General features: G+C 43.5%; 2 protein-coding genes and 1 long non-coding RNA gene across 5 annotated transcripts; 1 reads left to right on the top strand and 2 right to left on the bottom strand.

Moving 5' to 3' along the window:
* The first annotated feature begins 2315 nt into the window (after positions 1-2315).
* Positions 2316-8515, top strand: RRM2 (ribonucleotide reductase regulatory subunit M2). 3 transcript variants are annotated; one of them, XM_075861110.1, is made up of 10 exons: positions 2316-2523; positions 2607-2678; positions 3861-4007; positions 4174-4290; positions 5270-5403; positions 5539-5633; positions 5770-5903; positions 6200-6304; positions 7799-7912; positions 7997-8515. In XM_075861110.1, exons 1-10 carry the CDS (start codon positions 2437-2439, stop codon positions 8147-8149), a joined length of 1158 nt encoding a protein of 385 aa, XP_075717225.1. In that variant the 5' UTR covers positions 2316-2436; the 3' UTR covers positions 8150-8515. The 3 variants fall into 3 exon arrangements, with proteins under 3 accessions (XP_075717225.1, XP_075717227.1, XP_075717226.1); XM_075861112.1 differs by lacking the exons at positions 2316-2523; positions 2607-2678 and adding an exon at positions 2746-2995; XM_075861111.1 differs by lacking the exons at positions 2316-2523; positions 2607-2678 and adding an exon at positions 3118-3212.
* A 28013-nt stretch (positions 8516-36528) lies between these two features.
* LOC142760699 (uncharacterized) lies at positions 36529-37554 on the bottom strand. Its single transcript, XM_075863888.1, has 2 exons — positions 37430-37554; positions 36529-37314 (listed from the first exon to the last, which is right to left on the bottom strand). The coding sequence occupies exons 1-2, from the start codon at positions 37528-37530 to the stop codon at positions 36651-36653; spliced, it is 765 nt and encodes a 254-aa protein (XP_075720003.1). The 5' UTR covers positions 37531-37554; the 3' UTR covers positions 36529-36650.
* Positions 37555-57886: 20332 nt separating this feature from the next.
* On the bottom strand, positions 57887-84647 carry LOC142760698 (uncharacterized). Its single transcript, XR_012883363.1, has 4 exons — positions 84570-84647; positions 75428-75567; positions 75246-75309; positions 57887-58108 (listed from the first exon to the last, which is right to left on the bottom strand). It is a non-coding gene; the product is annotated as an uncharacterized LOC142760698 (long non-coding RNA).
* Positions 84648-138288: the final 53641 nt, after the last annotated feature.

Genomic DNA, 138288 nt, shown 5'->3' with positions numbered 1-138288 from the left:
TTGAGCTGTCTAGCACAAATGTATTTATTGTATCCACAATAAAGCCTGATTCAGACAGCCCTTGTGAATTCGTACGGACTGAGATTTGTGCCCGTAATACTGTAAGGAAGCCGTTGCAATACGGACGCTAAAAATGTTCACACAATGTGTTTTCAGACGTAATTAGGGCCCTTTACGCCTCAAATTACGCCTGAAAAAACGGCACCATTACGCCTCCAAACATCTGCCCATTGCTTCCAGTGGGGTTTAGGGTATGTTCACACGGCAGTGTCCGTAACGGCTGAAATTACGGGGCTGTTTTCAGGAGAAAACGGCTCCGTAATTTCAGCCGTCATGGCATGTTAAGGCGTCTTTCGCTGCGTCCATTACGGACGTAATTGGAGCTGTTTTTCTATGGAGTCAATGGAAAACGGCTCCATTTACGTCTGAAGAAGTGACAGGCACTTCTTTGACGCGGGCATCTTTTTTACGCCCCGCCTTCTGTCAGCGGGGCGTAGAAAAAATGACCGTCGCCACAGAACATCGTAAAACCCATTCTAATGAATGGGCAGATGTTTGCCGACGCTTTGGAGCCGCTATTTTGGACGTAATTCGGGGCTAAAATGCTCTAATTACGTCCGTAAATAGGGTGTGTGAACCCAGCCTTACAGTGTTCTATTCCTACGAGGCGTAATTTTACACGTCGTTTTCAAAATACGGCGCGTAAAAAGAAGTGCAGGTCATTTCTTGGGCCGTTTTTGGAGCCGTTTTTCATTGACTCCATTGTCAATACGCAGTGAAAAACGCGAGTTGCTACAAAAACGTCTGAAAATCAGGAGCTGTTTTCGCTTGAAAACAGCTCCGTATTTTCAGACGTATTTTGCTAAGCGTGTGAACATACCCTAATAAAAAACATTTGCGCTCCAAAATACGCCTGTCAACTTTGGCTCACGTGCACATCAGTATATTTCTTTGTGCTATCCGTTTTTTTAATGGATAGCACATTGACCCATACATTTATGTCAGGCCATAAACACATCAGTTTTCTTCCAAGTGCACGATCCACAGAACTTAGGGCAGGTTCTATCCCTGTCAGTTTTTGTGGCTCTGCCTCGCCAGTTCTAGTCAATGGTCCGCACGCGACAGCCATCCGTTTTTGGTGGTCGTATAAAAAGTGAACAAACGTAATACAGGTGCATTTTTGCAATCTCAGCCTGATTGCGGGTTTAATGACAGCATCATAAGGATTTACAGACCTGCATTTGGGCCCGGATTTGCGGCTGTAATACGCCTGTGTAAAACCAGCCATACTTTTTTCTGTTAGGGCTCGTCCACACGTAACGGAATTGCTGCATATTTTTCATCCGGAATTGCGGACAGAAAATACGCAGAACACAGTAGCAGCAAAGTGGGTGAGATTTAACAAATCTCATCCACGCGCTGCGTAAAATTTCCGACCAGAAACTGTGTATTTTTCATACCGCAGCATGTCAATTCCTGCTGCGGAAAGTGGACTGAATTGCTGCGTTTTTCAGTGGAGATGTCACCATCTCCTAGCCCTGAAAAAAACGCTGCAAAATACGCACCATTTTCTGCAGTAAAAAACCGCAAGACATGGTGCGGGGACCGTGGGACGTCACATTTACGCTGCGCTTCACCAAATTTGAAGCGGTTACAGAATGTCGCTGCGCATAGAAAAGCATTTAGCCACTGAAAATGCGATTTCTATATGATCGAGCAAGTGTACTAGTCACACTCCATAGTAGTCAATGACAGTTGTGTAATCTTTTGGTTGACTACTCGGAGGCGAGATACAGAACATCACACAACAATATCGCACTGCGTACCTTACATGCCTCGCAAACCCAGCGAAAAAAAAGGTAAAGAAACTTTTAATAACACTTTATTTTTGTTTGCTTTTTAACATGTAATTGGTTTCATAATAGGAATTAGTTACATAACATCAGCTCACGCCTCACCCTGCAGTGGTTACATTTAGAACTGTCTATGTAAGAACAGCACATATATATATATATATATATATATACATATACACACGTATATAAAACATGCCCATAACTATATACATAACTATACATATATAACTATACACATACCCACATAATTATAACTATATATATATATACACACATCCTACACTTATTCATGATTTTGCGAAACATTTGAGCTATTGTGTAAAAAAGGCGCACTTTTTAAGAACGGGTTTGGTAACAGCTGTCTCGCCCTCCAGCTCTTCTGATTGGCTGTCTTTGGATCCTCCTTCACTATACGAAGCTCTTGTCTAACCAGCTTCCAGTACTCTTACTCCTAATTGGTTGTTTCTCCCTGGCGCCAAATCCAAACGGGGTATAACTAGGCAGCGCTCGGGCTCCATCAGTCATCTTCTCCTGCACTGTACACATACGTTTGTCCTGTGTGCTTCCATCCACCGTCATCATGCTGGCCTCACGTAAACCTTTCACTGCTGTCAACGAGAATGTCTCCCCGATGAAGAACCTGACGCTGGTGGACAAGGAGAACACGGTGAGTGTCCGGCCGCTGCCGCCGCTTCTGGATCTGTTATTCCTGTATTATCTGTTTTGACAATATTTTTCTATTGATTGCAGCCTCCAACTCTGAGCAACACCCGCATCCTGGCCAGTAAGACCGCCCGCAAGATCTTCCAGGAGGCTGACCTGGTGAGCGTTATAACCGTTGACTGTAGTGCCCTCCGGGGTACTACTGCGCCCAACGGCGGGGGAAAGCTAAACTGCTCCGATGTAGTAATACGAAGTGTAGAATGGGGGTTGTAGTTAGTTACGCCGGGAGTGGCCCCATCCTGGCGCCAAATGTGAGCGGGGGGAGGGGGTTGTGAATGGTTTCCTCGCCGCCAGCACCTTATATCCGGAGATCCTTCACATGAGTCCTGTATAGAACACAATATCCGTTACTGGCCTCCTGTATCAGTACTACAATGCAGGCTGCTTGTTGAGCGTGACCATGTATCTTCTATAAGGTGCATGGCTGTTATGGATCCATATTATAGTGCTAATAGTCTGTTAGATGATTTTTTTTTTTTTTTTATAATATGAAGGTTCCTCTTCTTTTTTTTTTTTTTTTTTTTAATAACTTAATGAAAATGGGAGTCCTCGGGTGATTAGATGCATGCCCAGTAGTGGCATCTGTAGACTGCACTGTTTAACGGAAACATCATGATATGTTTGGCTGTCACGGTAAAAGATGTCATCTTACATTGATTTTTTTTATATATATATATATATATATATATATATCAATGTTAAATGTATGTTCAAAAATGCGTTGTGCATGTACTGCTTTAGCTCAAATTTTGCTTCCATTATGAATGTGCTTCCTGAGTCTCCATAGTGGGATAAAGTAAAGGGGTTTAGGACAGGCCATGTACAGCTGATCGGTGACTCCTACCAATCAGCTGTCTTGTAAGGGGGTGCAGCGTTTATACAAGTGCTGACTCCCCCCCCCCCCCCCCCCCTCATTTTTACTTGCTCACTGAATTGTTGACACATATAGTGGCGATTCACAGGTATTGCAGCCTTTTCTTCCTTTCTCTCCAATGGGAGAAGGCTGCAATACCTGAATTGTTGCTACATCCATGTTGACTATTCACAGTGAGCAAGTAGAAATAAGGGGGAATCCGTGCTCGTACAAGTGCTGCACCCCCTTATGAAACAGCTTATTAGCAGCTACTGATGACCTGTCCTGAGGATAGGTAATCCATTTTTAGGGCTGGTAAACCCCTTTTAAGACTGGTAAATTTGACATTTAATTCTAAAGATTGTAGAAGAGAATCAGGAAACTGCATTTCACATGTTCCCTAACTAAATGTCCCTGTATTTTTGTAGATGCAAAATAAGCAGCAGCACCAGAATATTCAGGATGAGCCTCTTTTGAGGGAGAATCCCCATCGCTTTGTCATCTTCCCGATTCAGTACCATGATATCTGGCAAATGTACAAGAAGGCAGAAGCTTCCTTTTGGACTGCAGAGGAGGTAGGTTAGCCTAAAACTGACGGCTCTGCTTCTACCGTTACGTTTGTTACTTTAAGATCAGAATATCTTCACCAGACTTGGTCTGCACTATTGATTTATATTATAACTTCTGACTTTGCTGCCCATATGTCTGATTTGGAGTTACTGAAATATGATCTTTTTGTAGGTGGATCTCTCCAAAGATCATCAGCACTGGGAATCCTTGAAGGATGAAGAGAAGTTCTTCATTTCTCATGTGTTGGCTTTCTTTGCAGCCAGTGATGGCATTGTAAATGAGAACTTGGTAAGTGAACACTAGTATAATATGAATTTGCTGCTTCACCTGCAGTCAAGTCTGAGTTTTAGTATTGGGGTGGGGGCAGGACTTGCTCCACAGTTCATTAACGGAGGGGCTTTATTTAAGACTGGTGTTTCACACGCCGGTCATTATATAAAAAGTTGGTGTGAAATGTGCTGAATTTAGCGGCACACCTTTTAATAAGGTGCATCTGGGACCACCCATGCACCACAAAGTGTCATCTAGACCAGCCATGAGCTGGCATGCATTTGCCTCATAATCTACATTCGATGGTGTGTAAATTATGGTAAATTTGTCGGCCTGCAGTCTTCCCTGCCTTTTCCACAGGCCTCCCATATGCATCTTAGAAGCGTTACGAGCAGAAGTAATTGCTCATGTCACCATTTTGTACCACAAGTTGCAACATCTTATGCCATTTGCCACGTTTCTATGACAGAACTAGCAAAGGAAAGTGAGGTGTTCCACGACCTCTCCGGAGGAACCCATCAACCAAGCCAAATGGAAACCATAGCTCCAGTTTGCATTGCCATTTATTTCACTGGTAATGTTTACGTTGGTTTCCGTTAATTCAGAAACCATAGCGCAGTCTACTGCACTAGTTCTGCGGAAAAACACAACTTTTCTCAACGAAAGCATTGGAATCAATGGTAATGCTAACTGAAGCTTTGGTGTCTGTTTGGCTCGAATCCCAAACGCACATCCTCCTTTGTATTTCGGTATACCGCAAATGTCTAAACATGCCAGCTAGGGGTTGTGAAGCCTTTAAGAATAGAATGGAAGTGGTTTTGCCAGTAATCACTATGGATAAGGGGCGGGGGGGGGGGGACTTCTTTAATCCAGGCACTGACTTTTCTTAGCCTTCGCTGTGGTATCTTACAGCTAATTCTGTTATGAGGGAAAGGAGGCTTGCGCTGCACGAGTATAAGGACTTTAGTTGTAATGTGTTTCTCACTCTTCACACCAGGTTGAGAGGTTTAGTAAGGAAGTTCAAGTAACGGAGGCCCGCTGCTTCTATGGCTTCCAAATTGCAATGGAGAATATTCACTCAGAGATGTACAGCCTACTCATTGATACCTACATCAAGGATTCTAAAGAAAGGTAAGCCTTGATGTGCATGGAGTATTTAATTTCTAATTTTAATAAGTCTCGCCACTCAATCCAGCTTCAGAATATGAACCTGCCTTTATGCTAATAAATGCATATAAAGTTAATGAACTTTTTATGGATTTGCAGGGAGTTTCTGTTCAATGCCATTGAAACACTTCCCTGTGTGAAAAAGAAGGCTGATTGGGCTCTGCGTTGGGTTGGTGACAAGCAATCCTCTTATGGTAAGATTAAAATTGCTGCAATGTAAGGTTCACTCTCCTGAATGAAAATAATGGGGATTATGACGCTCCTCAGGCCCTCGCTGTGCTTGCTATCGCGATACTCTGCCAGTTAAGGCAACTGATTCTGTTTTTCTAGGTGAACGTGTTGTGGCATTTGCTGCAGTTGAAGGAATTTTCTTCTCTGGATCGTTTGCTGCAATATTTTGGCTGAAGAAACGTGGACTGATGCCTGGTCTGACCTTTTCCAATGAGTTAATCAGTCGTGATGAGGTGAGCAATTCTCAATGTGGTCTGTCGGGCTCTGTTTTTGTATCCGGCATTGTACAGAAACACTGGAGGGAAACTGATCCCATGCTTTCCTATGTGACTGTTCCTGGCATCAGTTACATCCATTTTAACACTGTAACTTCTCCGGCCAGTCTTGGCTATGGATGCTGTGTAATTTCATCAGTTATGTCCGGCTCAGGCTAAAAACAATTGGCTGGGCACAACTGATAAATACAAACCCACCCTTTCCCTCAGTCCCTGTGACCTGGATAACTAATTTTCCTTCTGCATCCTTACAGGGTCTTCATACAGACTTCGCTTGTCTTATGTTCAAACATCTTGTACACAAACCATCAGAAGACCGTGTCCGAGAGCTGATTGTTGATGCTGTCAAGATTGAACAGGTGTGTTTAACCCTTAGAACTGGCTTGGTGAACTGAAATGGTACAAAATCACTATGTAAAGTTAATGTACAAGTGTAACCTCGTACTAGTCTTATCATAGAGCTTATAGAAGTCATTAAAATGCCTGGGAATGTCGCTGTCAGAGGGAGGAGAAATTACTCATCTCCTGGTGCAACCCGGCATTAGCAAAAAATAAATTGTCAAATGTGTGACCAAGGCCGAGAGATATAGAGAGCAGTTACTAAGCTATTTTTAGTGAAGTATCAGGTGAAGGTCTGAGCTGAACACCAGTAGTAAAGATGTCTTGCAAACCTTAAACCATCTACATCCAGATTTCTGTCACCAGCCCTTTGAAACTAGGTACATAGTGGGTGACTGCTTTTTACACCATAAACTTGGATACATTGGCTTAGCAGACAGTATCCCTTAAATACAGGGCATCAGCAGTCAGTATCCCTGTACTTCTCCTCAGGGGCAGGCTTGGCAAGCAAAGTTGTCGGTTAGAACTAATCAGACACTTGTAGAGGGTGCCCATTGTAGATGGTGTCCCAACCCCCTCTTGTGTAGTTCCCTTTGGTCGGTAGTGCTCCAATAAGACAAAACAAACTTGTACTCCTAGCCCCTTTCCCACAACTATCGGGCCTCAGCTGCATTAGTTCTGTAGCCTATGAGACGCCGGGACTCTTGCGTAGTCCGGCACAGTGAACTGACATTGACAAGCTGGCCTGCGCAGGATTCTCTCCCAGCATCTTATAGGCTGCAGTTCTGGCATCACCTGTAGTCTTGTGAATGATGAAGGGAGCTGATGGCTCCCAACTCTGCCCCTTCCCCTAGTATTGTACCTGCATCCTGAGGACTCTGATACAAGAGAATGTAGCCGGTCCCCAGGGCTAGAGAATCCATTGTTCCAGACAACTGGTGTCCAGGATTGGACTGCAGTCCACCAGTTGAGTACCCCTGGTCTAGCGGTCTTTACATTAAGATCAGTTAAAACATGGTGGTTGGCAGCCAGGGCTTATTAATATATATATTCTGGCAGCACTTAAATAACACTCTAAAATATAGAGCCATGGATTGGTGCATTGACTAGTTGTAGACCTAAACTTATCGAATAAGGCCTCATGCACACGACCGTGTTCGGTCCGTGATATACGGTCCGCATGTCGGCCGCTTGTCCCGGACCGTACAAAGTACAGGGAGCCGGGCTCCTAGCATCATACTTATCTATGACGCTAGGTGTCACTGCCTATCCACGTAACTACTGTCACACACTAAAACATGATTACAGTACGGGACAGTAGTTCCGCGGACAGGCAGTGACCCCTAGCGTCATAGATAAGTGTGATGCTAGGAGCCCGACTCCCTGCACTGTGTTCGGTCCGGGACATGCAGCCGACATGCGGACCGTATATCACGGACCGAACACGGTCGTGTGCATGAGGCCTTAATGTTAACCGCACTTTTTGTATATCAAAATTTACATTCCCTTCTCAGGAATTCTTGACTGATGCACTACCTGTAAAGCTCATCGGCATGAATGGCACTCTGATGAAGCAGTACATTGAGTTTGTTGCTGATCGTCTCATGTTGGAGCTTGGCTTTAGCAAGGTAGACTATTTCAGAAGCATTTTATTTTTTTTCTTTAAATTTAACTTGAGGTTAGTTATACTAATGATCCTCTTCGCTATTTAGATCTTCAAGGCCGAAAATCCCTTTGACTTCATGGAGAACATTTCCTTGGAAGGGAAAACTAATTTCTTTGAGAAGAAAGTTGGTGAATACCAGAAGATGGGAGTCATGGCAAAGGCAGCGGACAGCAAATTCACTCTTGATGCTGAATTTTAAATGGACTGAACACTATCAATGCAGTAAGATGGGGGCATTTTAAATCTGTGCAGGTTGTCTTAATTTGTATTTTCCAGGATTGGACACCTGTTGCAGTGTGACTATAAGCTCAGATGTGCTGTCAGACAGGACAACGTATCGTCTGTTTTCACACATGCTAGTTTACAGAAGTCGGCATGTGTGATTCAAGAAGAACACTCATGGGTACAAAAGGTTGTACAGCTTGGTGTATATTATAAAGGGTGCTGTGTACTCTGCAGGGGAAGAGCTGTTTAATGGCAGAAACTTATTTTAGTGTAAATGGTTTTTATGTATTTTAGTATGAACTCCGCACTTTAAATTAAATAAAAATTTCTTTAAAAAAAAGTTGCTTCTTAATCTAATGGGTCATGTTAATACATGTGATCACTAGAGACCAAACCATTCATTGAGCTGGTGCATCGTTCTATATTGCTGTCAAATTCACCTAAATGGGCCTGAAGTGACTAATTGTGTAGATGGGATATACGATGTGAAAGAGGGAATCCCACTGAATGGCACTGAAGTGCAGAGCAGGTAAGTTCTGTGGGCCTCTTGAATCTGGGGCCGCTAGTAAGCTTGCAATAAAATCCTCAACTGCTAGAGATGATCCTTGGTATATTTATTGCATTTTTCTATAAAGTTTTAATGCTGTGTGTTAAGACAGCATCGGTCTTCATCATGCTTATCCTGAGGGTCGCTGATGTCCCATGCATCGTCACTATCATGGTTAGTGACTATGCATGGGACATCGGTGACCCATGGGAGATAAGCATGATGAAGACCGGTTCAGTCTCAAAACATATTTTAAATGTATTTTATATAAAAAAAACACAAATATACCAAGGATCAGCTCTAGCAGTTGAGGATTTTATTGCAAGCTTACTAGCGGCCCCAGATTCAAGGGGCCCCACGGAACTTTCACCTACTCTGCACTTGGGAGAATCAGTGCCGTTCAGTGGGATTCCCTCTTTCCCATCGTATATCTTATATACATTGTGCAATGGAACATTACGGGTCACCGGAAAAATCCCAGGCTGCAGGCCCCCAACCACATAGTTTACAAGGATGTTGTGCTCCTAGCTCACCGCTACCAGGTGAGCACCGCTCCTATTTTAATTTGATCACTCTAGGATGGTGCACCATGTACTTCTCTTTTTCTGCAGTGATGTGACTAATTAGCCAAGAGGAGCTTAATTGTGGACAGCCTCCAAAAAGCAATATGATGGCATTGACCCCACTGCTAAAAACAAAAAACCTCACCTGTGATTTGATTCCATGTTACTACTCATGCAAAACTGCACAAATACTGTAGATGCAGGTTAAGGCCTCATGCACACGACTGTTTCTGCGGGGCCGTATACTATTTGCAGTTGTGGATAGTATAAAATACACGTTAACCTATGGGCCAATGCACATGACCATAGTTTCCAGTCTATTGGCCAGAAAAAAAATAGGACTTGTCATTATACGCTGTGCATTTGCGATCCCGTCTCGTAGTCAATGTGTACACTGATATGCCGTCGGCCCGCAGATGACACAGCTACGGCAGTGTGCACGAGGCCTTAGTAAAAAAGTAAACTATTCTAGAAGTGCAATATGTAATGCTATTTGGCAATTATAACAAATGGCACTCTACCCTAACCTGGGTATGGATGACCGCAACGTATATCCTGGGTTTTAACTGGTTTTGTTATAAGATTGTAGTGTACTGGCTGCCAGGACATGGGTCCTGTGTAGACATGTATTTTTCATACACCTAGGATTATCACAACACAGATGTGGATCTAGATTAGATGTAAGGCTGGGTTCACACGACCTATTTTCAGATGTAATGGACGCGTTTGACGCCTTGATTTACGTCTGAAAAAACGCCTCCAATACGTCGGCAAACATCTGCCAATTACTTTCAATGGGCTTTACGATGTACTGTGCCAACAACCTGTCATTTTACTCGTCACTGTCAAAAGACGGCGCATAAAATAACGGCCGGACACTACTTGGGACATAATTGGAGCAGTTATTTCATTGACTTCAATGAAGAACAGCTGCAAATTATGTCATTAAAAGACGCCCCGCAAAACGCGAGTACGAGCAAATACGTCAAATTCAGCAGCTGGTGTTGTGTTAGCCCACCACCAGAAACACACACGCTTGGCTGAGCAGTCATGTTCAATGTGTTACAGCCTGCAGCCGGACACTGATATCCAATGTACTGAATCCTGCTACAAATAAGTGTATGTTCACACGGCAGCGTCCGTAACGGCCGAAATTACGGGGCTGTTTACAGGAGAAAACAGCCACGTCATTTCAGCCGTAACTGCATGTGCAGGCGCTTGAACGCCGCGTCCATTACGGACGTAACTGGTTTTCCATGGAAAACTGCTCCATTTACGTCTGAAGAAGTGACAGGACACTTCTTTGGCACCGGCATCTATTTACGCGCCGTCTTTTGACAGCGACGCGTAAATATACGCCTCGTGTGAACAGACAAACGTCAACCCATTGCTTTCAATGGGCAGATGTTTGCCAACGCTATCGAGGCGTATTTTAGGACGTAATTCGAGGCGTAAAACGCCCGATTTACGTCCGTAAATAAGCAGTGTGAACAAACTCTAAGTGTCTTCATGCTAATCTCTTGCGGCGTTTTTTTTGTGGGGCAGCCAGACCTAATATCAAGTCTATAGCGAAATATAAAATGCATTACATACAACTGGTTTGTTTCCCCACACCCAAATGCAGCGTGCTCCAGGTATGGCATGTTTTGCTATAGGAGTTACGTACAAATAACTACCATTTAAAAAAAAAAACAAAACCTTTTCTCAAACAAAAAAAGTGTGTTTAACTGCCTCAACCGCAGTGTGTGAATGAACCCACTGTCCGGATACAATGTGTAAACTGCGTACCGTATCTGACCCGGGACCTGCAGTATATTCTGTCTGAAAAACCACCATGCTGGGGTGGGATATTTTAATTTTTTTGTCGGATGGGTTTCCACTGCCTAAAGCACATGAGAACAAAACGACAAATGCTCATACTTCCCTCGGCAGTCATGGTGATGTATCCTTCCTGTTCAGTTCAGCGTTGCATCCCCTGGATGACGCTACAACCAGTGTTTGGCTGCAGCGGTCACGTGGGATGCAACGTTGTCCCAGGATGCTGGACTAAAACAGTTCTGGGGTGTTATGTTTTTTTTTCCTCCCCCCCCCCCCCCCCCCCCCCTCGCAGTGTACTTGCTGTGAATATGCTACAAGTCGCAACACTCAGCTTTCTGTTGCAGAATTTGCATCTCCATTGAATTCAATGGGGAGACCTTGCATCGAAAAAATCCAACTAAACGCAACGTAAATTGAAAAAAAACTACATGCCAGGGGGCATGGCCTAACCATCAATGTGAGCACATGCACCTTGGCTGAGCTCTGGCTGTAGAGACTCCTTACCAGCATCCAGTTACCGCCTCAATATATTTTTCCTGTGTTCAAGGGTGGAGTACCTACCAGCTTGACCGTCATCTCGTCTACTGAAAATGGTAAAAATTGGACTGGAGCGGTTTGCGTGCCGATCAGACCAACATGGTGCCGGAGCTTCGTCTACTGCTTCAGCAACTGCCTCCTCAGACACCTTTCTTTGGCGGTTGAGCTTGAACTGACTACAATCAGTCACAGCTCAGCTCCTGCATGCTATTACAGCATGTCCAGTCACCCTCACGGGCAAGATTGAGGAGGTGAGGGTTGTTTTGGGTCTCGGGCATGACTTTCAAGCCCTAAGGCATTGCATGTTGAATGCCGAGGGTCTAATTTCAGCGGTGGAGGATCGGCTACCTCCTATGTCTGCTAAAGTAAACCCTGGAAATCCAAACCAGACGGCTTTGAGAACCAGCTGTGCCGGGAGCATGTGAGGATCATTGGCTTACCGGAGCATGTGCAGGGTCAGCATCTGAAAAATGGCCACAAGAAATATTTGGGGCGATGGCCATGTCATCTGCCTTTGTGGTTAAAAGGGCCCATCGGGTCCCCACCAAACCTCTGCCCCGGGAGCCTCTACATGCCCATTCCTCCTGTGACCTCTAAACTGCCGAGATCGAGACCAGATCCTCTCACTGGCGAGACCGAAGGGTCCCATCGAGGTGGATGGAGCCAGGGTCTTCTTTCCTGACTTCTCAGTTGACCGTCAAAAGAAAAAGGCTGCATTCATGGCTGTAAAGAAACATCTCAGTGCAATGGAGAGATCCTTTTCTATGGCCCTTACTGCCCACCTCAGAGTTGTGTGGGAGAATCGGGTCCAATTCTTTAAACCGTCTGGTGATGCTTCGACTTGGCTGGATTGGCTCCTGCGTTCTCCAAATCGCAGAGTTTGTGATGGGGAATGGGGGGTATGCCGTCCATCTTCACAAGCGCTTGATTTGCGTGCTATTTTCTTATGCTAGTCACCCAGTGAACTCCTGTCCCATATACAGATCTTCATGGAGAATTTATAAATCCAGGTGACAGCCGGCGCTCCAGCCTACAGCTCCGTGGCTGCTAGTTAGTGTAACCTACTTTTCTTTCTGCTTGTTCGGGATCCAAGCCTACCATGTTGAGGTATAGTGTGGGGAGGGAAGGGGGAATGGGACATTTTGACCTTTGTTCCATATGGCTTGCTATTTGACAATCCAAGTTCTATTTTTTGCTTTTTGATGTCCTCTGGACGTACCCCTGAGGTTGATATGTGGGGTAACCGGTTCTATGCCTACGATGCTACTTCTGTCTGATGTTCAGCTACTTCCCCGGGGTATATCTGATGTTCCCCCCCCCCCCCAGTTATTGTCTTTACGAGTGGCTTCTCCTGTTTCACCCCAACCGTGGCGTATACATCCTTTCTGGCTCTCGAAATTTCCTGAACCAGATCAGATACATGACCAACTGTCGACATTTTTTGCAACACATACTGACTTGCCAACATCTCCTACTGCCTGGGATGTGGCTAAAGCCTATTTAAGGGGATGCCTCAAATCCTATGTATCATTTGTCAAAAAAAGCACTTGTGCTAATGAAGAGGACCTAAGTGAAGCGGTAACCAAAGCTGAGGCGCAATATATCTTCTCTCTGACAGAGCCCAATTTAGCATCCTGGCACTGCATACCGAGATCATACTCTCAGTTATTGGGAGTCGAAGCACAACATCAATGTTTTTTCCAGAAGCAGAGAACTTTTGAGTTGGGTAATCAGTCAGTTAAGTTGTTTGCGTTTCTAGCTAGGCGTCATGAAGGCCCCCCCAGCCATTATAGCCATACATGATACGCAAGGTGTGGTTCACAGATCATCAATATCCATTGCCCAGTGCGTTCAAGAATTTTACTCCTCTCTCTATACTTCCCAGTTACACAGGTCAGATATGGAAATACAAACCTATTTAAGTGGAATTACTTTCCCCAAATTGCATGAGGCACAGGTAGCACTTTTGGAGGCACTGATTACTGTTAAAGAGCTATCGGAAGCCATTAAAGCTATTCCCTCAGGTAAGGCCCCTGGCCCAGATGGACTCCCACCAGAAATATATAAAAGATATGCAAAGGACTTAACTCCCCATCTGTTGGATATCTTACAAGCTAGTTTTGATAACAGAGTTCTTCCTGCATCCCTATATGAAGCCTCTATAATAGTTCTGCCCGAACCAGGGGAGGACACTCCATATTGAGGGTCCATAATCCATCGTCCATAATCCATCCGGACCAAATCGGCTTCATGCCGGCTAAGTCTATCTCTATTAACCTACATAGGTTACTTCCTTATACATAACTTTGTTAAACATGATGTGATTGGAGATAGAGTGCTAGTGTCACTTGACGCGGCTCAGGCCTTCGATTCCTTGGAGTGGAGGTTTCTATGGGCGTGTCTACAGGCCTTTGGCTTTGGACCTAACTTTATAAGGTGGGTTAGTCTATTGTATATCTCCCCTAGGCTAGTATTCTTGCCAATGGACCCTTAAACTAGTCCTTCCACTTGGGCTGGGGAAATAGACAGGGGTGCCCCCTCTCCTACATTGTTCGCGATAGCTATTGAGGTGCTAGCTATTGATATTAAAGGCTTGCTGAGAATTGGGGTGGAATCTCACCTAGCTCTATGCCGACTAACTCATCCTGTTCCTTGGTGACTCGGACCAATCTCTAAGGGTATGTTCACACGGAAACTCAAAAACGTCTGAAAATACGGAGCTGTTTTCAAGAGAAAACAGCCCCTGATTTTCAGACGTTTTTTAAGCTACTCACGATTTTCGCTGCGTTTTTTATGGCCGTTGAGTATGAAAAACGGCTCCAAAAACGTCCCAAGAAGTGACCTGCATTTCTTTTTTGCGGCCCGTCGGAACAGAACGCCGTTTTTCCCATTGAAATCAATGGGCAGATGTTTGGAGGCGTTCTGCTTCGGATTTTTCGGCCGTTTTTCGGATGTTTACGGCCCGAAAAACGTCCGAAAACACTCTGTGTGAACATACGCTTGGGGCTGCGACCCGTCTGAATGATGGGTTTGGCTCCTACTCGGGCCTGCTCATCAATTGAGGTAAGTCGGCCTTATACCCCATTGATGCAAACTCAGCAGAACTTGCATCCCGTGGTTTACCCCTAGTCCCCCCCTTCCAGTTTTAAATACTTAGGAATTGAAATAACACCTTTAGTTGCAGAATTTCACCAACATAATGTTGCACCTCTACTGGGGTGGATTAGGAATAAAGTGGCCATCTGGCGTCCCCTTCCCTTTTCGGTGGTGGGCAGAATTAATTTGATAAAAATTATTATCCTTCCCTATAACCCAAGTGTTCTTTAAAACTAGATAGCATTCTGATTCAGTTTATATGGCACTCGTCCAGAATTAAATTGAGTCTAAGGGTATGTTCACACGGCGGGGGTCCGTAACGGCTGAAATTACGGGGATGTTTCAGCCTGAAAACATCCCCGTAATTTCAGCCGTACCGGCATGTGCAGGCGCTTGAACGCCGCGTCAATTACGGCCGTAATTCGCGCTGCTATTCATTGGAGTCAATGAATAGCGGCTCCAATTACGGCCAAAGAAGTGACAGGTCACTTCTTTGACGCGGGCGTCTAGTTACGCGCCGTCATTTGACAGCGGCGCGTAAATATACGCCTCGTGTGAACAGACAAACGTCTGCCCATTGCTTTCAATGGGCAGATGTTTGTTAGCGCTATTGAGGCGCTATTTTCAGACGTAATTCGGGGCCAAAACGCCCGAATTACGTCCGTAAATAGGCCGTGTGAACATACCCTAATACTTTTGAGATGCACTAAGGAATAGGGGGGTCATGCTCTGCCTCACTTTCATTTATATTACCTGATCGTTGGCCCGATTTTCTATTATATACTGTAGACCATGACATGAAAATCTTGAAATAAAGTGTTTTAAAAAAAAATTACATGCCAGTGAAGAGTTCATACTTCAGCTCTTACTAGTTCTGCAGAGTTCAGCTCAAAGCTGGTAGAAACTGAATATGCACTTGCCTCATGTGGTGGTTAATCTACCCTAATGTATTCCTAGGCGTAGCATTGCATGTGTAGATACGTATAAGCATGATCCAACCTGTTTGACAGCCTAGTCCCCTGTGATTTTTCTGGTTCAGATCTTAAATTCTACAAACCTCAATTCTTCCTATGGTATCTCTTCACACCTAGCTCCAAATGTCTGGTTATGAATTGCATATTCACTCTTAGGGCTTATTCAGACGAACGGGATATACGTCCGTGCAACGCACGTGATTTTCACGTGCGTCGCACGGACCTATATTAATCTATGGGGATTCGCACAACAGCTTTGAAAAGGATGAATGAAAACAGAAAAGCACCACGTGCTTTTCTGTTTACAAACATCCAAATGGAGTGTCATAATGATGGTGGCTGCGCGAAAAGCACGCAGCCGCGCATCATATGCTGAGGCCACACGGAGCTGTTAAGTGCCTTTTGCGCAGGCAAAACGCCGTGTTTTTTGCGTGCACAAAAAGCACACGCTCGTGTGAATCCAGCCTCAATTTATAGGCAACAAAAATGAATCCATCATGTAAGTGGAATTTTGTGCATGGGTTAAATGGATTATAGTACTATCTGAAAACAAACCAGTGAATCCAATGATTGTGACTTACCTATAATAGCCACCAGGGGGCATAATTGGCAAAAGGAAAATTACTACTGAAAAAATTGAATGGCTTTATGTAAATATTAAATGCTGCAAAAGCAAAGCCATGTTCTTCATAGTTCTCATATTGTAAATTTGCCTATTTTAAAATTCCTATATTTTGAAGGCTATGCACACTTTTGAAGTAAATTTAGATTTTTTTTGCAAATCATGGTTTTCATTTTGAATTTATTTTTATTATATATGCATAGAAGCTGTATCTTGTTGTCGCATGCGAATCCATCAGGCCAGCAGGACTGATTCGGTGAGTTCTGGTCACGCAGGATCCTGCTATTATCACATCTCGATTCATGAACCTAGGAGCCCCACACACGAGCGTGTTTGGTCCGTGATATACGGTCCTTACGTCGGCCGCATTACCCGGACTGAACACAGTGCAGGGAGCCGGGCTCCTAGCATCAAAGTTAACTAAGACGTTAGGTGTCACTGCCTCGCTGGGGAACAACTGTCCCATACTGCAAACGCGATTACAGTACGGGACAGTTATCCCGCAGCGAGGCAGTGACACCTAACGTCATAGATAACGATAACGCTAGGAGCCCGGCTCCCTGCAGTGTGTTTGGTCCGGGAAATGCGGCCGACATACAGACCATATATCACGGACTGAACACGCTCGTGTGAATCCGGCCTTAGATGTGAATTAGTGTGTCGGACACCCAGTACCACTGCTCACCGAGGCAGTCCGGTCCACTGACCTGACTGATTTGGCTTTGACCGCAGGATGCAGCTTCTATGTATACAGTAAAGTACATTTTATTTTAAATAAAAAATGTTAAGATGTATAAAACACTTGCCTTCAAAAGTTTACGTAGCCTTTAACCCCCTAACAGTCTTATTAAAATTGGAAAAACCCTTCTGAAAATGTCATCTATATTTTATTGTAGATTTTGAATTTATTTCAAGTAAACCTAGTTGGTGCATAAATCGGGCGCCTTCAGTGCATTTTAACCCTTTAGTGATGTAAGCCTTAAGGACCAGTAATTTGTTTCCCCTCTGTATTCCAGCAGTATAATAACGTAATTTTTTTTCAATGTAGTTTTGGGACCTTGCAGTTTGTGGGAGGAGCTGTAGTTTTAATAACAAGCAATTTTGGGGTACATGTAATATAATAACCCGTTAGTGACCGCCAATACAGCGCCACTAACGGGCTTTATTCTGATGCATACGACCTTTAATGGCGCTGCATCAGAATAAAGCAGCGCCGCCGGGAGCAGTAAAAGCTCTCTGCTCTCAGCTGCTGGAGGTAGCTGAGGGCTTGGAGCAGCGCTGCTCGAGAAGGCGGATCGAAATCTTCCCGTTTAACCCCTTACATGCGGCGCTCAATAGCGAGCGCCGCCTCTGAGTGGATTTGGAGAGCGCTCCCTCTCTCACCCCACCAGCACCCCGCGATGTGATCGATCGCAGGGTGGCGATGACTTCTATGGCAGCCTGGGGCCTAACAAAGGACCCCAGGTCTGCCTCTAGTTAATGCCTGTTAGGCCATGCAAGAGGCTAGGCCTAACAGATGACTGTCAGTTTTACAGCGTTCAAACGATCGCATAGTCAAGTCCCCTAGTGGGACTAATATTTTTTTTTAATAAAGTTAACAATAAATAAATAAAAACCTCAAGTAAAAAAACAAAACGAAAAACCCACTTTTTCCCCTTACAAAATGCTTTATTATGAAAAAAACAAAACAAAAGTTACACATATTTCATATCACTGCGTCCGCAACAACCACAACTATAAAGCTATTATGTTATTTCACCTGCTCGGCGAACACTGTAAAAAATAACAACAAAAAAATGCCAGAATTGCTGTTTTCTGTTCATCCTGCCTTCAAAAAATATGATAAAAAGTGATCAAAAAGTCGCATGTATTCTAAAATTGTACCAATAAAAACTACAAGTTGTCCCAAAAAAAAAAAAGCCCTCATACATCTGCATTGGTGGAAAAATAAAAAAGTTCTGGCTCCTAAAATATGGTCACACAAAAACAAATAATTTTGACAAAACTGTTTTTACTGTGTAAAAGGAGTAAAACTATATAAATTTGGTATCGTCGCAATCGTAATGACCCGCTTATTAAAGTTATTATGTACTTTATACCGCACGGTAAACAGCGTAAATTAAGGGCATAAAAAAAGTGGCAAAATTGCTGTTTTTTTCTATTACCCCCCCCTGCCAAAAAATTAATAAAAGTTAATCAATAAATTATATGTACCCGAAAATCGTGCTATTGAGAAATACAACTTGTCCCACAATAAAAGAAGTCCGACAGCTATGTCAACGGAAAAATAAAAAAGTTATAGATCTTTGAATGCGAAGATGGAAAAACGTAAAAAATAGCTTGGTCATTAACCTAACGACCGGCGTATAGTGTTTCTAGGTCGGCTGTTAAGGGTAGTTCTTCTGTTTTCCCACATTGGGCGAAGATCTCCTGAAGCCCAGGCTGTTGCTAACAGCCTCGGGCTTCAGGGCAACGATCAAAGAACACTAGCAGTGGTCTAGATCATGTATAACCCCTCAGATGCGGTGCTCAATAGCGAGCGCCACATCTGAGTGCTTTTAGAGGGAGGGGCCTCCCTCTCTCACCCCATCGGCATCCTGAGATGAAATCACGGGGTGCGGATAGTTTGTGTGGCAGCCTAATAAAGGCCCCCAGGTCTGCCTTTACTAAATACATGTATTACACTGACAGGCATAGTAAACTGCAATACAGTAGTATTGTAGTGTATTATAAAAGCGATCAAAAGATCGCATAGTAAAGTCCACTAGTGAGACTAATAAAGTTTGTAATAAATAAAAGTCCCAAGTAAAAAAAAAACAACTTAAAAACCCACTTTACACATATTTGGTATCGCCGCATCTGGAACGACCCCTAGTATAAAAAGATTGTGTTATTTAACCCACATGGTGAACGCTGTAAAAAATAAAAAACAATGGCAGAATTGCTGTTTTCTGTTCATCCTGCCTTTAAACAAAAATTGATAAAAAGTAATCAAAAAGTCGCATGTGTAATATAATCACTAATTGAGCAATTCCCCAGAGTGCAATTATGGAATTTCTCTGTGAGCGATTCCCCAAAGGCAGCTGGAGACTGTCTGGATAAAGCGTGCAGGTAATCCGCTAACTCAAGTCCGTCACTACTCTGATCAGCAGAGTCTAAGGTTACGCTATGGTCTTCACCAGAGCCCGCCGCAAGGCAGGTTGGATTTGGCTGCATAGAACCCATGTTGCATTAACAGAATACAGTGCTGAACAGGAGGTGCAATGCAGGCAATACCAGAACGGAAACCAGACAGACAGAGCGTAAACAGCAAACAACAGAATAACCAGGAGAGGCTGTAAGTCGAAAGCAGAGGAATTCCAGGAGTTGCAGTTCACAACTAGCCGAGAGCAGAATGTCCAAATCAGAGAGTAAAGGGTTAATCTAAAGACAAGCTGAGGTCCAGTTTCAAGAATCCAAATAGCCAGGAGCTTGATGAGATACTTGCATACACAAAGGAATTCACAAGGAACAATGAAAGGCCTGACCAGACTTAAATACTCCACCCTAGAATCTGATATGAAGAAGACCGAGAAATGGGATTGGCTGTGCAACTCAAACCAGAACCACCCAGAAGCTAGGATAGTAGTCATGACAATCTTAAAGAGACTGACATTTCCTAACAGTATCCCCTGTCTACGAGGGGCCACAGGACCCTTAAACCTCAGTCTAGGTTTTCAAAAGAATCTTCAAATGAATGACTTTAACTAAACGATTAGCATGGACTGAATAGACAGGAAGCCAAGTTTGTTCTTCTGGCCCATACGCCTTCCAGTGCACCAAGTACTGGAGAGTACCTGTAAAGGATCTGCCAGACACAGCTTCTGTGTCGACGCCCGTGGGTAATCAGTCTGCACCTGACCAGGAAATCGTGGCAGTTGATGATGATGACGATTTCCTTTGTGTGCGCGCTGGCCCTTTAAGGCCAGGCACTAGCGTGCACGCACACCCTTCGGGACACAGCAGCACAAATTATTCGTCATCATCATCAACTGCCCTGATTTCCTGCTCTATAAGAAGGCCCCAGGCCTTCTGATCCTTGCCTGAGCGTTGTTAGTCTATCCCAGTCTGTCTCGCAAATGGTCCCTTAGTGTTTCCCGTTCCAGCTGTTACCCGTGCCCTGTTACCCGTTCCTGTATTCCGTATTGTTCTAGTTCCTGTGCCTACCTGCGTTGGAGTAGTGTCGTCTGCCACGTCCAGTGTCTTCTGCCACGTCCAGTGTCTTCTGCTTCATCGGATACTGCCCGCCACGTCTGGCGCGACCTGCCGCACCAGCCTCCATCCGTGCGGAAGCCACAGCCACCGTCCGGACTATTTCAGGTACCCAAGCGTTACTGTCTGCCATTGACTTTCGTATTGACTGTGACCTGGTCAGCTGCCTCCCCGCTACGGCGGAGCGGCCTAGTGGGTCCACATACCCTGTGTCCGTGACAATATGTCACATATGTACACACATACTGTACAATTTTTTTAAATTAAATATGTATTTCCATCTCTTTACTCTATTTTGGCAGCACTTTTGAAAAAATAAAATAAATGTTCACCAATTTAGAGGACTTACAAATTGAATAATAATTTTATAAATTTTGAAGTACATTTTGTTTTCCTGCACCAAGCCAGGTTTTCAGAGGCTCATAGGTCTCAGAATGATGGAAACCCCCACAAGTGACCCCATTTAGAAAACTAGACTCCTTAAGGTATTTATTTAGGGGTATAGGAAGTATTTTGACCCCACAGTTTTTTGCTAAATTTAATGCATAGCAGGTGAAAAAAATAATAATTTCACTTTGTTCATAAAAGTATCAGTTTGAAGACCGATTTCTTTGTAAGGCGAGCATGAAAATGGAGACACACACCATATAATCTATCACCCTGTTTTTCCTGTTTCAAAAATACCCACATTGTGGCCCTAATGCGTTGTTTGGACACACGGCAGGGCCCCAAAGGAAGGGAGCACCCGGAGGCTTTCAGGACTCCTATTTTGCTTGAAAATGTTTTAGGCCCCACTGTACATCTCGAGAAGCTTTGAGCTACAGAACGATAGAAACTCCACATAAACAACCCCATGTAGAAAACTAGAGCCCTTAAGGTATTTATCTAGGGGTATAGTTAGCATTTTTACCTGAGAGGTTTTTCACTAAATATATTGGGATTAGTCTGTAAAAATTAAAATCTACTTTTTTCTGAAACAACATAGAAATATTTAATATTTAAAAGGAATAACGAAGAAAATGCACCTCAACATTTGTAACGCAATGTCTCCCGATTACGACAATACCCCATATGCGGTAATAAACTGCTGTTTGGACCCACAGCAGGGCTCAGAAGGGAAGGAGCGCTGGAAAAGTTTTCGGTGCAATGTACTGGAGGGACCAAAACGGTGGAAACCCACCAAAAGTGACCCTATTTTGGAAAAACCTTAAAGGAATTTTTCATGGGTATAGTGAGCATTTAGACCCCTCGGGTCTTTTGCAGAGTTTATTAGAATTAGGGCGCGAAAATTAATATCAAACGTTTTTCCACTAAAATGTTGAATTTTCTAATTTTCGCAAGGGATAAAGGAGGAAAAAAACAACCATTTATAAAGCAATTTCTCCCGAGTACGGAAATACCCCACATGTGGTCATACACTACCGTTCAAAAGTTTGGAGAAAATATAGTCAAGACATTGACAAGGTTAGAAATAATGAGTTTTATTTTAAATAATAATTTTCTCCTTCAAACTTTGCTTTCGTCAAAGAATGCGCCATTTGCAGCAATTACAGCATTGCAGACCTTTGGCATTCTAGCTGTTAATTTGCGGAGGTAATCGGGAGAAATTTCACCCCATGCTTCCAGAAGCCCCTCCCACAAGTTGGATTGGCTTGATGGGCACTTCTTGCGTACCATACGGTCAAGCTGTTCCCACAACAGCTCTATGGGGTTGAGATCTGGTGTCTGCGCTGGCCACTCCATTACAGATAGAATACCAGCTGCCTGCTTCTTCCCTAAATAGTTCTTGCATAATTTGGAGGTGGGCTTTGGGTCATTGTCCTGTTGTAGGATGAAATTGTCTCCAATCAAGCACTGTCCACAGGGTATGGCATGGCGTTGCAAAATGAAGTGATAGCCTTCCTTATTCAAAATCCCTTTTACCTTGTACAAATCTCCCACTTTACCAGCACCAAAGCAACCCCAGACCATCACATTACCTCCACCATGCTTGACAGATGGCGTCAGGCACTCTTCCAGCATCTTTTCAGTTGCTCTGCGTCTCACAAATGTTCTTCTGTGTGATCCAAACACCTCAAACTTCGATTCGTCTGTCCATAACACTTTTTTCCAATCTTCCTCTGTCCAATGTCTGTGTGCTTTTGCCCATATTAATATTTTCCTTTTATTAGCCAGTCTCAGATATGGCTTTTTCTTTGCCACTCTGCCCTGAAGGCCAGCATCCCAGAGTCGCCTCTTCACTGTAGGCGTTGACACTGGCGTTTTGCGGGTACTATTTAATGAAGCTGCCAGTTGAGGACCTGTGAGGCGTCTATTTCTCAAACTAGAGACTCTAATGTACTTGTCTTGTTGCTCAGTTGTGCAGCGGGGCCTCCCACTTCTCTTTCTACTCTGGTTAGAGCCTGTTTGTGCTGTCCTCTGAAAGGAGTAGTACACACCGTTGTAGGAAATCTTCAGTTTCTTGGCAATTTCTCGCATGGAATAGCCTTCATTTCTAAGAACAAGAATAGACTGTCGAGTTTCACATGAAAGCTCTCTTTTTCTAGCCATTTTGAGAGTTTAATCGAACCCACAAATGTAATGCTCCAGATTCTCAACTAGCTCAAAGGAAGGTCAGTTTTATAGCTCCTCTAAACAGCAAAACTGTTTACAGCGGTGCTAACATAATTGCACAAGGGTTTTCAAGTGTTTTCTAATCATCCATTAGCCTTCTAACACAGTTAGCAAACACAATGTACCATTAGAACACTGGAGTGATGGTTGCTGGAAATGGGCCTCTATACACCTATGTAGATATTGCATTAAAAACCAGACGTTTGCAGCTAGAATAGTCATTTAGCAGATTAACAATGTATAGAGTGTATTTCTGATTAATTTAATGTTATCTTCATTGAAAAAAACGGTGCTTTTCTTTCAAAAATAAGGACATTTCTAAGTGACCCTAAACTTTTGAACGGTAGTGTACGTTTTTCATTAGAAATTAATTAAGCCTTTCAGTACTGATCCATTTTTTGCTTTCTTATTTTAGATATTCACTCCCCGTCTTCCAAGAGCCATAACTTTTTTATTTTTCCATCAATAGAGTGGTGTGAGGGCTTATTTCTTGTGGGAGGAGCTGTAGTTTTTATTGGTACCATTTTTTGGTACATAAAAAGCGATGAAAAAGTTGTATTACATTTTTTTTTTAGAGCTAAGGTGACAAAAAAAAACAACTGCGATTTTGGCGGTTTCAATTATTATTTTTTTTTAAGGTGTTTACGGTGCGAATTAAATAGTGGTATATTGTAATAGTTCGGACTTTTACGGATGTAGCGATACCAATTTTGTTCATTTTTTTTACATTACTTTAGAAGAAAAGTGGTAAAAGGTTTTTTTTTTAACTTTAAAAAAAATTCTCACTACTAATAAATTTAATTCTTCTATACATTTTATTAATCCCTTTAGGGGACTTGATCCAGCGATCATTGGATCGCTGGTACAATACACTGCAATACTAATGTATTGCAGTATATTGTTATTCTTACAGGCTTCTGTAACAGAGCGATCGCTGTACCTGTCCGTTAGTCCTGGGTGTCAGCTGTAATACACAGCTGACACCCGCAGCGTATGGAGTGGGCTCAGCACGTGAGCCCGCTCCATACATCAACCCCCGCACCATGACGTCATAGTGCGCAAAGGGGTTAGTGCACAGCGGATGGTCAAAGTGAAAATTGCAATTTTCCACTGATATGCCATTTTAGTGCATAATATGTTGTGCCCAGTTTGTACCACTGAAGGCAAATACCTCATAAACGTTAAGCGGGTTCTCTCGGGTATGGCGATGCCATATATGTGGGCGCAAACTGCTGTTTGGGCACGCTGCAGGGCTCAGAAGGGAGGGACGCCATTTGGCTTTTGGAGCGCAGATTTTGCTTTGTAATAGTTCTGTTTGGGGTTTTGCTGCTATTTCAGTTTATAATGTGGGGGTATATGTAAGCTGTGCGGAGTACATCAGGGCATAATAAGAGGGTATAATAATGGGGTAAATAAATAATATTTCATAGATGTGTGGCCGGTGTCACTGATAAATGGCGCCCGATCTTATCCGATTGTGGAACACTCTGCACATTTTGCCTCGCCATATTCTGAAAGCCAGAACTTTTTTATTTTTTCACCACCGGAGCTGTGTGAGGGCTTATTTGTTGCGGGACAATCTGTAGTTTTCATTGGTACCATTTTGGGATACATGCGATTTTTTTGATCACTTTTTATTACATTTTTTTGCAAGCCGGGTAACCAAAAACCAGGAATTCTGACGTTTTGTTTTTTTGCGGTGTTCACCGTACGCTATAAATGACATTTTTACTATTCTGCGAGTTGGTACAATTACGGCGATACCATATGTATATAGGTTTTTTTCCTTTTTTTGCGTTTGCACAATAAAATCACTTATTTATATAAAAAAATAATAATTCTGTGTCACCATATTCTGAGAGCCATAATTTTTTTATTTTTTTGTCAAAAAAGCTGTGTAAGGGCTTGTTTTTTGCGGGACGGTATGATTTTTGGGTACATGCGACTTTTTGATCACTTTTTATTCTTTATTTTGGGAGGGGTGGTGACCAAAAAAATTGCGATTCTGTCGTATTTTTTTATTGATTTTTTTTGGGGTGTTCATCGCGCGGGAAAAATAACATTATAGTTTTATAGTTGGGGTCGTTACAAACGCGGTGATACCAAAAATGTGTACTTTTTTAACGTGTTCATTTTTTTTCTATAATAAAAGTCTTATTATAGGAAAAAAAGCATTTTGTGTTTATAGAACTTCTAACTCATTTTTACACTTTTTAAAAAAAAAAACATTTATTACTTCTTTTTTTACTTTTTTCACTTGTCCCACTAGGGGACATTTAGACTTGCAGCTTTGATCGCTGCTAGAGTACATTACACCACACACGTAGTGTAATGTACTCTAACTGTCATTGTGACGTAACTGTCACTCTGACAGGAAGCCGAGGAGGATCGGCCGGAGGCTGTTCCTCCTAGGCTTCCGTACATGGCAACCCGGAGGCTATTGTCTAGCCTCCGATTGCCACAACAAGCATCGGCAACCCCCACAAACACGTCCTGGGGGCTGCCGATGTGCTTCAAACCACTTAAATGCGGCGACGGCAATCCGTCGCCGCACTTAAGAGGTTAATTGCCGAATGCAGCGGCAATGGTCCGCTGACCGGCAAGACTGACGTGACAGCTGTTTTGGGGACCACCTTCGAGAGGGGAAACCACCAAGTCAGAAAAGGGTGGGGGGGGGTGAAACAAACGGGCCTGCCATTCTACCCAGTCCCACCTCTTTGCTCAACTTCTCAGCCACTATTAATGGGAACTCGCAAGCTGAGTTTAGAAAACCCGTCCCTATACCCTAACTCCAGTAACTTCGCCTTCTCCCTATCAGGGTAACTATCTAGATAAGGCAACATCTCTACCAGCTTCACGGCATCTCCCCCATGCCCACCTGTACTGCCCCCTTTACCTTTTCCCTTCTTGAAGCAATGGGGTGACCATTGGGACGCTCCTCCGCAAACTGAGCAGGAGTGCTTGACCTTGAAACCCGCTCTGAATTTACATTGTCCATCATTAAACTGCCAGCATAAACCCGTTTTGCTGCCGGCTGCCCCTCCCCGCTGTCCTCCCCCTTCCTGTTGTTCATACTAGCCGGAACCCCCGGCCCCGCCTTGAAAGGACTCCCTGCCAAACCATACTGGTGCCATGATTCTCAGCCATAGGCCAGTATCCTTCTGATCCCACTGTAAACTGGGGCGGATCGCCTTATGATGTTTGAGCTGCTCATCGTATCTAAGCCAAGTCTTCCCTCCGTAAACCCTGTAATCTTCCCCTATGGCATCTAAGTAGCAGAAAAGGCCGGAGCAATTATCTGGCACCTTCACCCCAATTACATTTGCCAATATGGCAATCGCTTGCAACCAGTTCGGAAAGGTTTGAGGTATCAATCTGTACCTAGGTTTTTCCTCGTCCTCCTTCTTACTCTCCACCCTTTTTGGCTTGTCTAAGTTAAACTTCTCTAAGGGTAAGAGTGAAAAAATCTTGACGTACTCGTCCTTTCAGATTTTCTCCTTTACCTCGGGTTTTAAATGCTCTTCCAGGGGGCACTCAAAGCAAACGTAAACCTCCCCCTTTGCCTTATCATCTAACCGCACCCGATCAACCTCTCCATCCTTATCCGTCTGAACCGACACCGCCATCCTGGACTCCCGAACTTTAGCCTCCTGCCCCCCTGAGCCATCCCCCCCAGACCTTTGCGACGCTCTTGTGGCACCTGCCCACGCAACAACTGGTGATGGACTCCCCAACATCCCAACATTCTAGCACCGCGACAACAATTCCCACACACTACCCAACCAATCACAGAAACTATTGTCCTCCCCCTGACTACCGCTGCCAGCAACGGATTCCATAACTACCCCCCCCCCCCCGGGACACCCCACCCTGCCAAGATAGCGGGAATATAGTAAGGAAATTAGTTAGACTCACCGGGCTGCGCAGGAGCTGTGATACCACCAGCTGGAAGAACAGGAACATCCAGTCGACCTCCGCGAAGCACATCGTCATCACCAGGATCGTACTCCGCCTGTGTCCCGCATCCAGTAGCCGAACCTGCAGTGCCGCTCCCGCCGCCCAAGCTGGCCGTTGACAGAGTTCTCCCCGGCCGTCGAGCCTTCCACCAACGAGCCAGTGAGGTGCCACCCACCGCCTTTGCCCGCACGCCCACCGACTGTGGCCCTCGGGTGATCCTGGCGCTTTCCTCACGGGAACAGGCTGGCCCGGCTGGCCCGACTGGCCTGCCGTAGATCTTGACAAAATTGTCATACTGGGGCCTAAGGGCGTCCTCCGCCTCCTGGGGACCAGACCAGGGTCCCTAGAGGGGCTCCCAACCCTGCGACATACCCTGGGAATAGCGTCAGGGCTTAGTCTCGCTGGCGGATTGGCCCTCATGGACCGCCGCAGATTCACCTTCTGGGGATCGCAGTTATGCGACACCACCAGCCGCCTCCCCCTTCCCGGCCTGCATCACCTGCGATCCCTCTGTCGAGGGTGCGGCCGCACCGACCACCTCCGGTCCTCCTACCTGTCCAACAAGCAGGGCCCTCAGCCATTCCGAGCCCCGCTCGCCTGCCATTTATCGGAGCTGCTCCAGCAGCCTGGGGATGTCCACCATCATGAAGAATAAAGGAAGGAAGGGCGCTTGTACTCGAGAGCAGGAGCGAGCAGTGGGACAACTGCTCCTTTTGCTGATTCCGGTCGGACTGAAACCAGTTTTAATTACAGAATTTTTATGTTTATTTTTTTTGTTTTTTTACTTGGTAGTTTATTTTAAATTTTTTCGAAACACTTTATTTTCCTTAGTTGACTGGGTTGTGGAATTAACAGCCTAAGACCTCAAGCACACTTCAGTGAAATGCTTCAGTGTGCTATCCGTTTTTTTAACGGATTGCACACTGACCCATTAATTTCTATGGGGCCATGCACACTTCCGTTATTTTAACGGTTTTGTGTGTCCGTTCCGCAAAGTATAGAACAGGTCTTACTCCTGTCTGTTTTTTGCGGATCAGGCTTTGTCATTCTATTCATTTGGTCCGTTAAAACAACGAACCGCACCTGGACGCCATCCAGATTCACGGATCTGTGATTTACGGCCGTGCAAATAGCAACGGATGTGTGCTTTAAGCCTTATCAGTCATACAGGAGTGATTTAAAAATATATATAACGTGACAATGGGGTGTGGTTCTCCCCGATTGCGATTGATTTAGTAAAACTATTTGACACTTTCTTAACAGGAAATGTGAAAAATGCTAGGTAGCACCTGATTTTGTTTAGTAGCATGCTTTATATTCTGGCCCTAAAGACCATACAAGATATCAAAATATCAAAGTAAACTTCTTAATGCAATACATACGACTTCATACAATATACATGTATTCGGAAGAAAAAGAGAGAAAAGGTGGACCAAAAAACGGTGCTGCTATACATGTAATAAGGGCCAATGTATTGGTAAATAATTTAAAAGGATTTATTGCAACAGGCTATGCGTTGCGACATCGAAATGATGTCTTCATCAGGCCAGCATTTAAATTATTTACCAAAACATTGGCCCTTATTACATGTATATCGGCACCGTTTTTTTGGTCCACCCTTTCTCTCTTTTTCTTCCTAATTACTGGCGGTGGCACATCTGTTTACTAGATTGGACCACGGCAGCAGCATATCCTTGGCTTTTTAAACCCCTGCTTACATCAGATTTGTGTCTGACTAATACAACCCATATAGATGAGCATATAACTATTGCTACTCTGTCTATCAGTTTTACCTGCACTATGTGGCGCCATGCATCTCCTCTTTTTTCACAATATAGAATATACATCTATAACCGTAAAACAACAGCATTAATTGTGACAATAGAAATTGTGACCATCATCATAAGAGCTACAGCACAATTGAAGTCAAAGCAAGTTTAAATGCATAAGTGGTTTAATGGTAGGTCGATTTAAAGCTAATGGAGACAACCAGAAAACATCGAGGTACTGTCAAAGGGTTTCGCAATTTGTGAAAATCATGCCATGGCTTGCTTCCACACCTGCAGGTATCTAATATGGTTTTCCAATTCCCAGCTGTCGAGTTTTTTCAACCTGGATATTTGATGTACTTTTTTTTATCCTTTGCTCTATAGTCTGTGGATCTCCATTTAAAGAGAACCTGTCACCAGAATTTCACCTATTGGACTCTCCTCACCCCTCGCTGGCCGCTGCTGTCAAAACTTTTTTGCCGTTATCCCCTCTCCTAAACTCCTCCTCTGACCGTAAATAAAGGTCTGCAAACATTTCACACCTTTTATGGTAATTATCCGTCAGTCTCGCTGGTTCATCTTATGCCTGCCCATCACCAATAACTGGCCCGCTCTGAATGCCTAAATCTCGTCTGAGATAGTGCGCATGTGCTCGTCATGTATGGTCCGATACCCTTCCCTGCTTGGTCTGGGCCTCAAATCCAGTTACTGCAAATGTGCTGCTATGGTGTCCTGTTGTGCGCATGCACTAGAACTGGACATTGATGAGCGGAATTTCGTGTGTGCTAGGGGAAGGCAAGGAGCTGGCAAACAAAAGGTAGAAGGCAGGTTTAATGCGGAAAGGCTTGAGAAATGAACACATGACTCTTTTCAAACGAAGATGTGACTCTTTTATGCTCGTTAGCATACGGCACAGGAACACTAAAAAACGGAATACTAAAGGTACAGTGTCAGGTCCGTATTTCACACCGAATAACCACCTCTGTAAATTGAAAGCTGAAGGCATGCCTGGAAAGAAATAAACCAGCCAAAAATGTTTGGTACATAACTTCCCTTGATCAGACAAAGAGAACTGAACTTTATTCAGAACAAAGAAACAGACAGAGAAGACACTTGCCCCTCCCTATAGATGTGGGACTTGCTTAAATCCCATTGGCTCCTCAGCTGTAAGTTTTCCTGTACATTCTTCTGCACACTCCTCTTTGCATTCCAGGGGGCGGTGTCTTCCAGAGGCGTGTTATGCAGGCTCTTTGTGCTCCATGAATCCAATATCTTTGTGTAATATACTGAATATATATATATTACAGCACCTACTTAGAAGACAATTATAGGTTACATAAAAATTATTTTTCACCCACTACCACCTGGTATTGCTGGTTTAATAGGTGAAATGCTGGTGACAAGTTCCCTTTAAGAGGTATAAGTCAAGGCAATATTAATTCCGAAGTGATATGCTAGATGTGCAAATTTGGTTGATATATCATTCCACCTGAACCCAACATTTTTTAATGAGATCGTAATTAAAGAGGCTCTGTCACCAGATTTTGCAACCCCTATCTCCTATTGCAGCAGATCGGCGCTGCAATGTAGATAAGAGTAATGTTTTTTTTTTGTTTTTTTTTAAAACGAGCATTTTTGGCCAAGTTATGACCATTTTTATATTTATGTAAATGAGGCTTTCTAAAATACAACTGGGCGTGTTTAAAGTTAAAGTACAAGTGGGCGTGTATTTTGTGTGTACATCTGGGCATTTTTACTTATTTTACTGGCTGGGCGTTGTGAATAGAAGTATCATCCACTTCTCTTCACAACGCCCAGCTTCTGGCAGTGCAGACACACAGCGTGTTCTCGAGAGATCACGCTGTGACGTCACTCACTTCCTGCCCCAGGTCCTGCATCGTGTCGGACGAGCGAGGACACATCGGCACCAGAGGCTACAGTTGATTCTGCAGCAGCATCAGCGTTTGCAGGTAAGTAGCTACATCGACTTACCTGCAAACGCCGATGCTGCTGCAGAATCAACTGTAGCCTCTGGTGCCGATGTGTCCTCGCTCGTCCGACACGATGCAGGACCTGGGGCAGGAAGTGAGTGACGTCACAGCCTGATCTCTCGAGAACACGCTGTGTCTGTGCACTGCCAGAAGCTGGGCGTTGTGAAGAGAAGTGGATGATACTTCTATTCACAACGCCCAGCTAGTAAAAGAAGTAAAAATGCCCAGATGTAACACACACAATACACGCCCAGTTGTACTTTAACTTTAAACACGCCCAGTTGTACTTTAGAAAGCCTCATTTACATAAATATAAAAATGGTCATAACTTGGCCAAAAATGCTCGTTTAAAAAAAAAAACGTTACTCTTATCTACATTGCAGCGCCGATCTGCTGCAATAGGAGATAGGGGTTGCAAAATCTGGTGACAGAGCCTCTTTAAGCCAAATATGAGAGATAATTACTACCTCTTTACTACACCTCCAAAATAGGTTATCTTGTGGCAAGTTCATAACTTTTAATTGGTAGGGTGTTTTATACCATCTTGTCTTATATCTCCTGTATCTTTATACATCTGGAAAATGCTTGTGAATTAGAAAGAATCTCAAGATCTCAATTGGAGCGATTTGAGTGTTAAAGAGGCTCTGGCACCAGTTTATTAATTCCCTATCTCCTAACTGATCTAATAGGTGCTTTGATGCTGATCACCACAGTGTAATTTGTTTTAATTTTTTTTATTTTAAAAGTTATGTTAATTTTTATACATATGCTAATTTGGCTCTAATAGCCAATTGGTAGGTTACACTTTTTTTTCCCTCTGGGCGGTGTAAAGACAACTGTACTACGCTGACAGTCCCTACATCGTCTCCAGCTGTGATGGAGGACTCTCATCCACCACAGTGCTGCTGCTGAAGTTGAGATCACGCTGGATCAGTGATTTCAATGGGAGGCGGAGGTGTTTTTTTTACCGCGAGCGGAAAAAAACGCTTTCGGGGAAAAAAGTGTCATGCTCTTTCCTCCCGCATTTCTGTCTCTGACCTCCCATTGACATCAAGAGATTTCGGACAGTTTCTGGCACTGTGTCCAATGTGGTTTCGGCATTAAAAACAGCGCCAAATAACTCAGTGTGAACTAGCCCTTAAAATCTGGGTATTTTATTTTTTTGTATCAAAGTTTCCATTGTCAAAATATACAGTTACGGGGAGAGGGGCACCCTAGCCTTGTGCCATTGTGTATATCAAAGGGAGAAGAAAGGGTACAGTGTCTTTTTTTTATAAAGAGTCAGTATTGCTTTAATGAAGGGTATAGGGAAGTCAAACCTTTCCAGCACTGCAGACATATAGTCCCATGCCACCCTAACAAAAGCCTTCTCGGCATCTGTACCGAGAAGGGCTAGAGGGATGCGTTGACATTGTGCAAACGAAATTGGATTTTACATTCGGGTTGGGTTGAACTTCCCCTCTTGGCACAGAACTCACCCAATTTGATCAGAGTAAATGAGCCGAGGCAAAACTTATTTTTTATGCGGTTAGCTATAAGTAACGAGTTAGGGAATGTTAAGAATTTGGGGAGCAATATATCTGAGAATGTTTTATAATAGAAGATGAGTAATCCGTCAAGGACCCGGACTTTTACCTCTGGGAAAAGAGGACAACACCTCATTCAATTCACCAAGAGTAAAGGCGGCTAACAAGGCCTCCTCTGCAGTGGTTAAATGTGGGAGAAATCCAGACAAAAAGGTTGCTATAACTCTACCTTTCTCAAGACTATTTGGCTCTCCTTCACCATTGCTAAGATTATATAGATATGTGCAAAATGTGTGGAATTCTGATATTCAGATACTATGTCTTTCATATATTTGACCACCGTCTCCTCATTTTTTGTTATTTTAGAAATACAGGATCTTTCTTTTTGTTTTTTTTTGTTTTTTTTAATCTTTGAACCCTATCCCTTTAAGCATAGTAGTTATATTTGATCCTTTGAAGAGAGCCTTTGCTTCTCCGACATTTAGGAGGTCTTTCAGTTCGGCTACACTGCGTTATTCAGTTCAGTTTTCTTGTAAAGATTCTCTAATACCGAGATATGATTTATGAGCGAATCTATCTGTGATTATCTGGCTTTTTTCACCTTAGCACCTAGTGAGATTAATTCCCCTCTGATGTAAGATATATGGGCATCCCATATGATGGGTGGGGAAGTATCCAGAATGTTGTTAGAAAGTAGAAATACTTCTCAAGTCGCTTCTGCAAAAAAAATATACAATTCTGGTCTCCGAATAACGTTTCATTCAAATGGGGTTTGCCCGTTTTGGACATTTATGGTATATCCACAGGATATGCCATAAATGTCAGATAGATAGATGTAGATCAAAGGTCTGAAAATGGCTTCTTGCACATTTCTTGAGGCTCTGTGCGACAATGAAGGTGATTCAGAGGTAGTGTGAAGGTTTGAATCTAAAGCAGTTCAGATCCCGTCCCATCACCACAACACCTTCTGCAATGGAGTGAAGTGTGTCCAATGTATGATCTATCCGGGAGTCTTGATTTCTATTTAAAGCATAGAGGTCGGCTAGGGTTACCATTGTGTTACCCAAATTCCCCTTCACAAAATATATTTAGCTTCAGGATCTCATTGGTGTGCTACCGCTGTAAATAGTACATGTTTACCAATGCCTATGCTAGTGCTACTAGAGGTCGAGGAATCCTGCTGTGAAACCATAGTGGGAAAAATGGATGGGAGAGGTATGGAACATAAAAGTGTCTAAAATTTGTTTCTTGTAAGAAAAGATCTCAGATCTCACCTTTTGGAAGATAATTATAATTTTTTTGGGGGTTACTGAGGCCGATAGCATTAAGGGATACACTTAAAACTTATCTACCATAGAAAGCGATTGCTTAACATAGCTGCATCAGTATTTCTCAAGGTTTCTTTTTGTAGGAAAGAGTACATAGTATGGAGAACAAATGGAGAGGGTACAAGTTTGAGGGGAAATGGTATTGACCTAATCTGTGAATACAATTATCTGTAAAGGATCGATCTTAACTAGAATCAGTTTACCAGGCTATGCACTGTTACACACAGGTCCTGAGGACAGGACTCCTGCAAAAAGAGAGAAGAAAATGCAAAGAGCAAGACTACAATTAATAATCAACTAATGATGGGTCTGGAATCTCATGTAGAAACAGTAGGTACATAATGGACAACATAGTGAAACTTCAAGTCCATACTCCAGCTAGTTTGTTGAACACTGGTAATTATGTAGCTGAGAGTCCGGAAGGAGTCTTTAAGTTACTGAAGAAGCTTGATCTTGCGTTTAGGAATTTTGGTTTCCATACATGTTATCTAAGTGTCGTGGCACTGCAGGGAATGGAGCTTGGAGACTGATTGGCAGCCAAGAGGGTATGTCCTTTGGGGGAATTTCCAGTTTCTCCGAAATCTTGCCTAAATCATCTGGGTGTTTAATGATGATCTGCTTACCATTGCACAGAACACAGGCTGAGGCCTCATTTACACGAGCGTGTGCGTTTTTCGCGCGCAAAAAACGCCGCGTTTTGCGCGCGTTTGTATTGCGTATGCACTGCGTATACGCAGCCTTGTTGCGTTTTAAACGCGCGCACGACTAGCGTTTGCATCGCGCGTAAAAAACGCAGAGGGGATTAGTGGGACGCCCGCCTACAAATAGGCCAGCTGGCCCAACCCCTGCTTGCTGGTAGAAATCTGTTTGCAAGCTTATTTCCGCCTCTGCAGAAACCACAGTGTTTGTTTTTCCCTTCAAATTGGAATCGCTTTGACACCCAACTATTATGGCTTCGCCAGCACTGGCGCGTGTGCTTCTTCTCTGGATGATCTCACGTCGGTTTGGCCAGCGCCGACACATGCTGCAGCACCACACGCCTGGAAGAAGTCGCATTTGGGTTCATCCACTTGTGGCCCAACGTACAATAAAAGGGCATTTCCATACCCTGTTTGAGGACTTACGCCGGCATCCCGACAAATTTCGATCCTTCTGCCGCATGTCTGTGGCCACATTTGACCTTCTGCTTGAGCAAACTCGCTCTGGTCTCACCTTCCAGAATACGAACATGAGACGCTGCATTTCGCCCGAGGAACGTCTGCTTGTGACCTTGAGGTATGTATGAAGCTGCTATAACTTAGTCCATGCCGCTGTCTGCTTCACCAGCCCCCCACTAACATGTGTTCTTCCTTTCTTTTTCTTTCTCTTTATTTGCTAGATTTCTGGCCACAGGCAATAGTTATCATTCGTTGCATTTTGAATTTCTTTTGGGAGTGACCACCATTTCCTTAATTGTCATATCCACCAGTGTCGTGTTGTGGCAGAGGTTAAAGAGCACGGTCATGCCTCAGTCCACGACAGAACAGTGGCTAAGTATATCAGAGGGATTTCTTAGAGCTACTGAATTTCCAAATTGCATTGGTGCCCTTGACGGCAAACACATTCGTGTGAGAAAGCCCCCACGCAGTGGCTCGCAATACTATAACTACAAGCAGTATTTTTCTATGGTATTGTTAGCCTTGGCGGACACTAATTATTGTTTCACTATTGTTGACATTGGCTCGTATGGAAGCTCGGCAGATGCACGCATATTCCGTACATCAAGAATGGGGAAGCGACTCGTGAATAGGCGACTGGGGTTGCCGGAACCCTCCATCCTCCCGGGCTCCAGCGGGCCCCCAATCCCGTATGTAATCGTGGCAGATGAGGGGTTTGCACTCACAAGGCAAGTCATGCGTCCCTTTGCAAGAAGGGGCTTGGATGACCGTAGGCGCATGTTCAATCTCCGCCTGGGCAGAGCTCGGCGATGTGTGGAATGTGCCTTTGGCATTATGTCGAACAGGTGGCGTGTCTTTCTGTCAACAATGCAATTGTCCATGCATAATGTCACACGTGTTATCCAAGCGGGTGTAGTTCTGCATAACTTCTGCCGCATTAATGATGCAAACTTTGATGCTGACTATATCCTAACACATGCAGACACCACTGACAATGTCCCGGTGATTCCTCTCGGCCGATCTGTCTCCTCCGGCCTTCGAGTTCGTGATACTTTGGCGGCATATTTTGAGTGCCCATCTGGACCAGCACCGTGGGGGGGCTGATGACCTGTGAAGGGGTGAATGTTCTTTTGACGCTTCACTACCCACCTGAGATGTGGGCATTTTTTGTTTTGATTATTTTGGGGGTTGGGGTAGGGACTCGCAAAACATGAGGACCCTTGACGCGGGTTGCGAGCTTATATCTCTCGGGGTTTGAGCAGGACTTTACACAGTTGCCGACTTACTTTGCCCATATATCCTGTTGTGCGGACTCCAGTTAGGGAAGTCCAATTGCAAGTGTACTTATTTTGCTTCAGGGCCCATGGCAGGACCTAAACTTTGCAATCCCTTTCAAGCCATGTCAAACCCCGAGAGATTAACTAAAACCTCATATCACATGCCCATGCATTGGTCCAAAAGGCCAGAAGTGTGTGAGAGTGTAGGCTAAGGAAATGTGTGGCAAACCTTGTGTTGTGTGGTCTAAATGATTAATAAAACGAAATCAAACCATTACCCATAATTTTTTTTATTTAGGGATTCGGACCAATCCCAAATTTTGGGGACAAAAACTTAGACACCAACATGGTGTAACGAAATACAAAATAAAAACATGATCCCACAACATACGTGGCCAGGCCTGCACCACACACAACAGTGCCGTCCAAATATATTGGCACCAACACACTCAGAGGTGTTGGTATAGTTGTCCTGGGGAGGCATATGCCTGCATTTCAGCACCACTATGCTGGACCTGGAGCTGGGTAGGTTGTTCCTGGCCAGCATAGTGGTGCTGATGTGGTGGGTGGAATGTGGGCCCTGCGAAGTGGGGAGCCATAGGGCGCATGTATGGATGCGGACGGGCCATCTGGGGAACAGGGTGGAATTGGCCAGGCACCTGGGCCGTGGGTGGCGGCATGTAATTATTTCGCCACTGCTCTATTGCCGTGAAACACATATGGGGATTGTGTGGCGGTCTGCAAGCGTCGATCAATGTGACGATCGACGCCTGCAGACGGCCCATAAGGTCCATCGGCACCAGGCGTAGGAGGGGGACAATGCTGCGGCCGAAGGCATCATTGCCATCCTCCTCTGCGGCTCGCCTCAGATAGTCCAGTACCCGCGTATCCACCTGGGCAGATGTGGAGGGCTGTGGGGCACGAACACGCCGACTGCGGGCTCGCACGGGCCGCTCCTGGGCTGGAGAGGCAACCGGCCGTTCTGACTGGCCTGGTGCGGGCTCCTGGGGTGTCGGCTCGGGGCTGGGTGGCAGGATATTGGGAGCAGGGGGTTCGGCCACAGACTCCCCCACGTCAGTCTCCTCTGCTGTGTCCTCCAAATTGTCGGTGGTTCTACAAGGAGCAAAAAAAGTATGAGTACAATATCTAACATTGCCCACAACAACACGTTGGCAGACAGGACCTGGGCAAACACACATTACACTTATGCAACGACATAAATGCTTACGTGCGCATATCCATGATGTCCTTCAGGAACATCAGCTGCTTAGTATAAATGTAGGGCCGTTTGCGAGATGCCCCATCTCCGCTGCGTCCCTTGTCACCCATCTCTCGCCTGAATTGATCACGGCAGCTCCGCCACCGTGTCTTGATATCTTGGACTGGTGGATGTAACAAAAACATAACACGCCATCAGAACTATCACCTCTCACTACAAAATGAAGGGCCCTGCAATGGCAATGCGGTGGGGCGTGGGGAAGCACCTGCTCCACCAAAGTTTCTCGTGCTAATGAGCGCAATACACATACAGGGCCCAGGTTTTCGATAGGCATGACAGGCATTGACAGAAAATGCCAGGTACTCACCCAACCGAGTGCGGTCACGGGTTCGGCCAGTCTCCCACTCTTGCCCAAAGAGGTTTTTGGCCACCAACTCCCATGCGTCCTCCTTCACCGTCCTGTTATGATACTCCTCACATCTGGTATCCCATATCGCTGGATGCTCCTGGACAAAAAGTATGAGGCGCTCCACATCCATCCCGCGCGGCATGGCTGTAGTATATGGCTGTGAAACGCTCCAAACTATCCGCACACAACTCTCCTGGCACTGGCTAGACTTGCCCCCTCGCACTTGAAAGGCAGGCACTTCCTGGTTTGGAGTAGCTTTGTGTAGCTTTATAGACTAATTAGAATGGACATAACAGCTCTTGCGTGTTTTTCGCGCATGCAACGCAGGACCGTCCGTGTGGCATGCGTTGTTTTCACGCACCCATTGAAGTCAATGGGTGCGTGTTGCGTGAAAAACGCAAGAATATAGAACATGTCGTGAGTTTTACGCAACGCACTCACGCAGCGCAAAATACACGCATCGTCTAAACAGCCCCATAGACTATTATAGATGCGTACGACACGCGTGAAAAGCACGCGCGTCGCACGCGCGTATAATACGCTCGTGTAAATGAGGCCTAACAAAGAGCAAAGTAAAATGGGATCTTCCTCTCCCTAAGGCTACATTCACAAGAGCTTGACAAATTTACGCGCATAAAATACGCATGTAAATCTGGTTCGTGTGCTGTGCATGATTTTCACACACCCATTGACTTCAATGGGCGTGTAGGTGTGTGAAAAACGCACTAATATTGTACATGCAGTGAGTTTCCTGCAAAGGACACACGCTGCGTGAAAACTCACGCATGTGTGAATGGCCCCATTGAAATCAATAGGTCAGTGTGCTGTGCGTGATTTTCACTCACAGCACACGGACGAGTTTTAAGCTCGTCTGAATGAGCCCTAAGGGTATGTTCACACGTAGTGTTTTCAGCTGTTTTTCGGGCTGTAAACGGATGAAAAATCGGAAGCAGAACGCCTCCAAACACTAGCTAGTGATGCCGGGCTAAAATAACTTTTGACACTGACACCATGGTTGCTTCTTTATAACGTGGGTTGACACGGGGTCGGCCACATCTTTTATTATTATTTAAATATTGAACATAAACATATTAACTTTTTGGTAAACACCCGAATGCCGGCCACCAAACATAGGTGGGCATGTAAGTAATCTACCTTACAAAACCGCCATCTGTGACAAAATAAATCACACCTGTAAATGTAAACAAACAATCGAAACACTTGCAGTACAACGCAAGATCCAAAAACATAATACAGCCCAAAACCACATGCCATATGGAAAAACCATTACGAGCGCTCAACACTCGTAAACATGACATTCGCAAATCACAATGACACATTACCAGAAAAAAAAGAAACCCCCCCATTTTTTTTTATTTTTTTTTTATACCGTAAAGAATTTATTAAGGCAGTAATTAACCCCCATTACATCGCATCTTAGTCTCATTTTTTGTTTTTAAACTTACTCAAAAACCTACCTCTGTAAAAACCTGTTGGGCGGGAGGGAGATTACGGCCCGAAGAGGCCGGAGAGCGGGAGGACCGCACTTTTAAAGGCTCGAGCGAGAGGAGGGGTGAGTACCATTGACCCTCCCTTAGGGGAAGCTCTGGCCAATAACCTCTGGCCTATCATCCACCAATGAACAGCTGCCCTAACAAACCCTGGATCCCTAGCTAACTGATACTATTAACCCCTTACACTCCCTAAAGTCAAAGACCCGGCGGCTATGCACCTGTGGGTCTAATAGACTGTATGCATGACCGTTGAACACCTTTTAACACTAGCTAGTGATGCCGGGCTAAAATAACTTTTGACACTGACACCATGGTTACTTATAACGTGGGTTGACTCGGGGTCGGCCACAGCTTTTATTATTATTCAAATATTGAACTTAAACATATTAACTTTTTGGTAAACACCCGAATGCCGGCCACCAAACATAGGTGGGCATGTAGGTAATCTACCTTACAAAACCGCCACCAGGAGGGCGTGTACTCACACTACACGCGCCTCCGCCCCACCACGACCCCCTGCCAACAAGAAAAGAGCCTGCTCGACATCGTCTTGCAGGCCGGACAAGAATATATCCAAGCCAATGTCTGTGAGGTGAACACCATCCGGCATTAACAGGCATCGGTTATCCCCTTCCAGCTGTCTGTGCCTGATCACAACTCCACAACTGTCCCTCACAAAGCGGGAAACACGAGTATTTAAGAGTCTCCTGCCCCATCCAATGGCATTCCATGGCTCCATGCCATACCACCCTGGGGATTACCTCCTACCATACGAGGACCAGTTCGGGAAAGAAAAAGCGAACTTCTCCAGATCCGACTGGATCAGGGCAATCAACTCACCCAAACGCACCGAGCACAGGTCATTGCCTCCAACATGCAAGACCAAAACAGTCGGCACCAGCCGGTGTCGGCTAATATCCACAACTTCAGATAACGTCTGTAACCTTCGCAGGCCCCGCAGGCCTCTCCAGTAAAACCCAAAGACAGGCCCCCGGGCCGTATCGCTGCTCTCCTTCCGGCCCAAAAAACGTAAGAATGGCCCAGTATCCACACAGACGGCCGGTAACCTAGGAAGAAAAGAAATGACTGCAGAACCAAATCAGGGCGAACATACCCCGCAAAGCAATCCAAACGCCAGCGCCCCATCCGGCGCACCTCAGTATCCGCAAGGCCAAATTCACTGTCAGTCGTGGCCACACCTATGTGAAAAGAATGAGTGCTGAACAAGAAGCCAGAAGCTGACAACGCCCTTTTAAACACAGCAGATAACTGAAACTTTTTAAGCGGGCTGCCATCTATATGTGTCAAAAACTGTGAGCCAGACCTGCGAACGCCCAGGTAAGAAGATACTAAGTGAACTGGGCAACCCGACACCCCTGACTGAACGTAACGAAACCCAACAACCCATGCCGAAAAAGTCAGTTTTAGAACGCCGGATACGAAAACGTAACCCCACTGAAGACAAACTAACGTCTTCAAACAAAAGGCCATCCGGCCGGGAAGCACTAGGGGGGACTAACTCTGATATGCGCCAAAAAAGGCCAGGGAAAAAGCTGCAGCAAAGAGCGACGACTCAAACAGGGAAGCGCACACTAGGGGTAAACAAATCAACAGCTTCAACAATATAGAAATGAAATCAGTCGCCTAGATTCCCGACGAACCGCCGTTTTCTTCCACCCTTTTATTGCTTGCAAAATAAAAAACGATTTAGTCACATCCGACCACCCATGAAGTCATGAAGTTTAAAGAAAAATGCCAAACCTGCGAGGCAGCACGCAAGCAACCCCGACACCCCTTGTCCAGACAAACCTGATAAATACTCAACAATGTAGGTCAAACGAGGGCGTTCCGGTGGCCCAATAACACGATGCCCCACCACCTTAAGCCAAGCATTCCAAGCATTACAATACGCTGTCCACGTAGACAGAGCAAGTGATGACCTGACGTAAGACACTAATTCGGATCCAGGAGCCACCATAAACAATCCGGGCATGCCGTCCCCTCCTGATCTGCCTGCGGGCATAGTAAACGAAACGCCTGGAAGTTAAAACGAGAAAGGGCATCAGCTAATTTGTTGTCAACACCAGGGACATGGCGTGCCCTGAACAGAATGTTGTGCTGCAAGCATCTCAACACCAAACGGCGCAGCAATAAAACCACGGGCAATGAGGAGGAAGTCAAGTGATTAATAGCATGTACCGTGCCAGCATTGTCACACCAAAACAGCACAGAAGAATTCTACATTTTATGTCCCCATAATTCAACAGATGCAATAATAGGAAACATTTCCAACAGAGTTAGATTACCACACCATCCTCTGGCACACCACACGTCTGGCCAATGGGCCGCACACCATGCCGTACCGAAGATGGCCCCGAAACCCAGGCTACCTGATGCGTCTGTGTACAGCTCATAATCAATATTGGAAACAGTAGGCGACCTCCAACACGTGTGCCCGTTGTAATCCTGCAAAAACACAGACCAAACCCTCAAGTCCGCCTTTATACCAGCCATAATACGAACTAGGTTGGTGGGTAAGGAGGCCCCCGCCGTAGACATGGACAAACGACAGGAGAAAACTCTGCCCATGGGCACAACCCTACTAGCAAAAACTAACAGGCCCGCAAGGGATTGTATTTGTCGCAACTGCATTTTTTTTAACCGACAAGGCCGAATCTAAGAGTAATTGCAACTTACTGATTTTGTCCGCGGGCAAACGAAAAACCATATTCAACTAATCAATTTCAATCCCTAAAAATGAAATTATCGTCGAGGGACCCTCGGTTTTTTCGACAGAAAGCAGCCCTGCCGAAACGGCTGGCCAAAAACAAAAGGAACTTAGTAAAAACTGACAACGTGAAGACGCCGGGGGACCGACGAAGAAAAAATCGTCTAAATAATGCGTGACAGACGAACTACCGGTTTCCGCCCGCAGTACCCATTCCAGGAACGAACTAAAAACTTCAAAGTAGTAACAAGAAATGGAACAACCCATGGGTAAACACATGTCATAATAATACGTGTCGTCTAGCTGACAGCCCAACAAATGAAAACAGTGGCCCGGTGCCACCAGTTAAAAAAGACCTCAAAACAGACAATAAATCAGCATCAGAGGGATTATCAGTACGTCATGTGCGAAGGCAATCATACTCACCGGGACCCGAAGCAGAGGTGGTTTGCGACATCAGCGGTGGGAGTACAGGTGTCTCAGGTAACGGAGCAGGCGCAGCTGAGACAGTTGGAATCACCGATTGAGACGACCGACCTGGTCTGTTAGCATCCCTGGATGATGCGTTGCCACGGTCAGAAGCAACACGATTGGAAGAGTGTCCACGAGAGCGTTTAGCGGAAGCTCCTGAGGAACTACTGGAAGACGAAGTCGTCCTATGCCTGGAGTAGCGGCGACTAGAGCGGCGCTACCCACACCGCCACGATGAGTGTTTGCGCTGAGACCTGGACCTGCAACTATGTGACCCGTCACGGGAACGGGATGACCGCGATTTCGAGCGGTCAGAGGCAAGTAGGTATCCCGGGCCCAAATCTCTGTGAACTAAAACTGGCGAAATAGTGTCCATCAAAGCCACAGCGGGAATAGCAGCTTGGCCCTGCTCAGCCGGAAATAAGTCCTCGCCGCTGTCACACAGGGAAAATAATGGCTCATCGTCAAAGGGGCGGGGGGGGAAAGTTCGTGTCACTCGCCTCCACCTGAGGAGTGGTTTGACTGCGGCCTGCCACCGTGGAGGTAGCAAAAGGCGCAGGCCTAAATGCAGGGGTGAGGGGCGCGCCCCTAGGTAGTTCAGCGAGGCCTGCTGTAGATGGAGCCAGGCTCGCATTCACACTGACGGCTTGAGGTGCCGCCATACGGCGCCTAGCACGTCCTAATCCCGTCGGGACAGCGATGCCAGGTGAAGGGGGAACATATTCAACTACCACAGCCTTCGTCTGGATACAAGCAGACCCGGATGGATCCGGTGGGGGAGGAGCAGTGGCGGCCATATAGGGGTAAGCTACCTGCGCTCCATGTCCCTGGGACATGGAGCTCTGACTCACAGTTATGGACGGGGAGAGTCTAGCAGGCGGCCGGGATGTGTGCGCTGACCGCCGGACAGGAGGCGCTGCGCCGATGGCGCCGGGCAGCATGTCTCGTCCAGAAGAGACTGCAGCCAGCCCGGTCCTTCCTGCTGTAAAAATGGCGACGAATCGAATTCTCCATGTTCTCCTGCCGTGTGAGGTCTCGTGAGAAGAGATTACGGCCCGAAGAGCCCGGAGAGCGGGAGGACCGCACTTTCAAAGGCTCGAGCGAGAGGAGGGGTGAGTACCATTGACCCTCCCTTAGGGGAAGCTCTGGCAAATAACCTCTGGCCTATTATCCACCAATGAACAGCTGCCCTAACAAACCCTGGATCCCTAGCTAACTGATACTATTAACCCCTTAAACTCCCTACAGTCAAAGACCCGGCGGCTATGCACCTGTGGGTCTAATATTCTTGTCAGTGCAGATTGTCGCTTAAGAAGTAAGATAGTGTGGTTTTCCCACAGAAATATTTCTGCATTAACACATCCAATTATTGTAAAAGTGTAATAGAATGCAGACTATCCAGGGACCTGCGAAATATATCCCAAAGTCCAGGTGATAGGGAAGCAGTCTGACTTCTATTACTATACTCTTTTGACTAGGCAGCCATGATGAAATTTAGAGTTGTTCTCTCAATAATGATAAGGGAGATGAGCAGTAGCTTGAAACCTCTGTGGTAGTATGGTTCAAAGCCAAGTCTCACGTGCTCTTAGCAGGCGAAAACTGTGCCGCCTGACTTTTCACTTGCTCCATGCCAGCAATAGGGCGATTAAATGTACTGCTATATTTGTTGACAAAGCCCCAATCAACTAGAATGAGGTGAGGGGGCTAGGTATGTGGCACTTACTCAGTAGTCAATGGATGTTAGATCAAGATGTCCAGTATAACAGCCCGTCTGAAAATCCAGGTTGTGACTTCAGTAGCTGTCAGGCTAAACTGCACAACATGGCCGTATTAACCCAGCTGCCTCAGGTGGTGCCTGCCGGATGTTTCTCCCGCAGTGCTCAGTTGGCAGGAGCCAGGGGATGTCGGCTGAGGTGGTGGTAATAGGTGGTACTTCTTGGATTGCCAGCGGATGCGTCAGATGGTGCCTGATCCAGAAATCTAAGCCGCGGGCACGCGTCTGAAAATTTCCCATGGGCCCGAAGGAGTCCAAATCGGCCTCGGATTGCCCCTGGATCGGCCAGCAGGACCTCGTGAGTAGTATACTCAATGTTAGTGGCAAACAAAGGGGATTAAGAGAATGGATAAATTATCCATTCTCTTAATCCCCTTTGTTTGCCACTAACATTGAGAGCCTCCTGAGAGTAAGCCCGAACAGCTCAGCGTCCAAGCTACCACCACATGGGATAACATACGCAACCTCCAGAAATACCATAAATAAAGACAAGCATACAAATAGTTGGAAATAAAAGGCCGTGGTGTTTATTATGGGTAACAAATATATTAATAAATCTTTATAATCAACTTGAATAACTGAGTAATTAAATAAATAGTGTCCAATACTGAAATGTCCAATAAATAAGCACTTGTCCACACAGCATTAGCTGTGCGACAACCCACAACAAACACTGCAACGGGGATTCAGTCCATGAAAAAAGAGGAGGGTGGACGGGGCTTCTTCAAACGGCTTCCTCTTCAGACGAACTGCTGATCGGACCAGACAGCAAGGCCTTTTATCCTCCAGGATTTCCCACCGCTCAGCTGCTCAAACCAGTCCCTGGACTGTTGTCAACATCTGCCTGATCACGAGGTTAAACCTGAGGAAACTTCCAGAACAAGGTAAATACCAAAACACACCCCACAGAATGGGTGTGGGAAGATACCAAGACACAAATAGGGGGAAAAGCAGAATATAGAACTAACAAAAGAACAGAATCGAGGAAAAGAAGGATAGAAAAACGGGGAAAACAGGGGTGCGAAGTGATCCCATGTGTCCCCCACGCTATGCGCTCTAAAGGGGGGCCTCTCATAGGCACTGATTTTCATTGTATGCACTGATCTTCCTACACAGTATTGCAGCTGTTTATTAGGAGACACATAGTAAGTTGATGAGATGAAGGACAATCCACCATGTTTGTAGATCCCCTCCCCCCCCCCACAATGCAGAATGTGGCTTTTACACAAATCTTCACTTGATTATGGTAAATATCACTATGCAAATGACCCTCTGGATTAAAAATTCAGGTTGCTGGGCAACCAGATATATTTGATGTTTACATTGTATTATAATTATGTTTGAAATATCACAGAAATGCCATTAATAACCTGCATCTTCAGATGTTTATTATCATCTTTCCTTTCACGGTTTGTTACTTTACAAATTCTTTATAGTTTTACATTAGAATTTTAATAAGGTGTTTAATGAATATTTATAACGCATAGAAAATCTAAAAAGACCAAGAATATTGGAGGGGAGTACAATAGAAATAAACCTCCAACTTATTAGCATTTCTTGACTGTACGTGTCACTGATATAAGGCAGGTTTAAAAGTTGGGGAAACCTGCACACTGGACAAGACTGGCTTTATGGAGAGAAAAATTCGAGATCTGTAGCTCTACACATAGTGCCACGGCCCCTTTATTTTCGCAAGCAGCTGTCGGACCTATACCGATCAGCTGATTGATAGCATATCGCTAAAATAAGCTATTAGTGGGACTGAAAACCCCCCTTTAAGGGGGTTTTCCCCACTAACAACATTTATCACCTATCCACAGGCGTGAAAGTTTTCATCGGTTTTACTGTTTTTTTTTTGGGAGGCAGGATAAACAAACAACAGCATTTTTTAATCATTACGTAATGATTTTATAGTTCAGGTCCTTAAGAGCGATGTGATACCACTTGTGTACACTTTTTTTCTGTAGATTTTTTTTACATAAGAAAGCATTTTAATGTGAACATTTTTTGGGGAGTTGATTTCTTTTTTTTTAGATTTTTTTCTAAACATTTTCTTTTCCTTTTATAAAAATGTTTCAGTCCCACTAGGAGACTAGACTATGTGATCGGTTGATCGCTCATATAATGCTCTGCAATAATTCTGCTTTGCAGTATATTATGCCTGTCAGCATAAGGCTTTATTCAGACGAACGGGAAATACGTCCGTGCAACGCGCGTGATTTTCACGCGCATTGCACGGACCTATATTAGTCTATGGGGCCGTGCAGACATGTCCGTGATTTTTACTCAGCGTGAGTCAGCTGAAAAAAAGTCACGACATGTCCGTTCTTTGGGCGTTTTTCGCGCATCACGCACCCATTGAAGTCAATGGGTGCGTGAAAACCACGCATGTCGCACGGAAGCACTTCCGTGCGAACAGCGTGATTTGCGCAACAGCTGTCAAAAGGATGAAAAACATAAAAGCACCACGGCCTTTTCTGTTTACAAACATCCAAACGGAGTGTCATAATGATGGCGGCTGCGCGAAAAGCACGCAGCCGCGCATCATATGCTGATGCACCACGGAGCTGTTAAGTGCCTTTTGCGCAGGCAAAACGCCACATTTTTTGCCGGCGCAAAAACGGCACGCTCGTGTGAATCTAGCCTTAAACCGACAGGCAACCTATTAAGCCAATAGGCTAATAGGTCTAGCAAGATGGCATACCTGCAGCCATGGTTAGGCCACTACTAACACTCCTCCATATAACAGTGTAGCTGGGAAATTGTATATAAACCTGAATTAGCTAAATAATATTTAAAGTGTACTAATCCAGGGATTCATTCTGGTTGCTATATTTAGGGTCAGAAAGTGTTTTTCTTCCCCCGAGGATGAAAAAAATAGCCTTGTGCCTTATGGGTATTGTTTTGCCTTCCTCTTGTTACTACATGATAATAGGTTGAACTACATGGATATATGTATTTTTTCAACTTTACTAAATATCGTACTAGTGTATGTTAATAGAGCTAGCCCAAAATTATCAATTTCATAATATATATTTATAGTGGCTGGAGTTCTTGTTTTATCTGTTAGAGCTACAAATTTCCTGCTTCCCTTCACGTAGCCATAGAATTAAATGATAAAATTCTGTCTGTCTGCATCCACCACTAGGGGGGAGTATACTACATACGAATGTACACAGCTCAAATAGAACTCCATAATAAATCCATCTTTAACCCCTTAAGGACACAGCCTGTTTTCAGCTAATGGCCCTTGCCATTTTTTTCAAATCTGGCATGAGTCACTTTATGTGATAATAACTTTGGAATGATTTAATTTTTTCAAGCGATTCTGAGATTGTTTTTTCATCTCACATTTTCAAGAAAATTTCAAAAGTCAATTTTTTCAGGGACCAGTCCAGATCTGAAGTGGCTTTGAGGGCCTTATATATTTGAAACCCCTTATAAAACCCCGATTTTAAAAACTGCACCGCTCAAAATATTCGGAACAGCATTTAGAACGTTTCTTAACCCTTTTGGTGTTTCACAGAAAATAAAGCAAATTAGAGATAAAATGTAAAAATTTTATTTTTTTTGCAGAAAATCTATTTTAATTCATTTTTTTCTGTAACACAGAAGGTTTTCACCAGAGAAACGCAACTCAATATTTATTGCCCAGATTCTGCTGTTTTAGGAAATATCCCACATGTGGTCCTAGTGTGCTAATGGACTGCAACACAGGCCTCAGAAGCAAAGGGGCACCCAGTGGATTTTGAGGCCTCCGTTTTATTAGAATATATTTTAGGCACCATGTCAGGTTTGAAGAGGTTTTGTGGTGCCAAAACAGTGTAACCCCCCCCCCCCCCAAACACCATTTGGCACACTACATCCCTTAAGGAATTTATCTAGGGGTGTAGTGAGCATTTTAACTCCACAAGTGTTTTCTGCTGAATTTAGTGGAATTAGGCCGTGAAAATTAAAATCTATGTTTTTTCTAATAAAATGTCGTTTTAGCTCCGATTTTCCATTTCCACAATAGATAAAGGAGAAAAAAGCACCACAACATTTGTAATGTCAACTCTTCTGAGCACGGCAATACCCCATACGTTGTGATAAACTGCTGTTTGGACCCACGGCATGGCTTAGAAGTGAAGGAGCACCATTTGGCTTTTGAAGCTCAAATTTGCTGGAATGGTTTGTGGCGCCATGTCACATTTGCAAAGCCTCTGCGAGAATAAGTCAGTGGAAAGTACCCAAAAGTGACCACATTTGGGAAACTACACCCCTGAAGGAATTGATTGATATAGTGGGCATTTTGACCCCACAGTTTTTTTGCTAAATTTAGTGGAATTATGCTGTGAAATTGAAAATTTATTTTTTTCTGATGAAATGTGGAAATTTTCAATTTTCATAAGGAAAAAAGGAGAAAAAGCACCCCAACATTTGAAAACAAATTTCCTCCTGACTACAGCAATACCCCACATGTGCTAATAAACTGTTGTTTGGACACATGGCAGGGCTCAGTAGGGAAGAAGTACCATTTGGCTTTCAAGCTCAAGTTTTGCTGGAATGGTTTTCGGGTGTTATGTCGCATTTGCAAAGCCCCAACACAGTGGAAACCCCCCAAAAGTGACCTCATCTTTAAAACTAAAGCCCTCAAGGAATTTATTGAAGGGTATGGTGAGAATTTAGACCCCACAGGTTTTTTTGTGGAATTTAGTGGAATTAGGACGTGAAAATTAATATTAACACTTTTTCCACTAAAATGTTGACATTTTTCATTTCTACCAGGGTGAAAGGAGAAAAAGCACCCCCAACATTCATAAAGAAATCTCTCCCGAGTACGGCAATGCACCATATGTGGTCATAAACTTCTGTTTGAATACACGGCAGGGCTCAGAATGGCAGGACCGCTACTTGGCATGCAGATTTTCCTGGAATGGTTTTTCGGTGCCATGTCGCATTTGCAAAACCCCTGCCGGAACAAATCAGTGGAAGCCTCCCAAAAGTGACCCCATTAGGATAACTACACCCCTGAAAGAATTTATAAAGGGGTATAGTGAGCATTTTGACCACACAGGCTTTTTGCTGAATTTAGTGGAATTATACTGTGAAATAGAAAATTATTTTTTTTCGGACAAAACTTGGACATTTTTAATTTGTACAAGGAATAAAAGAGAAAAAGCACCCCAACATTTGAAAATAAATTTCTCCCGATTACGACAATACCCCATATGGGGTCATAAATGGCTGTTTGGAAACACGGCAGGGCTCAGAAAGGCAGGAGCGCAATATGTCATGCAGATTTTGCTGGCTTGATTTTTGGGGGCCGTGTTGCATTTGCAAAACCCTGAGTTACCAGAGTACAGTGGAACCCCCCAAGAAGTGACCCCATTTTAGGAACTACAGCCCTCGAGGCATTTATCATTTGCCTGGACATATGACAGGGATCAGAAGTGAAGAGCACCATGTGCATTTCAAGTCTATTTTGGTGATTTTTAAATCAAAGAATTTTGTTTTATTATGAGGATATGCATAATACATGACAGTATTCATAGAACAAAGTAGTGAAATCAGCAAAGAAAAATAACAGAAGTACTAATAACACACCATTTGCTGACCTTTGATACAATACAGGTCATAGATAGTACATTGATATATATGCTCCAGACCATGCAAGGCCAGATTCCTTTTATCAAGAAGAGAGGAAAAATACAAGACAAATCAACTACTTTCAACATCCATGTACAAAACAGGTCACCGACCTCACTCATTGGAATCAAGGACCATAACACAAGTATGTGCGCTTTAATCCTTGTAATATGAACTGTGGGTTCAGTCATGCCATTTGTACGTAAATTTGGAAAACTGAAGGTGTTGAGTTGCGATCAATTTCTCATATGCACATATGGAGTTGACCAAATTAATGATTTCCTGCACATGAGGTTGGGCGTTAGATTTCCAATGTCTTGTTAGCACCAGCTTTGTAGCCATGAAAATATGTGTTATGATGGCATGCGAGGTGCCCGCGAAATGTCCTAGGCCTATTAGCAATAATGCCAATTCCCACTAGGGGACTTGAGGGCCGGCACCCCTGATCTGTACTCTAATGCATTGCACTAACCACGTAGTGCAATGCATTAGAGCTGTCAGTCATTCACTGACAGCAAGCCTATTTGGTCCCGTCTCTGGATGGGAAAAAATCCCACACACAACCCTCATTATCCACTTTATTGCGACTAAAAAAATGCAGTTATCGAAGTAGTCATCGAATCTGAAGTAGTCCAACAAGCGAAAATGTAAAAAAACATAAAAATAATTAGTAACATATAATAAAGGTAAATAATTCTTATACTTACCTTTCCTGGGTCCAGCGCTGGAGCCGCAATGCCAGCGAGCTGAGCCCTATATCTAATCCTATCATGTGTGTTACTGTCTGCTCGGCCCTTTATCTAATCCTATCATGTGTAATACAGTCTGCTGAGCCACTGTATCTAATCCTATAATGTGTGATACTGTCTGCTGAGCCGCTGTATCTAATCCTATAATGTGGATACTGGCTGCTGAGCCGCTGTATCTAATCCTATCCATATCTATAGGGTCGTATTGCTATAGATATGCTGTCTCATACACTGTGTTCCAAATTATTATGCACATTGGATTTAAGTGTCATAAACATTTAATTATTAGTTTTTCAATTAAACTCATGGATGGTAGTGTCTTAGGGCTCTTTGGATCATGGAAATCAATCTCAGACACCTGTGATAATTAGTTTGCCAGGTGTGCCCAATCATAGGAAAACTACTTAAGAAGGACGTTCCACATTATTAAGCAGGCCACAGGTTTCAAGCAATATGGGAAAGAGAGAGGATCTCTCTGCTGCCGAAAAGCGTGAAATAGTGCAATACCTTGGACAAGGTATGAAAACATTGGATATTTCAAGAAAACTTAAGCGTGATCATCGTACTGTGAAAAGATTTGTGACTGATTCAGAGCACAGACGGGATCGTTCAGATAAAGACATAATGAGGAAGGTTTCTGCCAGACAAATTAATAGGATTAGGAGAGCAGCTGCTAAAATGCCATTGCAAAGCAGCAAACAGGTATTTGAAGCCGCTGGTGCCTCTGGAGTCCCGCGAACCTCAAGGTGTAGGATCCTCCAGAAGTTTGCAAGTGTGCATAAAGCTATTATTCGGCCACCCCTAAACAATGCTCACAAACAGAAACGGTTGCAGTGGGCTCAGAAATACATGAAGACTAATGTTCAAACCGTGTTGTTTACTGATGAGTGCCGTGCAACTCTGGATGGTCCAGATGGATGGAGTAGTGGATGGTTGGTGAATGGCCACTATGTCCCAACAAGAACACCGAAAAAGGCCATACTTACAAATGGACACAGCAAGGTCAGAAACACTGATGAAGGAGAGTGAACAGGTTCATTTAAATAATAATAGCCACTCCCACTAGTCTTGAGGGGAGTGGCGTGTGGTGCATAATGTGTGTAATAAAAAATAATAAATGAATGGTGTATGTGCAAGTGATGTAAGTGAAATATAGGGGGCAGTAGTGAGTAAAGTGCCTAAATGAAAATAAATTAATAATGGGGTGTAAGAGTGTGAAACATGGAGGGATAGTGTGTAAGTCATGAGGCGCAATGTGTATAGCCAGGTAAAAGCCTATTTGATAATGCATAGAGCGGGCTACCCTGCTTGCTAAGCCCTTGTTTTTATCTGTTCGGTTTTTATTTACATGTCCCAACAAGGCGGCGACGTCAGCAAGGAGGTGGCGGACTCATGTTTTGGGCTGGAATCATGGGGAGAGAGCTGGTAGGCCCCTTTAGGGTCCCCGACGGTGTGAAAATGACCTCTGCAAAGTACATAGAGTTTATGACTGACCACTTTCTTCCGTCGTACAAAAAGAAGAACCGTGCCTTCCGTAGCAAAATTATCTTCATGCATGACAATGCTCCATCTCATGCTGCAAAAATACCTCTGTGTCATTGGCTGCTATGGGCATAAAAGGAGAGAAACTCATGGTGTGGCCTCAACCCTATTGAGAACCTTTGGAGCATCCTCAAGCAAAATATCTATGAGGGTGGGAGGCAGTTCACATCAAAACAGAAGCTCTGGGAAAGATATTCAAGCAGAAACTGTCCAAATACTCACAAATTCAATGGATGTAAGAATTGTGAAGGTGATATCAAAGAAAGGGTCCTATGTTAACATGTAACTTGGCCTGCTAAGTTTTTTTTGATTGAAAGAGCTTTTGATTTCTGTAAATATGACGACCTGATGCTGCAAATTCAACAAATTACCATTTTAGTTCTCTTTACAGCCTTTAAAATGTTTTGATCTCTGTTGTGCATAATAATGTGAAACAGTGCATTTTGAGTTTTTTACTTCTAAAAAAAAATCTGATTTGTTCAATAAAATTCGCATTATACTCCAACAGTTGATGGCTTGAAGATTATACTGACTGTCATTTGCATCGACTATTTAGGAAAATCAGCGAAAAATGACATTTGCATAATAATTTGGAACGCGGTGTGTGTATATATATATATATATATATATATTTTACATACATACATACACACATATACATACACGCACGCATTTTCTTAGGGGGGACACATATGTATTGGGGATATTCCCCCTGATGCTTTAAGTCCTTAGTGACGCCCCTGGCTGCTAGTGCTGCATTGTTGGATCACTTAGGAGACCCAGCGATGCAACTGAAAGCTGCGGGCCATTGGCCATGAGAAGTTTGTAGGGGAGGCCCAAGAAGAACCTTTGCATTGGGGCCCATGAGTCTTTAGCTACGCCCCTGGTTATCAGTCATACCTGAGCCCAGGGGCCTGGAGGGCCCAAAGGCCCTTCTGCCACATAAGAAGACAACAGTAACAGTTTTTGCATTAGGACCCAGGAGCTTCAAGTTACACCTCTGAGAATAGAGAATGATTGAAGTTGCACCCGCAATGTGGTAATGCCCAAGATTTTACCATGAATCGTGGGTGACCAAATGTTGCCATGTAGCTCTATCCTTAATAGATTTATAACTTAATAGAAGTTTGTAAAGAAACATAAATTTGATTTAAAGCAGAGAGAACCGTGATATCCTTGTCTTACAATAAATCTTTTACTCTGATATGGAAGAAATTCATGGGGAAATTCACTATCTCACTTTGCAAGTCTTGTTTGTGCGGACTTAGCTTATATTTTTTCCATTGCAGCACATAGAGACGAACACAGCAGAAAGTGTGGATTCATAAATCATCAGATGTGAATTATTTAGCAGCTGACCGAGTGTGAAATAAGAGTTGCCTTTTCCTGTATAGGCAGAAATGTGACAATCATTTTATACCATATAGTCCTTCAGTAGCATCTTATTGGGAGCAGCTGGTGGTTCTTGATGTGCAGTTTCAATTGGGATGAATATGAAAAAAAAATTCAGATTCTAAATTAATATTTTATTCTCACTAGGTTTCTGGCATCTGCATTTAAATGGGTTGTTTTCTATGGCTGTGAGACACAATAGCCAGGCTGAAATGGCTTTCTCTGCTGGAAGCCTTATTTTGCCTTACCTTTCATACAAGACTAATGGGAATAACAAGTGACGGATAAAAACCAATAACGCAGTGGGAGAAGTTTTACTTTCCTTTATTTCTTTCCTGTATTTAAAGGAGTTTTTCCACAAAAAAGACATATATGACATATCAGTTACAAGTCGTTTGAGGTTTGGCAGCAGGAACTCCCCCAGATTTCAGTGATGGCATGGTCCTAGTGGTCGCCTAACATGAATAGTTTCCACTGAAATCAACTAGGGTTACAGAAACCTCCAACTCCCTCTCACTCCGAGGTTCCCATATATCCTATTGCTTCCAATAGAGAGGATGCATTGAGTAGCTATAGGGGTCACAGCGGTCGCATTTGCGACCGGGCCCTGAATCCAGGGGTTCCATGGCTCCCTCACCACATCTTTCCACAGTTACTGTAGTAACTGAGGCCTATGTTGTAAACTACACAGGCCCCTGTTACTACAGTAACATCTCCATATACTTACCCTCCTTGCTCCTGAGTCGGGTGATCTTTGGGTACGGCGTCAGGACGTTGTATGCGTGGTGCACATAACGTTGTGACTCTGAATGGCTTCGGAATCCAGCGCTAAGCCCGAAGATTACCCAACTCAAGAGTGAGGAGGGTAAATAAATGGATACTGACTTCTGGGGCTCTGTATCCAGGCATATCATGTGTGATACTGTGTGCTGGGGCAATGTATCTAAGCCGATCATGTGTTATACTGTATGCTGTGCCACGGTATCTAATCCTTTTATGTGTGATACTGTCTGCTGGGACCCTGTATCTAAGATTATTATGTGTGATACTGGCTGCTGAGCCGGTTCATTTAAGGTTTCGTTCACATCTGTGTTGGGACTCCGTTCATGGCTTCTGTCTGACATTTCCGTCAGGGGAACCCATGAACGGAATCCGAACTGAAACCATAGGTTTCCGTTTGCATCACCATTGATTTCAATGGTGACGGATCCGGTGCAAATGGTTTCAGTTTGTCACCGTTTTGTAAAGGTTCCGTTGTTTTGATGGCATCAATACCGTAGTAGACTGCGCTATTGATTCCGTCAAAACAACGGAACTCTTACACATCGGTGACAAACGGAAACCATTTTCACTGGATCAGTTACCATTGAAATCAATGGTGAAGCAAACGGAAACCTATGGTTTCCGTTTGGATCCGTTCATGGGTTCCCCTGACGGAAAGCTCAGAACGGAGCCCTGACGCAGAAGTGAACAAAGCCTTTTATGTGTGATACTGTCTGCTGAGTTGCTGTACAGTATTTAATACTATCATGTGTGATACTGTCTGCTGAGCCAATGTATCTAATCCTATCCAGTGGTGTAGCTATAGGGGTCTTTGTCTTATAGATATGCTGTCTCGGATATATGTATTTTTTTTGGGGGGGCGTGGCATATACCTTGGGACTTGTGCCCCTGATATTGTAAGACCCTAGCCATGTTCCTGGCTGCAAGTACTGCATCAATAGGTCACTTAGGAAAGGCGGGAGCAAGAAGAACTTTTGCATCAGGGCCCATGAGCCTTTAGATATGCCCCTGGCTGTAGACAACAAGTTAAAAGTATTGTGTTCCTTGGACAAACCCATTTGTATTGCTATGGACCTCACTCTCCTCTGTGTCTTCTCCAGGTAACTAATTAATCTTAGAAGAGTCTGCCGAAGCTAAGCTGATCATAAGGTGTCCTGGAGAAATCAGCTGTAATCTTACGGGGAACCCAGCAGTAAATATTCAATTCCCTTGCAGATCCACCACAGGGTAACATATTTTCAGATTGAAGTCAAGAGTGTCTGTATAATGCATGGACGGGCTGGGTCCTCCAGAGGCGCTCTATGTATCTGCTATTCGTTCTTGAATATAGATGTGGATCTTGAACGGGGGACCCTGACTTATTAACTCAGAATCCCCTAATAGAGTATTTGAAAGAGTTTTCTAAATCAGAACACCCTTAAATGTAAATGTTTCTTGCCCAATTCTCCTTTTAGAGGTCATTGTGGGCACAATCTAATTTGCAATGCTTGTTTGTGTATTGTTCAGTGATCACTAGTGATGTTTATATGTTCACCAATATATACTCAGGTGTTCCTATTTTTTTATTTGGCTACTCCTTACCCGTTGATTTTCATTCGCCATGTGATCAATACTATATTTAGTTTTCCTACTCTGTCTTGTAGTCTGTATGATCACCTCAAGGCTCCCTTGTCTGTAATTGATGTTTCTTCGATACCACAGACAAGATCAGTAGTTGTCACTCCCCCTTCTATAATGACAGAGACAGATACACCAAAATACATTTCTCTATAAGTAGCCTGGATAATAGCTGAATGTTACCCGCTGTGAGTTCATTAAGGACATTTTCACATTATCATCCATTCACATCTAAACTCTTAACAACAAAAACTGTTGAAATGTTTATTATAAGGATGACCCGTTGATTTGATAGAAGAGTTGTGATTCTCGATTTTTGCTGTAGTATCACTGTCCGAGAAATTATTATCTGCCAAGCAGTTCCCCTGGCAAAAGTAATGGATTAGAAAAGGTACTGCGGGCAGGGCATGAGATGTCCATAGAAGATAACCACTAATATTAGATTGTGGAGGTCGTGCATATCATAGTAGCAGACAAGGCGGCTACTTTGGGGCTCATCAAGGAAGGGGGAAATAATCCGGTTGCCCACAACCTTCTCGAGGGGTAGTGTGAACCTGCACAAGGTGCTCTCTCCACAGGAATCTCCACTGAAAAGCAGCCTGAGGGCCACAAGTAGGAGGATCAAGAGGCCCCAGACTGTCCTGTTACAAGTATGGTGAGATGAACCAGCACTATGAGGGTTGTCCTATTTTCCTCATGCTATGGGGTCCACTCTCTTCTGTATCTGCTCTAGGAATCTCATTAGTTTTCGGATAGTTGTATGATATGTTGCCTAATTTTTTAGCATAAACAAATTGTTCCCATCCAATTTTATACAGTGGTATCAGTGCTTTATATGTGTAGTATGAATTTCACCCTAGGACAAGTACCCTCCTTTCCCATGGCTATTGAGTTCACCAAGATACTAATGGCAATGATGCTGGCAGGGATAGTCAGCTGAGATGGATCCTTCAGATTGAATTTTACCCTCCACGAATAAGGGTTGTCTTGCAGCTACTCATCTAATGCCATCTTGCATACTGACATCACCACTACAGCCAGTGATTGGCTACCACAGTCACGTGTCCATGTACAACACATAATCAGGCTGCCAATGTAAACAAGTTCGGTGGTGCGGAGACTCAGAAAAATTTACAAAAGGGTCCTCAGCTTTGGACAATCCTTACTTGTTAGAAGGGTCCCTTGACATTGAGCTAATCATAAAGTGTCCCCCTGGTGGGATGCCCAGTGATCAGCTTGTGGAAATCCGGTAATAATTTCCCTGCAGCACCACCACAGGGGGAATTAATCATTACACAGTGACTATTCATATCAATGATCAGGTAATGGTAAAGTAAGCGCAAACCACTGATCCTTGATATTGAATCCTTGAACCACTATGAGCAATGCTAATCATGCTGTCAACTATATGTTTACAAAGAAAGCTGAGTCTCTTAGTGCTCATTCACACGAGCGTGAATCTCGTCCGTGTGCTATAACAACGCACAGCACACGGCTGATTGACTTCAATGGGGCTATTCTAACTTTTCACGCACCTACGCGCCCATTGACGTCAATGGGTGCGTGAAAACCACAGGCAGCACACGGATGCACATCTGTGTTTTACGCATCAACTACAAAAAAAGAAGTGCTTGCGAGTGCGTGAAAAACAGATGCCACTCACGAAGCACACTAACGCATAACGCAACGCAAAGCACACAGACAGATTTACGCACGTTTTTTACGTGAATAAAATCTGTCACGCTCATGTGAATGTAGCCTTAGGGACTATTTGTATAGGCAACTCAATGTGCACTGATAGAAGTTGTAGTTTCAAGGTGAATATAGACTAATGTATAAATAGCAATTTTGAGCTCCTATCCCTTTTTATTTTACCAGCTCCACCAATAATGAGGAATCAAGTCCATTTTAAGGTAACCTGTTATGTTCAAAGATGTCTCAACTGGTATAATGGGACCTACAAAGTTTCAGGAGAATGTTCCTGACACAATAATAAAACAATACCTGCTTAAAACGTGGACACCACGCAGGGTGGGTCCATGGACCATGGTATAGCGGTGGGGCATGATAGGGGAAATAACCTGCAGGGATGTCATGGAGAAAGAGAAAACGAAATAGAAGTTAGAGTGCCAAACTGTGAAACTTTACTTGCACGTTTAATTATATACAATTTCAACTGCCACAGATAGTGCACATGGTCATAAACAATATACACAGTTCTTCCACCCTGGGAGGCACAACTTAGTTATTATATTTACAATTCCTCTCACTGCTGAGCGGCACAGACGTAGTTACGGCTCAGGCTGGCAATATGGCTGGCATGCTCTGGGGACCAGCAGACACAGGGTCAAGGGCACCCCTCAATGATACAAGGGTTATCTGTTTGGGCCAAGTAGGCCTTAAGGTGATGGCTGCTGCTTCATAATTTGAGCCTAGTGCCCATTGAGCTGGTGGCTGCTTTGTAATTAGGCCCTATAAGCCTCCACATGGACCGACTCTCTCCTTAGTCTTGGACTACTGCTGACCACCACCGGTACAACTCGCACTGACAGTCTTGGGAATGGCTCTTCTACGTACCCTTCACTGCCCAGCTATCCATACAGTGGGGCCTCACCCACCACGCCTGCTCACTCTTCAGGACCTGTCGCCAACCCCAGGCCCAACGATAGGTACAGACTAGGTCGGCTTACTAATCTAACTGTATAGTATGCAGAGCTCAAGTGACGCCAACTTCCACCCAACATTGAGCACAACTTGGCGTGCTCACCGATGTCTTACACTCTAAGCGATACTCCTTGGCTTGATGATGCACGTTTATGTGGCTTCCATCAGCCTGTTAGAGAATGAAAAGTGCAGCTTTTAAAATTGCGTCCGGGCCATACATCCCCACAGCTAAATTTAAATTTAACAAGCCAAACACCTTGGCTTACCTTATTAAAAAGGATCAATAAACTCAACAAGTTGCAATATGTACACAACGTCTTTGGTGGCCGGATTAACCACCCTCCTCTCCAAGTTAGCATATTGTAGCATATCGCTCACATACATTGCCCGACGGTGGCCGGTTTCACCACTGCACAAGTGCCCCCTAGTGGAGGCACACAGAGGACAGCAACAACTTCACAACACTGATGACACATTTACATTGCCACGAAGTGCCTGAAATCCAAATATAGAAAAAACAATACAAAGTTTTCCTTTCAATTATGGGGATACATTACCCATATATTACAGACTTGCACAAATTGTTGATCCTTCCATGAATATAATGCAGAAAGGATTCAGTTTTAGTGATGATGTGCCTAGTGGAGTTATTTTTAATCGATTATGATTTGGTCCCTTTTATGGCCCGCCAATTCCAGACACTTATAAACCATGAATTCTGATTTAATGTTAAGCACATTACTGTCATTATTAGCTATTATGTACTCCTCATCCCATGTTTCATTACATAAATTAATTTCTGCACTGACCAACAAGAGTGGCGTAACTATAAGGGTCACAGTGGTTGTAATTGCGATGAGGCCCCGAAGACAGGGGGGCCCGCGGCCCCCCACACCACATCATTGTAAAGTTACTATAGTAACTGGGGCCTATGTAATAAACTACATGGGCCCCTGTTACTATAGTAACTGACAGTACTTGTACTTACCTTCCTGGTTCCAGAGCGCAGCATAGGTTCAAAGAGGAGGGTAAGTTTAATACCACTGTCTGCTGGAGCTGACAAGTCGGGGGCCGACTCCCGGGACCTCCGCCAATCAGTTGTTTTGAAGGGTTGCAGGGCCCGTACGAGCGCTAGTTCCCCTTCATTCCAGTCACTTTCTCACACTGTGAATTGCCGACATAGACGTGTCAGCGATTCACAGTGTGAGCAAGCAAGGGAAATGAAGGGAAAGCAGTGCTCATACGAGCGCTGTAGCCCCTTCAAAACAGCTGATTGGCGGGGGTCCCGGGAGTCAGACCCCGACCCATCAGCTATCCTGAGGATAGGCTATCAATGGGTAGCCTACCTTGTGGTAGGCTTAGATGCAGTGTCCAACAAACAGTATTGCACATGGACCCTGTATCTAAGCCAAGACAACCATACGTGTTAGGATGTGTTCACATCACCGCTGCTCTTCCATTGAGGGGCTACGTTGGAGGTTTCCATCGAGTAACCCCTCAACGGAAAGTCAGACTGCGCTATTGATTCCGTCTAAACAACGGAACACTGTCACAACGGTGACAAACGGATACCTTTAGCAACATTTCCGGCACCACTGACATCAATGGTGAGGGAAACGGAAGCTGTTTCAGTTTACCTTTCCGTTGAGGGGTTACCCGACAGAAACCTCCAATGGAACCCCTCAACGGAAGGGCAGCGGTGATGTGAACAGGCCCTTACTAATGTTTTTTTTTATGATTGTGTTTTTTTACAGGTTCGGTCGTTGGACTACGTCAGATTCGAGGACTACTTCCATGACAGCTTTTTTTTTGTTGTCAATAAAATGGTTAGTGAGGGTTGTGTGTTTTTTTTTTAAATTCAATAAACCAATTTTTTCTATGACTTTGTATGTTTTTTAAACGTTATTACTACCGCCTTAGTAATGGCCGCTGACTGATTGACAGCGTTATTACTAAGTCGGAGGTTAGTGTTAGCCGGTGAAAAGGCTAACACTAACCCCCATTATTACCCCAATACCCACCGCCCCCAGGGGTACCGGGAAGAGTCGGGTACGATCCAGTACCAGAACCTCTGCAGTGATGGTCGGGTACTGGGACGGCCTCAGGCTGGTATTATTAGGCTAGGAAAGGTCAAACATAGTGGCCCTTCCCGCCCTGGTAATGCAAGGCTGATGCTGCTGTGTTGTATCTGGCTGGTTATGAAAAATGGGGGGATGGCCCCACGTGGTGGTGGGTATCGGGGTAATAATGGGGGTTAGTGTTAGCCTCTTCATGTCTAACACTATGCCTCGCCTTAGTAATGGACGCTGTCAATCACCAGCCGCCATTACTAAGGTGGTAGTAATAAAGTTTAGAAAAATACAAAGACATAGAAAAAATATTTTATTGAAATAAAAATCCCACACACAACCCTCATTAACCATTTTATTGAGAATAAAAAAATGCTATTATCGAAGTAGTCCTCGAATCTGAAGTAGTCCAACAACCAAACTTGTAAAAAACCAGAAACACACAAAAATAATTAGTAACACATAAAAAAGCAAAATAATTCTTATACTTACCTTTCCTGGGTCCAGAGCTGGAGCCGCAATGTCAGTGAGCTGGGCCCTATATCTAATCCTATCATGTGTGATACTGTCTGCTGAGCCACTGTATCTAATCCCATCCATAGCTATAGGGTCATAGTGCTATGGATATGCTGTTTCCTTTATACGCTTTTTTTTTTGGGGGGGGGGGGGGTATATGTATTAGGGCTATTTCCCCTGACTTTTCAAGACCTTAGTGAGAGCTGCGGGGCGTCGGCCATGAGAAGTTTGTGGGGGGACGGGACGAGAAGAACCTTCGCATCGGGGCCCATGAGCCTTTATCTACGCCCCTGCAGAGGATTCTAAGGTGGGCCCAGTTCCTGACAATATTGGGCCCCAAAGGTCCAGCAGAGGATAACCACGTTTAAAGCCAATGCGTGTTGACATTTAAAAGACTGGCTGCACGCAGGGGATGTGATAAAATAATGAAATCAGTATTACTCATTTGATAAATCTCCCGCTGCTCCTGTGCTCCCTACCGGGCTCTCAGAATCATTTACCTCTGGTTGACCCAGGGCACTTAAGCCGACCTTGGACATATCCATGAAATTAAAGTGGATCGGTCAGATTTTTATTACTGAACATCGCGAGAAAAGTGTCAATCAGTGGCAGAAGGGCGGGGGGATTGTGAATAAATGAATATACTTGGTCTGATACTTGCGGCGCTAGCCAAGCATCGTAAGTATAAATAGTAAATTCTCCTAAACTACTTAACATAACATAATAAGTGACAGCACACTGAAATCAGCGCGTCTGTCAATTCTTTATGCTGCCCTCAGGGCAATATAAATATCTGACCGGTCCATTTCAAGGCCTTCTAAGCCATCATGTGATCTTTAAAATGTGTCGGTCGCCCAATTGAACCATGACAAAAACAAGTATACATTTGCAGGTTAATATCCATTTTCTTGCATTTAGTTGTCTCAATAAAATAATAATGAGCGAAGGAAAAGTGAGATGTCAGCAGAGGCCAGATGAAAACATTACTATATCTCATATTGACGGATTTTATCCTGGAAGTGATTTCCAGTCTTTGGCAATTAAGTGGAAATGTTATGAAATATTGATAATCCGTTACATTGCTTTGCCGACCTTTACTTTGCTTGGTCAGAAATGCTGATGCTACAAAATTTTGTTTAATATGAAATCTGGAAGAAACTAGAAATTTTATTTCTTGGGGGTTGGTGTTTAATCAGGGGCGTAGCTGGGAGGGGGCAGGCCGGGCATGTTTCCCCCGGGCGCAACTACAAGGGAAGGAAGGGGGGCACCGACCAGGGGAGTGGAGGCATGTGCCCCCCGGGCTGGTACCCCCATAGACATTTTGTGCCATGGGCAGCGCATGGGACAGGGGTGGGAGCTGTGTAAGGGCGGATTTACACGAGCGTCTGCGTTTTGCGCAAAAGGCACTTAACAGCTCCGTGTGTCATCACATAGGATGTGCGGCTGCGTGATTTTCGCGCAGCCGCCATCATTATGACACTCTATTTGGATGTTTGTAAACAGAAAAGTTTCTGTTTGCAAACATACTTTTGACTGCTGTTGCGCGAATCACGCGCGTCCCACGGAAGTGCTTCCGTGTGGTGCGCATGATTTTCACGCACCCATTGACTTCAATGGGTGCGTGATGCGCGAAAAACGCAGAAATAACGGACATGTCGTGAGTTTTACGCAGCGGACTCACGCTGCGCAAAAATCACTGACAGTCTGCACTGCCCCATAGACTAGCATAGGTCCGTGCGACGCGCGTGAAAAACACGCGTGTTGCACGGACATGTTACACGTTCGTGTAAATCCGCCCTGAGGGCTTATTCAGACGAACGTGATATACGTCCGTGCAACGCACGTGATTTTCACGCCCCTCGAACTGACCTATGCTAGTCTATGGGGCAGTGCAGACTATCAGTGATTTTTATGCAGCGTGTGTCCGCTGCGTAAAACTCATGACAGGTCCTATATTTCTGCGTTTTTCGCGCATCACGCACCCATTGAAGTCAATGGGGGCGTGAAAATCACGCGCACCACACGGAAGCACTTCCGTGGGACGCGCGTGATTCGCGCAACAGCAGTAAAACTATGAATATAAACAGAAAAGCACCACGTGCTTTTCTGTTTACAAACATCCAAACGGAGCGTCATAATGATGGCGGCTGCGCGAAAATCACGCAGCCGCGCATCATACGGGGCTGATACACGGAGCTGTTAAGTGCCTTTTGCGCACGCAAAACGCACACGCTCGTGTGAATCCGGCCTAAATGTAATGCAAAATGTTCTCCTGCACAGGCAGAGCGTGTCTGCTCCGAGCGGCTGCATTATACGTCATATGTGACGTCATATAATGCAGCCGGCCATACACTCTGCCTAAGAGGAGAACAGCATTGAAGTGTTCAGCCCCAGCTAGCAGACAGGCAGGGAGGAAGAGAGGGCTGGGGAGGAGCAGTCTTACACACAGCTCTCCTCCTGCCTGCAACATGTGACCCCTCATAACATGAAGATCCCTCCACGGAGCTCCGGACTGATAAGTACAGCTGTGTGTGTGTGTGTGTGTATGTATATACAGTGTGTGTGTATATACAGTGTGTGTGTGTGTATACAGTATGTGTGTGTGTGTATATACACAGTGTGTGTGTGTGTTTGTGTGTATATACAGTATGTGTATATACAGTGTGTGTGTGTGTGTATATACAGTGTGTGTATATATACAGTTTGTGTGTATGTGTGCGTGTATATATACAGTATGTGTGTGTGTTTGTATATGCTGTGTGTGTATACAGTGTGTGTATGTGTGTGTATATATACCGTGTGTGTGTATATACAGTGTGTGTATATACAGTGTGTGTGTGTGCATGTATATACAGTGTGTGTGTATATACAGTGTGTGTGTATATACAGTGTGTGTATATATAGTGTGTGTGTGTGTATACATATATATATATATATATATATATACATACAGTGTGTGTATAGACAGTGTGTGTGTATATACTTTGTGTATATAGACAGTGTGTGTGTGTATATATACTTTGTGTGTATATATACAGTGTGTGTGTGTATGTGTGTGTATATATACAGTATGTGTGTGTGTTTGCATATACTGTGTGTGTGTGTATACAGTGTGTATATACAGTCTGTGTGTGTGTGTGTGTGCATGTATATACAGTGTGTGTATATACAGTATGTGTGTGTATATACAGTGTGTGTATATATACAGTGTGTGTATATATATATATATATATATATACACACACACACACACACACACACACACACACACACACACACACACACACACACACACACACACACACACACACACACACACACACACGGTGTGTTTATATATACAGTGTGTGTATATACTGTGTGTGTGTGTATATATACTGTGTGTGTGTGAGTATATATACAGTATGTGTGTGTTTGCATATACTGTGTGTGTACACAGTGAGTGTGTGTATATATACAGTGTGTGTATATACAGTGTGTGTATGCAGTATGCGTGTATATATACAGTGTGTGTGTATACAGTGTGTATGTGTGTGAATATACAGTGTGTGTGTATACAGTGTGTATATACAGTGTGTGTGTATATACAGTGTGTATATATACAGTGTGTTTATATATACATTGTGTGTATATACAGTGTGTGTGTATATACTGTGTGTATATATACAGTGTGTGTGTATGTGCGTGTATATATACACAGTATGTGTGTGTGTTTGCATATACTGTGTGTGTGTATACAGTGTGTGTGTATGTGTATATATACAGTGTGTGTGTGTATATATACAGTGTGTATATACAGTGTGTGTATATACAGTTTGTGTGTGTATACAGTGTGTGTGTGTATACAGTGTGTGTATATATACAGTGTGTGTATATATACAGTGTGTGTGTATATACAGTGTGTGTGTGTGTGTGTGTGTGTGTGTGTGTGTGTGTGTGTGTGTGGTTATAAATTGTTTTTGTGTGGGAGGGGGGATTTAACTGTAAATATTATGTGTGGGGTGAGGGGATTCTGTATAAATTGTTTTAGTGGGAGGTAGGATTTGGCTGTATGGCCTCATGCACACTTCCGTCGGCCGTGGTACGGCCGCTAATGACGGTTCCGTGAATCACAGACCTCACACGGATGGCTACCGTGTGCAGTCCGTTGTTTCACGGACCAAATCAATGCAAAGGCCGAGACTGTTCCGTCAAAAACGGACAGGAGTTAGGACCTGCCCTATTTTTGAGGGAACGGCGGCACGGTTCCGTTAAAACAACGGATGTGTGCATGGACCCGTTGAAATGAATGTGTCAGGGTGCTATCAATTCAAACAACGGATAGCACCCTGAAGAAAAAAACTGAAGTGGGCATGAGGCCGAAGGCCTCAAGCACACGTCTGTTGCCATTTATACGGCTGCATATCACGGATCCGCAAAACAAGGACCGCACATAGAACTATACTGCTTGTAAAATGTACAAATGGCTACATTAAAATAAAAGTGAAAAAAAACTTATACCTCATTGATTGGTTGAGAAAGCAAACATGTTGAGTGGGAAGGAATATGTCGGGAAAGAGTATGGGAGGGGGGGGCACCAAGCTGAATCTTTGCCCCGGGTGCAGGAGAACCTAGCTACGCCCCTGGTTTAATATATAGATTTACATGTGAAATATGAAAAAAAAAATTCCCATTACAAATAATATCATTCAGTAAGTAAATGGATTACCGAAGCTGGTGACGGACATCAAGATTGTTATTACTGGCATCATCAAATTCTAAAACTACCACTTTCCCCATATTGCAACTAGAGTGAAGTGCTTTTCAGAAAGTCATGGCGACTTTCATTGTGAAGACTAACCCTGGGATTGCAGTTGCGGCTAGCGGCAGCTAGTGTAATTTGAAGGGCAAACAAGTATTTCATGGCTGACGATAGCTATTCATCCCTGACATCCTATCTAAATTGAATGTATTGCTGCTTATTATATTCTTAATGTGTCTCTTTTCAAAAGAAAATAGTTTTAAAAAAAATATGCGTAAAACTGTAGCAATATAAAAAAATATATATATTTGGACCCGAACCGGCTTTGTCTTCTGTAAAGTGTCCAGTAGATGGCAGTAATGATTTTTTTTTCCCACTACACCAATTAAGCAGCAGATTTCTGCAAAGTCAATTTTAGGAGAGTAAGCGCGATGTGTTCCCAATTTACTATATAAAAGCCATATGTCTAAATGTAACACAACTCATTTTTAGTCAGTTGTGCAACCAGACTCAGGAGCTCAGTCTAATCCTGATAATTAAAATTGTTTTCAGGCTTGAAATGGTCACATCTGTCAACATATGTCAGGTGTTACCAATATCAAATATTTTATAGAGGAAATACACACATTTTTATTTTCCTTAAATATTATGTCACTTTTCTTCTCAATATTTTATGCGATATTGTTTATGTATTTGTTCTCCATAAATGATGTTTTCATCATAATAATAGTCTAAAGTTAGAAATGAGAAGATTTTGTATTATACTACATTACATGTATATTATACTGCAAATAAAGGCTATAGGTGGATACGGAGGGGCACCAAAATATGTTGTTTTATATAGTCAGCTGTCACAGAAATGATGATTGAATTGGATCAGTGGTGGAGATTAAAGTCCTAGCATGTTTTTATTCACCCATGGCAAAGATTTGGTCTGCAGCCCTAGCCCTGTATTTAAATAACCTGGTCAAGGCAGAGTGGCATGTTGCCCCCTAGCACCCAACACCTGTGGAAAATGCCACATCATACCTTGCCCCTTGGCTATACCCCTGTAGTGAATCATGATCTATTGGTAGACCTCAAGTCATGGACCAGTAGATTTCGATGATAGGCCAGCGGGCTGTTCTCCAGCTTGTTCTAACACTGAAAAGTGAAATGCTCATTGGCGAAACATATGGGGGCGTGATATTAGCTGGTGTGAGTCTCTCACGCTTCTTTAGGGTATGGACACACACAGCGTAAACACTGCGGATTTTCCACAACAGATTAATTGCGGAGAATCCACAGCATATTACAGTAGCAGCAGTGTGGGTGAGATGTCAACAAATAAGTATGAAGGTTTTTTTATTATTTTTGCGCCGCTGCTTTATGCAGTAAAATTTCCACGGGAAAAACGCACGACAATGTGGTGTGATTTTTCAGACAGCATTCCCTGCGGTGTTCAGGGCGGATACGCTGCGCAGCTTGACGCAGCGTATCCGCCCTGAACACGCTGTGTGTGTGTGTGTTCGTACCCTTAGGGCTAATATATACTCATATATATCACATAAAGCAGAGCACAGTGGAGGATCAACACGGTCATATATGGAAATGGCAGAGCTGTGGAGCAAGTGCTATAAGTAACTAACTGTGGCTGCCATCACTATTAGAGGGCAATGGGGCATCTCAAAAAGGGGCATTCAAAAAAGTTGAAGCAGTTTCCATTCTAACAGGAGTATTTGTCCCAGATCCCCTAGTAGGTCACCTAACTTAAGGGGTATTCCAGTTACAACAAGTTACCCCCTATCCGTAGGGTAAGGGGTAACTTGCTGATCGGTGGGTGTCCGACAGCTCGGACCCCCACCATTTACAATAACGGGGACCCCGAAGTTGCCCGAACCCCTTGTTTGAAGCGAGCGGCAGGTTGCTCATGCGCTCTGCCGCTCCATTCATTCTCTATGGCAGTGCCAGAAAAAGCCGAACACTGCACTCGGCTATCTCCGGCGCTCCCATAGAGAATGAATGGAGCGGCAGAGCGCATGAGCTACCTGCCGCTCGGTTCAAACGAGGGGTTCGGACAACTTCTGGATCCCCGTTCTCGTAAACGGTGGGGTCCGAGCTGTCAGACACCCATCGATCACCTAGTTACCCCTTACCCTATGGATAGGGGGTAACTTGTTGTAACCGGAATACCCCTATCCCATACTGAAAAGTTTGGCCACTCCTGTATTAGATTCTAATGTTGGCTGTATGTTATCCATTGTTCAAATGGCTAAATGACAAGAAGACCTATAAGTTTCAGTGGCATACAGAAGAACAGTTAACACCACTCTCTATCACTGTTGTCACTGCTGGTACTCAATGCTTTGGTCAAAACCATGGCAGCAGGAAGGAGATGTTCTCTGAACCTGACTACTGTCATTACTGTCATTATAAAATGAGTGCAAAACTAAGCGAAGCAATGGGTGGCTATAGTCTTATCCACTTTGATGGTATTATTATTGTATGTAAATGTATATGTGTATGCATGTGGATATGTATGTATGTATGTATGTATGGTTGTATGTATGGTTGTATGTATGGTTGTATGTATGTGTGTATGCATGTACTGTATAATGTATGTATGTATGCATGTATGTACTGTATATGTAAGTACTGTATATGTGTGTGTGTGTATGTATGTATGTATGTATGTACTGTATAATGTGTGTAGGTATGTATGTATGTATGTATGCATGTACTGTATAATGTGTGTATGTATGTATGTATGTATGTATGTATGTATGTATGAATGTACACTACCGTTCAACGTTTAGGGTCACTTAGAAATTTCCTTATTTTTGCAAGAAAAGCACAGTTTTTTTCAATGAAGATAACATTAAATTAATCAGAAATACACTCTATACATTGTTAATGTGCTAAATGACTATTCTAGCTGCAAAAGTCTGGTTTTTAATGCAATATCTACATAGGTGTATAGAGGCCCATTTCCAGCAACCATCACTCCAGTGTTCTAATGGTACATTGTGTTTGCTAACTGTGTTAGAAGGCTAATGGATGATTAGAAAACACTTGAAAACCCTTGTGCAATTATGTTAGCACCGCTGTAAACAGTTTTGCTGTTTAGAGGAGCTATAAAACTGACCTTCCTTTCAGCTAGTTGAGAATCTGGAGCATTACATTTGTGGGTTCGATTAAACTCTCAAAATGGCTAGAAAAAGAGAGCTTTCATGTGAAACTCGACAGTCTATTCTTGTTCTTAGAAATGAAGGCTATTCCATGCGAGAAATTGCCAAGAAACTGAAGAGTTCCTACAACGGTGTGTACTACTCCCTTCAGAGGACAGCACACACAGGCTCCAACCAGAGTAGAAAGAGAAGTGGGAGGCCCCGCTGCACAACTGAGCAACAAAACAAGTACATTAGAGTCTCTAGTTTGAGAAATAGACGCCTCACAGGTCCTCAACTGGCAGCTTCATTAAATAGTACCCGCAAAACGCCAGTGTCAACGTCTACAGTGAAGAGGCGACTACGTGATGCTGGCCTTCAGGGCAGAGTGGCAAAGAAAAAGCCATATCTGAGACTGGCTAACAAAAGGAAAAGATTAATATGGGCAAAAGCAGACCGACATTGGACAGAGGAAGATTGGAAAAAAGTGTTATGGACAGACGAAACGAAGTTTGAGGTGTTTGGATCACACAGAAGAACATTTGTGAGATGCAGAACAACTGAAAAGATGCTGGAAGAGTGCCTGACGCCATCTGTCAAGCATGGTGGAGGTAATGTGATGGTCTGGGGTTGCTTTGGTGCTGGTAAAGTGGGAGATTTGTACAAGGTAAAAGGGATTTTGAATAAGGAAGGCTATCACTCCATTTTGCAACGCCATGCCATACCCTGTGGACAGCGCTTGATTGGAGCCAATTTCATCCTACAACAGGACAATGACCCAAAGCACACCTCCAAATTATGCAAGAACTATTTAGGGAAGAAGCAGGCAGCTGGTATTCTATCTGTAATGGAGTGGCCATCGCAGTCACCAGATCTCAACCCCATAGAGCTGTTGTGGGAGCAGCTTGACCGTATGGTACGCAAGAAGTGCCCATCAAGCCAATCCAACTTGTGGGAGGGGCTTCTGGAAGCATGGGGTGAAATTTCTCCCGATTACCTCAGCAAATTAACAGCTAGAATGTCAAAGGTCTGCAATGCTGTAATTGCTGCAAATGGAGCATTCTTTAACGAAAGCAAAGTCTGAAGGAGAAAATTATTATTTGAAATAAAAATCATTATTTCTAACCTTGTCAATGTCTTGACTATATTTTCTAGTCATTTTGCAACTCATTTGATAAATATAAGCGTGAGTTTTCATGGAAAACACAAAATTGTCTGGGTGACCCCAAACTTTTGAACGGTAGTGTATGTATGTATATATGTATGTACTGTATATGTAAGTACTGTATATGTGTGTGAGTGTGTGTTTGTATATAGTGTGTATGTATGTACGGTATATGTGTGTATCTATTTGTATGTATGTGTTTGTATATGTACTGTATATGTTTGTTTGTTTGTATGTATATATGTACTGTATATGTGTGTATGTATGTATGTATGTATGTATGTGTGTGTGTGTTCTTATGTATGTACTGTATATATGTGTATGTAAGTATGTATGTACTGTATATGTGTGCATGTATATATGTATGTACTGTGTATGTGTGTAAGTTTAGGTATGTGTGTATGTGTATGTGTATGTGTATATATATATGTATACACTGCATGCATTTGTGTGTGTGTGTGTGTGTGTGTGTGTGTGTGTGTATGTGTGCGTATGTGTATATCTAAATGAAAAGTAGGAAATTGTCATGGCCTGGATTAGGCCCCATGCAGATGGCCGTGCCCATAATTACGGGCCGCGATTGAGGGTACGTCCGGCCGTCGACGGCCGCCCGCATTCGCGGCCCCTGCTTCCATACAAAGAATTGGAGCACGGTCCATAAAATGCAAAAGATGGGACATGTCCTATCTTTTGCGGTAACACTTCTACGGCCCGGACACCTTCCCGTAAATGAACGGGAAGGTATCCGTGGACAATAGAAGTGAATGGGTCCGTAATTGCCGACCGTAATTACGGTCCGCAATTATCGACGATTTTTACTGAGGACGGATGCAGGAGATATTGTTTAAGTGAAGGCAATAGGGTCAATATTAGGATTTAAAGAGGCTTCCCACTATAGATATTTATGGCATAGCGATTAGATATTCTATAAATGTCTGATTAATGTGGTTCCAACCTCTGGAACCCCAAACGATTTTGAGTGCTGAGATGTCCTTTCCCTGTTCCAGTCAGAGGTGGCAGGATTATTACGCCCTACACTCCACCCATTATGTGCTGTGTAAATGAAACCCAGTGAGAATTACAGCAAGAAACTAAGAACCACACTGCCTCAGATGAAGCAGGTTTCTTGGTCATGGCATCCACACTTCTTAAATCCGGGTTTAAAAATCACTGCTAAGCAACATGACTCCTTTACTCCAGACCAATTTTGGCGATCGTTCAATCATGTACAACGTAATGGAGCTGTCCAGCACTTCAGTAAGCTCAGAGCTGCAGATGATATTTTGGAGTAGATATAGAGTAGAAAATGCCATAGTTATATAGCATCAATCTCTTTTTTCCACCTTTTCTTGTAGTCAGTGGTTTTCTGCTTGTGGGGATGGTCAAAAACGTTGTGGATTAAGCTAATTTATATAACGTGTGGCTTTCTACTCAACTAAAAAGGGTTCATCAGTTAATGGCCTTGGATACAGTGTGTAAGGCGAAACCCTGCACGTCCATGTATTATGTATTCATTTGAAAGGCCACCATGTAACGCTACGTTTCCACCTGATGTGGCTTCCACAACGATAACAGCTGGGATTGGTGAGTCTCACAGTCACTCCCAGTGCATACTGCATGCGGCGGCAGCCAGTCTGACTCTGAGTCTCACTCTGACCAGTTACCACCACCACGCAGCAGACAGACTGCAGACAGACCTCGCCGGCAGGAGAGACTGAGACAGTGGCAGTGCCCGCCGTAATTGAATTGACACCCAACTACTACTGCTTGGCAAGTTTACTTTACATAATGGAACTGAGTGCCTGACTGACTTGTACTGGTTGGAAAGTTTATACAACACTGTCAAAAAACATTGGGCATCACAGTCTCTTTAGTGTCGTGGTTAGTGCATTTGTCTTCCAAGAGAGAAAGTTCCCTGGTTGAAAGTCGGGCAGGAAGTTTTTTAAATGTATTTTCTAGTATTATTAATATCTCAATTTTATTACATTAATCATTTTATAATTCAACTTGAGTTGTGCCCATACTCATCTTTACTATCCCACTCGTGTGATCACGTATAAAAAGGTGTTACTTATGCTCTTTATTATCACTTACTCTTGATTTTGTAATGTGTCCATAAAAATTTTGGTCTGCCTGTGATTTTTAGCTCAGTTGTCCAGAAATTGTTGACGTGGAGGTTGGCAACCCTGAACACAAGAGAACCAAATTGCTCTGGCAACATGAGCTGGAAGAAGAGGTCCTATACACCTGGGGTCTCTGCGAGAATTTTGAAGTGCGCTGGCCAGGACCCAGTGGACAGCACTTGCAGCCGGAGCAGCCACCAGACGCTGAGTGAGGAAGAAGAGGATGGCAGCGTGTACCAGGACGTCGGGGAATGGCAAGTATTGAGCGGCGGGAAGCAGGGGACATTATCTATCTATCTATCTATCTATCTATCTATCTATCTATCTATCTATCTATCTATCTATCTATCTATCTATCTATCTATCTATCTATCTATCTATCTATCTATCTATCTATCTTTATCTTTCTTTCTATGTTTCCACACACACATAAGTTTATATATATATATATATATATATATATTTATATGCATATCCTGTGGATATGCCACAAATGTTAAAGAATGGCAAACCCCTCTAACTGTCCACTGAGCTCCACTCCACTACAAACATTTTCTACAGACAGGGCAGCAACCACTACCACCTAGTTCTTTTTATTTTCAGTCAGTCCCCTTCACGATGCTCAGCACACACACCACATAGTAAAGGCACCGGCAGGCTCAGCGGGCGGAGCAAGAAGAACCCCACCACTTATTGGCTGAGAGCCTCAGCCAACCAGTATTAGGCTTAATTTCAGCAGTGCCGCTATCCCGCATCACTAACTGGGCTGATGCTGCTTGCTAGGTGCGGTGCACTCTATCTGGTAGTCTTGGTCAGGGCCGGCCTTAGAGGTGTGCGACCTGTGCCTTCGCACACAGGGCGCATAACTCCAGCAGGTGGAAGGGGGCGCTGCACTGGCTCCCTTCCCCTTCTTGTATTAGAAGCACTGGGACTTCTTCACTCAGTGCCATTGCTCCCGTTTAGCAGCCATAGTGGCCGGGGATTCCACTCCAGGAGAAGCCAATGACGTCACTGTCCATAAATGGACACATACGACAGTAACTTCTCTTGGAGTGGAATCCCCATTCACAGCAGGCAATGCTCTGGACGGGGATTCCGCTTCAGGAATTTCCCCTGATGTTACTGTCCATATATAGACAGAGACATCAAGCGGAGCACTCCAGGAGCGGAATCCCCGGCCACACGGCAATTCCGCTCTTTCAGGGAGCTACAGTGGCACCATCTACAGGAAGATGGGGTGCTATCTACAAGGGGGCTGTGTGGCACTACCTACAAGGGGGCTGCGGGCTGTGTGGCACTACCAACAGGGGGGCTGTGGGCTGTGTGGCACTCCCTACCAGGGGGCTGTGTGGCACTCCCTACTAGGGGGCTGTGTGGCACGCCCTACCAGGGGGCTGTGTGGCATTCCCTACCAGGGGGCTGTGTGGCACTCTCTACAGGGGGTTGTGTGGCGCTCTCTACTGGGGGCTGTATGGTGCTCTCTACAGGGGGCTGTGTAGCGCTAACTGCAAGGGGGCTGTGTAGCGCTATGTACAAGGGGGCTGTGTGGCACTATCTACAAGGGGGCTGTGTGGCACTATCTACAAGGGGGCTGTGTGGCACTATCTATAAGGGGGCTGTGTGGCGCTATCTACAAGGGGGCTGTGTGGCGCTATCTACAAGGGGGCGGTGTGGCACTATCTACAAGGTGGATGTGTGGCGCTATCTACAAGGGGGCAGTGTGGCGCTACCTACAAGGGGGCTGTGTGGAGCTACCTACAAGGGGGCTGTATGGCTTTACCTACAAGTCCACTGTGTTATATCAAGTCCACTTGAGTCAACTCAGCTGTCTACCAGGAAATTTTTGAGCACTTCAGGCTTCGCTCTGCTGACAAGCTTTATGGAGATGCTGATTTAATTTTCCAGCAGGACTTGGCACCTCCCCACACTACCAAAAGTACCAATACCTGGTAAAATAACTACAGTATCATTGCGCTTGATTGGCCAGCAAACTCACCTGACCTAAACCCCATAGAGAATCTATGGGGTATTGTCAAGAGGAAGATGAGAGACACCAGACCCAACAATGCAGACGAGCTGAAGGCCGCGATCAAAGCAACCTTGTCTTCCATAACACCTCAGCAGTGCCACCGGCTGATCGCCTCCATGCCACGCCGCATTGATAACACCTCAGCAGTGCCACAGGCTGATCGCCTCCATGCCACGCCGCATTGATGCAATAATTCATGCAGTCGGAGCCCCGACCAAGTATTGAGGGCATACACTGTACATAATTTTCAGTAGGCCAACATTTCGATATTAAAAATCATTTTTGAAATTGGGATTATGTAATATTCTAATTTTCTGAGACCCTAAATTTGGGGTTTTCATTAGCTGTTACCATAATCATCAACATTAAAAGAAAGAAATGCTGGAAATAGATCCCTCTGTGTGTAATGAATCTATATAATATGAGTTTCACTTTTTGAATTGAATTACTGAAATAAATTAACTTTTTGATGATATTCTAATTCATTGAGAAGGACTAATATATGATTTCTTTTTTTTCAGCATTCACCAGCCTTGTTGATCCCAGTAATGGCTGCTTCCATATACTCATTAGTAGGATGGCAGGTTCTCCAGGCTACTTAGAGTGTGCAGTAGGAAGACATTGTGTAAGTAGGAGTTGTATTGTCACATGCTGCCACAGACACTTCAGATCAGGATTTCTTGGAAGCCTTATATACCTTATTAATGTGCTGATTCCCCATCACTATATAACAAGATCTGGTCTGCTCAGCAAATTATAACTTACAAGTATCCTGATTACGTGCTCAGACTTCAGTTTTTTCCTCTTATACCATAATCCAAAAAAGCAACTGTGCAAAAAAGAACAATGGTTTGTTTCAAGGTCTGTAAATTAAAGGAGCTTTGCAGTTCCATACATTTTTTTTACATAAACTGAACATGGGTTATAACTAACAATGTTGAACTTACCTTTCACGTCTCTCGGTCCCCATTCTCCTTTCCCCCGCCAGTGTTCAATTACTCAGCTTCAGCGACGATGTGTCTATTTTCATTTATTTTCATGTATTTACATCCTGGAGGCTTTTCATTCAGTTCAGCATTTTATATATCTTTATCGGAAAAAACGAAATGACAATCATTTCTACTACCACTAAAGCTTCCACAGGAATTGTCACCCAGCTTCCCTAGCATCCTGAATTTTTAATCTTCCAAGTGTCATTCAGAATACGGTTTTGCACAACCTCTAATTTTACAGAGCTGTAATACAGCGCCCATAGCAATCTATGGGGCCATATTGTACCTCCGTATAACTCCAATTTTATACAGAGGCATCCAGAAGTTGTCAGATTCTGTATAAAATAATTGTGGTACTGTAACGACGGGGGTAGGAAAACGGACAAGTGAGCCCTAATCTACCCGCCACTCTGTCCCTGCCTACTTGCAACGACCCGCCCTAGGCGACGGGGTACAACTGGGCGGCGGTCCCTAAGCTCAGTAAGTGCACGAGACAAACATACAAGGGAATACAAGCAAAGGGAAAGGGGCAGTTGCCCACGGCAACACCGTGAGCAACCAGAGTGGTGAACGAGCCAAGTCAAACCAGGAGTAACGAGGTACCAAACGCAGAGCAGGAGAGTAGTCAGTAAGCCAGGGTCAGTATGGAGCAGGATCAAATAGTAGGAGCTGGAGCTGGGCCAGGAAACCACAAGAGAAGAAACACAAGCAAAGGAGGAACAGGAAAGGCAGGTATAAATAGACAGAGGGCGGGAGCTAGCTGAGTCTGGCCAGGCTGCGATAGGCTCTCCCACTCCTAAGCCTGCCATCCTGAGTGGTGGAAGATGGAGTCAGTCTCAGAGACGTAGATTCAGGTGCAGACTGATTAACTATGGGAGTTAACCCCGAAGCTGTGCCTGGCAGATCCTTTACAGGTACCATGAAGATGGCACAGTGAGTGTGGCGCTATAGGAACAGCCTACCACACATGGTTCTTCCATCACTGCATAGCCAGGGACCGGAGGGATGTGGAGGAAAGTTCACTTGCAATGTAATAAAGTTTGTGTGAAACGCGTGTCAAGGTCATGTATCCTAATCAAGAGTGATCATGTCACATTGTGCTTCGTATTATTTGTGGATGCTCATTATTTTTGATTGTCGACGTATGACTGTATTTATCTTATTTCTACTTGAGCAATATACTTTTTTTTAGCCTTGGGCAGTCGGTTATAGCATTTCTTATATCATAATAAGGCGTTAATCCCTTGCCGCCGCAACAATTTTTTTTTTCTTCCTCACATTCCAAAAGTCATTACATTTTTATTTTTACGGTGACATAGCCAGATGAGTTTTTGTTTTTTGCAGGAAGAATTGTATTTTTTATTGGCACCCATTTACCATGTAATATACTGGGAAACTGGGAAAAAAAATAATTGTGGGGTGGAATGGGAAAAAAAACTGTGATTCCTCCATTGTTTCTAGGGGTTTCGTTTTTACAGCGTTTACTGTGAAGTAAAAATGATATGTTAACGTTATTCTGCAGGTCAATACGATTACAGCTATACCAAATTTATATTGTTTTTTTTTGTAATGTAGTACTTTAAAAGTACTCTACAAAGAAAAAACTATTTGATAAAAATAGTATGTTGTCATATTCTGAAAGCCATAACTTTTAGATTTTTCAGTCGATGGAGCTGTATTAGGGCTTGTTTTATGTAGGTGAGCTGACGCTTTTATTGGTACCATTTTGGAGTAGTTATAACTTTTTGATCACTTTTTATTCCATTGTTTTGGGGATTTAAGGTGACCAAAAACAGCAATTATGGCTTTTTTTTTTATTACGGTGTTCATCCTGCAGGTTAAATAATGCTATATTGTATTAGATCAGTCTTTTACTGAAACGGCCATACCAATTATGTAATTTTTTAAAATTTTTACATTACTTTAGGGGGAAATGGGAAAAGGTTTTTTTTTTTAACTTTTAATCTTTTTATATTGTTTTGTACATTACTAAAAACTTAATTTATCGGGGTTTTCCCATCAGAGACATTTATGACATATCCATAGGATATGTCATAAATGTCAGATAGATGCAGGTCTCACCTCTGGGACCCGCACCTATCTCTAGAACGCTGCCCCTAAACCCCGTTCTAGCTTTGTCTGATCTCGCTGACTCCCGGCCACTTCCTGGTTATATGGTCGGGAGTTACAAAAACAACGTAGCTCGCTGAGCTATGCTGTTTAAGTAGTGAATGGCAGTTACGGAAGCAGCATAGCATGCGAGCTACGGTGTTTCCATAACTACCATTCAGTTCTATGGGACTTACGGAAACAGCGTATCTCAGCGAGCTACGCTGTTTTCGTAACACATGACCATATAATCTTTTTCATGGTCGGAATTCACCTGATTCAGCGGCAACACAGTGCGGCTGAACGGGGTTTAGCTTAACAGAGACCCTACACTCACTATGGGTCGAAACGTTGCCTGTTTGCCGTGGATGTTTTGACAATAAAACCACTTTGAAGATCTGGAGACGTGTGCTGTCGTCCTACTACTTTTCTTGGAATTTACATTATGCCGGAGTGGGTTTGCCTGGCTTTACAGCGTGCACCGCACCAGACTCGGGACTTGTGCTGCTTCAAAATCTTTTTACTTTGCTTCATATCCTGTGGATATGTCATAAATGTCTCTCGTGGGAAAACCCCTTTAACTGTTTTTTACATTTACATCAAATGTCGGTAACAGGCTGTTCACATTTTCGTTGGAGGCTCCGTTAGGGGCCACCGTCGCAGATCCAGCAGAAATTACTGGAAACACAGCATGCTGCGCCATTGTTTCCAGTATAGCAACGCACACTTGACGGAAAGCCTTCGGAACCCATTAAAGTCAATGGGTTGCGTTGGGCGCCGGTGGTGTCCGTATTGCAATGCAACCGTTGCATCCGGCATTCCCTTGTTCTGCTCTTCTGATGGAGCAGAACAACAGAATGCAGTGATAAAGATCTGAACCGAGCCTAAGGGTATAAAACTACTATGATAAGCCAGTGTGGACTTGGTATATGCCCACCTTTAAACACCATTTTCCATATTGGGTTATTATACATTGATGTTGAGTAACTAGGTGAATAACTTTATAAATACATTGTTTTACATCTCTTGTAATAATCCTCAATTACAGACTGTGTTATAGTCCAAAGACTCCTTACTCTGCTCATTTGCATCCTGGAAAATGTCATCTTTAACCCAGGCCCTGTAGAGTAATCTTATGTAGGAAAAACCTGCTGTCCCACAGCATTATAAAGCTCATCTAAGGTGTTATGGTTGTGTCTGATGACAAACTTGTTGACTGTTTCCGATAACAACCAGCAGAATTGTGCTCTGGAGTGTAATATAGGCAGTAATTCAGGATAAGTACTACAATGTATTTACAAAGTTTCTCAGTTTTCATGGACACATGCTGTATGTAAACTGTAAATGGTGTTTAATGGGCCCTTTCTTCTAATTTGTGAGACTCACTTGTGTCTATACAGCATGTTACATCGCTAAATGGTGACTAGTACTGTAAAATTCCTTTAACTCAGCATTCAAAAATCTGGCAATTCCAATAGTATACAGTGAAGGAAATAAGTATTTGATCCCTTGCTGATTTTGTAAGTTTGCCCACTGTCAAAGACATGAACAGTCTAGAATTTTTAGGCTAGGTTAATTTTACCAGTGAGAGATAGATTATATATATAAAAAAAAAAAAGAAAATCACATTGTCAAAATTATATATATTTATTTGCATTGTGCACAGAGAAATAAGTATTTGATCCCTTTGGCACACAAGACTTAATACTTGGTGGCAAAACCCTTGTTGGCAAGCACAGCAGTCAGACGTTTTTTGTAGTTGATGATGAGGTTTGCACACATGTTAGATGGAATTTTGACCCACTCCTCTTTGTAGATCATCTGTAAATCATTAGGGCATGACCACACATGGCGGAATTCCTCCGCAACTGTCCGCATCAATGCCGCACCTAATCCGGGTTGCGGATTACGGCTGCGGATCTGCACAAAATGTGCAGAAAATTGATGCGGACTAGCTGCTGCGGACTGCGGGAAAAGTGCTTCCCTTCTCCCTATCAGTGCAGGATAGAGAGAAGGGACAGCACTTTCCCTAGTGAAAGTAAAAGAATTTCATACTTACCGCCCGTTGTCTTTATGACGCGTCCCTCCTTCGGCATCCAGCCCGACCTCCCTGGATGACGCGCCAGTCCATGTGACCGCTGCAGCCTGTGCTTGGCCTGTGATTGGCTGCAGCCGTCACTTACACTGAAACGTCATCCTGGGAGGCCGGACTGGAGACAGAAACAGGGAGTTCTCGGTAAGTACGAACTTCATTTTTTTTTACAGATACATGTATATTGGGATCGGTAGTCACTGTCCCGGGTGCAGAAACAGTTACTGCCGATCGCTTAACTCTTTCAGCACCCTGGACAGTGACTATTTACTGACGTCTCCTAGCAACGCTCCCGTCATTACGGGAGCCACATTGACTTCCTCAGTCTGGCTGTAGACCTAGAAATACATAGGTCCAGCCAGAATGAAGAAATGTCAAGTGAAAAAAGCAAGACGCATCCGCAGCACACATGACATGTGCATGACAGCTGCGGACTTCATTGCGGAACTTTGAATCTCCATTGAAGTCAATGGAGAAATTCCGCCATGAGTCCGCCACTGCTCCGCAACAGACAGAGCATGCTGCGGACACCAAATTCCGCTCCGCAGCCTATGCTCCGCAGCGGAATTGTACGCATCGTGTAAACGAACACTGCTAAATTAAAGTGAAAGTCAATGGAGAAACGGCTCCGCTGCGGATTAACGCTGCGGAGTGTCCGCAGCGGAATTTAAGTGAAATTCCGCCATGTGTGAACCCGCCCTTAAGATTTCGAGGCTGTCGCTTGGCAACTCGGATCTTCAGCTCCCTCCATAAGTTTTCGATGGGATTAAGGTCTGGAGACTGGCTAGGCCACTCCATGACCTTAATGTGCTTCTTTTTGAGCCACTCCTTTGTTGCCTTGGCTGTATGTTTCGGGTCATTGTCGTGCTGGAAGACCCAGCCACGAGCCATTTTTAATGTCCTGGTGGAGGGAAGGAGGTTGTTACTCAGGATTTGATGGTACATGGCTCCATCCATTCTCCCATTGATGCGGTGAAGTAGTCCTGTGCCCTTAGCAGAGAAACACCCCCAAAACATAATGTTTCCACCTCCATGCTTGACAGTGGGGACGGTATTCTTTGGGTCATAGGCAGCATTTCTCTTCCTCCAAACACGGCGAGTTGAGTTAATGCCAAAGAGCTCAATTTTAGTCTCATCTGACCACAGCACCTTCTCCCAATCACTCTAAGAATCATCCAGATGTTCATTTGCAAACTTCAGACGGGCCTGTACATGTGCCTTCTTGAGCAGGGGGACCTTACGGGCACTGCAGGATTTTAATCCATTACGGCGTAATGTGTTACCAATGGTTTTCTTGGTGACTGTGGTCCCAGCTGCCTTGAGATCATTAACAAGTTCCCCCCGTGTAGTTTTCGGCTGAGCTCTCACCTTCCTCAGGATCAAGGATACCCCACGAGGTGAGATTTTGCATGGAGCCCCAGATCGATGTCGATTGACAGTCATTTTGTATGTCTTCCATTTTCTTACTATTGCACCAACAGTTGTCTCCTTCTCACCCAGCGTCTTACTTATGGTTTTGTAGCCCATTCCAGCCTTGTGCAGGTCTATGATCTTGTCCCTGACATCCTTAGAAAGCTCTTTGGTCTTGCCCATGTTGTAGAGGTTAGAGTCAGACTGATTAATTGAGTCTGTGGACAGGAGTCTTTTATACAGGTGACCATGTAAGACAGCTGTCTTTAATGCAGGCACCAAGTTGATTTGGAGCGTGTAACTGGTCTGGAGGAGGCTGAACTCTTAATGGTTGGTAGGGGATCAAATACTTATTTCTCTGTGCACAATGCAAATAAATATATATAATTTTGACAATGTGATTTTCTTTTTTTTTTTTTTTTTATATAATCTATCTCTCACTGGTAAAATTAACCTAGCCTAAAAATTCTAGACTGTTCATGTCTTTGACAGTGGGCAAACTTACAAAATCAGCAAGGGATCAAATACTTATTTCCTTCACTGTATAACAAAAAGGTTTTTTTTTATCCTTACTCTAGCAAGACAGAAATTGGAAGATTAGCAATAGATAGGTGTCCAACAGGTAGGAGAGGCCCTTCCCAGGGGAAGGTTCCCAGTCCTAAGTATGAAGGCCAGAATTGGCACAGTAATCTCCATACATTACATATATGCATATGATGTAGCTCTATGCTATAAATGCTGATAGAGACGGTTCTATAGAATATTAGGGACTGGGCATCAAGAAAAGTAGTACACTGACCATTCGTCATTTTAGGCAGTTGTCCTCTTAAAATCAAACTATATAAAACTCATATATAATATATAAAACGCAGCTACATATATACATTTTACCCACATGCGTATATCTGTATACTGCCATAAAAGGACAAAAAATACCACTGCCATATATTTCCCACACAATCTTACAATTCAATGTCCAAATAAAAGGAGGTGCATGACTCGCTAGAAGTCACAGCTCTGATACACAGACTGTAACTGTAACGATCCCAGCACCTGTGTGTCCATCACATGACTACGGACAGAATTCTATCCACTGGAAGTAAACAATGAAGACTAAATTAAAACAAGCAGAGATCTTGAAAACTGTGAAGAATTAACAAATTACCGTATTTTGAAAAAATTTATAACTTTTAATTAGAAAAAATAAAATAACATTAATTTGCTGTTACCAGACAGCTCCTTTAAGAAATGCACTGTATATTGTTTTAAAAAGTTTATTGACCTCTCATATTATATATATATATATATATATATATATATATAAAATAATAATCCTCCTCATCAGGATGTGCTGTCCGTCCGTTTTTTTTTCTTTAATTAGTGCAGTATTGCTGCGTTGGCAAAATGAAAGTCTGTATTACACTGAGATGAAGCTTTAATTAAACATCAGTGAAACCATCACTGAGATGAGACTTGACTGGAATTTGGTACATCTATTAATGGCTGTTATAATTACGGAGAATCTCTTAATTGTGCACATTTGACTTCGAGAAGATCTTTTTCCTAACTTTATCACTTCGGCCTATAACTTTATCAGACATATTAAACATTAATTATACACCCAGCTACAAAATTTCTCATTTATTTTTCTTCCCTCAATATTTGTATGTTCCAATTGGGTGTAGAGTCAGAACAAGGGAGCGATCATAACGTTTATTTGTTTTAACTGCTTCTTTTTAATAAGTTTATACCCGGTGAGTCATTTCAATTTTAAATCTTTTATCAAGATGGCATCTGTAACATAACGCATAGGTCCATTTATTAGTCTAATACACAATAGTAATGATGAGATCACAGATATTTGCAGTCATCTAAAGGAACACCAGGATAAGTGTTGCTTTCTGACGTTAACCTGTTTTTCCTTAGTTCTAACAGCAGCACAATATTGGGGGCAATTCTGACCTGTGAACTAGTAGGACAGATGGAATTTTTCATTTAATTAAATTAAACACTAATTAACTACAGACTCCTGCCCCTCTAAAAGGACATCTAGCCCCTCCCACTTGGGTTTATTATAAAGTAGTAGCATTAATTAGTGGCCGAGAAGCTTGTGATGCTGTTAGGACTCAGGGAAAACAGGGTCATGTTAGAAATCAACTCTTCCCTTACATCCTACTAGGAGCACAATAATGGTGATTTAGCAAGAAGTAACCCCATAGGGAGGGCCCCCTTGTCTGGTAACACTCAAAACTGACCACTCAAGAGCCGTCTTTTCTGAGAACCAAAAATTCAGCCTATAATGTTTGATAAATATTAAGTGCGAGGTCCAAGCTGCACAACAAATCTGATGGGCACTGCTTTAGTAGAGTGGGATCTAGAAAAATTAGGTGGATCAGAGTTCTAACAATGTAAGCCAGTCTACTGGCCTCTACACTTCATCTACCCAGGGGAAGATTGGTGGATTTTAACCAGTTCAGGACCGGGCTATTTTGCGCCTTCAGGACCAGACACCGTTTAGCCATTTTTAGCACATGTTAGTTAAATGGCTATAACTTTTTTATTTGTTGGGCTAACGACTTTTTATTTTTGCGATGTTTTTTTTCCGTAGACCATGCAGGTTTCTTTTTTATCGTTTTTATACACATCCTTTTTGCTATTTTAGAATTTTCATTCTTAAAGTTTGACAATAATAGTAAAAAAATAAGCTTTTTTACGTTTCAGCTATTTTTTTTGGTAATAACATAGTTTTACCCTAAAATAGACCTTTTATTTGTGATCGTCGTTGTCTATCGTAAATTTTAATATATTACATGTCTATATTCGGGTAATTGGGTCCGGGCTAGTGACAATGATTGGCGGGAGGGGATTGTTTTTTGGGGGTGGGTATTTAATGTGTATTTATTATTAAAAAAAATTTGCACTTTACTTTATTATTTTTTTATTACTATGGTCTGTCCCTCAAAGGTAAAAAAAGAGCTTTGGGGAACTTTATATATATATTTTTTCTTTTTTTTTTACACCATGCTTTTCCACTGTAACTGGAGCTGCACAGCAGCCCCAGTTACAGGGGAAATCAGCCCTCTCATAGGGACGATTGTCACAAATAGGGCTGTGCTGGGTCTAGTAAGACCCAGCAGCAGTCTGCCACTAACGGCACACGGCGATCATGTGACCAGTCACATGAACACCGGGAGGAATAAAGACAGCGGCGCGGCGCGGATGGACTCTAACAATTTCTGTGTTCTTTCCACAGCAAAGAATATTCTCCAACTTTTTCCTCACCTTCCACAGAGGATTCTCCATTAGAATGATATATTGACTGGGGTCATTGCCCATGGCAACTTTTAGACTTTCCTAGAGACTTTCCATAGAAGGGAGAAAATATTTTAAAGAATAGGATGCAGTCATAATACAAAAGAAAAATCAACCTCTTCATACAAATGTTAATGATTTTACACATAATAGAAAAAAAAGGTCTTTCATTACCGTAGTGACACGTCCCGGCCGTCCTCCTGAGATGATGTTGTTTTGTCCCATATGATTGCTTCAGTAAATCACAGGCTGCTGTGGTAAGATGTGGTAAAACAATGTCAACTCAGTCGTAAAAATCATTTGAGAGTCATATAGGGCAAACAGGGCACTTGAGATTCGCAGCTAATTTATTCAAACCAAAACAAATTTTGGGAAATTTGCTCATCTTTAATTTTGAATAACATAGTGGCTTTTGATATGACCTGTTAAAGAAATAGTAAATGTAAAAGAAAAAAAACAAAACAAAAAAAAAATAACAATGACCCTGCCTTTCTTTAGTACCAGGAGGCAATCCTAAGCTCAGACAAGTCCCTAACTGGAAGGCAGTTTGTGGTTGTTGGAAGTAGTAAATCCCTCAACGCTCTGTCTGCAAAGTGAAACCAGAACAATTTACTACAGCGATTTACGTAAATCCTGTGACCAAATGCAGGTGATTAGGAGATAATTGTGTTCTCTGCAAATGTCTTGCTATTTTTGTTTCTGTAGTTTCAGAAATCGGTTTGTATAAATCACCTTTTTTTCCCTATTATTCCTCAAGAAGAGCCACAGACTTCTTGGGAGGATACCCTGGGAGGAGCGTTCTCTTGTGCACACTGTCACCTCCTGCCGTGTAATGCCCTAGAGGAGTAGGGCAAAGGAACTACTCTGAGAACATTTCTGGCTCGAAAAACTGGTTTTGACGTATCAAGTCCAGTGTGTTATAGGTATGAGGCTGGGTTCACATATACATTCGCGTTTCCGTTTTCTGTTCCGTCATAGAAAAATAATGGCAGTACCGGATCCATCACACGACTTTGACTTTAATCGGGTCCATTTAGTTTCCGTCATTTGTCCGTCATTTTCCGGGAAAAAATAGTACTGCATGCTGCACTTTTTTTCTGAAATTTTTAACAGAATCTGTGAGGCTCTAATGCAGATGTGAATGAAACCTTAAACTGCAGAAAACAAATAAACTAAAAAAACAGTAAATGCCGCTGGGCCTTTCAGATGCAAAAATACCCTGGTTACGAAGTGATAAGTACAAGGTAATTTTTAACAGCAAGAATGCCCTTCCATGATCTTTAGTTTATAGCCTATTAATAAATCTTGATTCGCTTCACATAAAGGCTGCATTTCCCAGAATGCATTCATGATGAGGCAGCTGTGTTGTACTAATTTGTATGGATTTCTATTGTCTATGGTAATGTGTTAATTTATATGTATTTCCTTACTTATTTCTAGAATCTAATGGATACATTTCCATATATATTTATGCTTATCTGAATCTCTGCCTAAGTTCTAAGTACACTTGTCAACTATTCCTAATTTTAAAAGATAAAATCAGTATATATTTTTTTACAGAGATGTTTGTATCCTTGATACCATCAACTCATTTTTTTTAAATCTATTCTTTATACATGTACTAACTTCTGTTGTGTACTAGCCCCCAATTTCTACAAGGCCTCCTCATTTGCTGTGAACCACCCATTTCAGGGTCTATGAATTGGGAATGTGCCAAAATCAGAATGGATGGGTGAGCATATGTGTAGCCTGAAATGATCAGGCAGGAAGGTTCTAATAGCAAGAGAAGTCAAGTAATAGTCCAGGTTCAGCACAAATATAAGTGACAACAGGTTTTAGTGTGTGATAGGGACGTGGTCAGCGATCAATCCAAGTTCGGTACACAAAAGAGCAGCAACAGTTTGTAGAGTGAGGCAGCAAGGAACTAGACGACAGGCAGGAAGCTCAATAGTCTGGCATTCAGGAAGTCCAAGGGCCAAACTTTAATAGTATGCCAAATGGGTGAAACCAATCAAGGCAAGGAATCCAGAGAGGCAGAAATCAAGAGAACTGGACAATAGATTCAGCAGTGGAGCTGTCCAACATTTGAGATGGCTCAATGAGAAGAACCACTGCCTGGGACACAGGAATCTAATTTAGTAGGAATCTCTGTTAGCCATCCACAGAGTCTCTGTGATTGATTGAGCTGCCCTATGATTGGCTGATAATGCAGTACATATATGTCAGAGCAGTCTACAGTCACAGTTGAAGTAGCAAAAAGAAGGAATCTTGCAGTCTTCAGTACAGGGAGTTATCCCCCTTACTGCAATACCCTAGACCACCAGGTATGTCATCATTAACCCCTTCATTGCCCAAGTTGTTATTATTAACCCTTTGCCCTGGCACACTAACCATGTTATCATTAACCCCCTATACTGCCCTAGACCACCAGGGATGTTACCCATTTTTACAGTCATTATTTACTTAAAATATGAGATGTAAGTTACGGGTATACTGGTGGAAGACTCCCTAAATTACCTTATTGTGGAATATGTGTTGACCTGTTCCACGGGCCAATGACCAGGCAAACGTGCGTTAATATGAACGCTAATTTCCGATCATCGCTCTGGGTAAACAGGGCAACGATTAGCAAATGTTTATTCTTCTGCTGATCCTATAGTTTGTGCAGCACAAAATATTATTGTTGTCGGTAACACATCTACGTGTCTAAACAGGGAGATGTGCTGCCGACACAATAATAACGAACAATCGCCCCCATATATACTGATCATAGCACCTTGTAAAAGGCGCAAACGAGCGCCGATCAACGAGCTGTCTTGTTGATCGGCGCTCGTTTTTATGGCCCATATTGGCTGATGTAAAAAGACCCTGAGTTGTGTTGTAGCGGGCAGTCTAGAAGGGGCAGAGCGAAAGAAACCCTATTAGGATTGATGATGGACAAGTAACACATTGCCGCAAGTAAATCTGCTGCCTTTTGATTGGTTGTGTTCCAAGGTGCGTCTGACATGTTGTCAGCCGCTGACTGAGGGCAGGAAAGGATTGTCATGGTTAGCGCTACCTGAAGGTCCAGTTAGTCCAGCTGTCACCCATGGGGCGACCTGGGGCTGAGAATGGAGCTCTTACCCCTCGGCGCTTCCTTCACACAATTCTATTGGGGGACATGTACAACGTCTCTCAGGGGGCTCAAGAGGTATCGATGTCCCCAACCTCAGTTTGACTACCTACTTCTAGTGTAAAGGATTCTGTAAATACCTTACAACGTAAAGGGAACCTTCCACCAGCATTTCACCTATTAAACCAGAAGTACCTGGTGGAAGTGAGAGAAAAATAATTTCTGTAGGTGTTACATATGTAACCTATAATTATCTTCAAGTAGGTGCTGTACCTTTAGTATTCAGTTTTTTAGTGTTCCTGTGCTGTATGTTAATGAGCATAAAAGAGTCATATCTTCATTAAAAAAAATCATATCTTCATATCTTCATTCCTCAAGCCATTCCGAGTTTACTCCGCCTCCTTACTTTTGATTGACAGCTCCTTGCCTCCCCTCGCACACACGAAATCCAGCGCTTTGGAATCGATGCCCTGTTCTGGTGCGTGCGCACAACGGAACACCATAGCGGTGCATGTGTAGTAACTAGATTTGAGGACAGGAAGAAGCAGGGAGGGGTATCGGACCGTACATGACCGGCACGCTATCTCAGAGGAGACGGGTCAGTTTTCGGAGGTGGGCGGGTATTAGAAGAGGAACAAACGAAATTGCCGGATTATTACCATAAAAGGTGCAAAATGTTTGCAGACCGTTGTTTACGTCAGAGGAGGAGTTTAGGAGAGGGGATAACGCCAATTAACTTTTGACAGCAGCGGCCGGCTTGGGGTGAGTAGAGTTCAATAGGTGAAATGCTGGTGACCGGTTCCCTTTAAGTTAGCGTTTGAAACCAACATCTTTTTATTTAAAACTATATGGCACTTCATGCGCATATCCATACTTTCATCAAAGTGAACTTCAAATGTGGGCGTGTGCGTGATGTCGTAATGGGCCAGCAGTTTTATACATTTGCTGTACACAAATGACCATGGGTGATTAATTGCAGGCCCTGTGTGAATGCTCCTTGGTGTGATGGTTCCTTTCAGATGTTTTGCTTCCCATAAAAATGTAATTACATTTCCCAAGTTGCTTATAACACTACCACTTTCAGAACTTCTATTTTAAAAGGTCACTTTTAATTAGTTTCTAAAAGAGTTTCATTCTAAATACCCGATTACAATCCTAAGTCTACACTTTATTGCATTCATCACCAAATGATGTCTATGAATTTTTTTTTTTCAAGTAAATTATCTTTCATAATGTAAATGATTTTCATTTACTGCAGTCTCTTTACTCATAATCGTACAAGGTTCACGCACAAATACTGTAGGATCACCAAAAAAGTCTGAATTCTTGATACTTTTCATAAATTAAAAGGAATCTGTCATGAACTCAGACCTTTCAATCAGCACATTTGTTAGATGCCCTATAAAAAGGGTATACCGGAGACTAAAAAACATTCAGCAAAACACCTAGCTTTAAAAAGTAGAGCACTTACTAACTCTTCCTGACCACCAACTGTCTTTTGACGGCGGGTGGTGCAGTGCCAAAATCTACAGTGAAGTCTTTTGGCGTCACTGTGGAATAGGCTTATGAGCGCTCTTTGGTTACTAACAGCTCCTGTACTTAGAGACGCCTGCTGAGTACAGTTGGGATCAGAGGAAACTGCGACCCCAGCTGTTTGACCCTTTGATCGCCATGGTCCGTTATTGCAGCATAATCAAAGGGGTCTCCCCACTTCGAGCTCATCACTAGAAGACTGGGAGAATGCGATCGGAGCCTGGAGGAACCCTCTGCAGTCAACTCAGGGTATGAGTATGCCTGCTGTTAGGGCACACTATGTGTACCCCTTTAAGTACCCCTATCAAGATAAACAGCTATACATAAATGTCCTTACAACAGAAGTTGTTTGGAGGTTTTTTTTTAATGCAGTCAGGTTCATTAAAACATAAAACTTTTTGCCTAACTTTACAAAATCTGCTGCTTTATTTTATTCTGCAGTCTTCCAAAACGCTGCATTAATATTTCTTCAAAACTGACAATTAAAGTAGCATTTCACTGAGAATTTTTTGATCAGGATAAAAAGGGAAAGTACTTGAAAAAAAAATTTCGTTCTTGAACTAAGCCGTGTGGAATTATCTTTGAAGTTTTCTGAGAATTGCATCTCTGCAGAAGATAATTGAACAAAAAAACGCATTGACACATTTCAATTTAGTTTGAGATTTAAAGGGGTTGCTTGGTTTGGAAGACCCATCTTAGATGGCATCTGTCCAGGAAAGGGTAATTGCCTAACTCCAGAGCCCCCATATTAAATATATAACTTCCCAACCAAGGTCTGATGTTTCTCCAGAAGAGCTCCAAAGGTCCACTGATGCTCCTGTATCTGGTATTATCCCATGACATCATTCTTACATAAATAAAAGGCCTTGTGAATCGAGGTGTATTAACACTCCGTACAACCTCTGAGCCCATATCTTACCTCTTCATTCTTCAGATTTTATACAATGCCAATGCTCCATTAGATGCCACGTTACTGAGGAGTTAGGGGTGACCAGATAACTATGTATAGATATATCAAAGGTCAATACAGAGATTGTCTAATGATCCTTTTATATTCAGGACCTCCTGGGAGGATGTTGTTATGGTTAATTAGTTGAAAAAGTTTAAAAGGGACCTGGCTGCCTTGACTAAGGGGATTGCAGATACCTACGTTTTGCCCCTCCTACGACTTCCAGAAATTAAGACACCTTCATGAATGGAGGAAAGCTCACAACAGCCATTTTTTTTACACATAACCCAGCATGAATAACTTTTTAACTACTGACATTCAGTGGCAAATTATCATATGGGCGGTTCGGGTGGCCACCCGGGTCCCGAGGCTCCCAGGGGGCCCATGGCAGCCCGAACCGCACATCATCTTACAAAACTATGCAGCGCGCTAGCGCTGATAACCGCCGCTACGAAGATGGGGAGGATCAGGGAATTGGCCGGCTTAGGACACGCCTCCCTGACAGTGCGGGCGCCGTCATTGAGTAACAGAACAGCTACGGACGGCTGTTCTGTTACTCCAAAGCTGGAAGAGAAGAGCCGGGCGGGCAGCCACCGTCGCTGAGGTGAGTACTGGCTTATCCTCCTGCCCAACTGGTTCCCGACCGCTGGCTGTATTTTTTACGGCCAGCGGTCAGGGACGGGTCCTTAAAACCCGAGCCATAGACTTTCTACGGCTCGGGCTTTAACTTGCTGCCCACGCGATCGGGCAGCTTAATGTCGGGTCTCCGGCTGTCAGTGACTACCGAGGACCCTGAGGAGAAGACAGAAGCAGCTTTCGCTGCTTCTGTCTTCTCTGATGTCTTTTTACACAGAGCTCAATGAACGCTGTGTATAGGAATAGAGACAGCAGCAGCGGCGCTGTCTCTATTCCTCCTGGTGATCATGTGACTGGTCACATGACCACCGGGATGCCGTTAGTTGCAGACTGCTGCTGGGTCTTACTAGACCCAGCACAGCCCAGTTAGTGACAATCGTCACTATGAGAGGGCTGATTTCCCCTGTAACTGGGGCTGCTGTGCAGCCCCAGTTACAGTGGAAAAACATGGTGTAAAAGAAAGAAAAAAAATATATAAAGTTCCCCAAAGGTCTTTTTTGACCTTTGAGGGACAGACCATAGTAATAAAAAAATGGTAAAGTGCAAAAAAAAAATGAAATAATAAATACACATAAAATACCCACCCCAAAAAAAAAACGTTCCCCCTGCCAATCATTGTTGTAACGCTAGCGCTGACCCAATTACCCTAATATAGACATGTAATATATTAAAATTTACGGTAAACAATGACGATTACAAATAAAAGGTCTATTTTAGGGCAAAACTATGTTATTACCAAAAAAAATAGCTGAAACGTAAAAAAAAGCTTATTTGTTTACTATTATTTTCAAACTTTATGAATAAAAATTCTAAAATAGCAAAAAAGGTGTGTATAAAAATGATAAAATAAAGAAACCTGCATTGTCTACGGAAAAAATGTCGCAAAAATCACGTCGTTAGCCCAACAAATAAAAAAGTTAGAGCCATTTAACTAACACGTGCTAAAAATGGCTAAACGGTGTCTGGTCCTGAAGGCGCAAAATAGCCCGGTCCTGAACTGGTTAAAGTCGCTGGCCGACGCTAGGTGGGGGATTATGCAGTAAGGGGGGGAGGGCTAACCATCTAACTGATGGCAGCTAGCTCTATGGGGGGGATAATAGTTTCCCCCCATAGAGCTGTCTTCAGTCAGTTAGACGCTCAACCCCCCCCCCCCCTTGTAGTATAGTAACTACTGAGGACCCTATGGGGGAAGGCGGGATTATTCCTAGAGCCCTCTACCTGCAGTCAGATGGTTAGACCCCCTTGCAGTATAACTCTTCCCCCCCCATAGAGCTCTCAGCAGTTATTATATATATATATATATATATATATTTTTATTTTTTTTAAATAAAAATGTGTGTTTGGCGCAACTTTGTAATTACGTTTTATTAAAAAATATTTTCACTTTTTGAGATACAGCTGCTTTGTATCCTGTATCCGTCAGGTCAGCAGGACTGACGGGATCAGTGAAATGGGCCCTGCGCTAAATTATAATCTTAGATGTGATAGATTTGAGGTGCATCCTGCGTGTCACTGATCCTGTCAGTCCTGCTGACCTGACGGATACAGGATACAAAGCAGCTGTATCTCAAAAAGTAAAAATATTTTTTAATAAAATCAATCAATCACACTGATACACACACATACATTATATATATATATATATATATATATATATATATATATATATATATATATATAATATAAAGTTTTTAAATGTGTACATAACCTTGTGGCACTATATACAAGGGGGAGCGCTGTGAGGCACTATATACAAGGGGGAGCGCTGTGAGGCACTATATACAAGGGGGAGTGCCGTGTGGCACTATATACAAGGGGGAGCGCTGTGTGGCACTATATACAAGGGGGAGCGCTGTGTGGCACTATATACAAAGGGGGGAGGGCTGTGTAGCACTATATACAAGGGGGGGGGCTGTGTAGTGCTATCCACAGTGGTATGTGTGTGGTGCTCTTTATTGGGGGGGGGGGGCTTTTTGGTGCTATTTACAAGAGGGGGAGGGCTGTGTGGCGCTCTCTACAGGGGGGCTGTATGGCACTATCTATAGGGGGCTGTGTGTAACGCTCTCTATGGGGGGGATGTGTGATATATAGAGGGGGCTGTGTATGGCGATATCTATGGGGGTGTGTAATATCTACAGGGGCTGTGTGTGGCACTATGTACAGGGGGCTGTGTGTATGTTTTACAGTGTGTGGTATTATTATATTCAGGCGCGCAGTGTTTGGTGCTATTATATTTAGGGGTACAGTATGTGGCACCATGATAACTTTATTTTCGTTTATAGGTGTGGAAATGTTGGAAAAGTGAGGAGACGTCTGAGTGGCAAATTCTGCAGAAATGTGTCATGGCCGGGAGAAGTCATGAGCGCTGGACCGGATGGAGAAGAAAAGAGGAAAAAAACTACTAGAATCTGAGACGTCGTCACCTGTGAGTCACTAGATTTATAGAGAATCTGTCACCTCTCCTGACATGTTTATTATAGGAAATCCTTGTATTTCACAAAAAGTCTTTCTGCAGTCCAAGACTGATAGACAATTCCCCTTGTCAGGAGGATGTGTCCCAGCACAGTGTGATACTGTCAGTATGTAGGGACACAGCCCTGTGACAAGGGAAATCGTAACACTGTTAATGCTTGCCCAAAAAAGTAGTTTTAAAAATAGTTATGGCGCGGCAGGGCGGCGGTGCGGAAGGGGGGGTCCAAGTTTGGGTAACAGCCCAGGGCCCATGGTCTACTTAATGCGCCACTGCTGACATTATATAATTCTGTATATACGGTACTCTAATATTCTCTATAGAGGAAAAGCATATTTTATTCTTGAAAAAAGGAGAGAAGGTACTGACATTCTACCCATCTTATACTGATAAATCTAATTATTGGACTCACACCGTTGCCCGCAGCTGACCCGAGGACACCTGACCAAGCGAATTTCAATGACATTGTCCCTGGATCCCTTGCCCAACAGGATCCCAACCATTACAGTTGGGTTATTCCTGTCCCACACTAATTCTGGGGAATATACCTCTGATTCCCACCCATTTTACATAACCAGCTTTGACAAATCTTAGTTCTGCCTTCAAACATCGCTTCCCTCCATGCCATCAACACTGTTTGATATGACGAACCAAAAACGTTGCTAATTATTAAATAGGACGGGTAGACCAGAAAATTCTCTCTCTTTGCTCCCACTCAACGGAATGCTCTTTCTACGGGGCCTGCCTTTTACCAATCTTCTCTTAAACTTCCCCCTTTCTGCAATAGACAGCCCCTATAGAAAACTTTACTAAGTCTGGGTTCACGCTGCGTTTTTGTTGCATTTTTAGCATATTTCTTAATGGGAGTTCATCAACCAAAACAAAAAACACATGCTAAAAATGCAGCAAAAAAGCACAGTGTGAGCCCAACCTAATGCTCACACTACAACCCCTGCAGATCGCTACGGGGATAACTTTTTTTAAAAGGTAATAGACAAGTTATGAGTACTAGATTACTGGAGATGCTTTCTTGATTCTGGGATTTATTCTCATTACCACGTTTGGAACCAGGGTGGAGTTTTTTTTGCCACCTAAGATAAGAAAAACAGTTTTTTACCTGATTGAGGTTTTTAATTTCTTTGGATCAACAATACAGGAGAATAGGTTGAACTAGGTTACTGTGTTATTATGGTAGTGTCCACATATATTTGAGATTTTTCTTTGTGTGGAGCTGTAGTTAGGCAGATGTAAATAGAGTGGCTCTTTTAAGCCAACATTGGTGCTGGTCTTAGGACATCAAATGTTGGCAAGTGGATGAAAAGTTTTTAAAGTTTTTGAGAGCCACAAAGCATTACAGGTAAGAAAAACTGAGTTATAGCATATCCCTTTGAAAGTTATTTAATTTCCCTTCGCATTAATAGTAGCAATCCCAATTCAAACCTCACTGAAATATTGATTATTTTTTTTTAACCTTTGTTGCTTTTTACTAGTTGTACACTGTGAGGATTTATATTAATATTACACTATTTTGACAAGCAAGAATATGAGCACAGGATTAAAGAATTTTGCTGTTAATGGTTATTTTGTGCAATTTAGTGTGAAAACAGTCTTTAATATGTATATATGTTTAAGGAATAAACCAGATACTGATCAAAAGCATAGCTCATCAAAGTGATACAGTGATTATAGGTGTTCAAAGCCTAGTCTTACATCACCCACTGCAAGAGAACATGAAATAAGTGCTCAATGGAGGAATTCTGGCAAAATCTGAGTTCAAAAACATATAAAAGATATAAAAAAACTGTCTCCACTAGAAAAGAAATGAGTTCTGTATCTTCCCGGTGTGAAAGTAAGAGGAAGTCATTTGGTGGTTCATGGTAATGAAAAAAAAAGGTTACTTTACTACTGACAATATCAATGCAACCGGCCTTTTATTTAGACCAAACCTGCTGTGCCTTGACCCATATACATACAGTATATCACCTACATAGTATAGCAGCACAATATACATTGTCATACATTAGAGTTTACATTATATAAAAAATAATCACCATAAAACAATATTTTAAAATGAGTGTCCACCAATGCACAGAAAAGGGGGTCGTATGTTTGTTCAATTAAATTTATTAGACAGTACAATCAGTGGCAAAATTCTAATAGAGAAATTTTCAAAAAAGTGCAAGAGCCAATAAGTTACTCTAAAGTGTAATAAGATATAGACAATGAAGTGAATGTGCAAATATATCACATTTTAACAGCAAAGAAATATACATTCAGCAAGACTGACTAGTCAGTCTATACCTCCCGTGTCCATGCATTCACTGGTGCGCATTCAAATTCCTTTGTCAGGGGGTAATGCCCCCTATCCTTAGTTTCCGTTTTAAATTCTAAACAATCAATCTGTCATTTGTCAATCAATCTTACAATTTTCTGATACCTACTTGTTGCTGCTACTTCACTGTTCACTGACTACTGGACATATGATTACCGGAGCCTATAGGCACACCTATAATGTGTCATCCAAAAATTCCCTATTGTTTACAGTTTTTATGTTATTTTTTAAGAATTTTGGATGATTTTTTTTCTAAATTATAGTTAATTTGTCGGGCTTTGAAATGCCCCACCCTTACACTAAGCCCCAACTAATTTATTTTACGTTACGAAGGAAGTTTAAAACAGCAAAAAGTAGCAAATTATTGTGAAAATATAACATGTGCCATAATTTGCGATTTTTTTAATGCTATAATGTTGGCGCACAGCCTTTGATAAATTCCCACCTGTGTGATCTGCTACCCTTCTTTCATAGCCAGCATTTTGTGCTACAGTAGGTTTTCTGTGGGATAGGACCAGATGGGCTAGCCTTTGCTCCCCACGCGCATCACTGAATCTTGGGTGCCCATGATCTCTCGCCGGTCCACTGGTTGTCCTTCCTTGCACTACTTTTGGTAGGTACTAACCCCGAATTGTGAAAACCCCACAAGACCTGCTGTTTTGGAGATGCTCTGACCCAGTCGTCTAGCCATCACAATTTGGTTTCTGTCAAAGTAGACTTCAAGAACTGACTATTCACTTGCTGCCTAATATATCCCACCCCTTGACAGGCGCCATTGTAACAAGATAATCAATGTTAATCACTTCACCTGTCAATGGTTTTAGAGGGGTTGTCCAGTCATAGGAAATTGATGGCCTATCCTCAGGATAGGCCATCAATATCTAATCAGGAGGGGTTCGACTCCCAGCACCCACACCGATCATCTGTTTTGAAGGGGTTGCAGGATTTGTTCGAGCGCTGCTTCCTCTTCATACCTTATGTACTCGTGCTGTGAATCGTCGACACACTTGTTTCGACAGTTCCCAGTATTACAGCCTTCTCCCATTGAAGAGAATAGGAGAAGGCTTTAAAACTGCCACTACAAGTGTGTCGGCAGTTCACAGTATGAGCAGTGACAGTACTGAAGAGGAAGCAGCGATCATACAAGCCCCACAGTCCCTTCAAAACAGTTGATCGGCGGCGGTGTTGGGATTTGGACCCCCACTAATCAGATTTTGATGGCCTACAACCCCTTTAATGTTATGGCTGAACGTTGTATACATATGTGATAACAGGTGGGCACATTTTCATTTTTTCTATGGGTCTTCTCTACTCTATGTAGATGGTTATTATAGCAGTGGAATAGGTAGGTTTTGATGAGATCGTAAAGGGCAATTCTGAATATTTTGAGGTTGGAGCATGACCCCATACAATATAGCATGTGAAAATTTATAAAAACTGAAATTTCTAGCCAATATATTCTGAGGACACTTTGAAATGTCAAAATGATGAAATTCACAGACATAAGTGAAATCTTTACATACAATAAAAAATGTGTATCATAACTTTCCTTAACTGTAGATTCCTTTAAATAAGTGATATTCTCATTTATTGATGATGTCTTCCTAATTGGGATTTGATTATTCGAGACGTCCTACTCATACTCATACACTCTAGCACCGTAATGCATTTTTCAGCTTGAAAGTCTAGTGTAAGTGGATGGAATATCCTGTAATCTTTCTAGATACGCTGAAAATGTCAACCAGTTATCTCATGCCTTAAGGCGATGCAAGTATGATGGATGCAAACAGCGAACAAAATAAGAGCCCTATCCCTCGCCCAGTGCATAGCGCTTCATTAGATCTATGTCACAGATCTATTTATTCGACCTGTCAGACTAGCTAACATGTTCTGGGCATAATCACAGTGACAGCGAGTGATGGATCCTTCTATGTATCAGTAATTATTCTTGTAATTTTAGAACATTGTAATAAACCACAGCTTGACACAACCCTGTCAGGATGTCGGAATAAAATCTTCACGCCACTTGCAGTTCCTGTCTACGTTACAGCATATTAATGTCACTTTTTTCTTGTGCTTTCCCTGGCCGTGTCCCGAGATGTATGAGGCGACATATATAACCTCTTCTGTAACTATAACTTTTCGTTTCTTTTAGTAACTTTTAGTTTCAAAGTCATTTTAAGGTTATATGTAGTACAAAAAGTGATATCTCTGGACAACTGGTACCCAAGAATGACAGACTTGGCATTTTACAGTCCTTTCACCTTGAAGATATAGTTTCACAGTGTGACCCTCACAAAGGGTCCTTATTCTCCTCGCAGAGATCCAGCTACTACAAAATCTTTAGGGTAATGCTCCCTAGGAAAAGTGTGCAAAATAGCTCTCTTCCAGAAAGATGATGTGCACCCCAGTGGCTTACATATCAATGAACACTTCTATAGAAAATGAATGAAGACTAAGCCCTATTAGGCCATAAAGACATCATAAAGGGGGTTCTTCCGGTCAGGAACCCTTCTATAAGCCTTAGCAGGTAGTCGCTCCCTCTAAGTAACAGCAGCTCCTGCTTTGGCGTCCCCGTCCATGTATTACAGCTGCAGCTTTCCCTATTTGATTATAGCTGATCACTGTAGGATCCAGGAGCTGGACATATGGAGATCAGCTGATTGCAGGGGTAGCAACCTTTATAGAACGGGTAGTCTTCTGATTAATTTTTTATTTTATTTGTATAGCTGTCAGAGCTTTGTTTTTCTGATACAGAGCTCTAAATTCCCTGCATAGACATATTTTGAAAATAATATTTCAGCTAACTGAAGTCACCACTAGAGGGAGCATAGAAGCTTACTGCACACTGTGTTATTATTGAGCTCAATGTATAACAATATTCAATAAGTTTTCATGCTCCCTCTAGTGGTGGCTTCATCAGCCAGCATGTTATAGTTTAAAGCGACCCTCCGGTCCCGGGACAACATTTTAAAGGGAACCTGTCACCAGCATTTCACCTATTGGACTTTACATATCCCTCACTGGCCGCTGCTATAAAAAGTTAATTACCGTTATCCCCGCTCCTAAACTCCTCCTCCGACTGTAAAGAACGGTCTGCAAACATTGCGCGCCTTTTATCGTAATAATCCGGTGTCCCTTTGTGCGCACACCAAAAGAGGACATCAATGCACAAGCGCGGGGTTTTGTGTGCTGGGGGGAGGTGAGGAGCCGTCAATCAGAAGTAAGGAGGCGGGGTAAACTCGGAAAGACTTGAGGAATGAAGATATGACAATTTTCAAACGAAGATTTGACTCTTTTCTGCTCATTAGCATACGGTGTGGGAACACTAAAAAACTGACTACTAAAGCTACAGAGCCGACTAAGATGACAATTATAGGTTATATGGAAATGATTTTTCACCCACGACCACAGGGTATTGCTGGTTCAATAGGTAAAATGCTGGTGACAGGTTCACTTTAAATATGGTGTATATGGAGTAATAATAGCTGATTCCCTCCTGTTGCGCCCCTCTTCCGTCGATCTGCCGTTTTAGGGTCTGCTCTGTTCTATCCCAAAATGGCTGCAGTGCTCCTTAGACTACGAGTCTGAAACACTACTACTGTTATTGGATTGGCCAGAGCTGCTCATATGAGATGTTCTGTCCAATCCATGAACAGAGTGCCTTAGTCGGAGAAGTACTGTGGCCATTTTGAGACAACACAGAGGGGATCCTAAAATGGCAGATCCAGGGCAGAGGGGCACAACCGGAGGGCACCAGGCAATATTACTCCTTATACTGCATCACATTTAGAATGTTGCTTTAATCCATTTGGAGTTCTATATTAGAAAAACGGAGCTCCACCTGCTAGAAAAGATAAGTTAATGAAATTTAATTTATATAATAAATTGTATTCCAGATTCCAGGGCAGACATTCATATTAAACTTTTTTTTTCAAGGTTTTCTCTTTTGTTTTTTTTTTAATAATCTCAGCAAAACGCTGTGGCTTTCACAAAAATGTAATGGTTTTTCTGCATTTATAAAATTGGCAGCAAAAACTGTGACAAAAAACATGTAAATGCACCTTACTACATACTAAAAGTTCTCACATCTGTGTTTTAGATCAGTCATGTTCAACCTATGGCTCCCTTGCCGTTATAAAACTACAACTCGTAACATGTCGGTTATACTGGGAGTTGTAGTTTAACAACATGTGGAGAAGCGGAAGTTGGAGGCCACTGCTCTAACATTGTGTTGTGCAGTAAATAGAATAAGTTTGCCCTCCTTACTCTGCCAGTGTATATATAAGAAATAAAAGACAACACAAGCGATATGTAAATTAGTAAAAGCAACCAACCAAGCACTCTATATCGCATATGGATGTAAAGTAAAGAATTACTTGCAACCAATCAACGTCTAAATACCAATTAAATGCAATTATCGATTGTAGTTGGTCAAAGTAATTAATTACCTTATATATGGGCAGCCCAGCGTAACCTGCACATAAAGAGTCCGCTAAAGCCCATTCAAAATGTACCTAAATGTGTATATCACTGTCACTGGAGAACAAAGCATTACTGGCACCTCACAATGTAGTTAGATACATCAGTGATAATACAATATTAGTGACCTGACGTTCTTTCTGATAAAACTTAGGGGACTGGTAAATTAGTCTCTAATTATCAAAAAGGAATATTTACAAAACTTGCCGCAAAAGTGGCCATACTATTATTTTATCATAAAAATTAGATAAAAGCGGTTCAACTGGCCCATCCTTTTATTAGGGGAGGGCTCCATTAAGAAACAGCATTATCCACTAGCCGAACAACAGTCATGGAATTAACGTGACCAAAATACAGTATTTCCCTATGGAAGGAAAGTAGGAAAGTGACCCTTTTGTTATGCATCCACTAATCAGATTTTACAGTATAGGGATAGTACAGTGATGTCACAATATAAGGATAATACATATTGTGGTGTCACAGTAAAGGAATAATAAACACAGTGATGTCACTGCACAGGAATAATAAACAGTAATATCACAGTATAGAGATAATAAACACAGTGATGTCACAGTACAGATATAATAAACACAGTGATGTCACAGTACAGAGATAATAAACACAGTGATGTCACTGCACAGGGATCATAAACACAATGATATCACAGTACAGAGATAATAAATAGTGATATCACAATACAGGAATAATAAACATAGTAACATCACAGTATAGAGATAATAAGCACAGTGATGTCACTGCACAGGAATAATAAACAGTAATATCACAGTATAGAGATAATAAACACAGTGATGTCACAGTACAGAGATAATAAACACAGTGATGTCACTGCACAGGGATCATAAACACAATGATATCACAGTACAGAGATAATAAATAGTGATATCACAATACAGGAATAATAAACATAGTAACATCACAGTATAGAGATAATAAGCACAGTGATTTCACTGCATAGGAATAATAAACAGTAATATCACAGTATAGAGATAATAAACACAGTGATGTCACAGTACAGAGATAATAAACACAGTGATGTCACTGCACAGGGATCATAAACACAATGATATCACAGTACAGAGATAATAAATAGTGATATCACAATACAGGAATAATAAACATAGTAACATCACAGTATAGAGATAATAAGCACAGTGATGTCACTGCACAGGAATAATAAACAGTAATATCACAGTATAGAGATAATAAACACAGTGATGTCACAGTACAGAGATAATAAACACAGTGATGTCACAGTACAGAGATAATAAACACAGTGATGTCACTGCACAGGGATCATAAACACAATGATATCACAGTACAGAGATAATAAATAGTCATGTCACAGTACAGGTATAATAAACAATGACATCACAGAACAGAGATAATAAGCACAGTGATGTCATAGTACAAGTATAATAAACACAGTGATATCACAGTATAGAGATAATGAACACAGTGATGTCACAGTACAGTTATACTAAACAGTGATTTCTAAGTACAGGTATAATAAACAATTATGTCACAGAACAGAGATAACAAACACAGTGATATCACGGTCCAAAATTAATAAACACATTGATGTCACAGTAATTACTAATAAATATAGTGTAGTCACAACACAGAATAAAGATAATGATATCACAGTACTCGAGTCATGACAAAAGTGGAGTAACGACAATAATGAATAATAGTCAGTGATGTCCTAGTGCAGGGTCACAGTGTATCGCTAAACAGGATAAATGTAAAGTTAAAGTAATATCACAGAACAAAAATAACAAACACAGTGATGTCACAATATGTGCATAATAAACCTATGAAGTTATAGGAAAGGGTTATTGCACACAGTGATGTCACAGTAGGGTTATAATGTGCCCAGTAATGTCACAGAACAGGGATAAGAAAACATAGCTAATGGCTGAGAAATAGAGGATAATGCACAGAATGATGTCACAGTAAAGAAAATTAGATCTGGTATTGGCATGAGCGGCCGTATATGCAATATATATCTGTGTGTTTGTATATATATATGTGTGTGTGTATATCAGCATCACATTACAGAAAACAAAAATAAAAACAAAAACAAAAAAAAGGAAAGAAAAGGTTATGCCTTTAAACTAATAAGTTAGGCTCTTGGAATGCGGTGAGGCAAAATTGGAAAAATGAGCTGCGTTCTTACAGGCTTAACATACTTTTCAGTCATTATTCAGTCACTTTTCATTCGTGTATAACACTTTACAAATGATATTGCTGCCAGCGTATTAATACATGGAAAATAGGGTTTCATATATTCCTTTATTTTAATTACAACCTCTGACACTGTCCCTGCATTGCTGACAGTATCAGAATGTAAAGGTTCAAGGTTCAAACTCTATTAACAAGGGGAATCAGTTTAACACTGCTGTGGCTGCCGTATAAATGGGATTGTCTGTGGTCAGATAATCCCTATAATCAGGGCCGGCTCAAGGTCTATGTGGGGCCTTGGCCCATTTGTGGAGGAACTCAGGGCGGCAGTAAAACCTGCAGAAAATGGCAGTTTGTGTCCCCATATAGAAGTTAGGGCCTGTTTATGTTCCCATATAGAAGTTAGGCCCCCAGCTAGACCCCACCTCCCTGTAGATAGCGCCATTGGGGCTACCTCTAGGAGTGGAATCCCCAACCAGAGCGTTGCAGACGCCCCATGGATAGTGACGTCAGGGGCTTCTCCAGGAGCGGAATGCCTGTCCAGAGCATTGCCAACGATCTGACCGGGAATTACGCTCCTGGAGGAGCCATGACAGCAGCGTAAAGCGTGAAAGGGGTGGCCAAAGGTACTGCTGAAGCTGGCCCTGCCAATAATACTCAATTATACCATTATGTAATTATAGTTTTACACCCTATAAGCGCCTCTCTACACCTCCAGCCCTAATTGTTCAGGCCCTTGCTACCCAGTAGCTTAAATACCACCCCTTAATGCAAATTACTTCAGGACACCACTGTCCAATATTCTTCTGAAACACGCTCGACAGGCACTTCTGCGATAAGGTCTACAGACCGCAGCTAGGTCTCCTTCCTAACACTCCCAGTCACTCCAGGATCCAGTTAATCTATCCACTACAGCCCTGCTTTCAAGAGTCACCTACCGCTACTGATGAGAATTTTAGTAGTCCAGCCTTTCCCAGGACTAACATTACAAGGCCATGTTTCAGGCCTCCAGTACAATCAGACCCACTGTAGCTTCCAGTCTCACCTATTCAGGGAATTTCTAATCTCTCCTAGTCGGCCCACTATAGACTTTCCCAGGTGTGAGCACAGTACTGCTCATTCCATACTGGTCCCCACCTCTATGTTGACTCCTCCGGATATACCATCTCAAAACCCTGAGTCCCTTAGGTTTGAATGACTCATTGTCTTTTACTTCATACATTTAAAGATATAGGTGACCTGATAGGGTATACCAGGGTCAGTTGTTTTTCTTGTTCTCTCAACTCAATGAACAAAAGAAAAACCCCTCTCCCCTCACCCTTATTATTATTTTTTGCATCATTATTTGAAGGTATAATCATTCCCCCTTTTTTTTATCCCAATTTATTAATTAAATGTTACGTTTTACTATGTCATTTTTTTGATCAGCTGATTGAGAAAGACCCTCCACTTGTCACGGGTGGAAACGTTGCCATTTTTTACTGGATGTTTGACCAATAAAAGAATCTATTGATTGAAATTTGGGAGACGTGTGCTGCTGTTCAGCCATGCTTTTTCTGAGCTTATTCGGAAAAGTCATTTGAAAGGAAAGGTACGCTTTAAAACATGTTAAATAATATGGATGATACCGAATACAGTTGAAAACGATCTTCTCAATTATTTTTCTGTTAGGTGTAGGTTAAAAATTCAGCACTGCCTAAAATGACAGATGCTATAGCCATATATAGCCGATAATTTAACAATGTTATAACACATCTAATTTGGATGATTTTCTAATAATATGGAGGAGAAGAAAGACATCCATAATTTGCACCAGAGGATACAGATCTATAATATGAATCTCCCTTCCCCTCTTCTAATTAGAAACAGATGGAAAATATAATTTAAGTACAAGTCTTACAGTGACTTATACTAAAAGAAGAGGTGGAGAGAGGCAATGTTCAGCATGTGTCCCAGCAAGGAACATCTAAAATGATATAATTCCATTACTATAAATTCTTCAATTCAAGCTTCATGAATAATGCAGTTTACCTAAATGCCGACTGTGTTCCTTCAGTTTCAGCTCAAATAGATGGATATGTCATCATTTTCTGAATCGGTGGGTGCCCAACTGCTAGGACCCCCACAATCCTGAAATCTGAAAGGGGCCACAGGGCTGCTATAGTGCTATGTCCGCTCTAAAGTTTTTTTTACTGTTTGGCTCCCGGCCTCTGGCTTTGCTGTGAACGGCAACTGTCGGACCCCCACCCAGCAGAAAGTGATGGAATAGCCTAGTGATATGCAATCACTTTCTGTGATATGAATAACCCTTAAGTCAGAGTAAATAGAATTTATATTTTATGTCTGTGAGAGTGAACCCAAAATATGAAACATTCTTTTACTACTTCTATTTTATTTTATTGTAAATATTTTTGACATTTATATGAAAAGGATATATTTTTGCCACATAAAAGCATCAACAAGCAGGTTAGCTCATTATTGGTGGTTTCCACAAAGCAACAATTTTTTTTTCTACATTGCACAGTGTATAAATAAACTGAAAATTAATGATAGCAGCAAAAGCAGTAATTAAGATATTTAACAAAATTGTTAGATTTTACTATGCTGACTATATGGCCAATGTTAATTAAATGTGCAACTTCACTTTAAGGATCTTCTTCCTACTTCATCCATGTCAATGTATTATGCATGGAGATGATGTGGACTTTACTGACCACAATTGTTTTGGTGTTAGCTGAATCAAGTCAGAGAGTCTAAGGAATCCATCTCCCCATTCCTCACCCTTAAATTCCTCACGAAGGTAGAAACTTTCCCAATCAGATTTCCTCCACGTTGTGGCCCTTAGTAGTCACCAATTGGTGGTCGGTGCTGGGATTGAGAACAAACTGTCAGCAGCAGTAAATTGGAGACACCAGATATGGAATAGCAGCTGGATGGGATGGATAAGATGTAGAAGGCAAGAGTAGAAACCAAACACACGCAGCAGGTGTAGTCAAAACATGTTACAGGTAGATACAAGGAGCATGGAACAGATAAAATGAAAATATATGAATGAAAATATTCATGGACTGTCTTGGCTGCATTTAAAGTCAGCCAAGCCTGTCCAACCAAGTTCCATTTATAATCTCAAGTTTCCTTAGTAAGAATCCTCAGGTCCTTTTTTTTTTTAAAGGGGTTGTCCAGTTTGGGGGCTGTTTTTTATACTAATGACCTATCCACAAGATAGGTCATCAGTATATTATCGGTGGGGGTCCGACATCCGGACCCCACACGAATCAGATGTTATGTAGGGGTCGGTGCCAGGAGAAGGCTCCGACCACTGTATAGCGGCCCTGCTAAGTTACTGCAGATCTGCTCTTATTTGCTGAAAGTCACCACTGTACAGCTCCCTCTGAACTGGAGTTCTGAGGGCACTAAGCCGAACCTGCTTGCCAGAAAAATTGGTGACTAGACAGCACAGTGTGGGGGAAGCCTTTTTTGTACTCACCTAGACCCGTTCTTGCGACGGATGGAACTGCTCTACAGCCTTGCCATCAGGCCGGCCTGCGCAGGGATTCTATCCCAGCGTCTTATATTCTGCAGGACTAACGTGGCCTGTAGCCTAGTGAATGGCAGAGCAGGGAGGTTTTCCGCCATAATTTTCAATTGTATCTGTGTCCTGAGGACGCAGATACAATTGAACCCCTTCTCGCCTCAGTCCTTTTTCAGATTTTCATTTTCGTTTTTTCCTCCCCACGTTCCAAAAGCCATAACGTCTTTATTTTTCCGTCGATATAGTACTATGAGGGCTTGATTTTTGTGGGACTAGTTGTAGTTTTTCGAAGCACCATTTATTTTACCATATAATGTACTAGGAAACGGGAAAAAAATTATTTGTGGGGTAGAAAATGAAAAAAACAGCAATTCCTCCATGGTTTCTTGTGCGCCGTTTTTACGGTATTCACTGTGCAATTAAAACAATGTGTTAATTTTATTCTCTGGGTCAATACGATTACGGCGATACCAAATATATATAGTTTTTTCTATATTTTGCTACTTTTACAAGTAAAAACCCAAGTGTAAAAAAGAAAATTTATTTTGTTCCGCCAAATTCCGAGAGCCATAACTTTTTATTTTTCCGTCGATTAAGTGGTATGAGGGCTTATTATTTGCGGTATAAGCTGTAGTTTTTAATAATACCATTTTGGTGTACATGCGACGGTTTGATCACTTTTTATTTCATTTTCTGTGGGAGATTAGGTGACCAAAAAATAGAGATTCTGGCGTTTACAATTCTTTTTTTTTTTTACAGCGTTCACCGTGCGGGTTAAATAATGATATATTGTAATAGTTCAGACTTTTACGGACGCGGCGATACCAATTATGTTTATTTATTTTTTTTACTATGCTCTAGGGGGAAAATGGAAAAAGGTTTTTTTTTGGAACTTTTCATTTTGAATATTTTTTTTTGTCACAAAAAAACCCCTTTATTTAAGGGGACTTCAACTAGTGATCGTTAGATCGCTTGCACGATATACTACAATACTAATGTATTGCAGTATATCGTGATTCTGAGGCAGGGCTTAATAGGTGTACAAAAATGGCGGACCTGGGGGCCATCATTAGGTCCCCAGGCAGCCATATCAACCATCGCCCCCCCCCCGCGATTGCGTTGCGGGGGGCACAATGAGCTGTTAGAGAGGGTCGCCCCCTCTTTCTAACGATTTAAATGCTGCGGTCATTATTGACCGCAGCATTTAACGAGTTAAACGAGCGGGATCGTGTTCGATCGCGATGCCGCTACCTTACTCTGAAATGTCGGCTGTAACAAACAGCCGACACCCGCATCCTATGGAGTGGGTTCACTCCGTGAGCCCGCTCCATACTTCCCCTACATTGGCGTATGGATACGTCAAATGTCGGGAAGGGGTTAATGTGGCAGTCGCTAGCACTGGGTCCCCCTGATGCTAGCGATGCCACTGGGCATGAGGGGGCCCGTGCCGCCCGGCTCTCATTCCGCGAGCCCTGTAACAGCCGATATGGCTGCTATAGCGGTAGTTCTGCCACTAGGTAGGGGGCCGTGGAGAATGGGGGCCTTTGGCAACTGCCCAGTTTGTCCCGCCCCTGCAATGCCGGCCATCACAGACAGGATTATAATGACAGCTAACATCTCTATATAGATAACACGGGATCCACTATTGACAACAGGTGATGGAAACAGCTCCCTTCCACCCCCTCCCTGCACAGAGCATGCCTAGAACACTTTACTATAGAAATCAATGGGTCAGCTAGAGACTATTGTTTCTTATGGTCTATGTGGCTGCTGTAAAGCATTTCTCTAAATTCTGAGAGCAAAGCAGCTGCTCAGGCAAGATGACTGCCCCCATAATCATGTATTAGAATACAAAATCTAGAATCAGAAAAAGAAAGCAGATCAGAAAAAGGGAATATATTTAATGATCTGGTTTTAATTAGTATTATATATATATATAATTATCGAAGAAACCACGGCACTCAGTATAGAAGGGTGCTCTGGTAGGATTCCACTCCGTAGTATTTTGGAAGAAAACCTGGCACCCTAAGCAGCTCCTGTTCATATTAAACGCAATCCAGACTGTTTAAAAAAGGTCTTGTTATTTTGACCGAAATGTCACATTATCTAAGTCTGTGGATTGCAAATAAAATTATTTTTAAAGAAGAAAGAACTTTTGGAGTGCCAGGTTTTCTTCCAAAAAGCTATATATATATATATATATATATATATATATATATATATATATATACACACTACCATTCCAAAGTTTGGGGTCACCCAGACAATTTTGTGTTTTCCATGAAAACTCACACTTATATTTATCAAATGAGTTGCAAAATGACTAGAAAATATAGTCAACACATTGACAAGGTTAGAAATAATGATTTTTATTTCAAAGAATAATTTTCTCCTTCAAACTTTGCTTTCGTCAAAGAATGCTCCATTTGCAGCAATTACAGCATTGCATTCTAGCTGTTAATTTGATGAGGTAATCGGGAGAAATTTCACCCCATGCTTCCAGAAGGCCCTCCCAAAAGTTGGATTGGCTTGATGGGCACTTCTTGCGTACCATACGGTCAAGCTGCTCCCACAACAGCTCTATGGGGTTGAGATCTGGTGACTGCGCTGGCCACTCCATTACAGATAGAATACCAGCTGCCTGCTTCTTCCCTAAATAGTTCCTGCATAATTTGGAGGTGTGCTTTGGGTCATTGTCCTGTTGTAGGATGAAATTTGCTCCAATCAAGCGCTGTCCACAGGGTATGGCATGGCGTTGCAAAATGGAGTGATAGCCTTCCTTATTCAAAATCCCTTTTGCCTTGTACAAATCTCCCACTTTACCAGCACCAAAGCAACCCCAGACCATCACATTACCTCCACCATGCTTGACAGATGGCGTCAGGCACTCTTCCAGCATCTTTTCAGTTGTTCTGCATCTCACAAATGTTCTTCTGTGTGATCCAAACACCTCAAACTTCGATTCGTCTGTCCATAACACTTTTTTCCAATCTTCCTCTGTCCAATGTCTGTGTGCTTTTGCCCATATTAATCTTTTCCTTTTATTAGCCAGTCTCAGATATGGCTTTTTCTTTGCCACTCTGCCCTGAAGGCCAGCATCCCGGAGTCGCCTTGTTTACAGCGGTGCTAACATAATTGCACAAGGGTTTTCAAGTGTTTTCTAATCATCCATTAGCCTTCTAACACAGTTAGCAAACACAATGTACCATTAGAACACTGGAGTGATGGTTGCTGGAAATGGGCCTCTATACACCTATGTAGATATTGCATTAAAAACCAGACGTTTGCAGCTAGAATAGTCAGTTAGCACATTAACAATGTATAGAGTGTATTTCTGATAAATTTAATGTTATGTTCATTAAAAAAAACTGTGCTTTTCTTGCAAAAATAAGGAAATTTCTAAGTGACCCTAAACTTTTGAACGGTAGTGTATATATACAGTGAAGGAAATAAGTATTTGATCCCTTGCTGATTTTGTAAGTTTGCCCACTGTCAAAGACATGAACAGTCTAGAATTTTTAGGCTAGGTTAATTTTACCAGTGAGAGATAGATTATATAAAGAAAAAAAAAGAAAATCACATTGGCAAAATTATATATATTTATTTGCATTGTGCACAGAGAAATAAGTATTTGATCCCTTTGGCAAACAAGACTTAATACTTGGTGGCAAAACCCTTGTTGGCAAGCACAGCAGTCAGACGTTTTTTGTAAGTTGATGAGGAGGTTTGCACACATGTTATGAATACCTATATAGAACCAGACCTAACGATAAACGTTATAGTAAACGTCCACACATATCAAGGAAAAACAGACAATAAATACCTATAACTGTATGTGAAGACAAATCAAATCTCCCAAAAGGGAAAAATAATGACACCAAGTACAGTAAGTAACTTGCAAAAAATATAAATTCTTTATTACAATATACATAAGAACATATTGGCCATCAGGACCTAAAAACCACAAACAATTAAAATATACAATGTGGAGAACATGAGGCTACTCAGAATGGCCTATATTCAACATTCAATAATACCGGACAGGGTCACTCTGACAGTGATACTATAAATGTACAGTACAAGGATAACCGACACCACAAAATGTGTCTCCAAAAAGCATGCTGAAACAGAACAATGTAATACAGACCCTGTAAAGAATAGTATACACGAGAGACTTGTAGCTAACACTGAAATCTCAGTGTAAATAAAGTGGTATAGAGACCAGGGTATCACCAAAAATCAGAGTAGGTCCCAGGAGCCATACCAACCCGTGTATTGCATATTAAGCCAAAAATGAGCTCCACAGCAAGAGCCCCGACGCGCGTTTCGCGGTAGCTTTTTCAAGGGGTACTGACTAGTAAGGTGACCGGCGTTGTATTTATACTGAGTGGTGGGAGGGGTTTATTCAGGGATAGCAAATAGCAGCACGATATTATCAAATCCCCAATGCTGAACACCTGAAATGTACCAGGTGTTCTACATTGGTGAATCAGTATGTCTAAAGTCACCTGAATGCTGATCGGTAGGCAGCAAACACCACCATTGCAAATGTCCAGTGTACGTCTCAAGGAATGTAAACGCGAATGCGCGTGCGCATCAGACCGCGAGCGCCGCAGACACCAGATGTAATAGCTTATATATGACGTATCACACCATAGTGGCCAATATGTTCTTATGTATATTGTAATAAAGAATTTATATTTTTTGCAAGTTACTTACTGTACTTGGTGTCATTATTTTTCCCTTTTGGGAGATTTGATTTGTCTTCACATACAGTTATAGGTATTTATTGCACACATGTTAGATGGAATTTTGACCCACTCCTCTTTGCAGATCATCTGTAAATCATTAAGATTTCGAGGCTGTCGCATGGCAACTCGGATCTTCAGCTCCCTCCATAAGTTTTCAATGGGATTAAGGTCTGGAGACTGGCTAGGCCACTCCATGACCTTAATGTGCTTCTTTTTAATGTCCTGGTGGAGGGAAGGAGGTTGTCACTCAGTATTTGACGGTACATGGCTCCATCCATTCTCCCATTGATGCGGTGAAGTAGTCCTGTGCCCTTAGCAGAGAAACACCCCCAAAACATAATGTTTCCACCTCCATGCTTGACAGTGGGGACTGTGTTCTTTGGGTCATAGGCAGCATTTCTCTTCCTCCAAACACGGCGAGTTGAGTTAATGCCAAAGAGCTCAATTTTAGTCTCATCTGACCACAGCACCTTCACCCAATCACTCTCAGAATCATCCAGATGTTCATTTGCAAACTTCAGACGGGCCTGTACATGTGCCTTCTTGAGCAGGGGGACCTTGCGGGCACTGCAGGATTTTAATCCATTACGGTGTAATGTGTTACCAATGGTTTTCTTGGTGACTGTGGTCCCAGCTGCCTTGAGATCATTAACAAGTTCCCCCCGTGTCGTTTTCGGGTGAGCTCTCACCTTCCTCAGGATCAAGGATACCTCACGAGGTGAGATTTTGCACTGAGCCCCAGATCGATGTCGATTGACAGTCATTTTGTATGTCTTCCATTTTCTTACTATTGCACCAACAGTTGTCTCCTTCTCACCCAGCCTCTTACTTATGGTTTTGTAGCCCATTCCAGCCTTGTGCAGGTCTATGATCTTGTCCCTGCCATCCTTAGAAAGCTAATTGGTCTTGCCCATGTTGTAGAGGTTAGAGTCAGACTGATTAATTGAGTCTGTGGACAGGAGTCTTTTATACAGGTGACCATTTAAGACAGCTGTCTTTAATGCAGGCACCAAGTTGATTTGGAGCGTGTAACTGGTCTGGAGGAGGCTGAACTCTTAATGGTTGGTAGGGGATCAAATACTTATTTCTCTGTGCACAATGCAAATAAATATATATAATTGTGACAATGTGATTTTCTTTTTTTTTTTTATATAATCTATATCTCACTGGTAAAATTAACCTAGCCTAAAAATTCTAGACTGTACATGACTTTGACAGTGGGCAAACTTACAAAATCAGCAAGGGATCAAATACTTATTTCCTTCACTGTATATATATATATATATATATATATATATATATATATATATATATATATATATTACATTATCGGAAATACAGCTTAAAGCAACACTCTGAGGAAAAGTGATACACTTTGTTATGCCCGGTATAGGGTCTGAGGGTTTATGCCACTGGAGTTCCTTGGTGTCCCTTGGTGCCACTCCCTCAGACCTTGTGTAAGGTGAGGGCCTAGGTGGTGTACGGCCCTCTCAGGGTTGTTGTGGCAAAGATGTAATGAAACATGAGTCCTTGCAACCAACCAAGCTTTTACTTCGACCGGCGCTGATGGTGTACGCAGCCAACATGAATACTTAGAACTTCTAACAGAAATGCAGAATACTTTATGGCGGCTCAGCATGTGGATAATGGCTGGTTTATGGTACTGTTGCGGACAGGGCCAAGGCTTTCTTTCCCTGATACAGGTGTGTGATCCGAAAATTAATGCCCAGTATGCCACAAAATGGCTGAGTGCTTGCTGTCACACGTGGGAAGGCTCCTGGCGCATCAGCCTCTGATCACACAATCATCCACACAACTGCGGGACTCCTGCCTACCACCCACAACTCGCTCCAGAACCTCTGCCACAGACCCAACAAAGTGCCATCGTCTCACTAGCAGCTTCCCAAAGCTTTCACAGCAGCTCTCTCTACTCTAGCACAGGACACAGCCCAGGTCACTCCTCTCTTTCATCCGAAACTGAACACTTCAAGATGGGTACAGCAGTGTTTTGTGCATTAGGCACCACCTCCAGTGTGATGATGTGGCGTATCCATGCTGCACCTCGTCACCCTGTTATGGTGCGGAAAATCCAGCCAAAATGGTGCCGGAACATACGTCCCAGCGCCAACCATTCAGATGCTATCAAGTCCACTATGATATCACTTTTACATGCAAAATTCTCAAACTATTACAGCGCATAACAGCTGCACAACATAATAAAAAGACAAATACAGGCTGGATGACCAGATAACATAAGCGCCATACTCCAAGTGGCCAAACTTACTACAACTCCTCTTGGCACGCCAACTAGAGGGAACAAAGGCCCAAAACAGCATTTGTCATATGTATTACAATGCACATCATTATAGCATCAGCAGGGGTACAAAGTCCCCTTTAAGAGGTTTGGGGTTCTCCCCCAAACCCTCACACCTGCTAGAAGCATAGAACAGTGTATAATTATTTGCCAAAATGTTCCCTAATAACATATAATCCTCATTGTAAATAGTTTGTAGAAAAACACAATTAGCTTCATAATAATCTAGTTGATTGTACAATTATTAACCGGAATTGATGGCAGAAATGCACTTCCATTGCAAATACCAAAAATAAAAAAATTATTAGCGGTCCTACGCCTATACCGCTCACATAAACATGAATAGATCATCAAGAATCCACTAGCCAATCATTGCACTTCAATTTAATATTTCTGGAAATATCCTATTATAACGGAGCAGATTTTCCAGTTGATGCAGGGACAATGCTTGGAGGACAGGCACGGCATTTGTGTCTAATGATATGAATAGATTATGTTGACATCTCCATATTGAGAATTAGTTAACCCCCCTCTTGAAATGACAGAACATCAGGTGAAGCGACACTATTTTATCAAAATGTCTCATTTCCATGGAGAGATCTCACATTTCCATGATAAGTGGCCTATTGTCCACAACATGGTATTTATCGTACATCTCCAGCCACCTGCACATTTTCATTTATGTAAACCCAACTAGAGGAAATTACATCTAAATTGCAGCAAGGAGGAAATGTATGAATTAATTGATAAGCTGCAGACAGACCACTGTGAGCTTCAGTGTGATCCGAATTGTGTATCAGTCAAGGCTGAAATTGCATTTTCTTCTTTTGGCTTTGTAGAAAAAGTCACATCAAGTCATTAGTTGGTAGAATGGGATCTTTTAAACTTTAGACAGATGTCTTGTCCTTTTCCCACCTACAAAAAAATCTAATGAAAGATAAAAATTATAATCATAAAGCTGAAAAATAAAGCGGTGTGCTTGGAATATAGTATCAGATACGAGAGACAATTACAACCTAGTGCAGTCTGGAGAAAACGTAGAGTGATTGACTGACATTGTTCTGAGAATTGTTGAAATTGGTTGTTGTTTTTTTCGAGTCCCTAGGCCCAGTGATATGCATTGATGTCGTATTGTAATGATATCACAGTGGCTCAAGTGAGTAAAGGGGGTACATGAAGTCCCTACATATATTACGGACCCATAAACACTCCATGTGTGGGCGTATCTTGCCACCATCAGGCAATGTATTCTCCCGTTGAAGCAATGCAACTAAATGGAGGGATGCGCATGGGATTACAATTACCTTATTTTCCTATAGCTGAATTTTCGGAGTGAAAGTCAGTTTAGCAGAGGGATGGTTTTTACGACTGTGGGGATTGTGGACCCACTGGGCCACTCCACCGTAATGGAGTAGCAGTTGGTCAAACAAAATGTGAATGACAGTCACTAGGTCGAGAGTATCTGGATAGCTGGCTTGTGCTGGATAATTAGAAGCTGGCTAGTGCCGGACTATCGGAAGTTGGCTTGTGCTGGATAATTGGACTTGTCTTGGATACAGGACACGGGAACTATAGTCGTCATGGACACTGGACTTGGCACGAACACCGGACATGGATACTGAAGTCAACACGGACACTGGACTTGGCACGGACAACGCACATGGATACTGAAGTCGTCTCAGACACTGGACTTGACAAGGACACCGGACACTGGACTAGACACGGACACCAGACACGGATACTGAAGTTGTCACGGACACTGGACTTGACACCGGATACTTGACATTGGACTTGAACTGAACACAGGTACAGGATAACGCTAGGGGACCTTTGCAGTCCAACACAGGGTTAGGTACAGTGGCGTAACTACCGCTGTAGCAGCCGGAGGCTCCACTAGCAGCCGCTATGGCTGCTATAGCGCGACGCCACTGAAGGGGTTGTTCCTACAAAAGACATGCATCCCCTATCAACAGGATAGGGTATACATGTGGGATCGCTGGGACGCCCAGTGATAAGGAGAATGGGGGACCGAAAGTCCCCCGAAGTTCTCCATGACAAACCTCGGACTTCCGGGGTCTGTCGGCAGCTCCATAGAAATGAATTGTGCACCGGTTGCGCTTGTGCGCATGCGTGACCAGTGCTCCTTTCATTTTAATTGAACTGCGCAGACCCCGGAAGTCCGAGGTTCGTCATTGAGAACTTCGGGGGACTTTCGGTCCCCTGTTCTCCTTATCGCTGCCAACTATAGGCCATTTTTTTTGGGGGGGGGGGGGGAGTTGGGGGCTCTATGGCGTTATCTACAGGGGGGGCTGTATGGCATTATCTACAGGAGGGGTTTGGGGCTGTATGGCATTATCTACAGGGGGGGTTGGGGCTGTATGGTGTTATCTACTGGTGGGGGGGGGGGTGTATGGCATTATCTACAGGGGGGAGCTGTATGGCGTTATCTACAGGGGGGTTTGGGGCTGTATGCCGTTATCTACAGGGGGGGCTGTATGCCGTTATCTACAGGGGGGCTTGTATGCCGTTATCTACAGGGGGGCTGTATGGCGTTATATACAGGGGGGTTTGGGGTTGTATGGTGTTATCTACAGTGGGGGCTGTATGGCGTTATCTTCACAGGGGGCTGTATGGTATTATCTACAGGGGGGTGTATGGCGTTAGCTACAGGAAGAGGGCTGTATGGCGTTATCTACAGGGGGTTTGGGGCTGTATGGCGTTATCTACAGGGGGGGCTGTATGGCATTATCTACAGGAGGGTTTGGGGCTGTATGGCGTTATCTACAGTGGGGGTTGGGCCTCTATGGTGTTATCTACAGGGGAGTCTGTATGGCGTTATCTACAGGGGGGCTGTATGGCGTTATCTACAGGGGGGCTGTATGGCGTTATCTACAGGGGGAAGCTGTATGGCGTTATCTACAGGGGGGTTTGGGATGTATGCCGTTATCTACAGGGGGGCTGTATGCCGTTATCTACAGGGGGGGCTGTATGCCGTTATCTACATGGGGGCTGTATGGCATTATCTACAGGGGGTTTGGGGCTGTATGGCGTTATCTACAGTAGGGGGCTGTATGGCGTTATCTGCAGGGGGGGCTGTATGCCGTTGTCTACAGGGGGAGGGCTGTACCGCGTTATCTACAGGGGGGCTGTATGGCGTTATCTACAGGGGGGCTCTATGGCGTTATCTACAGGGGGAGGGCTGTACCGCGTTATCTACAGGGGGGCTGTATGGCGTTATCTACAAGGGGGGCTGTGTGGCATTATCTACAGGGGAGCTGAATGACGTTAACTACAGGGGGGCTGTATGGCGTTATCTACAGGGGGAGGCTGTATGGTGTTATCTACAGGGAGGTTTTGGGGCTGTATGGTGTTATCTACAGGGGGGACTGTATGGTGTTATCTACAGGGGGAGGGCTGTATGGCGTTATCTACAAAGGGGCTGTATGGCGTTATCTACAGGGGGGGCTGTATAGTGTTATCTGTAGGGGGCTGTATGGCGTTATCTACAGGGGGCTGTATGACATTATCTACAGGGGGAGGGCTGTATGGCATTATCTACAGGGGGGCTGTAAGGCGTTATCTACAGGGGGGTTTGGGGCTGTATGGCGTTATCTACAGGGGGCTTTATAGGGGGCGCTATGTGGTGGAATCTACAGGGAGGCACTATCTACAAGAGGTGGTTGTGTGATACCTAAGGGAGGGGGGGCCCCAGTCAAAAGTTTGCTATGGGGCCCAGTCTTTCCTAGTTACGCCCCTGGTTAGGTATATGGAAAAAAGGTGAACCTGAAGATAGCGCTGCTAACATCCAAAAGAACAAAGTCCAATTAATGGAAGAAAACTTTGTTTAATGAAAAGACTACGCGTTTCTACGCCGAACCGGCGTCTTCATCAGGTCAAATGCAAGTGAGCTAACCAACACACCGGTTCCGTGTAGAAATGCATAGTCTGTTCATTAAACTAAGTTTTCTTAAATTAATTGAACTTTGTTCTTTCGGATGTTAGCTGCGCTATCTTGAGATTCACCTTTTTTCCATATACCTGATGTAAGGTCTTTGGCCGAGGGCCGTCGTTCAGACTAAACCTCTGATGGCCACGGCCATGGACTTCAGTGTTCTCGTCGGCATCTCCCTCCAGGGAGATGCCAGCACTCACTTACGGGTTCTGGCACTGTTTTTCCCTCAGGGCGCGCACGCCTGCGCGTGCATGGCCTTAAAGGGCCAGTACGCGTCCATCTGTCATTAGTCAATAATTAGCCCAGAATGCTGCTGGGCTATAAAAAGGGCTCTGCCCACTTGATCCTTGCCTGAACGTTGTTGTCTACCTAAAGTTTGTCATGCAAATGGTGTTTTCCCAGTGTTTTCCATTTCTCAGTGTTACCCGTACCTGCTGCCTGTACCCTGTATCCCCTGCCACTGTGCCAGCTTCAGTGAAAGTCAAGGCGTGTCTTTCGCGGCATCTACTGTGCCATCTACAGTGAGAGAGTCGTGTCTTCCGCTACATCTACTGTGCCATCTACAGTGAAAGTCAAGTTGCGTCACCGCTGCTGTCTACATTACCTCAGGTACCCGTTCTGGACTATAGACATTGTTTTGTACCTAGTTGGCCAGCTGCTATCCCGCTCCCCATTACGGCCCAGTGGGCCCACACCCCGCGCAATGACAGTACGCTCAGGCTATGGACCCCGCTGGTCAATTCAAGGGCCTGCCACCCCCCCCCAAGCCATGCAGGCGGACCTGCAGAATCTGCGAGCACGACAGGATCAACATCTTGGGGCAGTAGACTCCATGGCACAGCAGCTAGGGGCACTAGCTACTTCCTTCTCCGCTCCATGCAAGATCCTCCAATTGACCCTCCTGCTACACCTCCTGACAGCCCCAGTTCGGATCCTCGGTTCTCGCTGCCATTGCCATCTCGGTTCCATGGAGACGAAAGTATGTGCAGGGGCTATCTGAACCAATGCCATATCCACTTCACTCTGCACGCCCGAGCATTTCCTTCGGACAGAGCCAGGATCGCCTTCATTATGTCTCTACTTGCGGGCAAAGGCCCTGGCGTGGGCGAATCCAATCTGGGAACGACAGTGACCCGAGACTTCCAGGGGTTCGTGCGGTTATTTCGTACCGTATTCGAGGAGCCTGGACAAGTCTCGTCAGCAGCCACTGCTATCTTTAACCTTCGCCAGGAGTATGCCTCTGTGGGCGAATACACCATCCAGTTCCGGATCCTGGCAGGAGAACTGTCCTGGAACAATGAAACCTTGGTAGCTTCCTTCTGGCATGGCCTATTTCCCGAGATCAAGGACGAACTTGCTGCTCGAGATCTACCACCTGCCTTGGACGAACTGATTCTACTTGCTAGTCGAGTGGACATAAGGCTCAGAGAGAGATCTCAAGAGGTTCGACAGGAGAGACGGCTTCCTAGACTGCCGCCCAACTTCCAACAACCCCTCTTGCCTTCTTCTACTACTCCACCTGAGGTTCCGATGCAGGTGGATCGACTTAAACTGTCCGTTCAAGAGAAACAGCGCAGGCGCACCTCTGGACTTTGTTTATATTGCTGCCTCGCTGGCCATGTCGTGCATCTGTGTCTTCAGAAGCCAAAAAACCCCAACGCCTAGGATTAGTTGGAGAGACAACCCTGGGCGATACTGCACTTAACAGAGAACTCTCCTCCAAACTGTTCATTCCTATGACCATCGTCGCTGGCGAGAGGTCCCATCCAGTCTCTGCCTACCTGGACTCTGGCTCTGCAGCCAATTTCATCTGCCAAGACCTTGTGCATCTTCTTCAGTTGCCCACTGTTCTGCTGGAAAGGCCGTTGATCGATGCCTCGGTAGATGGACTGCCTTTTTCTGACCCAGTTTTGTCTGTAACCAAGCCGTTAAGACTTCAAGTGGGAGTGCTTCACTCTGAACTCATCTCCCTGTTTGTCCTGCCAAGGCCGTTAACCCGGTGCTGCTGGGTTTACCTTGGCTCCGTCTACACGCCCAAGTCCTGTATTGGAACTATGAGAGAGGTTCTCCAGTGGGGCCCTAAGTGTCTTGACCGCTGTCTGGTGCAGGTCCATCCGCCTCAGTCTCCTCCACATCAGTCACTGGCAGGGTTGCCTCCTTGTTACTCTCTGTCCTCAGATGTCTTCAACAAGAAGGAAGCAAAGACATTGCCTCCACATCTAGCGTATGATTGCCCTATCGACCTGTATCCTGATTCGTCCCCTCCTCGCGGTAGAGTATACCCTCTCTCCTTGCCTGAGACCCAGTTTATGTCAGCCTACATTAAGGAGAATCTGGAGAGGGGCTTCATACGTAAATCCTCATCCCCGGCCAGAGCCAGGTTTTTCTTTGTCAAGAAGAAGGATGGATCCCTCCGACCCTGCATTGACTACCGAGGCCTCAACCAGATCACGGTGAAGAACAGGTATCCATTGCCTTTGATTTCGAAACTGTTTGATTGTGTACGGGGGGCAATTTTTTTTTCTAAGCTAGACCTGCTTACAATCTAATCCAGATTAATCAGGGTGACGAGTGGAAGACTGCATTTAATAAACGTGATGGACACTACGAATATCTGGTCATGCCCTTCGGCCTGTGTAACTCCCCCGCAGTATTTCAAGAATTTGTCAATGACATTTTTCATGATCTCCTCTATGTTGTGTTGTGGTGTATCTCGATGACATTTCGATTTTTTCCCCAGATCTTGTGACTCATCAGGGTCATGTCCGCCAGGTGTTGCTTCGATTAGGGGAGAATCATCTTTATGCCAAGCTGGAGAAATGCATGTTTGAAAAGAAGTCTCTACCCTTCCTGGGCTATATAATCTCCGATCAGGGCCTCAAAATGGACCCTGACAAGGTAAAGGCTATCCTGGAATGGCCACACCCCCAAGGCTTAAGGGCCATAGAATGCTTCCTGGGATTCGCCAACTTCTACCGGCTGTTCATTCCCAACTTCATTAACAGCTCACATCTCCACCCTCACTAAAAAGGGCATGAATGCCAAGGTGTGGACTCCAGAAGCAGAAGTCGCGTTTAAAACCTTAAAAAAGGCCTTCACGTCAGTCTCTATTCTTCATCATCCTGATCTATCCCTACAGTTTTCATTAGAGGTCGACGCTTCCTCTGTTGGTGCTGGTGCACTTTTGTTTCAGAGAGGTTCGAAAGGCAAGAATGTGTTATGTGGCTAATATTCCAAGCTGTTTTCTCCCGCAGAGCGCAACTACTCGATTGGGGATTGGGAGTTGCTGGCCATCAAGCTGGCCCTGCAGGAGTGGAGACACCTACTGGAAGGCGCAGCTCATCCTTTCCTAGTCTTCACGGATCAGAAGAACCTGACCTATTTAAAGACGGCTCAACGGCTGAATCCTCCTCAAGCCAGGTGGTTGTTGTCCTTTGCTCGGTTCCGGTTTGAACTCCACTACCGACCTGCCGACAAGAATGTGAGGGCCGATTGTCTAGATAGTTTGAAACAGAGGACACTGTGGAGTCCCCACAGAATATTATCGACCCTTCCTGCATCTATTCTGTTAACCCTCTGAAAGTTACAGGCATTCCTCCGGGAAGGACTTTTGTACGTCTGGCAGACAGAGGAAGAATCCTACGCTGGGGTCAAAGTTCCAAGCTGGCAGGTCACGCGGGTGCCCGTAAATCCCGAGACCTAATTGCCTGTCAGTTCTGGTGGCCCACGCTGCCCAAAGACGTCATGGACTTTGTCTCCTCCTGTACGGTGTGCGCAGCAAACAAAGTTGCCCACTCCAGACCAGGCGGTCTGCTCCAACCACTGCCTGTGCCCGATGCCCCCTGGCAGCATGTTGCGATGGACTTTGTCACAGATCTGTCTCTCTCTGCGGGATGCAGTGTGATCTGGGTGGTGGTGGATCGTTTTTCTAAAATGGCTCATTTTGTTCCCCTTAATGGTCTGCCTTCTGCTGCTCGACTGGCCGACCTCTTCGTTCAACACATCTTCTGTCTGCACGACTTGCCTCTGCATATTGTCTCAGATCGAGGGGTTCAGTTCACCTTGAAGTTCTGGAGAGCACTCTGCGGCCTCCTCGGTGTAAAGTTGGACTTCTCCTCGGCTTATCCTCAGTCCAATGGACAAGTTGAAAGAGTTAACCAGATTATAGAGAACTATCTGCGGCACTTTGTCTCCAGATGGCATGATGACTGGGTGCAGCTGCTCCCGTGGGCTGAGTTCTCCTATAGTAACCATACTAGTGAGTCCACCACCTCCAGTCCGTTCTTCATCGTCTACGGCCAACAGGAGGGGATTTGGGAGCCAGAGGAGAACATCGATGCCCCTGTCCTCGTGAAGAGATTTCTCTCCCGCTCTGGCCCCAAGAAGAGGGGGCGTAAGAGGGGGGATACTGTACCGTCTATGGCCGAGGGCCGTCGTTCAGACTTACCCTCTGACGGCCCCGGGCCATGGACTTCTGTGTTCTCGGCAACATATCCCTCCAGGGAGACGCCGGCACTCACTTCCAGGCTCTGGACTGTTTCCCGCAGGGCGCGCGTGCCCACGCGTGCACGGCCTTAAAGGGCCAGTATGCGTCCAGCTGTCATTAGTCAATAATTAGCCCAGAATGCTGCTGGACTATAAAAAGGGCTCTGCCCACTTGATCTTTGCCTGAGCATTGTTGTCTACCTAAAGTTTGTCTTGCAAATGGTCTCCCAGTGTTTTCCAGTTCCCAGTGTTACCCGTTCCTGCAGCCTGTACCCTGTATCCCATGCTATCGTGCTACTGTGCCATCTTCAGTGAAAGTCAAGTCGTGTCTTCCGCTGCATCTACTGTGCCATTTACAGTGAGCATCAAGTCGTGTCTTCCGCTCCATCTACTGTACCATCTACAGTGAAAGTCAAGTTGTGTCACCGCTGCTGTCTACATTGCCTCAGGTACCCGTTCTGAACTATAGACATTGTTTTGTACCTAGTTGGCCAGCTGCTATCCCGCTACACTGCATGGCCCAGTGGGTCCACACCCCGCACCGTGACACCTACGCTTCATTCAGCGGTTTCCCTGCCCAGGTGACCGGTCATTGAACCCAACTGCAGCTTCCGCCCATACATTCTGTTTTCACCATTGTTGTGCTTGTTTCAGCACAACCTCAATAGGTGAGCAGTTATCATTACATGCTCATTGCTCTATCTGTATAATTGGTGACCTGCACCATGTGGCGCCGTGTTTTTTAACTGTCTTTTCAGGTTCAACACAGGGTTAGACACAATATTCCTCAGACAATGGGGAAGTTCTTTTTAAAGTCCCGGGTGGGCTGGGATTGGTTAGGGGTGATGTTCTTGGTGCGCCAGGCATCAGCTGGAGGAGAGAGCAGTGTGCGCTGGTGTCTATGGGGAAAGAGACACCGTCTACAGGGGGACTGTGTGGCGTTATCTACAGGGGGGCTGTGTGGCGTTATCTACAGGGGGGCTGTGTGGCGTTATCTACAGGGGGGCTGTGTGGCGTTATCTACAGGGGGGGCTGTGTGGCGTTATCTACAGGGGGGGCTGTATGGCGTTATCTACAGGGGGGGCTGTATGGCGTTACCTACAGGGGGCTGTATGCCATTATCTACAGGGGGCTGTATGGCTCTATCTACAGCAGGGCTGTATGGCGTTACCTACAGGGAGGGCTGTATGGCGTTACCTAGAGGGGGGGCTGTATGGCGCTATCTACAGGGGGGGCTGTATGGCGTTACCTACAAGGGGGGCTGCATGGCGCCATCTACAGGGGGGGCTGTATAGCGTAACCTACAGGGGGGCTATATGGCATTACCTACAGGGGGGGCTGTATAGCATTACCTACAGGGGGGATGTATAGCGTTACCTACAGGGGGGGCTGTATAGCGTTACCTACAGGAGGGCTGTATGGCGTTACCTAGAGGGGGGCTGTATAGCGTTACCTACAGGGGGGCTGTATGGCGTTACCTACAGGGGGGGGGCTGTATGGCGTTATCTACAGGGGGCTGTATGGCTCTATATACAGCAGGGCTGTATGGCGTTACCTACAGGGAGGGCTGTTTGGCGCTATCTACAGGGGGGGCTGTATGCCGTTATCTACAGGGAGGGCTGTATGGCGCTATCTACAGGGGGGCTGTATGGCGTTATCTACAGGGGGGCTGTATGGCGTTATCTACAGGGGGGCTGTATGGCGTTATCTACAGGGGGCTGTATGGCGTTATCTACAGGGGGGCTGTATGGCGTTATCTACAGAGGGTCTGTATGGTGTTCTCTACAGGGGGGCTGTATGGCGTTCTCTACAGGGGGGGCTGTATGGCGTTCGCCACAGGGGGGCTGTATGGCGTTATCTACAGGGGGGCTGTATGGCGTTCTCTACAGTGGGGGCTGTATGGCGTTCTCTACAGTGGGGGCTGTATGGCGTTCTCTACAGTGGGGGCTGTATGGCGTTCTCCACAGGGGGCTGTATGGCGTTATCTACAGGGGGGCTGTATGGTGTTCTCTATTGGGGGGCTGTATGGTGTTCTCTATTGGGGGGCTGTATGGTGTTATCTACAAGGGGGCTGTATGGCGTTCTCTACAGGGGGGCTGTATGGCGTTCTTCACAGGGGGCTGTATGGCGTTCTTCACAGCGGGCTGTATGGCGTTATCTACAGCGGGGCCTGTATGGCATTATCTACAGGGGGGGCTGTAAAAAAGGCAATATCTACAAGGGGGGTTGTGTGACACTCAGGGGAGGGGGAGGGGGCCCAGTCAAAAGTTTGCTATGGGCCCAGTCTTTCCTATTTACACCTCTGTATAACACCATGTACCTGATTCTTGTGGGAGATTCCATGTGATGTCATTGGGAACCAAGTAGAAGGAACAAATTTAGACAGAATTTCTTGATCGGTTCTACAAGCCTCATGGTGTTTTGTTCCTGGCTTTTGTATTACCTGTTATGGACTTGGCTTGACCCTAACCTTACTCTTGTCAATGAACTGTGTTCCAGCAGTTTCTATGCCCAAGTTGATATGCATAGTAAGTGTAATGCCTACGCACGCTTACCGCCGGCATTCTCCACTCGTCAGCAGCCGGGACCACAGGACACTGATGCCTTGCCGGCGTCCCCTTCCTCAGAGATGCCAGCACACACTGCTCTCCTCCCCGGCTGATGCCCGTCGGGTGCACGCGCTCGTCCCTGATCTTAAAGGGCCAGCGTGTGCACCAGGTACTAGTGGTGACAATCCCAGCACATACAGGACTTTAAAAAGAACTCTGCCCACCTCCTCATTGCCTGAGATATATTGTATCTAACCCTGTGTTGGTCTGTAAAGGTTCCCTAGCATTATCCTGTATCCCGTATTGTGTCCATGCCAAGTCAAGTGTCTAGTGTCTGTACCCAGCAAAGCGTCCGGTTTCCATGCCAAGTCAAGTGTCTAGTATCCGTGCCAATTCAAGTGTCCGTGTCAAGTCAAGTGTCCAGTGTCCGTGCCATGTCAAGTGTTCGGTGTCCGTGTCAAGTCAAATGTCTGTGACAACTACAGTTCTGGTGTCCTGTATCCGAGACAAGTCCAATTATCCAGCACAAGCCTGCTTTAAATTATGTGGCACAAGCCAGCTTTCGATGATCCAGCACAAGCCAACTTCCGTTAGTCCAGAATAAGCCAGCTTCTGATCATCCGGCACAAGTAATCTACCCCAGTACTCTTGTCATAGAGACTTTTATTGACTCTCGTTTGACCAGCTGCTACTTCGCTATGGCAGAATAGCCCCGTGGGTCCACATACCCCACAGTCGTGACAGCTGCTTTGTGAGTGCCACTCCCAAGTCCCAGCTGCTGCTGTTTACACACTCTGCTCCAACTATCTCCATCCACCAGCTGATCTGCTTTACCGGTCTTTGAGTGCCAGCAGAGTGCCACTCACCATGGCCGCCATCAGGGCAGTACTGCTGGTACTCCAGTCAGGGGCCCGGCCACAAGAATGAAAAGAAGGGACCTGTCCGCTACTTTAAACATTTTATTGAGGGCCCCAGCGTTAGTTACTTGGAGTAAGGAACTGACCCTGCAACGTAACGGGCTGTTCTTTACGCTGAAGTAACTTACGCTGGGGCCCTGAGAGGAAGATGCTGCCTGAGCAGGAAACAGAAGCTCCGTGTCACGTGTGGAGGGAGCCGCCCACCAGACAGGGAGGACGGAGGAAGAAGAACTGGAGAGGTGCAGTGCCACGCAGCTCCCCCCCTCCTGCCTGCAACTTGTAACTGCTGAGGAAGATTTCTCCAGGACAGGTAAGAGGGAACTGTAATGTTATGTGTGGGGGATTCTTTACAAATCGTTTTTGTGGGGAAGGGGGGACTTAACTGTCAATGCTATATGTGGGGGAGGGAATTTTGTGTAAACTGTTTTTGTAGGGGAGTGGGACCTAACTGTAAATGCTATATGTGGGGGAGGGGATTTTGTGTAAAACGTTTTTGTGGGGGAGGGTGGGACTTGGCTATGGATGCTACATGTGGGTGAGGGGATTTTGTGTCCAATGCTACATGTGGGGGGATGGTGGGACTTGGCTGTGAATGCTATGTAAAAGCACGCAGCATATCCGCCCTGTGTGACTCAGGGAATTCTGGCTGAAAGTCCACACCAAACTGTGGTGCAGTTTTTCACCCGGAATGTCCGCTGCAGAAACTGCAGCATTTAGCCGGCCTGCTAGCAGTCACATGGGATGAAACATCATCCCAGGAGGCTACGCTGGAGCGAGGAAGAAACCCAGACTCCTGTGTAAGTATAAGATTTTTTTTTATGAGTTGCATTTTTTAGAATTCAATGGAGAAAACCCGCAGCAAATAAACAGCGATTCCGCAAATACAATTAACATGCTGCGGAATAAAAATCTGCACCGCAAGTCAATTTCTGAGCGCTCAGTATTTACGCAGCGTGTGGATGACATTTGTTCTATCTCATCCACTCTGCTGCTACTGTATTTGCTGCAGATTTTTTTGCAACAAATTCCGTTGGGGAAAAACTGCAGTATTTACGCTTCGTGTGAATTGACCCTAAGGTCTAATTCACATGGTCACATGCCCGTGTTCGGTCCGTGATATACGGACCGCATGTCAGCCGCATTTTCCGGACTGAACATAGTGCAGGGAGCCGGGCTCCTAGCATCATAGTTATGTACAATGCCAGGTGTCCCTGCCTCCACCGTCCTGTGCTGAAAACATGATTACAGTACAGGACAGTTTTCCCGCAACCAGGCAGGGACTCCTGGCATTGTACATAACTATGATGCTAAGAGCCCGGCTCCCTGCACTGTGTTTGATCCGGGAAATGCGACCGACATGCGGTCTGACATATCAGGGGATTCAGTTGAAAGGCTATGTAAATCTTTGAAAACTTTTTTTTTAAATAAAAATGTCTATCAGTGTGTTTGGTGCAACTGTGCAATTATATTTTATTTAAAATTATTTTTACTATTTGAGATACAGCTGCTTTACACCGTGTTCCAAATTATTATGCACATTGGATTTAAGTGTCATAAACATTTAATTATTAGTTTTTCAATTAAACTCATGGATGGTATTGTGTCTTAGGGCTCTTTGGATCATTGTAATCAATCTCAGACACCTGTGATAATTAGTTTGCCAGGTGTGCCCAATCAAAGGAAAACTACTTAAGAAGGACGTTCCACATTATTAAGCAGGCCACAGGTTTCAAGCAATATGGGAAAGAAAAAGGATCTCTGCTGCCGAAAAGCGTGAAATAGTGGACAAGGTATGAAAACATTGGATATTTAAAGAAAACTTAAGCGTGATCATCGTACTGTGAAAAGATTTGTGGCTGATTCAGAGCATAGATGGGTTCGTTCAGATAAAGGCATAATGAGGAAGATTTCTGCCAGACAAATTAATAGGATTAGGAGAGCAGCTGCTAAAATGCCATTGCAAAGCAGCAAACAGGTATTTGAAGCCGCTGGTGCCTCTGGAGTCCCGCGAACCTCAAGGTGTAGGATCCTCCAGAGGTTTGCAAGTGTGCATAAAGCTATTATTCGGCCACCCCTAAACAATGCTCACAAACAGAAACGGTTGCAGTGGGCTCAGAAATACATGAAGACTAATTTTCAAACCGTGTTGTTTATTGATGAGTGCCGTGCATCTCTGGATGGTCCAGATGGATGGAGTAGTGGATGGTTGGTGAATGGCCACCATTTCCCAACAAGGCTGCAACATCAGAAAGGAGGTGGCGGAGTCATGTTTTGGGCTGGAATCATGGGGAGAGAGCTGGTAGGCCCCTCTAGGGTCCCTTACGGTGTGAAAATGACCTCTGCAAAGTACGTAGAGTTTATGACTGACCACTTTATTCCGTGGTACAAAAAGAAGAACCGTGCCTTCCGTAGCAAAATTATCTTCATGCATGACAATGCACCATCTCATGCTGCAAAGAATACCTCTGTGTCATTGGCTGCTATGGGCATAAAAGGAGAGAAACTCATGGTGTGGCCTCCATGTTCCCCTGACCTCATCCCTATTGAGAACCTTTGGAGCATCCTCAAGCAAAATATCTATGAGGGTGGGAGGCAGTTCACATCAAAACAGAAGCTCTAGGAGGCTATTCTGACATCCTGCAAAGATATTCAAGCAGAAACTGTCCAAATACTCACAAATTCAATGGATGCAAGAATTGTGAAGGTGATATCAAAGAAGGGGTCCTGTTAACATGTAACTTGGCCTGCTAAGTTTTTTTTGATTGAAAGAGCTTTTGATTTCTGTAAATATGACCTCTTGATGCTGCAAATTCAACAAATTACCATTTTAGTTCTCTTTACAACCTTTAAAATGTTTTGATCTCTGTTGTGCATAATAATTTTAAACAGTGCATTTTGAGTTTTTTACTTCTAAAAAAAAATCTGTTATCATTAGGAGATTTGTTCAATAAAATTTGCATTATACTCCAACGGTTGATGGCTTGAAGATTATACTGACTGTCATTTGCATCGACTATTTAGGAAAATCAGCGAAAAATAACATTTGCATAATAATTTGGAACGCAGTGTATATCCTGTATACAGAGCAGCTGTATCTAGTTCTGAGACCTGAATCCGTCAGGTCAGTGGGACTGACATGTTCAGTGACAGTGGTCGGATCAAGCTGTTATTGATCACATCTTTGTTTATAAGGCCGGGTTCCCACGTAGCTAAACGCTGCGGAATTTCCGCAACATTTACAGTAGCAGCAAAGAGGATGAGATTTTGTAAATCTCATGCCCACACTGCGGAAAAAAACTGTAGCATAAACATTAATAAATTGACCTGCGGTGCGGAATTTAAATCATGTCCTTCTTCCTGCAGTCCGGCCTCCTGGGATGACGTTGCATCCCATGTGACCGCTGCTGCCAATCACAGGCTGCAGCGTCACATGGCCTGCAACTTCATCCAGGGAGGCCGGAGCAGAGATCAGAGGAGGGGGTAAGTATAAGCGCTTTTTTGCGCAGAGGAATTTCCCGTCCGAAAAACCGCACTACAATTGCGATTTTTCGGATGGAATGTCATGCGGGTTCCAGGTCAGACACGCTGAGTAATTTTTATGCAGCGTATCAGACCTGTGGGAACCCGGCCTAACAGCTTGATCCTGCGTGTCAGAGACATGCAGGATCTGCTGTCACTGAACCCGTCAGTCCCACTGACCTGAATGATAAAGGTTTCAGCGCACGATACAGCTGCTCTATATACAGGCTATAAAGCAGCTGTATCTCAAAAAGTTACAATTATTTTGAATAAAATGTAATTGCAAAGTTGCACAAAACACACTGATACACATTTTTATTTTTAAAAAAAGTTTGCAAAAGTGTAGTGGCTGTAGTCTTTAAATTATTTTTGTGGGGGAGGGGGATTTGACTGTAAATGCTATGTGTGTTGGAACTTTTTTAGCATATAGTCACAGGTTACGGTCATATTGCGTTTTTGTTTTTTTGCAGAGATATTCTCAAAACCATGGCAAATGACATGGTTATAAAGCAATTTTACAAAAACTGTTTAAAAAAACGTGATTTGACCTCAACGTGTGAAGAGACCCTTGTAGTTCATTTGTGTAGGATTAGGGGGGCTTTGCTGTAGATGTTATGCGAGGGAAAAGTTTAGTTATAGTTTTTGTGCGGGGGAGGTTATATTCACATGTAGCATTTGAGGTGCATCAAAACTGCGCAATCAACGGAAACCATTTGCAACTGATGCGTTACCATTAAAATCAATAGTAATGCAGATGGAAAGCTATGATTTCCGTTTGTTTCAGTTTGGTTTCCATTCATGGGTTCCCCTGACGGAAAAGTCAGACGGAAACCATGAACGGAGTCCCGACGCAGATGTGAACGAATCCTAACATATATGGACATAAGGAAGAGCCCCAGAGCCCCCGGGCAGAGCACTAGTAGAAGATCTTCCCGGTGACTCCAGCCGTGGGAAAGCTCCATTCCCCAGGCAACGTATCCCACTTTTTGCCATACAGTGGGATAAGTTTTGGCTAAATTGAACAAAATCCAGGGCATTAACCGGTCACTGCCTGCTCCATGGTTTACTTCACTGTAATTGACATCAGCACCAAAATCGGTTAAAGCGTATAATGTACAAACGTGAGCGCCACACTTTCTGTTGTCCACCCCTGTTAATGGAGTGGGGCCCAGACATCTTGGCTGTATGGGGCCCAGAAATTCCTGATGACGGCCCTGCCAATCACTGTTATCTGCCATACCCTGCTCTAGCTGTCTCTATGCTACAACTGATATACTTCAGCAATACATGGGTGCTGATTTAGAGTGCAAGTTCCCTTTAGCCACAAACTTTTCCTGGAATATTGTTCTACTAGCTCAGCTTCCTGGGGAGTAGACAAAAATTGGAGCTGTCACTTTACCAAACAACCGTGTGTAGCCCCAGCCTTATATTGTCATATGTAAGGGTATGTTCACACGCAAAACGAAAAACGTCTGGAAATAAGCCGTGTGAACATACCCTTAGAGTGGGCTACAAATTCTGGCAAATGCTGTGTTATTTGTGCATTGGTTCCCACCAGTATGATGCACTTGCTGTTGTCCGGTATCTCTGTAAGGGCGGCTTCACACGCAGGTATTTTTCACCACGTTTTTTGCGACACAAAACGCTGCAGCCAGATGTTAGTTTGAAGTTGATGGGGAAATGTAGAACACCACAAACACTGCATTTTTTTAAATGCCTTTTTCTTTGGGTGAAAAAATGCTACACAAAAGTGCCTTTAAGGAAGCCGAAGTAAAACAAACTATTACCAAAATGTTGCCTCCACTCCAACTTCTAATTGTCTGTCATATAGCCAGAGCTGGGACTTGTACCTATCAGACATTTATCACCTATCCTGTGGTTATGCCATGAATCTCTAAGATGGTAATACCCCTTTAAGATTTATACATATCACCTATTAATGTATTTAGGCATTTTAGTCCTAAAAAACACAAATTATTTTTTAATTAAAATTTTTGAACATGAAATTGACTATTTAACTCTATACTCTCCAAATTCACTAGTCTAATCTATATAAATAGATTCATACCCGACATAGCATGCACTAAAAAATGAATCAAACCAAAAATTCCCCCTTTTTTAAAATCGGAAATACGAATTGGCTTAATTTAGAGGGAAATGAGGAATCATCTCTTTAGCAGAGTGAGCTGGCATTCTGAAGCGTCATTAATAAAGAATACGGGAAGATTCGTGTCTGCTATTTGAAGACATGAACATCCGGCTGCGCTGCGCTGGGTTATGCGCCGCTCTCGATTACTGCAATTGAAAATCTCTGCTGGTTTAGATGACAACAAATCAGATAAGGTAAAACTAGTTTCATCTACACTTAAAGATGTCAGATATTTCAAATCACTATTTAGGCCCCACATTTACTTGTGACCTTATTATGAAGCAAGCATTGGGTTGATTTGTGCAAGAACTAGGGACTGAATTCCAATTTTCATGTCTGCCAGTGAATGTCCCTATACAATGATTGTTTGATAGTGGTTACTATGCAGATCATAAGGTCATCGATACTGTTAACAACAATGTATTTTTGTATTGTCTTTTACATTAGAGAACAGACTTTTTGCTTGAAATATTTTTTGGTGCTTACTGGCCCGGCAAATTGATAAAGTCAAAGGTCAGTGACTGAATTTATCAGATAGGTTGTCATGGAGCCGCGGTGTAGCTCAATGTAAAATCGACTGGTGCTACAAAACCACTTAAGAGCTCGGAGCCTTGCTGTCTCTGATCTATATATACAGTGCATTTCATTACACTGGATATTTTTTGGTCTTTTCCTACAATGACATGTATATATCCAATAAGAAATATAAATATAATAGGATATTGCTTGGAGTGATGGATCGCAAGTAATAAAAATATGACCATTATAATCATAGGTAGATTTTTATGCTCTAAGCTAATAATATGGAGAAGCACACCTGAGAACACAGACATGATGTATGTTATAGATATTACTTTCGATTGATAACACTACATAGAAAACATCCCAGTGTTTTAGCTCTATAGCGGGAATTATTCAGTTTACCCAATACATTTATACAGAACATGTCATTTTTTTTCCCCAAAGATAAATTCAGTAAAAAGTACAAAAAGATAAAAAAAATTGTCATTTATATTTCTTCATTTTTAGGTTCACAAATTTAAATAAAGAATTAAAATGGGTTCCACATTCTGTTTCAGTTGCTTTAAAATATATGTATACAGTAGTTTTGGTTGATCAGAAATCAGAAAGGGTTATGGGTGTAGCTTGGGTTTTTTACATAATATGTACCCCATGAGATCATAAAATCTCATGTACCCAATGAGATCATACCTCTGGGCGACATTGAGGCTGGGTTCACACGACCTATTTTCAGACGTAATGGAGGCGTTTTACGCCTCAATTTACGTCTGAAAAAACGGCTCCAATACGTCGGCAAACATCTGCCCATTACTTTCAATGGGCTTTACGATGTACTGTGCCGACGACCTGTCATTTTACGCGTCGCTGTCAAAAGACGGCTCGTAAAATTACAGCCTCGTCAAAAGAAGTGCAGGACACTTCTTGGGACGTTTTTGGAGCCGTTTTCTCATAGACTCCAATGAAAACAGCTCCAAAAACGGCCGTAAAAACGCTGCGAAAACGCGGCGAAAATGCAGCAAAAAAGGCAGCGAAAAACGCGAGTTGCTCAAAAAACGTCTGAAAATCAGGGGCTGTTTTCCCTTGAAAACAGCTCCGTATTTTCAGACGTTTTTGGTCACTACGTGTGAACAAACCCTTAGAATCCATTTTTTTTACTATGTAGTTTTCCACCATAACTGGGGCATCTGTAAGAACCCCACTTACAGGGGAAAATAGCCCACCCTGTGGTGGCATCAGTAACAGGCAGAGCTGATCTGGGTCTGCTGACCCAGCAGCTCTACCATCCAAAGGCAACCTGATGATCACGTGAAGGCGAATGAGCGCTGTGTATGTTGAAAGAAGGCACCCAACCTGATATTGCTTTACTGCAGGAACAGAGGCCTTAAAGGGGTTTTCCCATCAGGGATATTTATGACATACTTCGGGACCTGCACCTATCTCTAGAACAAGGTCCCCTAAACCACGTTCTAACGCTCTGTGTTCCAGCTGACGCGTGTGAGTCCCGACTATGAAGAAGAAAACAGCATAATTTTTTTTTTACGCCATTCACTGTGCGAGTCAAATAATGTTATATTGTAATAATTTGGACTTTTATGGACGCAGCGATACCAATTTTTTTTATTTTTTACATTGTGCTTGGGGAATTTTTTTTCTACACATTTAATTAGTTCCCCTTGGGGACTTAAACAAGCGATCGTTAGATCGCTGGTACAATACACTGCAATACATGGATGAGTTACGGAAACAGCGTAACTCCCATAGTAGTGAATGGCAGTTAGAGAAGCAGCGTAGCATGCTACGCTGTTTCTGTAACTACTATTCAGTTCTATGGGAGTTACGGAAACATCGTAGCTCAGCGAGTTACTCTGTTTCCGTAACTCGACCATGTACGTTGTTTTTGTAGCTACCGAGTTACGGAAGTAGCGTAGCTCGCAGTGCTACACTGTTTTTGTTACTCCCATTCACTTCTATGGGAGTTAAGGAAACAGCGTAGCTCAGCGTGCACTCGGCTGTTTCCGTAACTCCCGACCATCTAACCAGGAAGTGGCCGGGAGAAAGCGGTACCGGGTAAGATAGGTTTTGGGTTTAGAGGGCCCCGTTTTAGGGATAGGTGCGGGTCCCAGAGGTGGGACCTGCATTTATCTGACATTTATGACATATCATAAATTTCCTTCATGGGAAAACCCCTATAAATGCCGCGGTCACTATTAACTAGTTAAACGGCCAGGAACAGCACAATCGCTCTTACTGGCCGTTAGAGCAGCGTGTCAGCTGTAAAACACAGAGGACACCTGCAGTATATGAAGCGGGCTCAGCGCGTGAGCCAGCTCCGCTCCAAACATCATCCCCTCCCCGCTCCATGAAGTGCCGACACATCATGGGTCGGGAAAGGGTTAGGTAAGGAAGCGGTCAGGGTCCCTTGACTGCCAGCTATAAGACGCAGGGACTTTTTAGCAAAATGTATTCTTGCTAAAAACTGCGTCTTATAATCCTAAAAATACGGTAGCTCGCTGAGCAACGCTGTTTCCGCAAGTCCTATAGAACTGAATGGTAGTTATGGAAACAGCGTAACTCGCATGCTACGCTGATTCCATAACTGCCATTTACTACTATGGGAGTTGCGGAAACAGCGAAGCTCAACGAGCTACACTGTTTGCGTCTCCATGGTCGGAAATCCCACGCTTCCACCGCAACACAGAGCGGTAGAACAGGGTTTAGGGAGCCCTGTTCAAGAGGTGGGACCTGCATCCTTCTGTCATTTATGCCATATCCTGTGGATATGTCATAAATGTCCCTGATGGGAAAACCCATTTAAGCCCGGGCCATACATATAATGGCACAAGTTTAAAGCCCAGGATAAGGCGCTGTAAAGGGACACAAAACAAAAGGAAGGAAAAAAGAAAATCTCTATGCTTTCCAGGCAAGATGAGCCCTTCTACTTCAAATATGCCTTGCCACTGAGATAGTACCACCCAAAAAGGAAAGGGCATGGGGAAATTGGACTGCTATAGTTTTTTCTTCTTTGAATTACCAGCTTTAGTGCTTCTTAGGCCTTGTTCACACAAGCGTGTTACTTGTCAGTGTGCTGTCTATTCACGCATCCATGTTTTTTCACTGATTGTGTGTTCGTTGCAAGAAACTCACTGAATGTCCAATTCTGGTCTGTTATGGTAAACCACACTGGCCCATTAAAGTCTATGATTTGTCACGCATCAGTTGCTAAAGAAATGCAAAGAAAAAAAGAAAAGTACTTGTAGAGAAGAAACATGGACGAGAAAAACGGATGACACACAAAAACCTCACGGACAGTCATATGCAAATTCCACAGCAGTAAGTTGACTCCTATTGCTGGTAAACCCTGGCAGAGGTGTAACTTGAAGCTTCTGGGTCTCAAAGAAAAATCTGTAACAGGACCCTTCACCTATCATGTGTGATTTACAATAGTTTTGTCTTCTTATGAGGCAGAGGAGCTTTTTGGTCCCCACAGGCACCAGGTCTGGGTGGGACTGCTACATCTGTTTCCCCCTATGGTTACACCTCTGACCCCTGAATATCAGCTGTTATCGAGAACTGTTGGTTGAAAGTGAATTTCCCCATTCAATAGGTGATATCCAATGAGTTTAGTACAATAGGCCTAATAATTGTTATTACAGATGCTGATTATTGGTCATATTGCATAAAATTTGGTTATGGCTACCTTTACATTCCTTTTGATTGTTTTCTTCTAAATAAGGACACTAGATTTCATTCTACTCAACTGAAAGCTTCCATAGCGGTCCTGTATATCTTACTAGCCTTAGCTTCATGCATAGAAAATATATTATGATAATTGACAAATAAATGAGTTTCTGTAATATTCTCAGACCTCTAGAATTACCGCCATGTTGAAAAATGTCATTAATGGTACAAAGCCAACTGTGCTGATCGCTGAACCCGGAGTCATGTGGATAGATTGTGTTGTACGTTTAATTTCTCCTGGGTAAGACCTGTTAAGATGAGTTAGGTCGGATATCTACAATCTATATAAACCACATTTCCTGTGTGGAAACGTTATACTTGTTAATATTTCTACTTACTATCTATTATTTATAGTTTTAGCAGCACACAGCTTTTAAATGACCCAATCATAATGTTTTAGCTGTTCCGGTTGAGTGCAATTATGCCAACATAAGCCTCACCCATTAATCTTGTTCTCAGTAGATGACACGATTGCAAATAAACACATACATTAATTCATTTTCTAACATGACATAATACATAATGCACCATTTTTGAGTAAGGGGTTGTCTTATCAAGACATCACCTTACCTTACCTATAAGGGCATATGAACATCATATAGGGTGGTCCCCGCTCGGAACCCCCTCTATTTGCCAATCTTAAAATTAGTCAGATTTATCTTTTTTACTTTTATATAACCTTGCTTGTTAAGTAATCTTTCTACTTCAATGTTAAAATGTCAATGTGATAAACATTGACTGATGAAATGTCTAATATTCAACCCTGGCGTCACAAAGATAATAACTAAGTAAGCAACAGATTGGCCACAGGTTGTCCTTTCTTTATAACACATAGCCAGTCACATGGTGCCCTGACCTAATTAAAAAAAAAAATCACTTGAGTAGACAGGTCACTGCCTCCCACAAGTTCAGCACACTCCTCTCCTGCTGTCCACATTCCCATGATCTGATTGGCTATAGGGTGTTTTGTCCCGGCCCACTTCAACACTGAATTTGTTCTGGTTGAGCATGAGATATGCAAATTGCTCAGAATCTTTGGAAGATCAGTCAGCGATGACATTAGTGCTCTTCAGCTACAATCAATAGTTCCATGGTACTGACTGATATGCCATAAAAGTGTAAGATAGGAATACCCCTTTAAGGCTCTGGCATCATGGCTTCAATTTTTAAACGATCTATGACAGATCTATTTTGTAACTGATCCTGACTAATCCTATTGACATAGAATGTGTCCATTCGTTTACTGTCTGGTACCCATTTTCTTTTACCAGGTAGAATAGTGCAGCACACTCCGTTATTTTTATTGTATGTCATTGTTATATAATATACATCAATGGCCATGTCTGTAAAGAATATTTGTATAGACATCACATTCTGATGTCAGAAGCCGATTATTATTATACAGGGAAAAGCGGTGCTGCATAGAGTTATACTACTTATCTCTTCGTGCAGAAGCAGTCTGTTGCAGATCACTTTTGTAAAAAGTTCTTGTGTCACCATTAATTGGCTGACATGTAATGTTTCACCTCTCTTTTAAAAAAGAAGTTCTTCAGCAGCTTCAGTGTCTAGTAATTTAGACAGTTCCGTGTCTTAGCTGGTGTAGAACATTATAATACACAAATCAATGTTGCTTATCATATCTTTGAATCAATTACTGATTGATAGAGACCTCCCCCTCTGCTTTAAAAGGATGTTCTGCAGCAGCTGAGGTGTACTATAAGAAATAATATATCCCTACGATAAATTATAAAGAGTATTAGTCAGCATGGAGTTGCCTGACCTGCATAAATGTACTGAGACTGCACCCTAATGTATGTTTATGGCCACAGAACTCATTGGTGGCTTGTAATATTCTTATAATTTACAGTAGGGGGTAGAGTATGCTATGTATGAATACCTGCATAATAAAATAAGTAGGGTTTTTTGTGTGTATCCAATGCGTATACTAAAGTAAGAAGTAAGTGGAGATGATTGCATCCCCAGTTGACTTGTATGATTTGGGAAATTCTGAAGACCATATACCAATTCCATGCACAGACATCTGCCATGCACTTAACATTACCATAAAGACCGCAAATAACAGATTATATTTTTATGTATAATCCACAACATATGCCCAATTCTTGTCTGTATCTCTGCAAGCTCAAGGCAGCAGCCTGATCCTGAACACAAAGACAAACATCGGCTGCAGAGAGAAAGAAATAAACTGCATATTATGTTAACTCTCCTGGAGATAGGAGCTCCATGTCACGGTGCATGTGGCTAGTAAGACTGTCACAGGGCCTGCAGAGGATGGCGTAAACCCACTGTGTGACCAAGGGTTATGATGTGCAGCTAAACTGGGGAACCCCAAATAGTCTCCCGTTAACCCCTATACGGGGATCTGAATTTCGCAGCTGGAGAACCCCAGGTCACTATCCCGGTGTAGTCTACTTGGTGATGACCGAAGTAAACAGGTGTGGTATAGAAACAGCAGAGGGTATGCAAGATCACGTATAGCAGAAGTCAGGGCATGCGGCAGATGGACACACATGGTTGGTGGAGCTAGAGGTTAGGGCAGCCGGTAGAGGTTCATCACTGGTAACAAGCAAGAGAACAGGGAAGATGGAGCGTGAATATTTTCCTCAGGTTCCCACGACCTCTCCTCAGGACCGGAGATTTTTCAATCAACAAGGTGCTACAGCTTTTTCTAGGCCTCTTGGCATCAAGAATACTATTGACCTCATACTCAGTATCAGAAGAAAAAGAGGCTGATCCTTAAAGACTCAAAAAGATGTACTGGTTAGGAGACATGATTGATTTGCTTCAAAACAATATAGGAACCCAGGAACCAAAGAGCAAGCTTAAGAAAGGGGGTCCTCATACGGTTGTGCTCTGAGGATAGTCAGTCTTTGTCTCCAGGATGAAACTGTGGAGGAATTCTACTCTTAGTGCGTCACTGCTTTTTTTTTTATAGACTCTTTGGCCTCCTGCCAGTTGCTTAAGAATTCAGCATGAGAGAGATTAGCTGCTGGTTGTAATGGCCGAGGTCGCGACTGCAGATCTATGCCTCTTCGCCGGCTTCCTAGGGACGCTGGTGCCGTCTGCTTTCTGCTTCCTCTCCCTGTGTGTCCCGTAGGGTGCGCGCTCGGGCCAATTCTTAAAGGGCCAGCTCGTGCACAAGTAAAATTGTCCCCAGCCTATCCCTGCACACCCTGGACCTTATAGGTGACCCTGCCCCTTTCCCCAGTGCCTGAGCAATGTTGTTGCTAACCTTGTGTTAGTCTACAAAGGTTCCGTAGTCTGTAGCTTATTCCAGTGTCCGTGTCAAGTCCATTGTCCGTGACGACTCCAGTATCCGTATCCATGTCCGGTGTCTGTGACGACTTCAGTATCCATGTCCGGTGTCCGTGTCAAGTCCAGTGTCCGTGAAGACTTCAGTATCCGTGTCCGGTGTCAAGTCCAGTGTCCGTGACAACTTTAGTATCCGTGTCGAGTGTCCGTGCCAAGTCCAGTTTCCGATAATCCAGCACGAGCCAGTTTCTGATAATCCAGCACAAGCCAGCGACCGATAATCCAGCACATGCCGCTTCCAGCTATCTGGTTCAGCCTGCCATCCAGGTACCACCGTCTAGTGACTGTCCTACATTGTTTGACCAGCTGCTTCTCCGTTTTGGAGTGGCCCAGTCGGTTCACAACCCCAGTGGACATTATGCTGGTACTTCGGAGAATGTAGATACTGCTAGAGGGATTCTAGGATGTTGTCCATA

This window comes from Rhinoderma darwinii, chromosome 4, assembly GCF_050947455.1.
Source record: "Rhinoderma darwinii isolate aRhiDar2 chromosome 4, aRhiDar2.hap1, whole genome shotgun sequence".
Taxonomy (NCBI): Eukaryota; Metazoa; Chordata; class Amphibia; order Anura; family Rhinodermatidae; genus Rhinoderma; species Rhinoderma darwinii.
Note: the sequence above shows the minus strand (reverse complement) of the source record. Positions and strands in the feature narration are given on the sequence as shown.

Bases quoted from the DNA above. Each gene is read 5' to 3' on its own strand.
- RRM2 (XM_075861110.1), top strand. From the start codon at position 2,437: ATGCTGGCCTCACGTAAACCTTTCACTGCTGTCAACGAGAATGTCTCC. The intron at 4,008-4,173 runs GTAGGTTAGCCT...ATCTTTTTGTAG, and splicing joins CCTTTTGGACTGCAGAGGAG to GTGGATCTCTCCAAAGATCA. The intron at 5,634-5,769 runs GTAAGATTAAAA...CTGTTTTTCTAG, and splicing joins TGACAAGCAATCCTCTTATG to GTGAACGTGTTGTGGCATTT.
- LOC142760699 (XM_075863888.1), bottom strand. From the start codon at position 37,530: ATGGGTGACAAGGGACGCAGCGGAGATGGGGCATCTCGCAAACGGCCC. The intron at 37,315-37,429 runs GTAAGCATTTAT...TGCTCCTTGTAG, and splicing joins GACATCATGGATATGCGCAC to AACCACCGACAATTTGGAGG.